At 68.5% G+C, this 121,497-nt stretch overlaps 4 protein-coding genes across 5 annotated transcripts; 1 reads left to right on the top strand and 3 right to left on the bottom strand.

Moving 5' to 3' along the window:
* The first annotated feature begins 15,212 nt into the window (after window positions 1-15,212).
* LOC123807363 (toll interacting protein) lies at window positions 15,213-26,984 on the top strand. Of its 2 annotated transcripts, XM_045821128.1 has the most exons (6): window positions 15,213-15,381; window positions 22,678-22,827; window positions 23,118-23,300; window positions 24,046-24,198; window positions 24,592-24,682; window positions 26,728-26,984. In XM_045821128.1, the coding sequence occupies exons 1-6, from the start codon at window positions 15,349-15,351 to the stop codon at window positions 26,940-26,942; spliced, it is 825 nt and encodes a 274-aa protein (XP_045677084.1). In that variant the 5' UTR covers window positions 15,213-15,348; the 3' UTR covers window positions 26,943-26,984. The 2 variants fall into 2 exon arrangements, with proteins under 2 accessions (XP_045677084.1, XP_045677085.1); XM_045821129.1 differs by lacking the exons at window positions 23,118-23,300; window positions 24,046-24,198; window positions 24,592-24,682 and having other exon boundaries at window positions 15,215-15,381; window positions 26,728-26,932.
* A 708-nt stretch (window positions 26,985-27,692) lies between these two features.
* Window positions 27,693-30,242, bottom strand: LOC123807312 (basic salivary proline-rich protein 4-like). The gene is made up of 2 exons (XM_045821024.1): window positions 29,630-30,242; window positions 27,693-27,904 (listed from the first exon to the last, which is right to left on the bottom strand). Exons 1-2 carry the CDS (start codon window positions 30,240-30,242, stop codon window positions 27,693-27,695), a joined length of 825 nt encoding a protein of 274 aa, XP_045676980.1.
* Window positions 30,243-31,170: 928 nt separating this feature from the next.
* On the bottom strand, window positions 31,171-59,722 carry MUC5B (mucin 5B, oligomeric mucus/gel-forming). Its single transcript, XM_045821023.1, is given in 56 exon segments — window positions 31,171-31,855; window positions 32,423-32,525; window positions 32,684-32,729; window positions 33,040-33,162; window positions 33,273-33,359; window positions 33,688-33,804; window positions 34,328-34,365; window positions 34,460-34,564; window positions 34,887-35,067; window positions 35,364-35,395; window positions 35,720-35,820; window positions 36,069-36,138; window positions 36,209-36,378; window positions 36,478-36,694; window positions 36,945-37,131; window positions 37,268-37,521; window positions 38,066-38,237; window positions 38,521-38,735; window positions 38,908-39,466; window positions 39,468-39,524; window positions 39,526-39,588; window positions 39,590-40,746; window positions 40,749-41,393; window positions 41,396-41,678; window positions 41,991-42,235; window positions 42,279-44,525; window positions 44,738-44,935; window positions 45,011-45,054; window positions 45,265-45,409; window positions 45,600-45,728; window positions 45,960-46,116; window positions 46,938-47,177; window positions 47,785-47,964; window positions 48,679-48,792; window positions 49,029-49,167; window positions 49,491-49,642; window positions 49,749-49,849; window positions 49,987-50,042; window positions 50,502-50,757; window positions 50,976-51,102; window positions 51,776-51,870; window positions 52,171-52,335; window positions 52,673-52,810; window positions 53,143-53,212; window positions 53,358-53,468; window positions 53,743-53,881; window positions 53,982-54,099; window positions 54,190-54,315; window positions 54,713-54,914; window positions 55,651-55,757; window positions 55,862-55,952; window positions 56,073-56,187; window positions 56,292-56,556; window positions 56,742-56,798; window positions 57,407-57,460; window positions 59,629-59,722. Coding segments are annotated over 56 exon segments (11,640 nt in total). The 5' UTR covers window positions 59,699-59,722; the 3' UTR covers window positions 31,171-31,650.
* Window positions 59,723-79,888: 20,166 nt separating this feature from the next.
* Window positions 79,889-104,486, bottom strand: MUC5AC (mucin 5AC, oligomeric mucus/gel-forming). Its single transcript, XM_045820976.1, is given in 51 exon segments — window positions 79,889-80,495; window positions 80,775-80,889; window positions 80,983-81,046; window positions 81,156-81,275; window positions 81,639-81,737; window positions 81,829-81,951; window positions 82,184-82,221; window positions 82,429-82,530; window positions 82,804-82,975; window positions 83,503-83,534; window positions 83,676-83,779; window positions 83,882-83,972; window positions 84,178-84,356; window positions 84,647-84,854; window positions 85,126-85,309; window positions 85,411-85,661; window positions 85,880-86,054; window positions 86,361-86,581; window positions 86,773-87,317; window positions 89,536-90,036; window positions 90,038-91,424; window positions 92,028-92,216; window positions 92,309-92,352; window positions 92,770-92,932; window positions 93,129-93,257; window positions 93,681-93,837; window positions 94,037-94,276; window positions 95,050-95,229; window positions 95,306-95,419; window positions 95,524-95,662; window positions 95,858-96,009; window positions 96,192-96,292; window positions 96,637-96,689; window positions 96,771-97,026; window positions 97,191-97,317; window positions 97,686-97,780; window positions 98,041-98,205; window positions 98,307-98,444; window positions 98,523-98,592; window positions 99,042-99,152; window positions 99,278-99,416; window positions 99,586-99,703; window positions 99,919-100,044; window positions 100,134-100,350; window positions 100,492-100,607; window positions 101,372-101,462; window positions 101,712-101,826; window positions 102,118-102,379; window positions 102,620-102,679; window positions 103,404-103,478; window positions 104,335-104,486. Coding segments are annotated over 51 exon segments (8,997 nt in total). The 5' UTR covers window positions 104,408-104,486; the 3' UTR covers window positions 79,889-80,224.
* Window positions 104,487-121,497: the final 17,011 nt, after the last annotated feature.

The raw sequence follows: 121,497 nt of genomic DNA, 5'->3' as shown, positions 1-121,497 counted from the left end.
CACAGGTGAAGAGGATGTATTTGCAACACGCGTCTCCGATAACAGACGTTTGTATCCAGAACAGGCAAGGAACTCTCAAGAACCCCGAGAAGAGCAAACTTGACTTAAAGCTTGGGTTGAGCTGGCTTTGGTGGTTGGTGTCTTTCTAGAAGTTTGCCCGCCGCACCTGCCTCGCCTGGTTTGACAGGACCCACACAGATTCGAGCTGACTCTGCCCTTGGCCTCTCACGGGGTCACGGCCGCCCGCCAGGGACCCTCTCAGAATGGGCCAGCCCGCCCCACCTTGGCTCACCACCATCCCCCCAGGGACAGAGCCGTGGTGGCTCCCGTCCCCCCCACCTCTGCCCTCGTCCCCCACGGCCCTGGCCCCTGGGCCCCCCCTTGGGTGCTGCTGTGCCGGGCACCCGCCCACTCAGGGCCCCGAACCGCTGCCCCTCAGGCTGGAGGGCCTTCCTCCAGTGCCCGGCGGGCTCCCGTCCAAGTCGGGGGCCCTGCTGGCCAGCGCGGCCGTACCAAAGTCCCGCAGACTGGTGGCTCAGACCACGGACACCCACTGTCCCCGTGCTGGAGGCTGGAGGTTCAAGACCCAGGTGTTTGCAAGGGTGGCTCCTCTTGAGGCCTCTGGGCCCTCTTCCTGGTTACAGGGCCACCCCTCTGCGTGTGTCCACATCATCTCCTCCTCTGACCGACCCCCCCCCCCGTCGTGCTGGGTTAGGACCTGCCCCGCTGACCTCAGATTGCTGCCCTCACCTCCGTCAGGCCCCGTCTCCACACGCATGTGGTCACACCCTGGGGTGCTGAGGGTTAGGTGAATGGTGGGGGGCGGTTCAGCCCATGACAGTCATCTCCTCCAGGAGGCCACCAGGGCCCCCTTCCTGACAGTGGCCACCTGCCCCAGCTGGACTGCAGCCCACACTGGACTCTGCCTCTTCTTTCGTCTGCAGCGGGCATCTCGAAACCTCTTATCTACACTGCCGATGCTGACGGCCTCTGCTCCACCCGCCCGGAGGTCAGCCCCCGAGGCAGGTGCTGAGCTTGTGGGGGAGCCTCCGGGCCGGGACCCCCTGGCTCCCAGCTGCGGCTCCACAGTGACCACCTCTGCTGGCCTTCGGGTTCCCGTGACACCACTCTCCCGGCCAGGGCAGGTGCAGGCACCCGGGACTGCGTGTGAGGCCAGGCTGCTCTGGAGAAACAGAGCCCACCAGACAGAGAGAGGAGGAAGAGAAGGGCGGTTACTACGAGGAACCGACCATGTGACCACGGGGCTGGAGATCCGGGATGCGCAGTCAGCAGGCTGGGACCCAGGAGGGTGAAAGGGGCAGCGCCTGGGGACAGCCACAGGGGACCGCCCCCCCGGCTCAGCGGCCGGCCAGCCGAGGAGGCTCTGCCTCTTGCTCCGGAGGGTCGGCCTGCGGGTCCACCCCGGCCTCCGGCCAGTCGGACAACACCCACTGCACAGCGGCTTCACTCAGCCCCCCACCCCCGACTCCACCGCCCACCCCATCAGGAACCTCACGGGCACGCCCAGGGGGCGTCTGACCACGGGCCTGAGCTCAGTGGCCAGCCAGGTCGACCCCCACACTGTGCAAGGCGGGGTGACGCCCCCATGTGCAGGACCCTCACTTCTGTCTGTCAGAACGCGCCTCTCTGAGCGCCTTCCTGCGCACACTCCCCCACGCGGGGCAACGAGGGCGGGGCACTCGGCGTCAGGAGCCCTCTGTCCTGAGCCACTGTCGCCCTCTGACAGTCGGGCGACCCGACAGCCCCTCCGGGTCCGGCACCGCCGCCCCGCCGCCTGTGACGGGACCACGGTGTGCGCCCTGGCAGCACTGGCTCGCGGTTGGTGGCTCTGGTACACGTGGGCGCTGTGTGGTCGCCCCCCACGGCCGGGGAGGCCGGCGTCTGCTTTCACGTACTTGGTGAACTTTCGCGTGTTTCTCCCGTGAGTCGCTTGCCCGCGCCCTTTTCCCGTGTGTCTCAGGAGGCGCCCGGCTCTCCCTCCCGGCCGCCGGCTCCGAACCACCGACATCAGCACCTCTCTGGCGGGCGTGTGGCCAGTCCCCCGCGGGGCCCGTGGCTCGGCCTTCCACGCTGGCCGTGGCGCTTTGTGGGCTCCGCACATCGTCCGTGTTTGTGCTGTTGGGCCCTGCTCGCCGCCACCGGTCCCTCGGTTCCAGTGCGGCGGGGACCTCCGGGTCGTCTGCCCCAGGTGCACGCCCTGATCTCTGTGTCAGGACCAGAGGCCCTGTGACCCCTGACCTTGGCTCCTTGGACCAGGGTGCCGCTACTTGGGCCCAGTGGGTCCGCCTCCTGGTAATTTGGGATCCACCAGGCAATGTGGCCCATCGGACCTGAGGACAGAGGGGCCCGGAGCCGAGAGGGTGGGCCCACCTCCCTGGCCCCGCCTCCCTGGCCCCGAGGTGGAGGTGCGAGGTGCGGGCAGTCGGATCCCAGGGCAGAGGGAAGGGCACCTGGCTGCAGAGGCAGGAAGTGCGGTGTGGGCGGGGAAGCCTCCCCAGGCCTGTTCCTGGCGTTGGAGGCCCAGGGTCCTCCGTCCTGGAGGTCAGTGCCTGCCCTGGGGCCACTTGTCACAGCAAAGCCTTGACCACGCCCCTCGGATGCTGGGCTGCGGAGTGAGGGCAGCCTCACGGCCTCTGCTCATCCCGGGAATAAAACCGGCCCTCAGCAGCAGGGCCCTGCCACCTGTCGCCCCTCCCCCTCAGCTCAGCCTGGGGGCCGCCGAGAGCGGTCTCCACTCCTTCCTGGCTCCACTGGCTGGTCAGCCCTGGGTGGGGTCCGGGGAACTGAGCCAGGCGGGGGAGGCACGGGGTGCTCAGCAGTCTGTGCCTGGCAATTGCAAGACAGGGGCCTTTCCCATGACTCAGAGATGGGGCGCACTGCCCTGCGACCCCAGGAGGCTCTGAGTGCCCCTCAGCTTGGCGAGGCATCCACACGTCGTGACTGGGAGGGGCGGAGGGGTCTGGAGAATGTCGGCATCTCTGGCCTGAGGGGTCAAGGTCCAGGGCCCCCCACCTTGTTTCCGGGACCATCTGGGGTGACGGTGCCGGGCAGGCGGAGGCACCGCCAGGCCCCTCCCCCCCAGCTGCACACCCCCACTGGCGTCCCCTCGGGGGAAAACCGCCGAGGGGAGACTCGGGGACCCGGCAGCACCGAGGAGCCCACTGAGCGTGCTCCGGGGCGGGGGGGGGGCGACCTTTGTGCACGTTCTCACCACGACTGAAAATGGTAAACACAGGCCGGGACAGGATGGGGGGCATGTCCTTTCTAAAAAAAGATGTTATTTGTTTATTTCTAGAGCAAGGGGAATGGGGGGGACAGGCGGAGAGCGCAGTGGGGGCGTGGGGGGCACGGTGGGGCCTTTCTCTCCTTCCCTCCTTCCCCATGTGGGGCTCCCGGGGCAGGGCGGCGGGAGTGGGGGGGGTCAGCGCCCAAAGCCCCGAGCGGAGAGCCCTGGGGGCGCGCCGCCCCCTCTGGTGACGGCGGCCGAGCCGGCGTGGGACGCCGCCAGCGCCCGCTGAGCTGTGGCTGCAGCGGCCCCAGGGCTCTCTCCGTGGGGCTGTCTGGGAGCTGACTTGTCTGATGACAGACGGCTCCGCCCCGCCCCCCGCCCCACTCCCACCTCGTGCTGAGACCCGTTATTTATGTTTTCAATTTGGTTTTTACGACCACTATTGTTTGTGTTCCGCATTAGGAGGAGCCCAGCCAACAGCCTCTCGCCCCCAGAGCCGCGTCACGTGTCCCCCCCTCGCGGGCAGAGCGCCGTCCTCCCGTGAGCGGGAGAAACACGTCGAGTAACGATGTCGAACGTTAATAATTAAGGTCATGCGGCTCCGCGGCGTGAGCCCCTGTCTCCGGAACTCGCCACAGGCGAGTGGCTGGTAGACTGGCATTTTTTTTACCTTTGTTAAAAAATATACTTTATTGATTATGCTATTACAGTTGTCCCATTTTCCCCCTTCACTCCCCTCTGCCCTGTACACCCCCTCCCACCAGCATTCCCCACCTTTAGTCATGTCCATGGGTCGCACATGTAAGTTCTTTAGCTTCTGCATTTCCTACACTGCTCTTACCCTCCTTCCCTGTCTATTTTCTCCCTACCGTCTATGCTACTTATTCTCCATACCCTTTCCCCGTCTCTCCCCCTCCCTCTCCCCCGCTAATAACCCTCCATGTGATCTCCATGTCTGTGGGTCTGTTCCTGCTCTAGTTGTTTGCTTTTGTTTTTGTTTTAGGTTCAGTTGTTAATAATAGTGAGTTTGTTGTCATTTTACTGTTCATATTTTTATCTTCTTTTTCTTAGATAAATCCCTTTAACATTTCATATAATAAGGGCTTGGTGATGATGAACTCCTTGAACTTGACCTTATCTGGGAAGCACTTTGTCTGTCCTTCCATTCTAAATGATAGCTTTGCTGGATAGAGTCATCTTGGATGGAGGTCCTTGTCTTTCATGACTTGGAATACTTCTTTCCAGCCCCTTCTTGCCTGCAAGGTTTCTTTTGAGAAATCAGCTGACAGTCTTATGGGATCTCCTTTGTAGCTAACTCTTTCCTTTTCTCTTGCTGTTTCTAGGATTCTCTCCTTATCTTTCATCTTGGGTAATGTAATGATGATGTGCCTTGGTGTGTTCCTCCTTGGGTCCAACTTCTTTGGGACTCTTTGAGCTTCCTAGACTTCCTGGAAGTCTATTTCCTTTGCCAGATTGGGGAAGTTCTCCTTCATTATTTTTTCAAATGAGTTTTCAATTTGTTGCTTTTTCTCTTCTTCTGGCACCCCTGTGATTCAGATGTAGGAATGTTTAAGGCTGTCCTGGAGGTTCCTAAGCCTCTCTTCATTTTTTTGAAGAATTCTTGTTTCTTCATTCTTTTCTGTTTGGTTGTTTCTTTCTACCTTCTGGTCCGAACCATTGATTTGAATCCCAGTTTCCTTCCGATCACTATTTTTTCCCTGTATATTTTCCTTTATTACACGTAGCATAGCCTTCATTTCTTCATCTAATTTGCGACCAAATTCAACCAATCCTGTGAGCATCCTGGTTACCAGTGCTTTGAACTGTGCATTTGATAGGTTGGCTATCTCTTCATCACTTAGTTGTATTTTTTCTGGAGCTTTGATCTGTTCTTTCATTTGGGCCATTTGTCTTGTCTTGTTGCACCTGTTTCGTATGAGGGGCGGAGCCTTAGGTGTCCAGCAGGGCGGGGCAACCCAGTCTCTGGGTGTGACGCTATACATGGGGGAGGGGTCTGAGAGGGAACAATGGCACTTGCTCCGCTCTCTACCAGATTTTAGTCACTTCCTCCACTGCCCACAAGCAAAGTGGGCTCTTCTGGTGCCAATTCCCAGGTGGGTGAGCTTGTGTACGTTCTAGGACCCTGTGGGTCTCTCCAATGAGCTCTCCTGTGAGGCTGGGAGTTTCTCCCACCACCGCCTCAACCCCCACAAGTGTTTTCAGTCAGAGGTTTGAGGCTTTATTTCCCCGAGCCGGGGCCCTGGGTTGTGGGTCTGTCTCGCTCCCCACTTGTTCCTCCCGGTTTATCTGCGCGACAATGTGGGACCGCCAGCTCCTCCAGCCGCTGCCTGGCCGAGAGTCCTCTCCGCCCAGCTGCTGGTCTCCGCCCCTCCTGCCGGTCTGGGTGTTTCTTCTTTAACTCCTTGGCTGTCAGACTTCCATACAGTTCCATTCTCTGTCAGTTCTGGTTGTTCTTTGTTTTAAATTAGTTGTCGTCCTTCTTTGGGTTGTGCGAGGAGGAGCAGCGTGTCTGCCTGTGCCTCCCCCTAGACTGGCATTTTTGCCACGTTCATGTTTCCCCATGAAACTCGGGTTTAATAAGGGATTTCTTTCTTGCTTGTTTGAGGGTCCCTTGGACACTGTGACCAGTCGCTTGGTCTGGGTGTGGTGCCTTTCCCCGAGTCCCATGTGAGGCCTCGAGGCCACGTGTGTTTGCCCCTGGGACCCGGCACACCTCACGTGCACTCCATGCCATCACGTCCTCACACGTGCTTGCACGCACCCCCCACACTCTCACAGGTTCACATACGCATCACCATGTGCTCACGTGCATGCATATATGCTCACACACACTCACACGCAATCACCATGCAGATGCTCAAAGGCACACACTCGCTCACATGTGCTCACACACGTGCCCACACACGTTCACCGGAAGCACTTCAGTCCTGTGCCACCTCCTTGGGAGCCACGGCCTCTGGGTCCCCAGCCCCTCCGGGAAGGAGCTGCACCACCGGGCCCTTCTGCTCGCTCCCCAGGGCCCAGGGGCCTGAGCCCCCAGGACCTCGCTTTCTGGAAGCGACTCAGCAGTGAGAGCCCCAGGGCTGTCGGACCAGGGCGAGGGGGAGGGCTTCTTGCCGCCCTCCAGAAGGCGAAGCGGCCACGGTTGGGTGAAAATATCAGAGGCGCGTGTGAAACCCGAACGCCACTTTCTGGGGGGGCCAGTGGGGTCCCAGGACAGAGGGGGCATTGGTGCAGCGGCCGCGGGTGCACTGGGGCGGGGAAGGCGGCCTCGCTGGGCCCCAGGTGGGCTCTGGGGGCTGCCGCCCCCCCTTCCCCATGTTTGCGGCCCCTCAGCTCTCCTCGCCCCGTTCACAGGTGGTGGCCACGGGATGGTGGCCGAAGACCCCTCAACCCTTTGTCCTTTCTCCCGCTCTGCTGCAGTGCTGGGCAGCCTGGACGCCACCGGCATTCACCAGGCTCCAAGCTCCTGGCTCCGTGACCCCGTGGCTCTGTCCCCCAGCTCCGTGGCCACGTGGCCCTTCCCACCTCCCACTCTGACCCCTGCTGAGGCTCCTTCATGTCTCTCCTCTGTTACCTGCCCCCTCCTGGGGGTGTTGTGGGGGCTCTGGTCCCCACTCCGTGAGGTCTCCAGCCTGACCTGGTTCTGGGTCCCCTAACCCCAAAGGGCCCATCAGCCCACCGTGTCCCACTGATTTGTTTGCTGCCCCAGTGCCCAGCCTCGGTCTCTCCCCACTCGGGGCCCCCCTATGAATGAGCCAACGGCTGGGGCGAGGGGTTGGGCCGGGGACAGTCACCATCCAGGAAACGGGGAAGGAGCTCGGGTGCCACGGACTCCCTCGCTCTGTGGCCTGGACTGTGACCCCAAGTTCGTATGCTGACGCCCAAACCCCAGCACCTGGAATGTGGCCGTACTTGCAGATGGGTCCTTAACAAGGGGGTGAAGGTAAGATGCGGTCGCTAGAGTGGGTCCCAACCCACTGTGACAGAGGTCCTCACCCAAAGAGGACACCAGGACGCAGACACACACAGAGGGACGGCCGTGTGAGGACACAGGGGGGACGGCCATCGCATTCCCAGGACAGCGGCCTCGGGAAGCCGGCCCCGAGAGGCCCGAGACTCGGACCCCGGCCTCCAGTGTGGGGAAGTGAGTGTCTATGATCTAGGCCGCCCCGTCCGTGGTGCTCGTGACAGCAGCTCCGGAGACTAGTATGACCTCAACAGGTGGTGGTCAGCACACAGGGGACAGGCTCCTACTCGGGAAGACGGACGGCGGCGGTGCCGGCCGCACAGGTGTGAGTGTGCCGGGTGCCCCTGGGCCACGCACCTGCAACGGTTCAGACGACCACTCTGTCCGAGGCGCACTGCACCCCAGTAAAGAAAACCAACGTGCAGGAGTTGGCGGTTTGCGCCCCAGCAGACGAACCGCCGGAGACGGGATTCGGAGACTGCCGGGTTCGAGGCATCGGAGACGGCGGCTGGCCGTAAACGCAGCCGAGGTGCGGGATGGCTGCGGGGACGGTGATGACTTTCGGAGAGACGGGACAGGTCGCCACGGGGCCTGGAGAGACGCTCCCCATTCACGGGCCCGAGGACAGCGTGGCCAGGCCGTGGACCCTCCCCGGCTTGCCGCCTGTGTCTCTCTCGGCAGATTGTGACGGATCGCTCGTGCACTCAGCAAGCAAACCGGGGCGTCGCTGCGGGTCTCCAGCTTCCAGAAATGAAGGGACAGTCCCGCCCCTGACTCACAGGTGACTCACTCTGCTGGCAGGTTCTTGCAGGCACAATGGGCTGCGCTCCCAGCCTGGCCCCCTGGCCACAAGGGGCTGCCGTTCTAACCCCGCGCTGCAGCCTGGGAGCTGGCGCTCCGTTTAGGTGAGTGCAGGTGCACGGACGACAGAACCTCGGCCACCAAAGCGTGTGGGGCTCCCGGGCAGGAAGTGCACCACCCGTGTCACTGGGCCGTGTCACTGGGCCGTGCTGGCGGCGGTCTGAGTGACTGAAGGACACTGTGGGCCCCGGGTGCGGGACGTGGGTGTCCACATGCGGTGAGGTGCTGCCTCTTCAGTTCGCCTGACACCCGTGTGTGTGTGTGCCTGTGAGACCGTGCGAGTGGGCGTGTGTCCCTGGGTGTGTCTGCTGGTCAGTGTGTCGGTGAGTCTGGTTGTGCGTGTCTGTGTTTGTGTTTGTGGTTTTCTGGCTGTGTGTGTGTGTGTGTTTGTGCATCTGCCTCTACCCATTTCTGGCCGTGTGTCTGGCCATGTGTCTGGCCGTGTGTGTGTCTGGCCGTGTGTGTGTGACCGTGTGTGGCTCCATGGGCTGCCGCGGGCTGGTGCGCCCACCTCTGCCCCCAGGCCGTGGACGGCTGGCCACCTGTCTTGGGGTGCAGGGAGCGACCGTGCGGGGGAGACGTCACGGGCTCCTCGGGGACGCATGGGGGCCTGCTCTGCGGGCCTCCCGGTGTCACTGGCGTCTGCACGGCCGCCTCTTAGGTTTTCTCGGTCCTCGTCCCGGTTCTCCGCCTCTCGCGAGTCCTGTTAGAAAACCAGGGCAGGGTCCGTCTGTCCATCCGTCCGTCCCTGGCTGTAACACCAGCACCTACACCAGCGCCTGGCTCGTAGGAGGTGCCCCGAAATATCTGGGGATGAGTCAGCCCCGCACCGCAGACTGCCTGAGAAGGGCAGTGTCACTGGGCCGGGAACGCAGTCCGCCCGGTTTCTGCGTTGCAGACTCTTCCCGCCCAGAATCCGGTCTGCCTGGGGCCACGCCCAGGGCGCACTGGAGCGGGGCGCGTGTTCCGAGGTCCGGGTGGCGTCTCCTGCACCGGGCGCTCAGGTGCAGTCCTTCACGGCCTCGTTCCAGCGTCTGACACCCTGGGGTTTCCTCGGGGCCCAGGGATGTCGAGATAAGGGCGCGGCACTCCCCGGCCACACTCGTGGTCCGTCCAGCCGAGGCCCCGCCGCCTGCGGGACAGACCTGCAGGGTCTCCGTGGGCCCTGGCTCGTTTCCAGGTGCCTGCATCATCCCTGGCGACAGGAAGCCGCCCCTTGGAACACCGGGGTCCGGCCGGGGACGTGACGTTTTCCTCAGCCAATGAGCGTAGGGACTGCTCCCGGCCCGGCCCCGGGGGGCGGGACCGGAAGTCTCTCCAACCGCGGGCAGCCTTCTCCCACGTGCCCCCTGGTCTGCACTCGCCCGAGACCCCCAGGTGGAGCTTCTGCAGGGGCCAGTGCCTTCCTCCACGGCTCTGTCCTGTCCCGTGGCCCTCCTGGGACATGAGCCCCGAGGCCTTATCGTTCAGGGGGACGCTGCCCTTGGCCTGGACTGCGGCCCCTGCACGCCGCCTGGACACCCCCCCGGGCGTGGAGCAGAGGGCGCTCGGGCCTCGCCTGTTTCCTGTCTCCCAGGTCCGTGGCCTCCGGCCCGGACCCCAGCATTCCGAAAATGGGTGCTTGGTAGATTCTGTGTGGATTTAAACCGGTGCACAAGCTGGCCCTGGCCCGGGGGTGGCTCAGTTGGTTGGAGTGTCGTCCCGTGCGCAAAAAGGCTGAGGCCTTGGTCCCCAGTCAGGGCGCGTATGGAGGCGGGCAGTGGGTGTTTCTCTCTCACACGGATGCTCCTCTCCCTCCGCCCCCTTCCTCTCTCTGAAATCAATAAGAAAGCATGTAATCCTCGGGCGAGGATTACAAAAATGTACCCAGGCTGACCTGCTTTGTCCCCCGCTGTTGTGTAATGCCCCGCAGCTGGGGCCATGGGATTGAGCCTCTGCAGACGGACACAAACGCCTGGGCCACAAGCAGGTGCTCTCGTCCCTGGTGGGGGGGTCAGTGGGGGTGGGGGTGCAGGGGCAGCTGGGCCCCTCCCGCCTGCCTCTGAGAGCCCCGCCCCCTGAGGCCTCGCCCACACCTGCTGTCGCTGCGGTCCTCGATTTGACTGTTCCGATGACCTAAAGGGGTGCCTCATCGTCAGGCCGTGGGGCTCCCCCAGCTCGAACCGCCAGGCGGCAGCACCTGTTCCCCCCTCCGTCTGGCTCCCTTTCTCCTGGGGGTTTACCGGAAGTCCGGGCACAATGTAGCCACTCCCTGGCGTCGGAGGCTGTGAGCGTCTTGCCCTTCACCTGCCCGTCACCTTCATCTCTAATGCAGCGGCAAAAGCGTGCTCGCCATCGGTGGGCTGTGCAAGCCACGTGAGATGAGACAGCCCAGGCTGGCGTGCCTCCGCGGAGGGGGCGCCGGCCTGCAAACCACGAGGTCGCCGGTTCGACTCCCAGTCAAGGCGGGTGCCTGGGTTGCGGGCCGGGTCCCTGGTGGTGTGCACACGACAGGCAACCTGTCCATGCTTTTCTCCCGATGTGTCTCCCTCCCTTCCCCTCTCTCTGAAAATGAAGAAGCAAAAGTCAAAGCGATCAAGTGCTGGGTGAGTGTGTAAAGGACGTGAGTGAGAGCACACGCACGAAGCGCCTCAGGCAGCACTTGGCACAGACTCAGCCCTCCAAAGTGCCGCCTGTCGGGGACCCGTGTGCCCCAGGAGGAGGTGAAACCCGGACCCAGAAAGGGCGAGGAGAGGGGGGCGCCCGTGACAACATGCGCTGGACGCGGGGAGGATGGCGGGAGCCGTGACGTCGTCCAGGTGACGTGCGGCCCCGGCTCTCGGGCTCCGCCCCCAGTCTCCGAGTGGAAGCCGCTAGTGGGAGGAGCTGACGTGCAAGTCAGAGCCCCCTTCGCAGGCCGCGCTTAAGACGGAGACACGTAGGCTGGACCCCTGGCCTGCAGCGCGGTCCCTTCCCTACACATCCTGCCGAAAGCGCCCCCTCGGCCCGGCTCTGTGGCCGCACCGCAGCCCTCCCCAGAGCCCCGTGGCGGCGGCTCATCACGTTCTCACCTGCGATGGCTCCTCAGGCCCCCTCTGGTTGGAAGCCCCCTTCGCTGGCCCACCCGCGGCCTGCTTCTGCATCAGCTCCCTCCGCCTCTCTGGGGGGTGCGTGGACGGTGCCCTGGCCGTCAGGCCGTCCTGTCTGCCGAACGCCTCCGTGCCACGCTCGGCTCTCGGGAGGCCCCCTGTCGTCAGACCCGCCGCTTCCCCAGACCTCGCCTCCTGCGCGGGTCTCGCCATGGGGCAGCCCCTGCCGGTCTCGCCCTTTCCCGAGGTAACAGGCCCATCGGCTGGGGACTGGGCCGGTTCCATCAGGAGCTGCTTTTTTGTTGGGCGTAAGGCAGGGTCCGAGGTGAGTTTTCCTGTGAGGCTGGCCGATTGTTCTAGCCCATGCACTGAAACACGTGTCCTTCCCCCGCCGCTCTGCAGGGCCAGCGCTGTCCTCGGTCCGCCTCCTGCACGTTGTCGCGGTCACCACTGTGGCGGGACCCAACCGGCTTCTCCTGGGATCCGCCCCTCAGGCCCCCTCCTGTCCCCTCCGCCCTTCTTCCTTCCTCTGCAGTGTTCTGGCTATTGCTCAGCCTTGTTCTTTCATACTCCTTTAGGACCCACTTGTTGGATTTCTTTATATTTATTTATTTATTTATTTATTTATTTATTTTTAGAGGGAGGGGAAGGGAGAGAGAAAGAGAGGGAGAGAAACATCCGTGTGTGGTTGCCTCTCATGTGCCCCCCACTGGGGACCTGGCCCGCAACCCAGGCATGTGCTCCGACCGGGAATCAAACCTGCAACCCTTTGGCTCTCAGGCCAGCGCTCAATCCACTGAGCCACACCAGCCAGGGCCCTTGTTGGTTTTCTTTAAAACAAACAAACAAATGCCCTTTGGCATTTTAATGAGGATTGCTGTTTTGTGGGCGCACCGGTGGGCGGAGCTGGCCCACCGGGCCACGGCTTCCTGCCCGAGAGTGTGGCGTGGGGTCCTCCACGTGCTCGGGCCTTCTCGCCTCTCCGGGACATTCCCAGCGCGTCCCTAACACTCTGGCTCACTTTTTAAAAGGTTTTATGTGTCCCTCCCGTCCTTTTGCTGCTATTTTCAAGGGGATTTGACAGAACTGTGTCCTCTGGTTATTGCTGATCTCTCGGTGCGCGGGGAGGACAGTCTCCGTCTGCCCTCCCTGCCCCACCCCCACCTGCCCCTGGCCCCGCCCTGGATTGCATCACCTGGCTGGGGGGAGTGAGGCGCGGTGGAGGTCAGGGCTGGGGCCCTCTGTGTGCAGGCCTGTGCTTGGCAGCAGCCCCTCGCCCTTCTGCAGGGGCCCTGGTTACTGTTCTTTGTCTTTTCGAGGGGAGGGAGCAGCTTTCCGGAGCTGAAATTCCTCCCTGTCTCCCTGTGCCTCGCTCCTTCCTTAACTCTGCCCTTCCTTTGTAAACGGTCACATCCGAAAATTCCTCCAATTATCTTTCGGAGCATGCCATCTGTTTCTTGCTGGGACCCTGACTGATACAGTAATTGCCACCAAAAGTGTCCCCAGAACACAGCCCCCACCCCCCCATCCAAACGGGACTCTAGGCTTGGGCTGCTCACACATTTGATGAGCACGTGAATAAAATCCTTGCCGGGGGCAAGTCGGGCCCTGGGATCTGTGTCACGCAGCATGATCGCGGTTCCTGGGGTGCAATGCGTGTGCAGGGCGGGCAGACGAAGGTCGAGGGGCCGAGACACTTGGCCGCTTTGGTGCAGCGGTGACTACACGTGTACTGTGTGGGCCGTCTACCGTGGAAGGCTCTGGAAAGTGTGTGCAAAGGGAAAGGACCATTCAAGCCTTGGGTGGTGCCCCCATCAGCCCGCCAGGAACACACCCACAGCGCAGCAGGGTGGGCAGGGTGGGGCCGTTACTCCTGGACCTCAGGAGAGCACGCCTCGGGGGGGGACACAGGCTGGCTCAGCTGAGGGTTTAGAAAACACCCGTGACGGGGCCTGGGCTTCTGTCGGTGGTGACGGGGAGGGTTCATGCAGCGGGGTTCTCCTCGGGAGTGGCTGCTGTCGGAAGCAGGCGAGATTCTATGATTAGGCTTCTTAGTAATTCTAACCTAGAAGGAGGGGAGACCGGGGGCAGGCTCCAGCGGCAGCTGGCGAGCAGCGGCAGTCAAACCGGCCAGGAAGCTGGGTGCTGGCCATTTGGTGGGGATGGGTCTCGCTCTGCCTGTGCTCCCACACGCTCGCTGGCCGGGTGGTCGTGGTGTTGTGGCTGCCTCGTGGGCAGGGCGGCCTCGTCTCATCCCAATGTTCTTTGTGCCTGCTGACGCCCCCCAGGAGGGCGGCGGGCCTCTTCCCGTTCCTCCCCCGAGGGAGACTCGGAAGGAACCCCTTGTCCCCAGCAGCTCTGGGGCAGACGCAGCTGCAGCGCTGGGCAGAGAAGGAGGCGAACGTGAGACCAGTGCTGGAGGGAGGCAGCTCTGATATGACCACCCCAGGCCTCGTCACAGACACGGGCGTGGGGAAGTCACAGCCCCGTTTCCTGGTCATGTCGGTGACTCCCCCAACCCGGCGCTGTTGGCAGCTTCCGTTCCTGCCGCGCCCCCGCTGACGAGCCTGCCCACGAGGGTGGTGGGAAGCTTCGGTGCCGCCTCCCACGGAGGCCAGGCAGTGGACCTCGCTGTTCCTGCCACACGGGGACTCCCGTCCTTCTGTGGCCGGCCGGAGCACCCCAGCCCACCCTCATCTCCCCCTTAGCTTGATTCCTCATTTTAAAAATGTACATGTGAGGGCTCTACCTCTCAGATGATTTTGGGGGTAAATCAGGTGCCTAATGCTGGCTGGCTGTGTCTTCTCCTGCCCCTCGCCCCTCCACCCCCACCAGGAGGCTCGTGGAGCTGCAGGAGGCTGCCCACCAGACCCTGGGATTGGGACCCTCCGCTCTGCTCGTGTGGGACTCCAAGGCGGAGACTTTCCTCCCTGAGACACTGGGGACTGCCGTCACCTAACAGGGTCTGCTACCCGAAGTACACAGGTGACACCGTGGCACCTTAGATCTGTGTCCTGATCCGGGGTTCAGGGCAGGCTTGCAGGGCTTGGGGAGGAGGTGTGCGGAGGTGTGGCGGGTAAGTTTTAACTGGAGGACCTCGGCCATACATGGTAAGGGGCTTCAGGACGGGATCCTCCAGGACAACGGGCCCTGAGTGTCTGGAGTTCAAGTTCCCCTCCAGCTGGCCTGTTGGCTCTGTGGGAGGGACGCAGGCCACTTTGGTCCTGGGTGCAGGTGGAGGTCCGAGTTCTCTCCTGGGTGCTGCTTCTGGCACACGACTTGGGGTTTTGGTTCTTGTCTCTGAAAAGCGACTCAGTACCTTCTTACAACAGCACGGGGCCGTTGCTAGCAGGCTGCGGAACTGGGAAGGTCAGCGTTGATACTGACCGTCGCTACCAGAACCAGTAAATAGACACAAGAACTGAATCTTGATGGGTGCTTTATTCAGATGCTGGGGATCTGCGAAGACGACGGGTAATGTACCCTAAAAACTGTCTTAACATCTCATCTGAAGCCGGCCTTAGAAAAAAGGTAGGTAAGGGGGTTGGGAAAAAGGTTAACCCGGTAGGAGCCGCAGTCCGGAGATTTTCCTAGTATTTCTTTATCTGCCTCATTGTGCCCCTCCCTGGGGCTCCGGCACCATCTCGGGGCCTGCAGATCCCGCTGGGGCGCGAAGGTTCACCGGCTTGGCCGCCTGCTGGAGTCACGTGTTCATGCGTCCCGGCCCCGGGAACAACAGTTTTCCGCGGGCATTAGTCATTTACGACAACCGACATAGCTACAGCCAAAATCTTGGACTCTCGAGTTCCCTATGAGCCTTGCGGAGGCTCCGGGCGGGGAGGGGCTGCGCGGATCCGCACCTCTGGGGCAGCTCCGGGCTCCACCAGCCAAGCGACCTACTCAAGAGGAACCCAGGTGCCAGCAGCCGCCCAGCGGCGGGGCGCGGCCGCCCGACGACTGCGCAGGCGCCGTCCAGGAGCACGCGTGAGGCGCGCGCAGCGCCGGAAGGGGCGGGGCCGCGCGCGCCTGCGCAGTGTGCGGCGCCGGGGCGGAGCGCCCGTCAGCTGACTGTGGTGCCCGCGGCCTCGCTGGGACAGCCGTTGGCGGTGTCGCAGGCTCCGCGGGGAGGGTCGCGGGCTCGTCAGTTCTCGGTGGACGCGGCCGGCCGGCGGAGCACGATGGCGACCACCGTCAGCACGCAGCGCGGGCCGGTGAGGCTCCGGGCCGGGCGCGGCGGGGCGCGGCGGGCGGGCTCCCCGCTCGGGCGCGGGCGGCCGGTGCGGCTCCCGGGCTCCGGGCGAGCCAGTGGGCCGCCGGCGGCGGGGTTGGCGGGGGCGGTCCCCTGGTGCCGAGGGCCCCCGTGTCTGGAAGGGTCGGGGGATGGAGGGGCGCTCCTGCGGGGCCCTGGGCCCACGGGTGTCCGGACTCCTCGCCTGTACCCCGGGTGGGAGAGGCCCCGAGACCCGCAGGGGCCGTCGCCCGCCCTCTCCGGGCGGAGGGAGGCTCGCGGGCGTGGCCGTGTCTCTAAGTGGGCGCGAGTGAGGGCGAGCCGGGCCGGGCCGCGCGTCCTCGGACTACGCGGGGGGCCATCTCGACGCCGCCCCCCCCCGCCTGGAGGGAGGAGGTCTTTCCACGTCATCTGCCTCGCGAGCCGCGGGGGCTGCCCCGGCTGCTGCTCGGGTGTCCCGGCGGGAACAGCCCGAAGCGGACCGATGTCGGGACCCCCCACCTCTTCGCAGCGAGTGGCGGCCCCCAGCTCCCCTGTGCGCGCCTGGGCCGCGGGGAAAGCCCGGCTGCTGGGCAGCGCTCCCGGGCCGGCTCCTGGGCCACTGGCGTCCGCAGTTCCCGGTCCCCAGCCTCCTCTGTGCGCGCCTCCCCGAGGGGCGTTCGCCTAGGCGACTGCGCGCAGCTGAAGCCGCTGACACTTGGGCGCGCGGAGGGGGTGCGGGGGGGCGGGGAGCGGACGTCGGTGTTCAGACGGGCGGGCGGTGCTGTGACCGCGCGCGCGCGTGCTGTCTGACCTCCTGGGTGGTGGTGGAGGAGCAGCCCCGTGTCCGTGGGCGGCTGGGCAGCCTGCATAGACCAGGCTCTGGGACCTGTGGGCGGGCGGTAGCGCCGGGTCTGCACCGGAGCTGCTGGGCTGCGGGAGGTGCCCTCGGGGCAGGGGTCCGGGGCGGCTGTGCACCTCGCTCGGCCAGTTTGGCTGGTCGCTGCCTTGTGGCAGCTCAGCTCTGGGAGGCGGGCGAGCAGGCGCAGCGCCTGCGGCGGAGCTTACCGCCTGTCCTCTGACCACACAGAGGAGCCCTGGGGCGGGGGCGGGGGGCCGTGAGGTGGGACGGTGGGTCTGAACTCAGGTGGGCGTCTGTGCTGGCCAGCGGGGGTAGGAGTGAGTCAGGTGCTGGAGGAGCCCGACACTGGGTGGCTGAGCGAGGGGTTTGATGGGTGCCGGTGGCCACCTGCTGAGGGGCAGGGCTGCCGGGGCACATGCATTTGGCCCCTGGGTTTTATCTGGTGGCTGCACTGCCAATCCTTCCTGGCCCACGCCCTCGGTAGTTTCTGCCTCCCCCACCCGAGGCCCGCCCCTCCGGGCAGACCGGTGCTTGCCAGGGCCTCCTGCCACGGAGCAGAGCCCGGTGGAGGGGCTCTCCCTCGGCAGTGGGCGCTGACCGGCGCTCTGGGTGCTGGGGGGTGCCGGGAGTCCCTCAGGGGCTCGGCCCGTCCACTGAGAGGAGCCGAGGGCCAGCGCGTGCCGGCAAAGGCAGCCTCGGGCGAGAGCTCGCCGTGGCACGTGCAGCCTGGGCAGCGGCTCTGCCCAGGCCCCATCCCTGCCCACCCAGGAACGGGTTCCGCTCGTGACGGACTCTGGAGACCAGCGGGCCCGGCCCCTGCCTTCAGTCCCGGGCTGTGTCCCCTGCGGCGGCACCCCTGCGGCTCTCCGACGGGGCCCAGGGGACCTGCTGTCCGCGTTTCCAGGGCTGTGCGTCCCTGCGCAGCCGCAGGGGCTGCCCCACCCTGTGCTGTTCGCCCCGGTCTCGGCGACGCTGGTGCGTCTGCAGGGGCAGCCCTTTCCCTGCCCGGTTCACAGACTCTCAGGACGCGCCGACAGGCACCTGCAGGGACCGGGGCTCTGGGGGGTCCCTGCCTCGAGCACCAGCCCTTGCGGGCGTGCGGCCCGTGGCTGTGCAGCACGGCGGTGCCCGTCAGCCCGAGGGGACGCACGGCAGCTGCCACTCAGCGGGTCTCCCAGAAGTCCGGCCGGTGGGGCCCAGGGTCAAGGGTGTTGTTAAACATACACATTTGTTTTTTCTTTCTTTTTAAAAATTATTTTCTTGTTGTTCAATTACAATTGTCTGCGCCCCCCCCCACTCTCCCCCACCCCAGCCAAACCCACCTCCCTCCCTCTCTTCCACCCTCCCCCTTGGTTTTGTCCATGTGTCCTTCATAAACATACTCATTTCTTAAAAAGAGATTTTGTAGTTTTGGGGTTTTTAAAGATTTTATTTGTTTACTTTTAGAGCAAAGGGGGGAGACAGGGAGGGAAATGTCCACATTTGACAGGTGCGTTCGTCCGCTGCCTCTCCCACGCTCCCTGCGGGGCCCGGCCCGCGGCCCAGGCGTGTGCCCTGACCGGGAGTCAAACTGGCGCCCCGTCCAGTCCCAGTCGGGCGCTCGGCCACGGAGCCACGCCACCCCGGCATTTCGTACTTTCATTTGTCTCATTTTTTGTTTCTTTTTCTCTCCTTGCCTTGTTTTGAATTGAGTAAATAGCTTTAACAAGCTCAGCCTTTTGCTCTTTGCTGGTTTGGACAGTGTGTACGGGGCTGTGTTCCTGTTCTGGTCACGGCCGTCCTCGTCAGGGGTCAGGGCTCAGGGTCCGGGCGTGACGCCGCCCCCGCCCCCCCAGTCCCCCGCCCTCCAGGACGTCCTCCTCCGGCGGCCGGCGGCGAGCTCGGGAGGGCCACACTGGGGCGGCGCGCGAGGGTCTCCCTCGGCCCCCACTCCGGGCCCGGCCGTGAGGAGGTCCGCCGCCCTCTTCCGGCCACTGCTCTGCGGGAGGAGCGTGGCGCCTGCCCGCGACTTCGTGTGGACCATCTGCGTGCGCTTCGGCTGGAACCCGGGGCGGTGCTCGGCGTCTCTGAGTCTTGAGTCCTCGTGCGGGACCCGTTCTCACGCCGGCCGGTGGGCCGGTGGGCCGGTGGGCGTGCACTCAGGGGGTGCACGGAGCCCTCGGCTGCCGGGCCCTCAGACGGGGTCCCCTCTCTCAGAGCTCACTGGGCTGCTCCCCACGGCCGCCGGCCCGCGCTCCCCGCCTCCGTCCTCTGTGCCCGCCCCCCACGGCCTGTGGTTTCCACGCTGGCGGGCCGGGGGGCGGGGGGCGGTTGGCCGTGCGGGGTTGCGGCTGCGCCCGCGGGAAGCCGCCTGCGCTTCTGGGCACGGAGGGCGGGGACCGCGGGGGGCGCCGGGGCTGGAGCGGCGGCTCCTCTTCGGCGCTCGGGAGACGTCCCGTGTGGGCTCTGGGGCCTGTGAGGCCGCGGCCCCTGCCCTGGGTCACTGCCGTCGCCCGGGCTCCCTCCCGCAGCCCCTGTCGCCCCTCGTCTCGGCCTGTCCTCGCTCGCTCAGAGCTCTCGGGGCTCAGCACCCCGCCCCCAACTCTGCACCCACGTGTCCTGGCCCTGCCTGGAGTGCTCCGGACACCTCGGGGCAGCCTCCTCCTTCCCTCAGACGCCCCCACTGCGCGTGCGCGTGTGGGTTCAGCGGGTCTGCCCCCAGTTGGAGCCCCCTCTGTCCTTCACGTTGTTCAGGCCAGAGCCTCGGGGTGGCCTTGCCCCGCTGGACCCCTCAGGACGGCCTGCGGCGCTGCCCACGGAGCCGTCTCAGCTCAGGTTCTTCCTGACCTCGGCCCCACCCACACCCACACCCACACCCCGCCCCACCGGCCTGCCTGGTCCGGCCGGTCGGCCCCAGGCACGCTGGGCTCCTGGTCTCAAGGCCGAGACTCCTGCCGCCCATCCTCCACCTCTGACCTGTTTGCCCTGCGCTGTCCGTCTCAGCCACCTCCCACCCCCACCCCCCTGCCAGACAGGCTCCTGGGCGGCCGAGTCTCCGCACCGGAGTCTCCTCTTCCTCCCGCCTCGGTCTCCCCCCAGCTTCCGAGGCTGATGCCCTCACGTCCCTGGGCTTTGAGGGCCCCTCCTGCTCGGGGGCCCCACCCTGCCCCTTGCGGGCTCTTCCCGCAGCCCCCACAGCCCTCCCGTCCAGCCCCTCCTCGTCGCTCACTGAGGCGCGGGCGCCCCCACGCACGCCGAGGCCTCGCCACCTGCCGGGTGCCCACCACCTGAGCCCCGCCACCAGCGCCGTGCCCACCCCGTCATCCCGGCCCTGGGCGCCCCTCAGCCCTCTGGTTGGCTGGTTGGTGGCTGTGGCTTTTTAAGCTAACCCTCACCCAGGGATGTGCTTTTACTGACTCTGGAGAGTGCGAGAGAGACATCGATCAGTTGTCTCCCGTGTGCGCCCTACTGGGGATCAAACCCACAGCCCGGGGCTGTGCCCCGACCAGGAATCAAACTGCATTCTTTTGGCGCAGGGGAGGCCACCCCAACCGGCTGAGCCCCCCGGCCAGGGCTCGTTCCAGTGGAGTGGGGGGGCCGCCTCAGGCTGGCTCCCCGCCCCAGCACCTGGACGGGAGGCCGCGCTGTGGGCCCCCCAGGTCTGGGGAGCGGGGCACGCTGCAGTCCCCTCCGCTCTGCAGCCCCTGCGCTCGGGGCAGTCCCCGCCCCCTCGCCAGCCCCAGGCTCTGGTGGCCACTGTGGACCCCGGCAGAGCTGGGACGGCCGGGCGTCGTGGCCTTGAAGCGCCTGGCCTGTCCAGAGTAACTGAGAAGCTGGGAAGGCGGGGGTGGCAGGAGGGGACGGGGGCCGGTCTTTGCCGTGGGACTGGAAACGGTGGAACGGGGAGGGCGCTCCGTGGCGTCCCCGTGGGGGGCCCGTGGGTCTGGGGGGCGGCGAGCGCCCGCACAGGCGGCCTTTCCCCTCCTTTTCCTGTTTCGAGGAACAAGGACGCCGGCAGGGGGGCAGGCCCTGGCGACTCGGGGCGGGGGACGGGGGACGGGGGACAGGACCATGCGTGGGCGTGGGCGGTGGCTGGACCAGGGCCTCGTGGTGGGTTGTGTGTGCCCTGCTGCGCGACAGGCGGTGCGTGAGGGAGCCACACTGAAAGCAGCCCCACAGAGCTAGGAAGCTGCTCCGGTTCCACTCCGACTTGCGGCGTGAACACCGGTTGCTCCCCATCCCGAGGCCGCGCTGCACGCCGCGGAGAGCCCGCATGCCCCTCGCTGCTTCCCGGACACGGTGCGGGCCGGCCCGGGGACGCCGGCAGACCCCGCGCAGCTGCGACGCTAACATGCCGCCGCGGCGGGCAGACGGGTGGGCGGCGGGCAGGAGGACGGCTTACAAAGGCCCTTGGAGGGCGGAGATGCGAGGCCGGGGGGCCCGCCCCAGGCCTGTGCCCAGGTGGCCCAGGGGCTGGGCTGGCGTGGGGCTTCGCTCGGGCAGGAGAGGCTGTTGCGGGGGACAGGCTGAAGCCTCGCCCCGGCTGGGGTCCCTGTGGGGCCCCTTGGCGGCGGCGGGAGGAGTGGCCTCGGTGGCCCTGGTTCTCCCTGTCAGGCTGGCCTCACTGGCACGGGGCAGGAGCCCACACGGCACGGCAGGAGTGGCACACCGCTGCCGGGCCAGACCCACGCTGGGACGCGGGGCGCGTTCGTTTTAGACAGCCAGGTTCCGCGAGTCCTTGCGTCTTTCTAGAAAGTGCGCCTCGGTGGAGGGGAGCCCGGCCTGGCTCAGGAGGGAGCGGCTGTCGGGAGTAAGCCTATTGGTTGTGCTTCCCTCTGAGGGCCGGTGGGGGGAAACCAGCGGCTCTGGGGAATACAACGTTACCGTGTGGAAAACAGACTGGTATTCATAAAAGTAGCTTTTAGTTTCAGGCATGCAGCGCGGGTGAGTGGGCGCGCCTGTGCGTCCCTCAACAGCAGCCAGCAGGGCCCCGGCGGGGCAGCTCGCTAGTTTGGAGCGCGGCCCTCTGCGCCGAGGGTTGCGGGTTCCATCCTGGTCGGGGCGCGCACGGGAGGCAGCCAGTGGGTGTCCCTCTCTTTCTCCCTCTCTCCAGCCCTCTCCCTTTAAAATCAGGGAGCGAATCTTTGGGTGAGGATTTTAAAAAACCATGGGGGGGGGAGTGTAAGTAAATTAGAACAAACCACCCCCCCCACCAGACTAGAGCACTAGTTTCGTAGACGGTGTTTTTAGGCACCGAACCTCCTTTGTGGCTTTCGCTCAGGGGTTGTGCGGCCCCTCTGCCAGGTGCCCAGGGGGCGGGGGGCTCGGGGACAGCTCCTGCCTGTTGGAGGCTGCGAGGGTCTCTGTCCCGTGGCTCAGCCTGGGCCACGGCCACGGGGACTGGGCGACGGCACAGCGGGGAGGCGGCCACGTCCCGCCCGAGCGGCCGGCGCCGTGGCAGGGGGTCCCTGCGGTGGGCGGCCGGGTCCTAGCGCGGGGTTGGGGTTGTTGGCACCGGAGTGGCTCCGGCGCGTCCGCCTGCAGCCTCTGGTCTCGGGTCCCGAGGCTCCTCCCCGTCCGGGGCGTGTGCTGGCCTGGCTGCAGCCGCTCCAGTCTCTGGGCGTCTCTCGCCCCACGGCCCTGCAGCCGCCGCCTGGGGAGGAGCGGAGGCGTGGGTGCTGGCGCGGTCCTTGGCTCGGGCCCGGGACCCAGACACCTGCTTCTGGCTCCGGTCGGTCTGTCCGGGGGCCTTGACTGAGGCGCTTTACTGTCCACGTGTCCCCACCGGTTCTGGTTTTCCTCCCCCCGCTGCTCTGGGAGCACTGCTCTCTGGGAGCCCTTTGGGTTCACCCCCACCCCCACATGTCCCTGGAACATGTTGTCCAGCCCGGGAGCCACGCCCTCCCGGGCTCCTTCCTTCTCCCCGGTTGGGAGTCGGGCGACCGAGTGCCATGAGGGGAGGGGCAGGGTCCCTGCGGCTCCCCGCGGACCTGCTGTGGGGCGGGCGGGCAGGCGGGCGGGCGCCTGGAACGAGAGCTGTCGGATGCAGAGCGTGGGGAGCGGCCCTGTGGAGGGCTCAGGCCCCCTCGTCGTCTGTGTGAGCGGGGCCCGGCCACCGGCAGGCCTGGCCGGCACCTGAGTGGCCCTGGGGGGTGGGTCCCAGATGGGCAGGCAGAGGGTGCGAGACGCCCAGAAGTGGCCAGACACCGCCCAGCGAGTCTGTTTGAGATGTCCCTCCTTTAGGGACAGCAGCGTGACCTTCGCAGAGCTCATGAGGGTCGCAGCACCTGCCGAGTGATGGGGTCCTGGGCTGGACCCCTGACTCTGGTGGCCACCCCTTGTCTGGGCGAAGACATGGAGGCCCAGTGTGGCCCGGGCGTCCGGGCCCTGGAGGTGCCAGGGGCCCGGTCCCGCCCCCCCGGCCCCGCCCTGCTCACTGGCATGTCCCCCCCGCGGCAGGTGTACCTCGGCGAGCTCCCGCAGGACTTCCTCCGCATCGCGCCCACGCAGCAGCAGCAGCAAGTGCAGCTGGACGCGCAGGCGGCCCAGCAGCTGCAGTACGGGGGGGCGGTGGGCACGGTGGACCGCCTCAACATCACTGTGGTGCAGGTGGGTGTGGAGGGGTGCGGGGGGAGGCCGGGGCCGGGGCTGGGCTCTGCGTCAGCACAGGGGGCTGCTCCTGCTTCCAGCGTTTCCTCGCTCGCGTGCCTGACCAGGGGCAGGGCACATGTGGGCGTCTCATCTCCCCGGGGCTCTGCCACCCACGCGCCACGGGCCCCAGGGGCTGGATCAGGCCCCCGGACTCGCGGGCCGACGGGTCGGGGGCGGGCGGCGCCGGCGAGCCTGCACGCTCCCCGGTGGCCACGGCCCCCGTGGTTCTGACGTCGGCCGCGTTTCAGGCCAAGCTGGCGAAGAACTACGGCATGACCCGCATGGACCCCTACTGCCGGCTGCGCCTGGGCTACGCGGTGTATGAGACGCCCACGGCCCACAACGGCGCCAAGAACCCGCGCTGGAACAAGGTCATCCACTGCACCGTGCCCCCCGGCGTGGACTCCTTCTACCTGGAGATCTTCGACGAGGTGAGGGGCGGCATCCTGCCCGGCCCCCGGGCTCAGGCTGAGTTGCGGGGGGGGGTGGCTGGAGACACCCGGGGCGGGGCCCTGGCCGCCCTGGCAGGAGTGCAGGGCGAGCGTGCCGGGCAGGCCCTTCCACGACCAGAAACACCGCTGCCAGTGACAGCAGAGTGCTCGGCGCCGCCCCTGCGCGGGGTGGGGCCCACACACGCCATCACCAGGGACGGCGCCTGTGGAGCGCCGGCCCACATCCCCCCAGACCAGACGCCCGGAGGCCGCTGGCCGAGCGAACAGGGCGGGTGTGAGGGGTCGGTCCCTCCGAGGGGCCCCGGGGTGTGACAGGTGGGGGCGGCGGGGCTCTTCCCCGGCCTGGTCCTCCAGGCACCTGGCTGGGAGCCCCCTGCTCCTCCTGCGGCCCAGCCAGGTGCCTCCGCAGGTAAGTGCGCCCGGGGTGAGGGTGGGCGGCGAGGCCGGGGGGTGGCCCCTCGGTCCCTCTGGAGAGGCGTGGCCGGCTCGGAGGGCACCTTCTCTCCTCTGCACGGCCCCTGCCTGGGGTCCGGGGCGTGGGCGGGCCTCGACGCCAGGGGCGAGAGGCACGGAGCCCCGAGGCAGCTGGTCTCCGTTGACACGCCGCCTGGGGGCTGTGGAGGGCCCGCGCCCAAGGGTAGGGGCTCCCTGGAGGGGCGGGGCTTCGGGAGGTGGGCTGGGCGGGCGAGGTCCTCAGCACCGGCCCCCCGCCCCTCCCCCGCAGCGTGCGTTCTCCACGGACGACCGCATCGCCTGGACGCACATCGCCATCTCGGAGGCCCTGCGGCAGGGCGAGGTGGAGGACAAGTGGCACTGCCTCAGCGGGCGGCAGGGCGACGACAAGGAGGGCATGATCAACCTGGTCATGTCCTACTCGGTGAGCGTGTGCGCACGGCCCCGGGGCGGGTCCCGCAGGGGCCCCCGACGGCCTGGGCAGGGGCACCTGCCAGCGAGGCGGAGCCCTCGGCCCCGGGGGAGCGGGGCCCTCAGCCCTGGGGGAGCTGGGGCCTCCGTCTGAAGCCGGTGGGCCCTGCCCCGCCCCCCCGCCCCCCCGGCCCTCCCTGGCTGTGGGAGGGGCCGTGTTGGGCGGAGGCTGAGTCGTGGGGTCCCGGCCCCTCTCCGGAGGGGCTTCCCTGGCGGCCTGGAGGTCCCCTCTGTGCGGCAGGGGTGTCTTGGGCCCCGCCCTCCCTGGACGTTCTGGTGGGCCGGCCGGGCGGAGGCCGGTGCGTGCTCGCCCTGTGACCGCGCGGCGGCCTCTGCTGTGTTGCAGTCGGTGCCGGCCGCCATGGTGATGCCGCCGCAGCCTGTGGTGCTGATGCCCACGGTGTACCAGCAGGGCGTCGGCTACGTGCCGCTCACAGGTGAGTGCTTCCTGGGGTGCTGCTGGATGCGGGGTGCTGTGGGGGTTGGGCGCGGCCTGGAGACAGCCCGGTCCTCGGGAGGCACGAGGGCCTTCCAGAAGCAAGGGTCAGAGGCGACCCTGAAAATTTTGTGCACACGCGAAGTGGGGCTTGCGTTTTCCCTGACCGTTGGCGTGGATCGGGGACTCGGAGCCCACGGGCCGTAGACGTGACCTTCCAGCGTTCCAGCGCGTGCGCTGCCGTGACAGAGGGCGCGTTCCCCTGGAGACGTGCACCGCGCGTCTGACGGGCCCACGGTGTCGCATTCGTCTTCGTGCGCCGTTTGCCCCCGCAGACGGGCCCTGGGTGGCGGTGCAGCAAAGTCAGCTGCACTGTGGCTCTTGTGTCTTTGAGTTTTCGGAGCCTTAGCCTATGGACTGGACTGACACTCCCTTTTGGCCAGGACAGCACCTGGACTCCGCCGGCCTCCCCCCGCCCCGCCCCACCTCCCAGGCCCGCAGCAGCCGTCATGGGGGGGGCCGGTGTTGAGCACGGCGTCCGCTGGGTGCCCTCGCCGCCCTCCTGAGCGGTGGGGCCGGCCCGAGTCCCGCAGTTCCTTCCAGGGCGGCGCACCCCTCAGCCTGCCCCGACTGGGTTGCCCACGTGCTCGGGCACGGCTGTGCCGTCGGGCACGGGTCTCGGCGTGAGAAGCAGCAGTGCCGGCACTTTCTTTGGGTGGAGTTCGGAGCGAGGCCGCTGCGTGTCCGCCTGGCCCAGCCCTGAGCCCCGGCTCTCGGGGAGGGCGGCCTGACTTCGTGGCGTGGCCGACAGCGTCAGAACCACGCCGAGAGCGGGTCAGGGCCAGCCAGCGCCCCCCCCCCCCCCCTCACACCCCCCTCCCAGCTCCCTCCAGTGGAGGTCGCCACAGACACCTGACGCTGACGCCGCCCTCGGCGTGAGCCGGTGAGGGCGAGGCCCCGTCGCCCGCCCCAACCCCACCTCGCTCAGGACACCCTCCCCCCGCTTCCCCGGGGCGTGCCGAGGGTCAGACTCGCCAGCACCAGCACGAAGGGGCCGGCGCCGCCCTGGGGGTCTCCTTTGTCCCGCGCCCTTCCCGAGGGGCCTGCGCCCTCAGCGTCGCTGAGCCCTGTCCCCAGCGTCCCTTGGTGCTCTGCCCCGCACGGGTGGTGGTGGTGGCCTCCAGGCTGGGCTGGGCTGCATGGGCAGGGGCGCACTCCGCTGCGCCGGTGCTGGACGGGGCGCCCGTGCCGGTGCCCCGGTGTCAGTGGGTCCCGGCGCCGCCAGGCTGCAGAACCAGCGCTTGCGGCCCGTGGGGGTGGCATCTGTGTGGCCGAGGGTGGGGGGGTGGCTCCGCTGGCGTCTCTTGCCAGGCCCTGCGGTGCCTGCTCCCGGGGTCTGGCCAGCGTCTCCCACGGAGGTGCGGGCGCTCTGGGAGCTCGGGGCCGCCGGGCCGGCAGTGCGCGGCCCTTGGGCGCGGGCACACGGGCCTGGCCTGTGCGACCCCGGGGCAGGGCTGCGGGGGCTGTTCCCCGTCGGGAGCGCCACACAGGCACCTTGCAGCCGGCCTCGCAGCCCGCTGAAGCGGCCTCTCCCCTCCCCACGTTCCACCGGCCCACGGGGAGAGGGCGGGTCTGCGGCACACTGCCGGGCGCCTGTCTGGTGGGCTCAGAGCCCAGGAGAGGTCCCTCCTGTCGGGGGCGCGTGCCTCAGTGGTGGGACGGGCAGCCCCCCGGTCCCGAGTCCTCGGACAAGGAAGGAGGGGTCACAGCGCCCTTGGAGTGTCCCAACCGTGGCCAGCCACCCCGCCGGCCCAGGTCGGTCCCCTTCTGCGCGGGTGCCGCCTGGGTGACCCTGCCTCCGCCAGACACCCCTGCGAGGAGGGGTGGGGGGCCCCCTTCACCTCCGGGCCGAGGGGACCCACCTGCGGACGGCCAGCCCGAAGGCAGGGGCAGCGGTGGAGGCAGGTGCCTCGGAGCAGCCGTGCCCCTTGGCCCTCGGGCCGGCTGCTGCCTCGCCCGCCCCCTGACCCCGTCTTGTGCTTGCAGGAGTGCCCGCGGTGTGCGGCCCCGGCGTGGTGCCCGTGGCCCTGCCCCCGGCCGCCGTGAGCGCCGCGCCCCGCTGGAGCGAGGAGGACCTGAGGGCCGTGCAGGACATGTTCCCCAACATGGACCGCGAGGTGGTCCGCTCCGTGCTGGAGGCCCAGAGGGGGAACAAGGACGCCGCCGTCAACTCGCTGCTCCAGATGGGGGAGGAGTCCTAGGCCCCGCCCCCGCCCCGCCCCCCGCCGCCGGCCCTCCGGGCTCGCCCACCCAGGGTTCCCCACGAGATTCCTGTCGCGAGCCCTGTGCAGCCCTGGCCTTGGAGGACCGTGTTGCTCAAGTCCACACCCCGTTGGGGACGCACGTGGGGTTTTGGCTCCTGACGGCCGCTCGCGACTGCCCGCCGGGGTGCGCCTGCGGGTGGCCTCCCTCCCTTCCTCCCTCCCCCCCTCCCTCCCTCCGCGTTGCCTGTGCGCCGGGCTGCTCACCGGTCCTGGCCGGCGTGGGGCGGCCAGGCCTCAGCCACGGATGTCTGCCTGAGCCCCTTCCCAGCCCGCGGTGGTGTCAGGCCAGGCCCGTCCTGAGCTCGGAGGTCCCTCCTGTCCTTCCTCGGGGCTGCACCGCCTGCCCCGGTGTGCCGCGTGCACCGGAAGCCGCAGCGGGGGTGAGGAGCGGTGGGCGGGGCGCTCTGCTGAGCGAGGGGGTGGGGCCTGCTGGCGCTCTGGCCACGCTGGTTCCGGGAACACTGCTGTCTGGGGAGCTCGGCCCGGTGCGGGGCAGGGTCTGCAAGGTGCCCTCCCGGTTGGAGGTGCGTGTGACAGCCCGCACCCTGGCCCTGCTGCAGCTGCGGGCACAGGGCAGGGACCTGTGGGTGGGTGGCACCTGGGGATATTTGAGGGGTTTCCCAGAGACGACGCACTTTAACCCACACCCACGAGCTGGCCTCTCTCGAGTCCTCGAGTCTTGGGGGTTCAGTTCGCGCCCAGCCGCAGCCCCCTCCCTCCCCCAGGAGCCGGCCGGCCCGAGGTTGTGCAGTCTTCCCGGTGGGGCGTCTGCAGCGCTGGCCGGCAGAAGGCAGACCTTGGCCGCTCCCCTGCAGGCGGGCAGGCCCTCGTGGCGAAGACTGCCCCCTCGGGGCTGTGTGTCCGGCCCGGCGGCCTGCTGGCGGCCTGCTGCCGTGAGCCTGGAGAGGGCGCGGTGCTGGGTGGCGCTGGCCAGGGGGTCTCCGCACAGGCCCGCCACCGTCCGAGAGGTTCCGACCCCCGGCTGGGGCCCGCGAGCGCCGCCCTCTCCTGCTGCCACCAGCACGGGCCAGCGGCTGGGGCGTTGGCCGCTCCCGGCGGGCGAAAGCACGGGGCAGGCTGCGGCTGCCCCGAGTCCGAGTGGCTCCCGAGCGGGCCGGGCGCTGGCCACGACCAGCACTGCTCTCTGCCTTCCCCTGGCCGAGCCCCAGGAGGCCGCGCTCGCGCCCAGCCCCAGAGTGGACACTCGGCTGGAGGGCGACCCCGTGGGCCGGGCGCAGTGGTTGGGGGACCTGCACTTGCCACATCTCCACCCCCCTTTCTCACGGACACTTTTGTACTGGTCCCCGAAAGGCCCCCCCGCACCAGGCCGTCGTCGGGTGAAGCAGGCGGCCACTCCCCACAGGGGAGCCACCGGGCGGGCGGGCCCTGCAGACTCAGGCCTTGGGGCCCACCGCCCCCTCTGGCCCCGCGGGCTCCCGAACGCCCCTCCCCGGCGCCCCGTCCCCGGCTCCCCCCACCCCCCCGCGCATCGGCACAGCGAGGCCTCCTGTGTCGGGCTCTTCTCGTGGGTCCATTGTCCAGACTTTTCTTTGATTGTAAAATATATTTTTACTTTTCAGCCTTCTAATTTAACAAATGATCTATATGAAGATAGAGAATTAAAGTCCTTCAGGGAAACTGACCGTTGGTGTCCCCGACTGTCTGTAACTCCGCTCACAGCCGCAGGGCTGGCCACCGCATTTGGACGAGCGCCCTGCCGCGGGTGGGCGGGCGGCTCGCGTCAACAGGGGCCCCACTGAGTGGGCGGCTGGGGCCCCGGGCCAGGCCAAACGCCGGCCCCGCAGCACAGGCCCTCGCAGACCGCGGCCGCTGCCTGGAGTGCGCCCGTGCGTCCGCACAGCCTCCCCAGGGCCGCGCTCACGGCCGGTCTCGACGCGCCCTGTGGGCCGCGGGCTGGGCCCCGGGAGCACGGAGCTGTCCCCGGGCTTCGTTGGAGACCCCTGGGGAGCCCCACGAGGACTCCCTCCCTGCACTGGGCGAAGCCCCAGGGAAGAGGGGGCCCTACGTTTCTGCCAGTGAAGGGGAAGCCCACGGGGTGGGGGCCCTCGGTGCCGTGGTGGGAAACACGTTCCTAGTGTCGAATGTCCACGCAGCCCAGGACGCCCCTGAGACCGCCTGCTGCGCGGCCTGTGGGCCGTGAGGCGTCGCCGGCACCACAGCAGTGACCCTCCCTTAGAGAGAGCGGACACTGGGCAGTCACAGGCTTGCGGCGCAGGCGGTGCCCTAACCCAGCAGGACGCCCTGGCGGTTCTGGGGGGGGGGGGGTCCGGCGGCGAAGAAGACCGGGGACACCGTCGTGGGGGCGGCACCCTGCGGAGACGCCCTCAGACAGACCGGCCCCGGGCGGGCCTTCGGGGCTCAGAGGGCCTGGGCTGCGGGCCAGGTGCCCAGCGGGGGGCGCACGAGGGGCGGCTGGCCACACACTGATGTTTCTTCCACCCTTCCCCTCTCTAAAAGTAAATCTTTTTTAAAAAATTGAAAAGAAAACAGGACTCGGAGGACTGTTGTCTGCAGCACAGGCGGCAAACACCAGGACCGAGGGCCGAGCCCGGCCCGGCACCTGGTTTCTGCCCGGCGGCAGCCAGCGCTGGGCCCTCGCTTACCTGTGAAGCAGCAGTCACACTCACACCGCCCTAGCACGGCCCCCAGCCCTTCGAGGGCAACCTGGAGGCTGCTGTGGCCCCGGTGACGGCGGGTTGGACACCCCGGTCTGCAGTAAGAGGACAGACCGGGCCCAGGGGGACGGAGCAGAGACCAGGGCTCGGGCGGCAGGGCAGGGCCAGCGCGGGAGTCGGGGTGGGGGAGCGTGTGGGGGAGAGCAGGAGGGCCGGCCGCCCGCCCAGAGTCGCCGGAGGCCTGTCCTGGCGGACCTGTTTCGGAGCTGCGCCTGTTGGGTGAAGACTTGCAGCTTCGGGGAGGCCTGGGTGGTGGCGGAGGGCGGTCGGCGTCAGCCCCCAGCGCAGTAGCCGCGGCCTGTCTCCCCCTGCCCCACCGGCTGCGCCCGCCCTCCTGGAGCAGCGGGCGGCGTGGGGGGAGGGGCGCTGCGCTCCGGACCCGGGGCTTCCGCTCGCAGGGGGTGCAGAGCGCCGGCGGGGCGGCCGTGGCGCCTCCCCGACCTCGCAAGCCCCCACCGCCTGAGGCGGCTTCAGGCGACGACGCAGCGGCCAGTGCCCGTTCTCCTCGGTCGCCCCCGTTGTACCCTTCGGGGGCTGGCATGGAAGACGAGACGTTCGGAGAGCCCCAGGAATTCAGACCGCGAGACACAGGGCCAGCTCACAGGAGTGACCTCCGGGGTGACCCCAGGGGCGGGCAGGCGGCCCCACCTTCAGCGAACCTGCAGCCTTGTCACCCTGCAGGGCCACCTCCCGGCGGCAGCCTGTCCTGACCGGGCTCCCCGAGGAGGGGGCGAGGGCGCGAGCCCTGGCAGTGCCCACCGAGGAGCCCGGCCCTCCCCCGCAAGAAGGCCCTCCCCCGGGGCGCCCCGCCCCCACCGGCCACGGCCTTGCTGCCCATGACCCTCCTGTCCACTTGGAGTCAGTCCTCCTTCCCGCGAGGGTCAAGCCCCCACGTCCCAGGGCCCACGCGTGCCCCCCACTGGCGCGTTCACAGCCTGCACCCCGACACGTGCGGACAGCGGGCCCTGCTCTGGGGGCGGCGGAGAGAGGAGAGGGGAGCCCCTGCCTGGGGGGCAGCCGGCAGCAAACACACAAGTGGAGGTGGGCCTGGCTCCCCGAAGAAAGGACCCCCGGGGAGGAGGGGCTGCCGCGCCGGGGGTGGGGGCGGCTCCCTCGGGTCCGAGCAGCACTGTGCCCTCCCCCGCCCCGCGCAGCCAGCCTGCGGGGGCAGCCGCTTCCGGCCCAGGCCCCACCATCTGCCACCAGTTTCCTAACAGCCCGGAGCGTTCGAAGTAACGGGGAGGGTGCTCCCGAGCCCTTGGCTGACCCCTGGCTCCTGCCAGGGCCCCCACAGCCCACTCGAGACTGGCCCAGGCCGCTGGGCCTCCTGTCCCCGCCCTCCTGCCCCTCCCAGCGGGGGCAGCACAGGCCGCGGGGGTGCCGTGCAGCCTGGGGGCCCCTGCACAGCCCAGGCCCCAGGAGGGGGGCCCGGGAAGCCCGCCGGCGGAAGAGACGCCAGGACCACCACGTGTGCACGATGCTCAGCGTTTATTTGCGAGGTTGGGGCTGGGGGAGCGGAGGCGGTGCTTCCAGCACTGACCCCTCCCCGGCCGCCCCTCGGCCGCTCAGCCCCAGGTCCAGACGTGAGCGGGCGGCCGGCCACCCAGCCTGCACCGCCCCCAGAGGCAGCAGGCCCCGCCCGGGCAGGTGTCAGTGCTGCGGGAGGGGCCACGCTCCACGGCCTGCAGGCCTGCAGTGGGGGCAGCACAGCCCGGCCCCTCCGATGCCGGCGAGGGGCGCGTCTGGTGGGAGGGGTGCTTGTTCCAGAGGAGGCCTGGCGCTGAGGGCAGGGCGGGCGACCGGGATGGGCCGGAGGGGTCCCCTGCCTCGTGGCCCCCTCAGCTGGACCCCCACCGCACTGTCTGTTTCCCGCTGCCGCCGGGGTGTGGGTTCCACCCTGGGCAGGTGGGAGGTGGGCGGGGCACGGTGGCGTCAGACGGCGGCGGCCCCTAGGACATGTGGGCGTAGGTGCGGTCCGAGGGGGCCTCGGGCACGCAGGCGGGGGCGGGGGTGCAGCTGCACTGCTCCACGTGGGTGTAGGTGTACTGGACGGCCGTCCCGTCGGGGCACCGCAGGGCCACCGCCGCCTCGTGGGCCCTGGTCTCCCGGCAGCAGGTGCACCGCCGCTGCATGGCCCGGGCCTCGGGGGAGTACCTGCGGACACACGGACCTCAGACGCCGCCTCACCGCCCGGAGCGCCCCGCGCTGGTGTGCGGGTGCCGGGCTGCGCTGCCCGAGCCTGGGGCGGCCCTGTGGGCGGTCGGGGTCATTTGGATCCCTAGCTTCTCTGGCCAGGCACCCTCTCCCCCCACCGACCTTGCTGACCCCACAGACCCCTCCTCCAGGAGCCTGCCCCGGGCCGTCCACCCTCTTGTTCCGGCTGAGGGCTCACTGCTGGCCGCGGCCCAGGCCAGGGGGCTGGCTCTGCCCCGAGAGCCGGGCTGGCGGAAGGCCCTGAACCTGCCCCCCGAGCGCAGCTAGCCGTCTCTGTGCCTGGCTGTCGGGGCCTGGCTCGGAGGGGCACTCTGCGGACGGACAGACAGGTGCGGACAGAGGGGAGCGCCTCCGTGGTCACCCTCTCCCCTCTGGACCACCCAGGACCCAGGGCAGGGCCTCGGGCCAAGGGCGGCTGCCATCGTCACTGTGCGGCGATGTGCGGCCTGGGCACCTTCCCGCTGGTCTGCAGGGGGCCGGGGGCAGGGCAGGCGCGGGCCCACTCACTCGGACACTCCCGGGCAGGGGCCCTCGCAGAAGGTCATGTTGACCGGGGCCTCGCAGCCCTGGTGCCGCAGCACCGTCCTGTTGACGCGGACCCGGCAGGAGTCTGGACAGAGGAAAGGGCGGGCAGGTGAGGGCGTCTCAACAGACCCGACCCCGCTGAGCTGGCCGCTCAGGGTGTGGCTCCGAAGGCCCGGGGGCGGGGGTGAGCCAGTGGGCGGAGGCTGGACACAGCTGGAGAGCAGGAGGGCGGCCTCGACTTACCCTCTTCCTCGCAGGAGAAGCAGCAGCCGGTTTTCCTGAGGATGCCCTGCAGCAAGGGAGGGAGAAAGGGTTGGGGGCGGGGGAGAGCTCCAGAGGGCCTCTTGGGCGGGGATTCCAGGGCGGGGTGGGCGTGGCCTTTACGGTGGGGGCGTGGCCCTAGGTGGGGTGTGGGTTTCAGGGCGGGACAAGGCGTGGTCTCCCGAGCAGGGGCGGGGATTCCAGATGGTGGGCGTGGCCTCGTGTGTGGGGGCGTGGCCCCTGGTGGGGCGTGGATTCCGGGGCGGGGCGGGGCGGGGTGTGGGCGGGGCCTCCCGGGCGCGGCAGCCAGCGAGCTGTCGGATACCCCCGGCACACACCCTGCAGCTGGACAGGTCTGGGCAGGCCTCGGGCCTGGGGATCAGCACGTGGACCCCTCTCTCGACCTGGCAGTGGTAGTGGGTGCAGTTGTCCACCAGGCTGTTGACCCAGGTCTCGTTGGGCTGAAAGGCACGGGGACGAGTGGAAGGCGGGGTGAGGGTGGTCTTGTGGTCCGAGGAGGGCTGGCGGGGAGGGTCTCCTGGGTGGAGGGCTGGGACCCGGCCCCCCTTACCTGGAGCACCTGGCCATCGGGCGTGAGGCAGGCTGCCAGCGTGCACTCCCCGCAGCACTGCCCGGCCACCGCGGAGTACTGGTAGCCCTGGGGGCAGACAGAAGCTCGTCCGGGCCTGGCTCTGAGCGAGAGGGGCTGCCCCCTGGTCCTGCCTCAGCCTCGCCCTGCTTCCAGCCCCTCCGCATCTACGTCGGCCTCCCTAGAACCCGACCCTAGCCCCCAGCAGCCTGCAAGCCCTGCCCCCCCCGTACCCCTACACACACACAGACACGCATGCACACCCTGCCCTCCCGCTTCGTGACCTCCTCTCAGGGAAAATCAAGGCCCCGGCACAGGCCGAGCTAAGGAATCTGCCCTGGGGTCTGGGTACCAGTGTCAAGGATGCTGCCAGGTGGGTGAGCCAGGGGTAGCTCACCTGGGGACAGGTGGTGTTGCAGGTGTCCTCCGCACAGTGCACAGTCAGCATTCTGCTGTCCGCAGACAGGCAGGTGCATGTGTGGCAGGGAACGGTTGCTGGGAAGGTCGCCCCGACCTGCAGGGGGCGGGGGGGGGCAGAGGGCGTGGGTGGGCGGCCTGGCGGTGAGGGGCCCCCGCCTGGGCCAGGCGGGCCGGGGGCCAGGCGGGCCGGGGGGCAGGGAGGCCCACAGCGGCGCTCTTCCTTCTCCAGGTGGAGTCACGGCGTGCCCCCTGGCCGGGCGCAGGCCAGGAGAGCAGCAGGAGCCCAGGACAGAGGCAGGACCCTGAGCGGCAGGGGTCCTGGGCAGACTGGAGGGCACCAGGAGGGTGTGGCCCCGCCCCAACAGTCTTCCGGGAGGCCACCAGGTGTGGAGCCGCAGCCCTGCCGAGCTCTCCGCACCAGGCGCCCCTCCCATGGGCCCCCGCATCCCCACCGGCTATAGAGGGCGCAGAGCCCCTCTGTCTGTCCGCTCCCAGGGCAGGAGGGGCAGACAGCTGAGCGTGTGGAACCGAGAAGTGGAGGGAGGTCCCCAGGGCCCGGGTGCCCCCTCAGCGACGTGCAGAGCCTGCCGCCCGCCAGCGGGCCTCCGAGCGCTTACCCCGTAGGAGGTGCCGTTGTAGGAGCACAGCGTGGGCACTGGAAGGGGAGGGAGAACTGAGGACCTGCTGGGCAGTGGGAGGGCGCCCAGACAACCCTGCCCCTGCCCCAAGCACCACCCCAGGGAACGCACTGCAGTAGTAGGTGGGGCAGCAGTCGCCCTCCTTCTGGGTGCGGACCAGCTCCTCCTGGGGCCTACATTCCGGGGGCCTCTGCTGGCAGGTGCTCGAGTTGCAGACTGCGGGAGAAGGAGGACACCGTGGCGGTGACCCCTGCCCTCCCGGCCCCCAGGGTCCCCCCACATCGGAGCCGAGGAAGTGTTTTTCCTCTGTGGCCCTCTGGGTTCTCTTCAGGCCCCCTCACTGTCACCTCCCTGGTCCCTCCCAAGTCCCTGGACAGACCAGAGGTCACCCGCCTCATTTCTAGGAGGAAAAACGATCCCACCCCAGTGGTCCAGCAGGGGTCAAACCTGCCCGCGGGCCCTGCTGGCCGGGCGTGCTGTGCCTCTCCCCTCCTCGGCTGCCCCCGCCCCACCTGGCCCACCGGGAAGCAGGGCTCACCACACAGCATCTCCTTGCAGCACGAGCTGCCAGCCTGGGACCTGATCATAGGCACGAAGCCAGGCCGGCCGCACTCCGGGGGCTGGGCTTGGGCGTCACACTGCACCGGGACACACCGCACCGACACGGAGCTCTTGTCACACACGCAGTTCTGGCAGTTGCTTTCCCACTTATCTCCGGGCTGGAACAGAGCAGGCCAGGGTCCCCCAGGGCTCCTGGACGGTGCCCCCGCCTCTCGGGCCGCGCCCAGCAGCAGGCCAGGCCCCGGCCCTCAGCCTGGCCCAGTCAGCGCTTGGCCTCCCGCTCTAGCCCCCTTCTCTGGAGCAGCCGTTGTGACAGGCGTGTCACACACCGAGGTACCCCCCCAGCCGGCCCCACCGCGGCTGCCATGGCAGAGTCGGCCGCTCCGACGGGGAGGCACTCGCTCCCTCCTTCCGCTTGAGCGAGGTGGGGCCAGGTGGGGGCAGAACCACTCACGTATTTGGGATGCCCGTCTGGTCCCACGCAGGCTGGAAGGAAAGGAGAAAGGGACTCACTAGAGGTCCCGGGGTTGGCAGCCCAGTGGCAGAGGCCCCGGGCCACAGGGACACGTCCTCTCGGTCCTGGCCACGCCCCCAGACAAGGCCGCCGTCCTCCCACCGAGAACAGAAACTCCGGTCTCTGCTCAAGGGGTGGCCGCAGGGCCACCTGCAGCACAGGCGGGAGCTGGCCTGGGACCGTGGGCAGTGGGACGCCGAGGCAGGCCGGGCCCAGGACAGAGGGGTCCGCCCGGTGGCTCCCCACCCCGCCGTCCCCTCCACCCGCCCACAGGCCGGGTCCCGGGTGGCGCTTACGGCACTCCGGCACACAGATGCCCGTGTAGGAGTTGAAGAGGATGTGGCTGTCGGGACAGAAGCAGCCCTCCACCAGCCCCCTGTTCCCTGAGATCTGTGTCCTGCAAGGTGAGGGGGCGGCCTTAGGACCCTCCGTCCAAGGGGACGGGCAGCGTGAGGGAGAGGGGCCGCGGGCATGGGTGGGGTGCTGGGCTGGTCAGCTGCCCTGAGCGTCCCATGGGGTCCGGGCTGGAGGTCTGGGCCAGGGAAGAGCACCCCAGAGATCCCGGCCCCTCCTCCTGTCCCCTCCTGGCTGCTCCCAGGCCCTCTGGACACTGTCCCCACTGGTCCCGCCCCCGCCGGTGCTCACCTGGAATCACAGGACCTGGGCTGCGAAGGGCCACACGACTTGTACACCTTTTCGGGCGGGCAGGTGAAGTCTGGGGGCACAGAGACGGGTGTCAGGCGCGCCGAGGAGGCCGGAGCCCCTGGCGGCTGCCCCGGACTCACTGCACAGCCCGCCGGTGGCGTTCCGCCAGTCGCTGCACGCGCCGCGCGCTCGGCAGAGCGCCGCGTAGGCCTCCAGGCTCTGGCAGGGCGCCTCAGGGCGGCAGGCGTCAAGGACGCAGGCGCTGAAGAACAGGCTGGGCGGGATGAGGCGGTGGCACTCGGCGAAGACGCTGTGGGCGGGGGCGGTCGGAGGTCGGCGCGGGGAGCTGGGTGCCGGGCCCCAGCAGGGCCACCGCCCCGGGACGGCCCAGCGCCCTGGGGGGACTCACGGGCTCAGCAGCAGCTCACAGAGGTGCGCGGTGGGGCACGGGGAGGCAGAGGGAGCGGTGGGCGCCGGGGATGAGGAGCGGGTGGCGGTCGTGGGGGGGCCTGTGGGTGCCCAGCAGCTCCCGGGGACCAGCCAGTCCTTGCCCATGTCCTGACAGGTGGGGGCCACGGTGCCGTCCGGCCGGCGGCAGTCGTCCGTCCTGTCGTTGGTGCAAGTGCCTGGGGAGTCAGGGGCCGGGAGGGTCACCCTGGGGACCAGGCTGGACCCCCGCCGCGCGGCCGCCAGCCTTTCACCTCCCCCTCCGCCCCACTGCGGTTATTGGTTCGGAGCCACCAATCACAGCCCGGGGCAGGCAGCAGGGGGCGTGGCCGAGCCTGGGGGCGGGGCCGAGCCTGGGGGCGGGGCCGAGCCTGGGGGCGGGGCGGGCGGACTTGCGAGCGCCGGGGTCGGGGCCGCGTGCCCACTCACCGCACTGGCCCTCGGTGTTGTTGGCGAAGTGGCTGTAGGACAGCTGGATCTGGAAGATGTGCCCGTCTAAGGTGACGCTGACACCGATGGCCGGAATGTCGACACGCACCGCGGTGCTTCCCATCATGGACACATTCACGCCGTCCTTGCTGAAGCCATGGCTCACCCGGACGTGGTTGAAGAGGACCTGGGGACACATTGGGGGACCTGTCGCAGGGGCCCGGCCCTCCCCCCCCGCAGCGCACCCCTCGGTGCTGACACGCCCCTGGTGGCTGGGTCCCCGCCCCCGCCGGCCTGGGCGCCGCCCGCCGCCCCGCACCCACCAGGCTCTCCTCCTGCCCGCTGGCGCCGGCGGCGGTGGTGGTGAGGTCGACCTCCATGGACTCGTAGTGGACGATGAGGGCGCGGGGACACCGGGCCGCGGCCGCCCCGCAGTAGTGGTTGTCCAGCAGGACGGTGAGGTTCCCGAGGCGGGGGTGGATCTCCTTCACCAGGACGTGCGTGCAGGCGTCCCGGAAGGAGTAGGAGGTGCCGTCGAAGGTGAGGTAGTTGGAGCCCCCCCAGCTGCTGCAGGAGCCTGCGGACACGGACAGCGCCCTCACCCAGTGCCCCCGGCACGGCCGCCTGGGGGGCCCCCGCCGGCCCCCCGGGCCTCAGCGGCCGCACGTATAAAACAGGCAAGTGTGTTGCTTCGTGGCCTCCACGCGTCCACCAAGACCCCGAGACCTCCTGGGGAAGGGTCTTCACTGCTGTTGTTCAGTGAAGGGTCCTGAGATGAGGTCCCCCTGGATTACCAGCCAGGTGGCCCGGAATCCAATGACAAGTGTCCTCAGAAAAGACACAGAGAGGGGAGGGGCCACGTGAACGAGGTGGGGGGGGCACAGCCACCACCCAGGAGGGCCAGGACTCGGCAGGAAGGGCCCCCCTGCGGCTCTGGGGAAGAGTGGCCCCCGTGACACTGCGGCCGAGGGCCTCCAGGCCGGGGCGGAGCTGCTCAGGCACCTGTTTTAGGGTCCTTCCCGGGGGCAGCGGCACAGAAGGTCGCTCCGGACCTCGGCAAACGTGCGCCCGGGAGCCCACCGCCGCGCCCACCGGCCCCGCCGGGCCCCGCGGCCTCTCACACTCGCACTCGTAGTGGTACTGGCAGGGGTCCAGCGGGCTCTGCACTTTCACCGGCGGGCGCCCGTTCGCGCAGGCCACCTTCTCCACCGGCTTCGGCTTCAGCAGGGTGATGCGGTTGTCGCCCTCACAGCGGGCCACGGTGCAGTCCTCCAGCGTCCAGGACTCATTCACCTGGCGGCGAGCGGACACCAGCTCGCGGGGGGCGGGGGGCGGGGGGCGCACCCAGGACACCGGACGTCCCGCCCCCGCCACCACCGCAGCCGCGGCCCCTGTGGCCGGGGGCGGGGCTGTCCTCGGGCCTGGCCCAGCCCGACCCTGTGCTGCTCTCCTGCCGGAGCCCCCCCCCAAGCCGGGCTCACCGCGGGGCTGGGGGTTGCCCCAGGGGACGCAGCAGTAGCCCCCGACCCTCAGCACACAGCAAGGATGGGCAGCACAGGAAGGGGGGGCCACACACCTTCCGGGGAGGGTCGGTGAGGTTGCAGCCAGCAGGCGGGGTGGTCGGGGTTACGACAGTCTGGGGCCCCGGGGTGGTCGGGGTTACGGCAGTCTGGGGCTCCGGGGGCCTGGTGGTGGCGCAGGTATCCTGGAAGCGGTCGAGCTCACAGTGCCGGTTGCAGACAGCGTGGAAGGAGCAGCCGGCATGGTCGGTCCTGTTGTAGACGATGTCCCCTGTGGGAGAGACAGTCACAGACGTGAGACGCCCTGGCCAGCCAAGGACGGGTCCCCAGTGGCGGGTGTCACCACGCGGGGCATGGAGCACGGGGCACAGAGCTGGGGGCCCTCCCCAGGAACTGAGGGCCAGGCCCAGGTGTATTCCAGGAGGGAACGGTTCCTCACTGACCTGGTTTGAAAAGCTGTCCAAACGCCCGGCACAGGCAGGCGGTGGTGGGGCCGGGGGTGCCCGGGGAGGCCGTGGGCCTGAGGCTGCTGAGGGTGAAGGGGGGCGTGGTGTGCAGGGCTGTCGCCAATGTGGGACTTGTGGGTGGGACGCCGGAGGCGGTCTGTCTGGGGGAGGTGACCAGGGGGGCTGTGCTGAGAGTACCCGGGAAGGCAGAGGAACTGGGGGCAGGCACGCGGCCGGTGGTGCTGAAAGGGGAGTGGGGAGGCTGGGGAGCAGGGGTGCCCGCAGTGCTGCCGGGGGACGAGGGCAGAGGCTGACTGGCGGTGGCTGTAGACAACGTTGCTGAGGTCCCTGCGGGTGACGGGCGGCCGCTGGTCCCCGGGCTGGAAGGAGGGGCCCTGGACGTGGCAGGGGAGCTGGGGCAGTGGCTGTAGTCGCAGCAGAGCACGCGGACCTGGTAGTTGAGGCACATCTGGAACGGGCCGGCCTGGTCGCGGTTGCGGCACACCAGGCCCTCCCCCAGGCTGCACAGCACCACCTGGCCCAGCTGGGCCAGGGGGCACGTCGGGCTGGGACTCGGCCCGGCACTCCAGGCCCACGGGGTGCGCGCACAGGGCCCCTGCCGGCCGCCCGGAGGTTGTCGAAGGTCTCAAAGTCGCCGCCCGAGGCCCCGGGCATGGGGGTAGCTCTGGTCCAGCCAGTCTGTCCAGGTGCAGCGAGGCGCACACTCGGTGGTGGGCGAGACCGAGGGCATCGTGGCTGGGGTCTGGGTGGTCCCGAAGACGCCGAGGCGTGGGGGACGCCTGATGAGGGGCGTCGGGTGGTGGGGGGGGGGCAGGGTGCTGGTGGTCTGAGCAATGGGGGGCGGCGGGGACCCCCGGTGCTGGCCCCCGAGCTGGAGGTGGCCCTGGGTTGTGCTGGCCGTGGTGCTGGAGCCCCCGGGCTGGCTGCTGGGCCCTGAGACCCGGCTGGTGGCCCGGGAGGTTCCAGTTAGGGTGGTGGCCGTCGTGGAGGACGGCCCTGGGGTGCCGGTGGCCACTGAGAGGGGCGGAGGGGCCGTGGTGGTGGCCGGTGTTGGGGGGCAGTGGCTGTAGTCGCAGCAGAGCACGCGGACCTGGTAGTTGAGGCACATCTGGAACGGGCCGGCCTGGTCGCGGTTGCGGCACACCAGGCCCTCCCCCAGGCTGCACAGCACCACCTGGCCCAGCTGGGCCAGGGGCACGTCGGGCTGGGACTCGGCCCGGCACTCCAGGCCCACGGGGTGCGCGCACAGGGCCCTGCCGGCCGCCCGGAGGTTGTCGAAGGTCTCAAAGTCGCCGCCCGAGGCCCCGGGCATGGGGTAGCTCTGGTCCAGCCAGTCTGTCCAGGTGCAGCGAGGCGCACACTCGGTGGTGGGCGAGACCGAGGGCATCGTGGCTGGGGTCTGGGTGGTCCCCGAAGACGCCGAGGGCGTGGGGACGCCTGATGAGGGGCGGCGGGTGGTGGGGGGCAGGGTGCTGGTGGTCTGAGCAATGGGGGGCGGCGGGGACCCCCCGGTGCTGGCCCCCCGAGCTGGAGGTGGCCCTGGGTTGTGCTGGCCGTGGTGCTGGAGGCCCCGGGCTGGCTGCTGGGCCCTGAGATCCCGGCTGGTGGCCCTGGAGGTTCCAGTTAGGGTGGTGGCCGTCGCGGAGGACGGCCCTGGGGTGCCGGTGGCCACTGAGAGGGGCGGAGGGGCCGTGGTGGTGGCCGGTGTTGGGGGGCAGTGGCTGTAGTCGCAGCAGAGCACGCGGACCTGGTAGTTGAGGCACATCTGGAACGGGCCGGCCTGGTCGCGGTTGCGGCACACCAGGCCCTCCCCAGGCTGCACAGCACCACCTGGCCCAGCTGGGCCAGGGGCACGTCGGGCTGGGACTCGGCCCGGCACTCCAGGCCCACGGGGTGCGCGCACAGGGCCCTGCCGGCCGCCCGGAGGTTGTCGAAGGTCTCAAAGTCGCCGCCCGAGGCCCCGGGCATGGGGTAGCTCTGGTCCAGCCAGTCTGTCCAGGTGCAGCGAGGCGCACACTCGGTGGTGGGCGAGACCGAGGGCATCGTGGCTGGGGTCTGGGTGGTCCCCGAAGACGCCGAGGGCGTGGGGGCGCCTGATGAGGGGCGTCGGGTGGTGGGGGGCAGGGTGCTGGTGGTCTGAGCAATGGGGGGCGGCGGGGACCCCCCGGTGCTGGCCCCGGAGCTGGAGGTGGCCTGGGTTGTGCTGGCCGTGGTGCTGGAGGCCCCGGGCTGGCTGCTGGGCCCTGAGACCCGGCTGGTGGCCCTGGAGGTTCCAGTTAGGGTGGTGGCCGTCGTGGAGGACGGCCCTGGGGTGCCGGTGGCCACTGAGAGGGGCGGAGGGGCCGTGGTGGTGGCCGGTGTTGGGGGGCAGTGGCTGTAGTCGCAGCAGAGCACGCGGACCTGGTAGTTGAGGCACATCTGGAACGGGCCGGCCTGGTCGCGGTTGCGGCACACCAGGCCCTCCCCAGGCTGCACAGCACCACCTGGCCCAGCTGGGCCAGGGGCACGTCGGGCTGGGACTCGGCCCGGCACTCCAGGCCCACGGGGTGCGCGCACAGGGCCCTGCCGGCCGCCCGGAGGTTGTCGAAGGTCTCAAAGTCGCCGCCCGAGGCCCCGGGCATGGGGTAGCTCTGGTCCAGCCAGTCTGTCCAGGTGCAGCGAGGCGCACACTCGGTGGTGGGCGAGACCGAGGGCATCGTGGCTGGGGTCTGGGTGGTCCCCGAAGACGCCGAGGGCGTGGGGGGCGCCTGATGAGGGGCGGCGGGTGGTGGGGGGCAGGGTGCTGGTGGTCTGAGCAATGGGGGGCGGCGGGGACCCCCCGGTGCTGGCCCCCGAGCTGGAGGTGGCCCGGGTTGTGCTGGCCGTGGTGCTGGAGCCCCCGGGCTGGCTGCTGGGCCCTGAGACCCGGCTGGTGGCCCTGGAGGTTCCAGTTAGGGTGGTGGCCGTCGCGGAGGACGGCCCTGGGGTGCCGGTGGCCACTGAGAGGGGGCGGAGGGGCCGTGGTGGTGGCCGGTGTTGGGGGGGGGGCAGTGGCTGTAGTCGCAGCAGAGCACGCGGACCTGGTAGTTGAGGCACATCTGGAACGGGGCCGGCCTGGTCGCGGTTGCGGCACACCAGGCCCTCCCCAGGCTGCACAGCACCACCTGGCCCAGCTGGGCCAGGGGCACGTCGGGCTGGGACTCGGCCCGGCACTCCAGGCCCACGGGGTGCGCGCACAGGGCCCTGCCGGCCGCCCGGAGGTTGTCGAAGGTCTCAAAGTCGCCGCCCGAGGCCCCGGGCATGGGGTAGCTCTGGTCCAGCCAGTCTGTCCAGGTGCAGCGAGGCGCACACTCGGTGGTGGGCGAGACCGAGGGCATCGTGGCTGGGGTCTGGGTGGTCCCCGAAGACGCCGAGGGCGTGGGGGACGCCTGATGAGGGGCGTCGGGTGGTGGGGGGCAGGGTGCTGGTGGTCTGAGCAATGGGGGGCGGCGGGGACCCCCCGGTGCTGGCCCCCGAGCTGGAGGTGGCCCGGGTTGTGCTGGCCGTGGTGCTGGAGCCCCCGGGCTGGCTGCTGGGCCCTGAGACCCGGCTGGTGGCCCTGGAGGTTCCAGTTAGGGTGGTGGCCGTCGCGGAGGACGGCCCTGGGGTGCCGGTGGCCACTGAGAGGGGCGGAGGGGCCGTGGTGGTGGCCGGTGTTGGGGGGCAGTGGCTGTAGTCGCAGCAGAGCACGCGGACCTGGTAGTTGAGGCACATCTGGAACGGGCCGGCCTGGTCGCGGTTGCGGCACACCAGGCCCTCCCCAGGCTGCACAGCACCACCTGGCCCAGCTGGGCCAGGGGGCACGTCGGGCTGGGACTCGGCCCGGCACTCCAGGCCCACGGGGTGCGCGCACAGGGCCCTGCCGGCCGCCCGGAGGTTGTCGAAGGTCTCAAAGTCGCCGCCCGAGGCCCCGGGCATGGGGTAGCTCTGGTCCAGCCAGTCTGTCCAGGTGCAGCGAGGCATGCAGACCCCTGTCGTCACAGAGGTCGGAGTGGATGGGATGGGTTTGGTCGTTGTGGTGCTGAAGAGCAGGGTGGTCCCAAAGGTGGGACTGCTGGTTGGGACCCTGCGTGTGGTCTGCGTGGTGACCGTCCGCACGTGGGCTGTTTCGCGGCCAGGTGTGTGGGCCGACCTGGTGGATGCGGGTGTCCTTGAGGGGGTGGGTGTGGTCTGGGTGGCTGGCGGACCCAGGGTCGTGGGTGTCCGGGCAGTGGGGCAGTGGGGGGCCTGCTCACAGCACAGCAGTCGGATGTTGTAGTTGAAGCACATGTTGAACTGTCCCTTCTGGTCCCGGTTCCTGCACACCAGCCCGGTCTGCAGGCTGCAGCTGACCACCTGGCCGATCTGGTCGAGGCTCACCTCCGGGTAGTTCTCGGCCCGGCACTCGATCTTCTGCGGCTCCGCGCACATCTTGCCGCCCGCGGCTCTGATGTTCTCGTAGGTCTCCATGTCTCCGCCGGCGACCCCGGAGGTGGGGAAGTCCACGTCAAACCATTCTGTCCACTCACACTTGGGTTCGCAGGCGGTTGTGCCACGGCCGGTGGTGGCCTCCGTGGTGGTTGTGGGCACCTGGGTGCCTGCTGTGGGTGCGCTCGTCCCAGGGAACGGCGGAGACGGCGGGCGGGTGGAGACCGCGCCGGAAGTGCCCACTGGTGTCTTCGTGCTTGGCCGAGCTCTGGACGTCCGAGTTGTCTCCGGCCCCTGGGTGGGTCCCTGTGACGGGCCCCCCGAGGTCCCCGGCAGGGCAGTGGGCTGTGTGGAGGCTGTGGGAGCCGTGGGGCTCCTGGAAGCGGTCGTGGCCACGGTGGTGGAGCCGGGCTCCTCACAGCGGCAGCACAGCAGGCGGATTCTGTAGTTGTAGCACATCTTGAACAGGCCCGGCTGCTCGGCGTTCCTGCAGACCAGGCCGAAGCTGGGGTCGCAGTGCACGCGCTGCCCCAGCTCCTCGGGGCGCCTGTCGGGGAAGCCCTCGGCCCGGCACTCTATGTCCACGGGCCGCTCGCACACCTCTCCGCCCGAGCTCCTGATCTTGTCGAAGGACTCGATGTCCCCCCCCGCCTCCTCGGGCTGGGGGTAATCCTCGTCGAACCACGTCGTCCACCGACACCGGCGCTGGCAGGTGGTGCTCGGAGCCTCGGGGCTCCCGGACTCCTTGGAGGGTGAGGTGAAGGCCGTCGTCGTCTGGACGGTGGAGGTGGGCAAGGGCCTGGGGGTCGGACTCTGGCTGGGGGCCGGGCCCGGGGGGGTGCCGCAGGGCACGTAGTCGCAGCAGAGCACCCGCAGCTCGTAGTTGTGGCAGAGCGGGGGGTTCTGCTCGCTGTTGAGGCAGGTGAGCCCCCGCACGGGGTCGCACTCCACCTTCTGGCCCAGCTGCTCCAGGGGCGTGTCGGGGAGCAGCTGGGCCCTGCACTCGATGCTGCTTGGGCCCGGGCAGATGTCGTAGCCCCTCTGCCTCAGGCTGGCAAACGTCTCGAAGTCCCCACCGCCCATGCCGGGCTCTGGGTGGCTGCCATCGTACCAGGCCGACCAGCGGCACTCCTGGTGCACGCACACGGTGGAGACGGTGGGGGCTGGGCCTGTGGGGGTGGGGGCAGGAGACCGGGTTACCCCCTCTGCGTTCTGGCCAGCATGCCCTGGAGGTCGAGTGACACACGGCCCCTTGCCCCAGGGCGGGTCCGTGGGCCCCTGCAGAATCCCAGTCCGTCCCCGGCCCCAGAACTTCTGCACGGAGCAACGGCCTGGGTCTCCTTCCCTTACCCGGACGGTGGCTTCCCCCAGGTCAGCCCACCTGTGGCGGAGGGCGGAACCGCGGTGGAGGTGAAGCTGAAGGCTGTGGTGGAGGCTGTTCCCAGGCATTCCGTGACCGTCCGCGCGATCGTGCCGTTGTCTCCGCAGACGGCGGTCAAGCAGGCACCCAGCCCATCGGTCGTGTTGTAGATGACGTCCCCGTAGCTGTACGTCTTACCCTCGTAGGTGCACTTACAGGCTGGGAGTCAGGGCAGATACAGCGCTCAGAGGAGCCCCAGCCCCCAGCGTCCTAACCAACCAGGCCCCTCCTTACCCGCGAGGCTGTGTGTGCACCGGATGCCGCCTGGGGCGCAGTCACTGGGAGGAGAGGAGGAAGCTGAGGCCCCAACCGGCCCCGCCCCGCCCCGCCCGCCCCGCCCCGCCCCTTGCCAGCTCTGGCCCCGCCCACCCCCGCCCCCGCTCTTCCCCACCCCTCGCCAGCTCTGGCCCCGCCCCTCCCTTGGCACCGCCCTCTCAGCAGTTCCGGCCCCGCCCGGCCCCTCGGCCCCGCCCCAGCCGCCCCCTCACCAGCTCTGGCAGTTCTCCGCCGCGGGGACACTGGTGCCAACTTCGTGGTAGTTCCCGTCGTCATCGTAGCAGCCGCACTGGGCCACACACTTCATCTGGTCCTCACTGAAGAACGGCTTGTTGGGCGGACACTTGGGGTAGCAGCCTGGGGCGGGCGAGCACATGGCGGGAGAGACTCACCCTCGCGGGCGAGGGGGTCCGCGCCGCCAGGCCCCGGGGGTGCGAAGTGCTGGTAGCAGGAGCCCACGTGCCCCGCGGCCCCGCCCCCGCCCCCCGACGCCTGCGCAGTGTCCCCGGCTGGGGAGGTGGGGCTCCCCGGGACGTCTGCCCCTCACCTTCCTGGCCGGGCAGGTCCACCAGGCAGCGTCCACTGGGGTTCCGGCAGGTCCGCAGGCAGGGGACTCCGCAGGGCTGGTAGTGCCACTCGCACTCCCCGTGGGGGTTGTAGTAGTCGCAGAACAGGGCTGGGCGTGGGGGACAGAGGCCGAGGGCCGGCAGAGGCTAAGGCCCGAGCGCCCTGGGAGCGGAGGGTCTCGGGCCGCCTCTGGCGTTCGCCCCTGTTCCATTTCTCAGCCCTGGACGGGCAGCCTGTCCCCCGGAGCCATCCCATTTGGGGGTGGCCTGGGCCCAGGGCAGCCTGCCTCCTCCCGCCACCGCGCACCCGCCCTTCCGCACCGCGGCCGAGCCCGACTCACGGCAGACGTCCGGGGTGCGCCAGGACACGCACACGCCCACCTCGCGGCAGGCCTGGGCGTAGGCGGCCACGGCCGTGCAGAAGCACTCGCAGTCGCCGCCCGAGTCGCAGGCGCACGCGTCGCTCACGCAGGCCTCGTAGTACTTGGTGGGGTCGACCTGCGGGCAGAGGGCAGGGGGGCCGCTTAGCGGTGGGAAGAACCAGCACGCACGGCTCGGAGACAGCAGCCCACCTGCCGTTTGCGACCTGTGACTGCGCTGGGAGGCAGCGGGGAGGCTCCTCCCACCGGGCCTCTCCCCTGGTCCCCTCTGACCTCACCTCGCCCGGCATCTGATGCCCTGCTCAGCATCCCACTGGGGTGCACACCGGCCCTCCTGGGGACTGTGGGGTGCTGTCCTGACAAATGGGAGGCGGCAGAGCCCAGGGGACCCCAGTCAGGTGGGGTTGCAGGTCAGGCTCAGAGGACTCTGTGAGCCTGAGGGCAGGTGTGGGGGCATCCACACAGCAGGCCCACTCATCCTTGCGTGGGTCCCAGATCCAGAAACAGCGGGTGAGTGGGCACCGGTGTCCTCATCACAGGAAGGACCGCTGGGCAGTCTCTGAGGCTGATCCTGGCCCTTTGCACCACGTGGCCCGGCGGGGGCATCGGCAAGTCAGGGAATGGGGGGGGGGCCAGGGCGGGGCCGGGGTCACACCAGGGCTGTAGGACCCGCAGCCCCGATCCCATTTCGGGGGGCAGAGGGATGCAGCCAGGACGCTCTCTGCTGGGAAGGGGCGCACCAGCGCCCACCCGGTGGGAGGTCCAGACAGTGTGCCCTGCTCATGCTCGGTGGTCAGCGGGGAGGAGACCGTCCGTCCACCGAGGCCCAGGCCAGGCCAGGCCAGGCCAGATTCAGCTTCCTCCCGGAGGGAAGGAGGCCACCCCAGCCGCCGGCCCTCAGCCCCGGCCCCCTGCCCAGAGCCGCTGCCCGCCCCGCACCTGAGAGCGGCAGGCCTGGAAGACGGCGCCGTTGAGAATGCTGCACTGCTTCTGCGCCCAGGACTTGCGGTAGGGGTTGGCGGTGCAGGGGTCCCTGGGCGCCGGGGCGTCCGGGCAGGACGGGGAGAACTTCCAGCTGTTGCCGAACTCCAGGGTGTCGCCCGCCACGGACTGGCTCCGCGTGGTGAAGTCGTTGAGGGCGTTGTCGTCGAAGTTCCCGCACAGCCCGCAGACCCTCCCCTGCGGACGCGGAGACAGGCGGGCACGTGGGGCGGGGCTGCAGGGGGCAGCCTGGCTGGGGGGGCGGGGTGAGCGCCGGGCACTCAGTCCCCTCGGGCGGTGCCCAGTGACCTTGCAAGGGGACAGGAGCACAGTGGGTCCTGCAGTGCACAGGTGGATAGGAAGACAGGCAGGAAGCCAGCCAGGCAGGCAGGTGGGCAGGTGGACAGGTGAAGAGGCAGGCAGGCAAGCAGGCAGGTGGACAGGTGGTCAGATGGGTGGGTGAACAGGTGGGCAGGAGGGCATGTAGACCGGGCACGCAGGTCAGCAGAGGGACAGGTGAGCAGGTGGACAGAGCGGGCAGAGGGACAGGTGGGCAGGCGGGCAGGCACGTGCTTCCCCCTAGGACCTCAGCCGAGAGGGTGTGGGCCCGCTGAGCGGACAGTCCCGGGAGCGGAGCGGCTGTGCGGCAGGACTGCGACACGCACGCCGGTCGTTCGGTCTCCACAGCCCCCGTTTTCAGAACCCCAGCCCTCAGCAGACCGCCAGCTGCCAGAGGGTCCCGCGAGGCCAGGCCCGTGAGGGGGCTCTGACTCTGCCTGAGGGTCTGCAGCCTGCCCGCCCTCACCTTGTAATCCTGGCGCAGCCGGATGAACACGCTGGTCTTCCGGTCCCAGGATACAACCAGGCCGCTGCGGGTCTCGACGGCCAGGTGGGTGCCCATGTACCGGATCCTGTAGGGCAGGTCTCCGCCCGGCCCCCGCCGCACCACCTTGTAGGTGCCCTCGTGGAGCATGACCTCATAGTTCTGTGGAGGGGCGCGCGGGGGGGCTGAGGAGGCGGAGCCCACCCTGCGGCCCAGGGCGGGGCCCGTGGGCGCGCAGGGGCCCAAGGCACCGGGCTCGGACACCTCAGTGATCTTCGGGCGCGAGGCTGGGCAGGGCGTGCTGGGTGGACAGCGGGAGGCCTCGGGCCCTCCCTCGCCGCCGGCCCCCCGGGGAAGCAACCCCCAGCCGGCAGCTCTGCCCCCCGCCCTGTGAGCGCCGGCCTCCCTCGCCCGGAAGGGGGCGTCCCGGCTGTGGTGGGCGGAATGGAGGCCCCCAGAGCACAGGCCCTGCCCTGACCCTGGACACCCGTGCGCCGGGCCTTGTCTGCAGATGTGATGGGGTGAGGGCCTGCAGACAACCCGCGTCTGGGGGACCCTGAGCCCCACGGCGGGCGTCCCTGCAAGAGACGAGTGGGACGCACAGGCGGAGACGGCAGGGACACGGCCCGGCCCGAGTGCAGAAATGACGCCTGGAGCCCCGGGGAGCCCGGGGAGGGGCAGGACTGTCACGCCTGGATGTCGGAGCCCTGGCCTCAGAACTACGAGGGCCGGAGTCTCCCCGGTTTAAGGGGCTGTAGCCACTCGTTACAGCCAGCCCAGGTCACAATGCAGCGGGAGGGCCCAGGGCGGGGGACCCGGACAGGGTGAGCCAGTCAGCTGCTGAGAGAGGGAGAAGGTTCGTCGTCACCCCCTCACCTCCAGGAAGATCTTGATGGCCTTGGAGCAGGTGACACCCGTGGTCCCGCAGGGGACGTTCTCGGTGACAATGCGGAAGGTGCCATTGGTGCTGCCATTGCCGCCGCAGTGGTCCTGGGACAGGGAGAGACGCCACCCTGGTCAGGCCCCGAGCCCAGCGGCCCTGCAGGGCAGAACGGGGGGCGGAGCGGGGGGCGGAGCGAGGGCGGAGCAAGGCCTGAGGGAGGGGCTGAGCAAGGGGTGGGGGCGGAGCTGGGGCGGAGCAAGGTCTGAGGGAGGGGCTGAGCAAGGGGCGGGGGGAGGACAGAGCAAGGGGCGGAGCGAGGGCGGAGCGAGGGCGGAGCGGGTACCTGGGCCAGCGTGTACTCGCAGTTGCCCTGGAAGCTGTACCGCTCGCCGTCGAAGGTGATGAAGTGGCTGTCCCCATAGGCCACGCAGGTGCCCAGGCAGGGCCTGCGGGTGCAGTCCCACCTGCGGTTCCGGCAGGTGCTGCAAGGGGCGGAGAGGGAGGTCCTGTCACCGGGCCGCGGCGGGAACAGTGACGGGGACCTGGCTGCTGTGCGCCGTGAGAGGCCGGAGGACGCCGCTTCAGCGGCTCTTGGCAGCTGCCGCCCCGCCACGTGCCGGGCCCCTGGGGCACCTTCCAGAGGACAAATGGGACCAAACGGGGCTTTCCAAGGGGTGGGGGCGGCGCCAGGCCTCCGCTCCTGTCTGCCCCCTGCCAGGGACCGCCCGGCCACTGCCCCTGCGGCCTCTCAGCTGCCGCGCTCTGCCCACGGCCCACCGCCCCCCCCGAGAGGCCCGGGACCCACCAGGTGTTGCAGTCCACCCGGATGGTGTCCCCGGGCTGGTAGGCGGCCTCGTTGTGCAGACAGGGGCAGTCCTTCTCGGCCACGCAGCCCCCGCTGCCGTTGGACAGCAGCCCGGGGGGGCAGACACAGCCGGACACGCAGTGCGTGCTGAACTGCGGAGAGAAGGGAGCTGGTCAGCGATGCGCCCGCTGCTGCGGCGCCGGGGGAGGGGCACAGCCTCGGGGCAGGGACGTGGCCGCGCCCCGCCAGCGGACTCACGCAGTCCACGTCCAGCATGTGGCAGCTGCGGAGGCACTCGGACCCGAGGGTGCCGGCCGAGGCGTTGTTGCAGTCCAGGTACACCATGGGCGCCACGCAGCCTGCGGAGGGACGGCTCAATGGGTGGCGGCCGCGCAGCTGGGACCCCGCCCCAGAGCGGCAGAGGCTCCTCCCACTTCCCCTGGAGCAGGGCCCCCTGGCTGGAGGCTGGGGGGCGGGGGTGGGGGGGGGGCGGTACCCGTCCTGGTCTGCTCCGCGGCGCCCAGGCAGCTCAGCTTCCCGCTGGTGCACGAGCTACGAGAGAGACGGATGGCCGGCCTGGGCGGCTGCCCACTGGCCAGCTGACCCGGGCCGGGAGGGTGCGGGGCCGGGGCCTGGTCACCCGGGGAGGGCGTCGCCTACTCGCGGGGTCGCGGGGAAGGCCCCCAACCCCGCAAAGGCTCTCGAGGGCGTGAGCCAAGAGGCAGGAGAAAGCCAGCCTCACAATGTGCGGGACCCGGCCCCGGCCCCGGCCCGTGACGGTGCCTGGCCGGTGAGGGCGCTCCACCCGCCCAGCCCCCTCCCTGGGCCCTGGACCCTCCGAACCCGCTCCTGGGCCTGGGGAGGGGCCCTTCTTTACCGAAGGGCTGAGGGGTGGGCGGGAAGTTCCCTCCCCTGGGGGCCCCGTTCCCCTACGTGTGGGGCAGGCAGGTAGGCCCCCGGGGGGGGGGGTGGTGGCGGGACGTCGGGGAGGGAGCGGGCGGCGGCCCTTACCACACCACACCGTGGTCGTGCACCACCTCCCCGGGGGCCACCACGGAGCCGTGGAAGTAGCAGGGACAGGCCTCGGCGGACACGCAGTTGCCCCTGTCGTCCAGGAAGGTGCCGTTGGGGCAGGTGCAGCCGTCCACGGGCACGAAGCTGACCCCGCAGGTGACGTCAGTCTGGCTCAGGGCCCGGCAGGTGGGCTGGCAGCCGCTCACCACGTAGGCGTAGCTCTGGGACTTGGGGCAGGAGTTCATGTACTTGGCTGGGGGCGGAGCAACACTGAGGTCAGTGGCTGGGCCGGGCTGTAAGTGGCCCGAGACTCAGTTTCCCCTCTGGAAACGGGGATGATAACAGCATCGGGCTCTTGGTTGGGCAGGGGAAGCCCCAAGATCCTGCTGAGGACCCTGGGTGGGGGTGGCTGCCCTGGGGTCCCCAGCACCTGGCCCAGCCTGGGAAGATGGCTCGCCCCCCCCCACTCACTGCAGACGCCGGCCCTCCAGCCGCTGAGCAGCAGGCCCCGGGCGGCGCAGGCGTGGACGTAGGAGGCCAGGGCGGCACACAGGCAGTCCTCACTCCTCTCGCAGTTGCAGGTGTCGAACAGGCAGTTCTGGGGACGGGTCGGCGGGCATCAGGGACCCGGCCCACCAGAGCCCCTCCTCTCCCCGTCCCACCTCCTGGGCACGCCCCCCCCGCCAGCCTGGAGCTCCGCCCCCAAGGAGAGCCCAGCTACAGACTAAGGAAGGTGGGGCCTCCTGCCACCAGGAGGGACACTGCCCACTCAGGGGCGGGGCAGGCGGTGGCTCAGTGGGGGTCTGCAGGAGGGGGTCTCTGCAGGACTGGGACAAGGTCCAGCGAGAACCCCTGACCCAGCTCGGGCTGTTTCTCCCGGGGGTCCTGGATGGGCCGGGGCCCCCACTCCCAGAGGGGCAGAGGCGGGCCTGTCTTCCTCGTGTGCACTCCCTCCCGGGGTGCTGTCCTGTGCATTTCGGAGCTTTGAGCTTCCGGAAAGCTGGCAGAGGGCCAGTGGTCGGGGGCTGGATTGTGTCCCCCCGGAAAGGTAGCCCCTGGGGCCTGTGACGGTGACCTGGCCTGGGCCAGGGCGGCCATAAGCCCACAAGGGCCTGGGGCCCCAGAAGCTGGGAGGGGCAGGAAGGATGCCCCCAGACCCCTCCACGGGAGCTGACCCTTGACGGAGGAACCCAGAGGGGAGGCTGGGGGGGGCAGCTGCAGGCGGGACACCCGCCTCGTGTGGGGCACGGGGCCGGGGGTCGGGGTCTCACTGAGTGGAAGGGCGCGGGGCTGATGACGGAGTGGCAAGGCGAGAAGGGGCCGGCGGGGTCGGTCAGCAGGGAGCACCAGTGCTGGGCGTATTTCTCTGCGAGGAGGGACACAGGGGGACTGTCACCGGGCACAGCTTGCCGCCTCCTCCCCCTGCACCTGCGCCCTGGCTTCTGCCCCCCCCCAACCCCCATGCAGGCCCTGCCCGGGCTTTGGGGCTCGCCCACCACCACGTGGGCAGCAAGAGTCTCTGTCCAGAGACAGGTCCCAGCACCCCCGCCTGCTCACCCCAGACCCCGCTGCCTGCAGGCAGATATCGGGGTTCCCCCGCCCCCCGCCCACAGCACCCGGGTGAGATGGGGGGGCGTCTGTGCAGATGGGCCCCAGGGCGGGGTACCGTTCTCCACGCTGAGGGCGCAGGGGTCCTCGAAGCTGTTCCGGACGTTGGGGCAGGCGGCCTGCGTCTTCCAGGTGTTGGCGAAGGCGGCGGCCGTGCCCTCCACCACGCCGCTGAGGGTCCGGAAGTCGTCGGCCTGGTTCTGGTTGAAGTTCCCGCAGAGACCTGGGGGCGGGAGGGGCCTCGGTCAGCGGGCTGCCCGGCCCAGCCAGCCCTTGCTCCCCTCCCGGTGGGCTCTCCCACCCTGTGGTTGCAGCCGCAGCTCCGGCAGGGGTCCGGGCCTGTGCGAAGCCCCCTGAGTGAAGGCGGCCTGGCTTGTTCTCCACCGCCCCCCACCCCACGGCCCGCCACCGGTCAGACCGATCGGTCATCTGGTGCCCTCGGAGCCGCTGCCTCCCCAGTCCCCACCTCCCGCCACCCTCTGCGCCCCCTGCGTGCACCCACACCCCGGGTCCCGCTGTGCCCCCACGGCCCCAGCCCCTCGGGCCCCGCCCAGCCTCACCGCACATCTGGCCTCGGTAGGCAGGGTCCAGCCTGAGGAAGACCTGCATGAGGGGCACCAGCTGCACCTCCAGCTGCAGCCCGAGGCCCGTGTGCACCAGGATGAAGAAGGTCGAGGGCCTGAAGATGACGAGGTTCCCTGGGGCGGGGGGAGGGGCACGGTCAGAGGCCGCCCCAGGCCAGGCCCAGCCACGCTGACCACCGGCGCCTGAGGCTCTGCCCTCCCGGGACAGCCTGGGAGGCTGGACCGGCTCGGACAGGCGTCCGGTCCCCCGGGAGCCGGGCCGGAGCTCGCACGCCGGCAGGAGTCATGACCACGGACCGCTGACGCCCCGCCCCGCCCCGTCCCGGCAAACCGACCCGCCCTGGGGTGTTCTGGAGCTGCCCAAGGCCACAGGGAGCCGGCAGGGGGCCCAGCCGGCCTGGGGCAGGCTCCCTCTGGTGTGGCCCCCTGTCCCCGGGGCCCCGCACCTGCCGACAGGGGCAGCTGGGTGTAGATGGAGTTCATGAAGACCCCGCCGCTGGCCTGGATGCGGATGGTCTGCGAGGGGAGGTGGGGCCACGGTCAGCGTGGGGAGCGGCCACGGGGCTCGGGGGAGGGCGTTGGAGGCTGCTCCCCGCGCCCCTGGCCCCCTGGCCCCCGGGCCCCACCTCCCCTCCCCCAGGCGTCGAGGTGGGACCCTCACCGTGTCCCCGCCGTTCAAGCTCAGCGTCACGGTTTTGAGGCAGTTCTCGTTGTCGGTCAGGCCGCACTTCCGCAGCTCGGCCAGCACCACGAAGCCGCTGTCCGCACATTTCTAGGGCCAGCGGGGCGGGGCTGAGCGTGCGGGCGCGGCGGGGGCCTGTGCCCGGGGCGCCCCCGCAGGGCCCAGGCTCTCGGGCCTCTGTACCTCCGGTCGCCCCCAGGAGCTTATCTCCGGGTCGGGGAGCCCCCCCCCCCGTGCCCTGTGAGTGTGAGCCCGGGGGCTTCCCCGTTGGGGCGGGGCCCGGGGGGGGCTGTGGGGGCTTTGCCCCCGGTCCCACGGCCACCACGGACCCTTCCCCGGTCAGGGGCCGCGGGCCCGGCCGCACCTTCGACAGGAGGTAGCCGCAGTCCCCATGCATGTCGTAGAGCCTCTCGTCGTAGGTGGAGATGTGGGAGCCGCCCGTGACGGAGCAGGTGCCCGGGCACGGCAGGTCCTGGCACTGCCACAGCCCCCCGGAGCAGGTGCTGGGGGCCACGAGCAGAGCGCCAGTGAGAGGGGTGAGGGCCCGGTGGCCGGGCCCAGGCACCACGCCCCCGGTGGGACGGGGCGGGGAGGGGCTCCTACCAGGAGCTGCAGCTGGAGGTGAAGGAGGCCCCCGGGGCGTAGGTGCGGCCGCCGTGGGTGCAGGGGCAGCTGTGCAGCGGCAGGCAGCCGGTGTTCGTGACGTCGTCCAGCACGGTGCCTGCAGGCGGGTGAGCGGGTCAGTGGCGCCCGGGTGGGGTGGGGGCCCAGCGTCCGGGTGGGGGCTGCCCCCAAGGGCTGGGGCACCTGCCTGGGGGGCAGAAGCAGCCGTCCATGCAGTGGTCCTCGCACAGCTGGGAGCGCTGGGGGTTGGAGCAGGTGTCGGCGCAGGGTGAGCCGCACTCCTGGTGCTGCATGTTGAGGGGGCACGTCCGGGCTGCGGGGGGCGGAGGGGAGCACGCTTGGCCCCCGGGAAGGCACTCGGGTGGCCGGGTGCGCAGAAAGGCCGCCCCCACTCCCACCTTCCGTGTGCCAGCAAGGGTGCCCAAAAGCCACCGCCGGGCCTCGGAGCCCTCGGTCTCAGAAGCCGTGGCTCTGCTCGTTCCGGCCCCCGGCTGTCTCCTGGGCTCCGGTGAGGGTGCCCTGGGCCCCTCCGCCCCTCAGCTCTCCCGCCCGCCCACCCTCTCTCTCTGTGGGCCCCGAGGGGCTCTGCCTGCCCTGTATCCACCACAGACGCCAGGTGTGCCTCTGGCGTCCACCCCTCCTCAGGGTGGGCGCCGGGCCCAGGCTGCTCAGGGGCAGCCCCTGACCCAGGCCCGGCGACGCGCACTCACGGCAGAGGTCGGGGCCCCTCCAGCTCTGCGGCCGGCCCCCGGCGTGGGCGCACTGGCGGGAGTACTCGGTGAGGGTGGCGCACAGGCAGCCGGGGCAGCTGCACAGGTCCTGGGCGCAGGCCACCGCATAGGCCTCGGGGTCCACCAGCCGGTTGCAGGCGGCAAAGCCCGGGCCCCGCAGGGTGCGGCTGCAGACGTCGTCCTGGGGAGCACAGGGGCCGAGTGGGAACCCCACCCCGCAGCCTTCGCCCCCTCTTCCCTGGTGGCTCCTCCCGTCTAGCCTGCCGCCTGCCCACCCACCCACCCACCCCACCCCCCTCCCCGCCCACTGGTCCTGCTTCTGCTCAGTCGCGGAACCTGCTGGCCCTGGGGCAGAGCTCTGCTGGGCTCTGGAGAGAGACCCACACGAGGTCCCGGCCCCGCCCAGTGCTGCGGGACTCACGTGGGGCCCCCCAGAAGGGTGCAGGCCTTGCCCCTGGTGGTGCCCAGCCCCCCTTGAGCAGAACACCCTCCTTCCCCAGCCACGCCCTGGCCAGCGGTGTCCCGATTTAATGCTCGGGGTTCCAGCTGGTTTGGGGGGTCCCAGAGCTTCCGGGCCTCTTCCGAAGCCGGGGTTCTCCAGGCACACCGGAAGGGCTCCCAGCCAGCCGCACACTTAGCAGGATGGTGGGGGTGTGTTTGCACACGCACAGGGGCCCGCTCACTCAGATGAGTAGGGGTGCAGGTGGCACGGAAGGTGCACCCCGAGAGTGTAGGTGCAGCCCTCGGTTGCCCCCAGTCCAGGAGACCCTTCCCCACCTGGACCCCCGGTCCCTCCCCCCAGAGGCCAGAGCCTGTCCTCCAGCCGTGCCCACGCCGGGGGGAGGCAGGGGCTGCGGCAAGGTGGGGGGCTGGGGGGCTGGGGGGGTGGGAGGGCCCCGTCCCCGAGAGGTGCCCACCTCCACGGTGCAGTTGTTGGCGGGGGACGGCTGGGGGTCCTCACACTGCTCCGTGGGCCCGTCCAGCTTCTGCAGGTTCCCGAACTGAAGCGGGGTGAGCCTGGTGTCTGCGGAGAGGGGGTGCTCCGTGGGTGGGGGCTCCCCCGGGGCGTCTGCCGGCGCCCAGGCCCCACACCGACCAGGCCCAGGCCCCGCCCCCGGCGGCGCTCACTGTGGCTGTAGAGCTCTCTGACGGCGCGGAGCCCGTTGAAGTCCCCGCAGAGGCCACAGGTCTGGTTGGCGTACTTGGAGTCCAGCTCCAGCTGCGGGGGAGGGGGCAGCTCCAGCCTCTGTAGGCCTGCCAGGGCCCCCCAATGACCCCCAGTCCACCTGCTGGGGCCCCAGCACCCAGGGCCAGGGGGGGCCGGGGGCTGGCCTCTCACCAGGGCGCTGTCCTCTCCATTCCACATGAAGGTCAGCACCAGCCTGACGGTGACCTTGACGTAGCTGCTGCTCTGCTCCACCAGGAGGCCGGCCCGGCTGTAGGGCAGCTCTTCCCTGCAGCACAAAGCTCTGGTCCTCGCTGGGCCCTGGCTCAGGGCTGGCCCCAGTGCCCTCCCGGGGTTCTGGCCCCCGAGCCCGCCCACGCCTGTCAGGCTCACCGCTGCCCGTCGACCAGGATGGAGCCGTTGGAGAACTCCAGCACCAGCCCCTGGGCCTTGAGGACCACGTGGGTGATGGCGGGCCTGGAGCCGGCCGGGCCGTGGCGGCGGAGCTGCACGTTGAAGTCCTCGTAGGCGGCCCCGCAGTGCGCGGAGAAGACGTAGTTGCAGCGGCCGGGGAAGCGGAAGACGTCGCCGTCGAAGGTCTTGTAGTGGAAGTCGCCCCAGGTGCTGCAGACCCGCCCGTTGTGGGCCGGGTCCAGGGCTGCGGGGAGAGCGAGGTGGGGCCTCACGGGGCGCCGCCACCCGCACCCAGCCCCCGCGGGAGGGGCCCGAGACCGCGCCCGAGGCCACCCAGCTGCCCCTCACTGTCCCAGCTTTACCCCAGATCGTTGACCCCCGGGGCCAGCAGCCCCCCCACCCCATCAGCAGAGGGCGGCGTCCACTCACGGCTTATGGTGGGGAAGCCGGCGACGTTGACAGGCGGGAGGAAGATCAGGGACTGGGCTGCAGAGGGAGCGCAGGTCACGGCAGGGACGCCGTCGGGCAGGCACGCCCTGCCTGGGACCTCGCCTTCCTCACGGCCACCCGGGAGTGGTAGGAGCCTCCCGCCAACCCTCCCCCCACCCCAGGGAGCCCAGGACAAACGGGTGCCCCCTGCTGGAGCCTCCCCATCTGCCTGAGACACGCTCCTGCCATGTGCTTTTCTGTGTGTGCCTGGCCCTGAGTGTGTGCACACGTGTGTGCACACATGTGTGAATATGTGTGCACGTGTGCACACGGACCATGCAGATACACGTACACACGAGTGTGTGTGAGCATGTAGGCGTGTGTGCACGTGGAGCATGTAGACATGTGCGCACGTGGTGCATGCATGTGTGAGTGTGTGGGTGCGTGTGGGCATGTGTGTGCACTTGAGCATCTGCCATGCATCTTCCATTCCTTTCTTCTCGCTCAGCACCCCCCGCCGTCCCCTCCCCCGGGCAGGCGGGGCCCGGGAAGGGCCTCCGTGCCTCTCGGAGCTGATGTGGGGAAGGGTCTGTCCCCGCCGCCCGGGCCCTGCCGCCCGTGCCCCTCCACCCGCTCGGGCCGAGTACCCGTGTCCACCCTCTGACCGTTCTTGGCAGCCTCTGTGCCCGCCCAGCTCAGCTCCCGGCTGTCCTGCGTCTCTGCGGGGACAGGGGAGGAGGTCAGTGAGAGGCCAGGCAGGTCGCCCCTGCTGCCCGGCGGCCCGTCCGGGGACCCAGGGGCCGCTCTCCGAGGGCTGCAGGGAGGCAGCCGCGGGAGCGGGCTCTGGCCTCCAGGCAACCCAGAGGGAGAGAACAATGCAAGCCCCCCCCCGCCCCGAGTGGGAGTCTCTGGCAGGGACGGCACCTCTGCAGTGTCCTCGTGCTGACCGCCCCCCATCCCGCCTGCGAGAACTCGCTGTGGCCCCTCTCCCTCCTCTCGCAGGTGACAGGACAGCAGAGTGGAACCGGGAAGAGGCGTTGGCCCCGCTGACCCCGGCCACCTCGGGGAGAGGGCTCAGCCCCACCCCCACCCCTCGGGGGCGGACAAAGACGGGCTTTGTTGGGGCGAAGGGCACACTCGGCTGGGGAGGCTGCCGGGCGTGACTTAGCAAAACCCACGGCCAGGGCAGCTCCCGGTGGGCGGGAGCCACCGGGCCTGGCGGCGGGGGGCCCGGAGCCCCAGGGCTGGGGTGGCTGGGGTGGCCTGTGTCCGCCACCTCCGGGCAGGGCCTCCCCGGCCATCCTGACCCGGGCTGAGCCCCGGTGACCTCTCGCTGCCTTGGTGGACAGGCCTGAGGCCCCAGGCCTCTCACGGCCAGGCTGGTGTGTGTGTGTGGGGGTCCCTTTACATGGCCCAGGACCCCTTCCCCAAACCTGCGAGGGGTCTCTCACTCATGCCTGCGTTTCATGGGGGGGTGGGGCAGGGTGGGGCCCCGAGTCCCCGTGGCAGCCATCGCAGCGACGGCTGCTTCCCGTCCGGCTCTCCCGGCCAGACCACGGACACCTGACACCCTCGGCACTGGCCCCGCATCCACCTGCCCTCACCCGGGGGCCCAGCCGCACCCTCCGCCCGTCTGTCCACCTGACCCCTGACCCGCCGCCCCTCTTGCCTGTCCCGGCCCCGTCAAGAGAACCCCAGTCACACGGCGCACCCTCCTCTGGGTGTGCCCACCTCCTGGGTGTTCCAGGAGGACCGGCTCCACGCAGGGCCCTCCTTGGGTGCGGGGGGGTGCCCGGTGAGCCGGGGCCCCCATCCCTCACCGGAGAAATGCCCCCCAGCGACCCCCATCACTGCACATCCCTGGGCATGAAGGCCGCCCACTCAGGGCCCACCGCACCCAGCCCTGACGGAGGCTGCAGCCCACGGGGACCCCACCCACCACCGTGCACCCGCCCCCACCTCGCCTCGAGGGATCTGCCCCCGAGAAGAAGGAAGCGAGGGAAGGGTAAGACGGGGCTCACCGCAGGCCCCCCTCAGGGGCAGGGCCCGGGGCTGGCAGACCCCCAGGAGCCTGGAGGAGCTGCCCCGAGTGGGATCACAGCTGCGAGAACCGGCACCCCGGACGGAACAGCAGGCCGGACGCGCACCGCTGTGCACCGGTGCGTCCCAGCACCCCTACCCCCCCGAGGAGGTGCTGTGGGAAAGGCCCCCTCTGGCTCACCTAAGAAAGGGGGCCGAGGGCAGGGGCTCGGGGAGACAACCGCCCCCCTTCACCACCCCCCTGTCACCCGCCCAGACCCTCAGCTCAGGGGGAGGCGCTGTGGGGGCAGCCTGTGGGAGCTGGTGCAGCCGGGGACAGGTGTCGCCCAGGCAGCCCCTGAGGCCGCATCTTCCTCGCTGACTGTGAGTATTAGGGCTCCTGCTGCTCCCGAGGAGCTCGGGGCCAGGGGGCCTTGGGGTGGGGGGGCAACAGACAGACAGACAGACAGACAGGCAGACAGGGGCGGCTGAGGAAGGCTGAGCAGCAGGTGCGGTGTCGGGGGACGGAGGTGGCTCCCGGCTGCTGGGCCGCCTGCTCACCCCGCGGCAGCCCCGTGTCCGGGAGGGACCTCCGTTCCCCGAGGGCAGAATGGAGGGGCACCGTCGGGCAGGGCCGGTGCTTGCGGCTGCCCCTGCCCACTCTGATGGGGGCCTCACGGGCCGCGGGGAGACCCCCAGACTCGGCCTGCTCACCAGCACTCGCCCCGCCCAATCCTAGAGGCCAAGACCCTCTGGGCGTCTTCCCCGGGGCACCCAGCGTCTCCGGGACACACGGGGTGCGGTCCTGCCTGTGGTTCTCAGCAGGCGAAGCCCCGGGCTGGGACCCCGGGTGAGGGTGCCACCTTACCTGCCTTCTGCACCAGGAGCAGGGCCAGCAGGGCCCACGCCAGTGCCCGGCACCCGCCTGGGGGGCCCATCCTGGCGACTGGTGGGCGGGTGGTGAAGAGGGAGTGGGGCAAGGTGCTCGCTCCCCTGGGGGCTCCGGGGCTTATATAGCGGCCAGGCTTGGCCCTGAGCCCGGCTCCTGGCCACGGGGGCACTGTCCCGTCCGCCTCGCCAGCCACGTGTGTTTGCTCTCGGGGATGGGCCGAACAGGAAGGCGGTGCGGAGGAGGAAGGGTTTCGGCTCGGCCCCGGAGCCCAGGACTCCCGCCCCCAGCAGCTTCCGAGAACCGGCGGGGAGAGGGGGTGCCTGTCCACCCGCAGCCACACCGGGGCAGTGGCACTGGCAGCCCTTCCCGCCGGCAAAGCTCCTGCAGGCAGCCCACCCAGGAGGGTCCGCATGCAGCAGCCCGCCCCCCACTCGGTGGGGGAGGGCAGTCGGCAGCGGCCTCACACTCAGCCCCAGGTCCAGCCCCCCCACCCCCAGAGCCTGGCGGAGGCTGAGGAAGTCTGAGGGGGTCTGAGGGGAGCAGGCCTGGGCCCACCACCAGTCCCAGGGTGGGGAGGGGCTTCGAGGCCGAGAGCTCACTGCGCGCTTGGCCAGGCAAGGGCCCTGGGCTCTGCCGCCCAGCTGGGGGGTGTGGCCGGTCAGACGTGGAGGGCGGGGTACCCGGTCGACGCCGCTTCTGGGGGTCCTAGGAGGAGGCTCGTGCCTCGGAACCCCACACGCCGTCCAGTGCCCCTTGTAGGTCTCTGGGCTCCTGTGTGTTCCCAAGCTCGAGTTCAAGGGGAAATACATGGGGCCTTGAGAGCAGACATCCTGGTCCTGCCGCTCAGAACTGGCTGGTACCTGTCCCCCGCTGCCCTGGTCCAGGCAGGGCGGGGGCTCCCAGCCGGAGTCCCAGGTGACCCCCCCTCGCTCCCGAGGTCAGGGTCCCTGGACCCGCCTGGGGTCCGGGGGCCCCAGCAGGTCTGATGGGGTCTGATGGGGGATCTCCCTGCCGGGACCTGCTCCAAGTCGGAGCCACGGCAGCCCTGCTTCCCAGCTGGCCAGTCGGGTTTCGGGGTCACGTGGTAACGACCACCCCGGCCTTCTCGCTCTGGCTGTTGTCACAGGGTTGTCACGCACACCCCGCAACTCGCCTCGTCCCTCGGAAGGGACCGGGTGGGAAGCACAGGGTCCCCCCCACCCCGCCGTGAGCAGCCCCTCGGGCGGGCGGTGGGCGGTTTCTGGGTGGGTCTGTGTGATGGACAGAAGGGGGCACCTGGGACCCCCACCCCGATTTGGTGTTTGTGTCACCGAGGCCAGAGTTGTCGCCGTGTGGTTGCTGGGCCTGCTTGGGTCGATGGCCCTGCCTGCACACCTGGGCCCTGGGCCCCCTGGGAGGCCTGGGACCCCTCCCTGCAGCCCAGGACCCAGGGACCCTGCTGCTCCGGCCACCCCGGCCCCATCGCTGCTGTCCTTCCCCGGGTGGCAGGCTCAGGGCGGGGGGCCTGGGGTCTCCAAAGCTCTGTCACACCCAGCCCCGCTGTCCCCCCCACGCGGGCAGAAGGGCACGACGTGAGGGCCCTCTGAGGGAGGGCTGGGCAGTCCTTGCGGGACAGGGCTGGAGGCTGCGCCCAGGCCCCGGCCGACCCTGTCCTTCCCCCGCCAAACAGCCGGTGCTCAGTGATGCCCAGTCCCTGGGGTGGGGGTCAGCGTGGTGGTGCACAGCGCCCGGACCCCCAGGGGGCTGTGGGGTATGAACCGGCTGAGGCCTGGGGAGGGGCTCGCGGTCAGCCTGCCGCCGGGCTCCCACCTCCTGCCCTGCCGGCCCCGCGCCCTCTGTCGTGCCCCCGGGGACGGGCGCGTGGCCCTGCCACCACCAGTGGCCAGCACGGGGCGGAGGGGGGGCGGGGGGACCCGCCAGCCCGATTCGGGCAGCCCGGTCTGGGTCCCCGGGGGCACGGCACCGCTCCGCCTCCCCCGCCGCGGCGGGCTGGTGGGCTCCACGCGGGTGGGGGCCCTCAGCTCACACTTCCCCGGGCGCCTCACGGCACAGATGGCAGAGACGTGCCGGCCGCAGGGTCCCGGCTGTTGAGACATCCCGGATGCGCCCCGGCCCAGCCTGTTTGCTCAGCGAGTTTACCCCTTCACAGTTGAGGGAGCCCAGAACAGAGGCAGCAGGGGCCGGCTGCCGGGAGGGAGGGCCGGGGCCAGGGCCGCCGGCAACTCCGCAGCTCCGTGCAGTGCCAGGAAGCGCCCGTGTCGGGCACGCCCGCCCCTCCTCCAGCCCAGGGGCGGCCGCCACGGGGAGCCTCCCTGGGCCCCACAGAGTCCAGAGGTGACTGGACTGAAGACCCCCCACCGGCTCAGAGGCAGGCTTCCCCAGCCCACCCTCAGCCCCGGTGGACAAGGGCCTCTCAGCCGCCCCCCACTCCCACTTGCAGTGCGGACTTCAGGACGACGGGCCCTGGGTGCCGCCGGCCTCAGGCATTAATGAAGTGCGGGCTGCGCGCCCAGCTGTCCCGCGGGCACCATGGAGGGTCTGCAGGACCGGGCACAGCCCTGGGGGTCGCAGGTGTGGCTGGCTGCAGGGTAGCTCAGAGCCGTGCTGGGGGCGGGGCTTCACACACCTGCAGCCTCCGGCTCCTCAGGGGCCGCATGGACAGGGGGTGGCCCTGAGGGCCCGGCAGCCCTGGGCTCTGTGCCAAGGGCCACAGTCCCGGTGAGCTGAACGGCCCAGTGGTGTGACCAGTGGGCTCTAAGATAGACAAGTCCAGGGCTGGGTGGTCCAGGCGGGGAAATGCCCCAGCCCTGGGCCTTGGGGTGGCCCAGCCCGGCCCCTGCCCCGAACACACTCGGGGTGTTCCCAGCGAGACTCGGGGCACCAGCCTGGTCCAGAAGAGATGGGTGGAGGACACACTGGGCCATCGTGGCCCGCTCTGACGTTACTAAGCATCTCTGCCCTGTGCTGGGATGTGGGGTGCAGTGAGGGGGCTGTGGCAGCCCTGCTGGGCAGTGAGGTTGGGGGATGGGCAGGTCACGCTCCATCTGGGCCGCCTGGTCCCAGGGCTGCTCAGCAGTGAGACGGGCCCTGCCCAGGGCTGCAGACCTTCTCCCAAGAGGCCCTCCACCCCTCGTGACGACTGTGACCCCACGCCTACGGTCTCTGATTGCCTGGCCTTCCCACAGATCCCTTCCCCGGCCCGTCCCCCTCTAGGGGGGTCGGGGGCAAGAATTTGCAAAGGGGACGAAGTGCAGAGAGCAGTTTTCACGGACTGTCCCAGCGGAGGGAGGGGCTGGGTGTGGAGGCATGCACCAGCCCCGGGTGGAGCCTCGGAGCTCCGACTGGGCAGCCGGGGTGGTCCAGCGGCGGGGCGTTCCCCCTCCCAGGGCTGCCTCCCAGGTCTGGCGCGGCCTGCTCCCTCCGGAGCCTGCGCGCCCTCAGGGCGCTTCCAGGAATGTCCTAGCCTGGAGCACAGAAGCTCCTAAAACACTGAGGGTCAGTCGAGCTCGATGGGGGCCAGCGGCCCTGGGAAAGGGGGCCTGAGAAAGGGGCTTCTGTCCTGTTCCTCTCCCTCCCTCCCTCCCTCCTAAGTCGTCCTTCCAGCACACTGTGATGAGCCCTGGGCACGGTTTCCCCAGGACTAGGAGAGCACAGGGCCCGCCCCTCCGGCTCGCAGCCCGCACAGCCTTTTCGGCAGCAGGAGGGGCCTTGAGGGGGCCTGGAGGGGCTGGCAGCCCTGTGGGCGAGGCGACCACTGAGCGGAGGGGAGGCAAGGGGGGGCGCCAGCAAAGTTCGGATCAGCTCCGCCAGGGAGGGGATAGGAGGGGCAGGGAACCCACTGTGGCCCCCTGGAGGATTTGAGAGCACCCCGACTGGCGACTGGCGGGGCCTGGGGCCTGGGGCCTGGGGGGCGATGGAGCTCGAGATGGGGGTGCTCTCTGTCAGGTGAGCGGAGGACTGGGGGTCTGCTCCGGATCTGGGGGGCGCTGAGCACTTAAAGCAGGGAAGCCACAGGGGAACGAGAGTCACCATTTTAACCCCCTTAAGTGTGCATCTGGTGGCATGAAGTCCGTTCGCCGTGCTGTTCGACCTTCACCACCGTCCACCTCTGGAGCGGTTTTATCTTCGCAAACGGAGGGCGCGCACGGAACACTCGCTCCCGCCCCTCCGCCAGCCCTGGCTCCCCGCCCCACGTCCCGTCTCCGTGGCTCCGCCTCCTCCAGGGACCTCCTGCCGGTGGGTCACGTGCGTCTGTCCGCCTGTGTCTGGCTCAGCCACTCAGCGCAGTGGCCTCAGGGCCCTTCCGCGCTGCAGTGGGGGTCGAGATTCCCTCCTTGTGGACGGGCCACGTACTGTGTGTCCAGCCTCCGCCCGTGGGCTCTCGGCTGCTCCCACCGTCTGCGTGCTGTGACTAATGCCGCCGTGAACACGGGGGCGCAAGTATCTGTTTGGGTCCCTGCTTCTGTCTACACCTGGGGGTGACTTGCTGGGCCGCGCCACGGTTCCGTGGGACTTTCTCAGGACTCACGGGACGACGCCCCCCCCGCCCCCCGCCGCCCCGGCACAGCAGCAGGGTCCCTGGGGGCCCTGAGACCCCGCCGGGCCCACACCCGCTGGTTTCACACCCCGCGGGGGCGACGCAGCGCCCCCCCCCCCCGTGGCCCTGACTGGCAATGGGCTCAGGGCGGCGGACGCTGAGAATCGCTCCGCGTGTCCGTTCGCTGTTGGCGCAGCTTCTTAGGGGCGACGTGTGTTCGCGCCCGTGGCCCGGTTCTGAGTGGGGCTGGTGGGGGGCTTTCGCTGCTGTTGCGAATATTAGTGTAAAGGTTGGCAAATGTTTTCTCCACTCCGTGGCCGCCTTCTAACGCTTCGATGACGGCCTTTGACGCAGGGAAGGTTTTCGTGTCGATACAACGAATCTCTTTTGCCTGTGCTTTGGGAGTCAGAACCAAGAAATCGTGGCCGAAGAAGAAACAGCTCACAGAGATGCCCCCCCACTTTCTTCTACGAGTTTTGCAATCTCAGCTCTTCCGTTCGGGTCTCGGATCTGTTCTGAACTGATTCTCCCATGCGGTGCAGGTCCGGCTTCGCCCCTTGGCCCCTGGATGTCCAGTTCCCGGCGCCGTTTGCGGAGGACGCCGCCCTGTCCTTGCGGGAGAAACTCCCAGAAACTCGGTTCTTCTTCCAGCGCAGCAAAGACTCGCAGACCAGCGGGTCTGGTAGCGGGCGAGCAGGGTTGCCTGGTGCTGTTTTCCCGGGGGAGGGCAGGCCGGCCGAGGTGGGTGGGGGACAACCGCGAGGTCCAGGGGGCGAGGGTGGGGCGTGGCAGCCGCTGGTCCTTTGTTCTGAGGACTCACGTGGTTGGCGGGTGGGGTGAAGGGGTTACGTGTTGATTGGCAGGTAGAGGCGGTGCCAGTTTTTGGGGGAGAGGAGTGGATGCTGGAAGGTGGTCGTGGGCTTCTTCCCTCGGGCACTGTGGGCCCTCTCCGGCCTGCCAGGCCTTGGGGCGAATACAGCTTCGGGCCTCTTCCCAGATACGGGGGACGGTACCCGGAATTCCAGGGGCTCCCTCCCCCCGCCCCCAGGCTGGCGCGGTGTTTCCTGGGATGCCGGACAGCTGGCGGTGTGAGCCGGCCGGGCCCAGGGCTGCCGAGTGGGTGGGTGAGACCCGCGCCCCTCCCCCTCCCTGCCTGGGTGTGCTACTCGCCCCACCCAGCGCCCTCCCACTGCGTGGTCTCCGCCCGGTCGAGCACGGCTGACCGTCCGCCCACCCGCGCCAGGGCTCACTTCTGCTCCACCTGGACCGCCCCACGGCCCACGCGTCCGGCCTCCGGCTCACACCACAGGGTTTTGATTAATGCGGCTTTGAACTAGGTTTTGACGTCAGCTAGCTTGAGTCTTCCAACTTCATTCCTTTCTTTAAAATATATTTTATTGATCATGCTGTTACAGTTGTTCCATTCCCCGCCCCTTTGTGCCCCTCCGCCCTGCACCCTCCCTCCCACCCCATCCCCCGGCCAGTTCACGGCCCTGGGTCGCACACAGTTCTTCGGCTTCTCCATTTCCTACACTATTCTTCGCCTCCCCCTGTCTATTCTGTACCTACCATCTATGCTTCTTAGTCCCTGTGCCTTTCCCCCCCATTCCCCCCTCTCTCCTCCCCGCTGGTAACCCTCCATGTGGTCTCTATTTCTGTGGTTCTGTTCCTGTTCCAGTTGTTTGCTTAGTTTGTTTTGGTTTTGCTTTAGGTGTGGTTGTTAGTAATTGTGAGTTTGCTGACCTTTGATTATACATGGTTTTTTTTTTTAATCTTTTCTTAGATAAATCCCTTTAACATTTCATACAATAAGGGCTTGGTGATGATGAACTCCTTGAACTTGACTTATCTGGGAAGCACTCTATCTGCCCTCCCATTCTACATGATTGCTTTCCTGGGCAGAGTCATCTTGGATGTAGATCCTTGCCTTTCATGACTTGGAATAGTTCTTTCCAGCCCCTTCTTGTCTGCAAGGTCTCTTTGGAGAAATCAGCTGACAGTCTGATGGGAACCCCTTTGTAGGTAACTGTCTGCTTTTCTCGTGCTGCTTTTAAGATTCTCTCCTTATCTTTACTCTTGGGTAATGTAATTATGATGTGCCTTGGTGTGTTCCTCCTTGAGTCCAACCTCTGTGGGACTCTCTGAGCTTCCTGGACTTCCTGGAAGTCTGTTTCCTTTGCCAGACTGCGGAAGTTCTCCTCCATTATTTGTTCAAATAAGTTTTCAATTTCTTGCTCTTCCTCTTCTCCTTCTGGTACCCCTGTAATTCTGATGTTGGAACATTTAAGGTTGTCCCATAGGTTCAGAAGCCTCTCCTCTTATTTTTTTATTGTTTCTTCACTCTGTTCTGGTTGAATGTTTCTTTCTTCCTCCTGCTCCAAACCATTGATTTGAGTCCCAGTTTCCTTCCCGTCACTGTTGGTTCCTGGTATGGTTTCCTTTATTTCACGTAGCACAGCCTTCATTTTTCCTCTAATTTGTGACCATGCTCAGCCATTTCTGTGAGCATCCTGGTTACCAGTGTTTTGAACTGTGCATCTGATAGGTTGGCTATCTCTTCATCGCTTGGTTGTATTTTTTCTGGAACTTTGATCTTTTCTTTCACCTGTTACGTACTAAGGGGTGGAGCCTTAGGTATTCGCCAGGGTGGGGCTACTCATGTCACTGCGTTGTGATGCTGTCTGCAGGGGAGGGTCCGAGAGGGAACAGTGCCACTTGCTCCACTCTCAGCAGTTTTCAGTCACTTCCTCCGCTGCCCACAAGCAAACTGGGCCCTTCTGGTGCTGATTCCCGGGTAGGTGGGCTTGTGTGTGTTCTGGGACCCTGTGGGTCTCCCCAGCACACTCTCCTGTGAGCCTGGGAGTTTCTCCCACTGTCACAACCCGCAGATTTTTACAGTCAGAGGTTTTGAGGCTTTATTTCCCAGGGCTGGAACCTGGGTTGCGTGGTCTGTCTCACTCCCCAGTTGATCCTCCTGGTTTATCTGCACGCAAATGTGGGGCTTCCCAGTGTGCCAGCTGCCTCCTCACCCACCCCCGTCCTCCAGCCGCTGCCTTGCTGTGCGTCCTCTGTGCCCTGGCTGCCTGTCTCCGCCCCTCCTACCGTCTGGATGTATGTTTGTTCTTTAACTCCTTGGTGGCCGGACCTCCATACAGTTCGATTTTCTGTCAGTTCTGGTTGTTTTTGCTTTTAAATTTGTTGTTGTCCTTCCTTTGGTTGTGCGAGGAGGTGCAGTGTGTCTGCCTACACCTCCGTCTTGGCCGGAAGTCTCCAACTTTACTCATTTAGTCAAGAATATTTTGGTTGTTCAGGGTCCCTTGAAATTCTGTATGAATTTGAGGATGGATCTTTTTATTCCTACAAAAAAAATCCACCATGGGGATTTTGATAGGAATTACATTAACTCTGTAGATACCTTTGGATGGTGTTCTCCATTGCCTTATTTTGCCATGTATAATGTGCTTTTTGACCACATTTTTCAGGGATCAATAAGGATGCACTTTATTCATGTCATGTGGGCAATTCTGTATCTATATACGTGTTTTTAATTTTTTTTAAATTTCTTGTAACTTGTGTCTGTTCTTGTCTTTTGTAACTATTTGTTACATGACATTTCTTGTACCATGATATGTTCAATATAAATGCTAGAATTCCTTCATAATACAAACTACAAGTATCAAAATATAAATACATAAATAATTGAATTTAAAAATTAAGACAATTTTCCCCCCTAAACGTTTGGGCCAAAAACGTGGGTGTGCAGTATTCACAGCAAAATACAATGAGTCTTCAAACCCATGAATATGGGATGTATTTCTACTTATGTGTGTTATTCTCTAATTTCTTTTAGCGATGTTTTGTTGTTCTCAGTGTACAGGATTTTTTTGCCTCTTTGTTTAAATTTATTCCTCATATTGCGTTATTTTGTATGCTACTGTATATGCAATTGTTTTCGTATTTTCCTTTTTACATTGTTCATTGCTGGCATATAGCGAGTTGATGAATTCACTTATTGGCTCAGCCTCGCTCTGTCCAGGCTGCTGTATCAAAACCCCACGGCCCCGGTAGCTTATAAAGAACAGAAATTTATGTCTCACGGTTCTGGGGGCTGCGAATCCAAGGTCGGGGGCCGGCGTGGTCTGGGCCCCGGGGGAAGGCGCTCTCCTGGGCCGCAGGGGTGGGGGGCTCACTCAGCAGCCTCTGCAGTGAGGCACCTCCCCACTCACGGCTGCGGCACCTCCCCAAGACACCCCCCCCCATACTGTTGCCTTTGGGGCAGGACTTTGACACGTGGGTTTAGGGGAAACACATTTGGCCCACAGCAAGCCTGAGTGGGTGGGGTTTTTGGGTGGAGCTTTTAAAGATTTCTACGTACACGACCCTGTTGTCTGTGACTAGGTTTGCTTCTTCGCTTCCAACCCGGGTGCCTTTCCCCTGCCTCCTGCCCCACGGCTCCGGCTGGACCGTCCAGGGCTGCGCTGAGCGGCCGCGGTGGGAGCGGCGTGTCCTCGGCTCCTCCCTCCTCTCGGACGGACAGCGTCCATCATCGGCCGCTGACCTGGTGTTCCATGTGGGTGTTTCTTGCGCGGCGTTTATTGTGTTGAGGTGGCCCAGTTCCGTCCCTGGTTTGTTGAGCGTCATTTGTTAAACCATGAAAGGGTGTTGGATTTCGGCAGGCTCTTCTTCGGCCTGAGTTAAGAAAAGGAGGGCTCCCATTCTCCCCTTTAACCTAGAGATCAGCTGCGTCTGTCCGTCGGGCTGTCCCTGTGTTGCAGCAGTGACACCCGCCCGGCCAGGGGAGCGGCCAGGTGAGCGGCCCCCTGACCGAACGGGCGTGCGGGCGTCCTGCCGCGGGCTTCGGCGTCAGTCTCCCCGGGGCTGCCGGTCCCTCGTTTCCTGCGTGTCTTCCCCTCCCTGGCTCCGGGCCTGGCGCCGCAGGGGAGGCCTCGTGCTCCTTCCAGCTCCCTTGCAGCTTTGTGGGGAGTGCAGGAAGCGTCTGTCCTGGCTCCTCCTCTTTGATGGGGTGGCAGAGGTCGCCCACGGAGCCCCTCCCCCTGGGCTTTGGTTTGTTGGCAGGGTCTCGGGTCCTGATTCAGTCGCATTCCTAGTCGCAGGCCTCTGCCTCTGGTCTGCTTCCTCACGCGTCAGTTTTGTTGGATGTTGCATGGTGCGTGTTTTACGACCGTGTCCCTGCCTTCTGGGTTATCGAGTTTGTCTGAAGTATTCTTTTATAACAATAGCTTTTTATGTAATCAGTAGTAATGTCCCTACTGAATTTTCCTTTCAGGGGACAAATGAATGTCCCTTTCATGTCCGATTTTAGAAACTTGAGTCTTCTTTTTTGTTGAGTCAGCGTGGTTAAAGGTTTATCAAGTTTGTGGATCTGTCAAGTAACCAACCTTTGGTTTCTGTGGTCTTCTCAACTGTTTTCTAGCCTCCGTTTTATTTCCCTCTGCTCTAACCTGATTATTCCCTTCCCTTCCGCTCTAGGTTCACCTGTCTCTCCTTTGCCAGGTCTGTAAGGTGTACGGTCAGGCTTCTGATTTGAGGGCTTTGTCCTTCTTAATGTAGGTGCTGACAGTCACACGTTTTCGTCTTAGCACTTCCTTCGGTGAATTTCACAAGTTTGGGCATGTCGGTTTTTAAGTTCATCTCTAAGTATTTCCTAACTTCCTCTTTGAATTGTTGCCTTCTTAAAAGTGTGCTGTTTAATTTCTGCACGTCTGTGCATTTTACGGTTTTACTCCTAGTATTGATTTGTAGCTTCATTCCTTTGTGGTTGGAAAATAATACTTTGTATGATTTTAATCTTTTTTTAAAGATTTTATTTATGTATTTTTAGAGTGGGAAGGGAGGGAGAAAGAGAGAGAGAGAGAAACATCCATGTACGGTTGCTGGGTGCCGTGGTCTGCAACCCAGGCCTGTGCCCTGACTGGGAATCGAACCTGCGATGCTTTGGTTTGCAGCCCGCGCTCCATCCACTGACCTATGCCAGCCAGGGCTGATTTTAATCTTTTAAAACTTACTGAAACTTGCTTCGAAGCATAACAGACAGTTCCTCGTGAAGAATGTCCCGCGTGTCCTTGAGGAAAATGTGCAGCCGCTGTGACCAGGCACAGCGCTCTGTGCGCATGTGTTGGCTGTAACTGGTGTCCACACTGCTCCCGTCCTCTGCTTCCCTGCTGGTCTTCTGTCTGGCCGCTCCATTCATGACCGAAAGTGTGGTGTCAAAACCCCAGCTTTCACCTCAGAACAATTTCTCTCTCACCTTAGTTCTGCCAGGGTCTTCTTCAGATATTTGGGGGCTGTGCTGTCTGATGCGTTGATGTTTAAAATTATTATGTTTCCCTGTTCAGTTGACTCCCTATCAATAAATCACGTCCTTCTTTGTTTCTTGTAACCTTTTTAAATTTAAAGTTTACTTTGTCTGGTATTAATGTGGCCACCTCCACTCTCTTTGGGTTACTTTTTTTTTTTGTAGAAATGTCTTTTTCCATCATTTTACTTTCCATCATTTTCCATGATTTTTACTGTGTCTTTAGTTCTAAAGCGAGTCTCTTGTAGAAAGCATATAGTTGGATTTTTTTTTAAATCAATTCTGCCAATCTCCACCTTTTCAATGGAGAGTTTAAATCCATGTATATTTAAAGTTATTGATAAGGATGGGCTTCTGCCATTTTTCTGCGTGGTTCTGTATGTTACCTGACATTTTTGTTCTTGATTTATTCCAAAACTGCTGTCTTTTGCATTTAATTGAGTTCTTGTGGTAACACATTTTTATTTTCTTTCCCCTTCTGTATGTGTTTATTTTATAGATTTGTTTGTGGTTCTTATGGGGTTGCACATAACACCCTGAAGTTACAATAGTCTAATATGAACTGACACCAGCGTGACTTCAGTTGCATAAAACTCGAACCCTGTGCAGCCCTGCTTCTTCCTTATGTCACTGCAACAAATTACATAATTAGTCCTGAGTTCCCCATGAAAGATTTATAATTATTTTTATGCACTTTTAAGTCATGGAGAACACACAAAGTAGAGTTACAGCCCCAGACGACAAGGATAGTGGCGTTTACATTCACTCACATGCTCAGCTTTGCTGGAACTTTGTTTCTTCGTGCAGCTTGAATCGACTGCCTTCGTCCTTTAGTTTCAGCCTGAAGGACTGTTCCTTCTTTAGCGCTGCTTGTAGCGTAGATCTGGCCGTCGTGAACGCCCTCGGCTTCCGTAGACGTGGAAATGTATTCATTTCTCTCTCACTTTTGAAGGAAAGCCTTGCCAGGATCAGCTGTCTCTGCCCACGGCATGTTCTTTCCGTACCTCAAACGCGGCGCTCACCGCCCCTCTGGACCCCAAGGGTTCTCACGATGGACGGGCTGAGGGCCTCCCGAGAACGTCGTGTGAGTGACGAGTGGCTTCCTTCTCGGTGCTTCTAAGATTTTCTCTTTTTCTTTCAACAGTGTGGCTGCAATGTACGCCAGGAGGGGTCTCTTGGAGCGTATCCTGCTTGGAGACTGCTGAGCTTCTTGGAAGTTTTCTCTTCAGCGTTAGTTCTTCAAACAACGTTTCTGTCCCTCTCTCCTCCCTGCTGGGATGTTCTCCACGCACGTGTCGGCCTGCTGGGGGGGCCCCACCCGTTTTCCTCCAGTCTGTTCACTTCTCTTTACTCTTCTTTCTCTCCTGAAACGTGATGGTTTCAATTGTCCTGTCTTCGCCTCGGTGAAACCTCTCTTCTGCTTGCTCAGGTCTGTGGTCGAACCCCTGTAGTGAACGTTTCATTTCAGCTGTGGGTACTTTTCAGCTCTGGAAGTTCTGCTTGTCTTTGTTAACCTCTTTCTGTGAGTGTCTCGTCTGCACACGCACGCTCCCCATGGTTCCCTTTGGGTCTCCGCCCCTGTTCTGCTCGCCGCTTGGGGCTCTGTTAAGACAGTTGCTCTGAAGTCTTTGTCTCGTCAGACCGATGCCCGCACTTCCTCAGGGGTGATTTTTGTAACTTTATTTTACTCCTTTGAATGGGCCGTACTTTTTTGTTTCTTTGTATGTCTTGTGATTTTGTTGTTGTTGTTGTTGAACATGGAGAGTTCACTATTATAATACAGTAATTCTGGAAATCAGGTTATTTTCCTCTTCCAATGTTTGCCTGCCTGCCTTCCTTCCCCCCTTCCTTCCCCCCTTCCTTCCCCCCCTTCCTTCCCCCCTTCCTTCCCCCCCCTTCCTTCCCTCCTTCCTTCCCCCTTCCTTCCTTCCTTCCCCCCTTCCTTCCCCCCTTTCCCTCCCTCCTTCCTTCCTCCCCCCCTCCCTCCCTCCCTCCCTCCCTCCCTTGTTGTTGCTGTTATTGTCAAAGGCTGTATTGATCCGTGTGTTCTAAGACGTTTCCAATTTTTACTGAGACTGTTCCTTGTCGTGTGTGGTCAGTGGGCCGGGAGCTTCCCCAGGCCCTGCAGCCGGGCCCTGCCGAGGCGGCCCCACGGCACGTGGCTGGCGGACCTGCTCGGAGCCTGGAGGTCGGCCCGAGGCGGTTCGGTGTGCGTGTGGCTCCCTGAACGCCCGTGCCCACGTGGCCGCTGTGGAGTGTTCTAACCGCCCACAGGTCTGGCAGCTCCGGGCACCCGATGGCCCGTGGCGTGCCGCCGCCTGCCGCCTCTTGCCCCAGGAGCCCGAGGGTCTGCGGTCACTTAGGAGCTTTCATGAGCAGTGCCTGCAGCCTCTGCCGCCTGAATTCCAAGTAAAGCCGCGGCGAGGGGAGCGCCTTGCGTCAGTCCTCCAGCGATCTGCCGGGCCGTTAGGACCAGAGGCCCACGGGGAGGTGCAGATACGGTGCCTCCTCCTGCGGCTCTGGGCGGCAGGCGGCGGGCGGGGGCTGGCCCGGCAGTCCCAGCCCGGAGCACCCCCCGCCCCCCGCCAGCCCCCGCGCGGGGCGGGGCGGCGCTCGGGCGAGCAGACCTTTGAGAGGCCACAGGGCGCTCCTACCACGTGCAGGACGGCTTTCCCTCGCCCGGACGTGCGCGCGGTCGCCGCGAACCTCCGCCGGCGTCTGCCTGCGGCTCTGAGGACACTGGTGCGGGCGGCTGCGCGCTCTGCTCTCTCTAAACGTTCCTGGCGCAACGAGGGCTCAGAGCTTCCCGGTCCGCCGCGTCGCTCGTGGACTTACATTTCTAAAAGGGTTTATTCTGAAAAACAGAATCTCACGAGGCCGTGCTGACGTACAGGAATAGGGAAGAATGACTCAGGGGGAGCCCTTCCTACAGCAGGACGCCAGCCACGGGGAGCGGAGGTGACCGCAAACCCCCGGTGGGCCCTAGCGCCCCTGGGGACAGGCTGACGAGTGGTGGGACACCCACGGGGTCCCCGGGCATCGCCCCCAGCTAACCCTCAGTGCAGGTGGAGAGCCAGGGGAGGGCCGAGGGCCGGCTCCTGGGCCAGTCCTAGGCCTGGAGACAGGAGCACGGTCAGGACAGGACAACGGGGGACGGTGGTCGACGGCCACCTGTCGCTCTTGGCTGAGCGGCCTGCGCCCTGCCCTGCGCCTAGGAGGCACGCACCCCCCTGTTGAGGGGTGAAGGGGCTCAGAAGAAGCAGGCGGATGCGGAGAGGGCGGGAGGAGGTGTGCGCGCATGCACCTGAGCAAACAGGGAAGGAGAGGGCCAAGGAGGCCGGTGCGGGGGACCTGGTGAGGGGCGGGCGCCGGCCCTCCGTGCTGTTTCTGCAACTGGTCCTCCCGCCCGGGGTCTCGCGGACGAGCCGTGCTGGCTGGGGTCTGAGCGACGAGAAGGAGTCCCAATGCGCCGGCCCCCGCGGGACCTGGGTGAGGGCACAGGAAGGGAACGGGAGGGGCGTGGGGAAGGGGGAGGTGGGGGGGTCGAGCAAGGAGAGAGGAAGCTTGGGGGTGGGGGCAGGGAGGGCTGGGGACGGGCACCCAACCACCTCCGGGGCAGAGCCAGACTGAGTGGTCAGCAGGTGAGTGTGAGGTGGCAGTCGCTGGGCAGGGGCCAGAGGCGCCTCCCCTCCCCATTTCTGCTCTGCCCCCTCCCCTCCGTCTCCACCTCGCCCAGCCCTGGAGAAGCGGCACCCCAGAGAAGGACGGGTTTGCAGAGCCCCTTGGGGGCCCCCCTGTGAAGAGCAGAGCCAGGTCGGTGGGGACAGGCCTGGCCCAGGGAAGCCCAGAGTGGCCCCTGCATGGGCAGGGCGGGTGTGGGTGGAGGAGGAGGTCAGGGGGGCCCCCGGGCCCTCGTTTGCTCAGGATTAGGGTGGCACAGGGCAGAGCAAACAGGAGCGAGGCCGCTGTGCCCTGGGGCCAGGGACGGAGATTAACCAAGTGTCAGCGGGCAAACAGGCCCGCCCTTCCCTCCAGGAACCCCGGTGTGGACTCAGCACCCACAGACCTGGCAGAGGGGCCCAGACACGGACCTTGTAGCCCCGGGCCACCCCCTCCGCCCAGGTGCTGACAGAGGCGCCTGGCACCGGGGCCGGGCTCACACCCTGGCCTGCCTGCTTCCTGGCCCGTCCCGCCAGCCCCAGGGCCCCGACAATGACCAGGGTCTGGGGCAGGGAGGCTGCGGGACACCGTGCCGTCCTGGGCCACCTGGACCCGGCCGGGCCCCCAGTCGGGGAAGAAAAGCGGCTGGGCACAGCCCCCCTGCAGGGCCCGTCCCTCAGGAGGGACGCAGGCCCAGGGGTGATCTCCGGCACCCCAGCTTCACCCTGTTGCGTTTGGGCTGCGGGGAGGCCGGCTGGGGTTCCCTCACACCAGATGCCCTGTTCCCGTCCCGTCAGGGCCCCGGCTGCGGATGCGGCCCGCACTCCGTGCGCGTGTGGGGGGCAAACGAGGAGGGGGCACGGGACCCGACACCCCAGGGCTGGGGCCGGGAACCACAGCTCGGTTGCAGGGTGGCCCCGGGCCTGCAGTTGCTGAGCTCGAACTCTGAGCGGCCACCCTGCTCCGGAGGGGCGGCCTCTGGTGTGGGGCCGGCGGCCAGGGAGTGCCCGAGGGGCACACCCAGGGAGTGGACTTTGCGGGTAGGGGCGGGCCCCCCAGGCCCCTCAGGGTCTGCTTGCTCCGGAGCAGGGCCTCTGCCCATCGAGCTGCCCGGCCCTCCATCCCAGGCCTCCGGCCGGACCGTGAGCGACGCATCCCACGTGCCAGCCAGCGACAAGCGAGTGCTGCCCCCGTTTCTTCAGAAACAGAGTGGGCTCTGCAGAGACTCGGTTTCCCGGTGGCCCTGGGGGAGGCGCGGGCACCGCCCCTCTGAGGAGAGGTGGGCCCGGTGGACCCTCACGTGGTGCGCGAGCCCACGTTCTCGCCACGGGGGGCTCCGGGCCTGGAGCCGGACCCGCTCCCACGTGCCCCGGGGACGGCTGTCCCTACCCCGGGCCGCACCCCAGGGTGGAACCCCACCCCCAGTTTCTGCTGAGACCCGCCACAGCAGGGAGGACCCCAGGTGGGGGCGGGGGGCGGGAAGGGGCCTGAATCCGGAGCCTGGGCCGAAGCCCCCCGCCCTGAGCTGGAGTCTGGGACTCATGAGTCTGAGCCCGGGGGACCGGAGGCCCCGGCCAGCGCTTGCTCCCGGGGACCGTCTCCCAGGGCCCAGCTGCCACAGGTCTCCTGGCTCCGTGCACAGCTGGGGGGCTCCCGGGCTGCCCCCCCTCCCCGGTGGGCTGGGTCCCCTTGCTTAGACAGGGCCCTTCAAGGTAGGCCGTACCCACTGACAAGCCGGGCCCCCGGGTGCCCCACCCACTCCTTCGAGGCATGGCGGGGGAGGGGCCGTGTTGCTCCTGGAGGGGCAGGGTGGCCCTGCGTCTGGCATGCGGGGTGGGGGTGGGGGTTCGGGCAGACCCCTCGGGGCCTGTGGCTTGGCCACCCACTCTCTGCTCAGGGCACCGAGTTCCCTGCAGCCAGCGGGCTGCTCCCCGTGGACGATGGGTGGGCGCTGAGCCTCCCTGGGCCCTCCTGCCAGCCCCCGAGGCCCAGGTTGGGGGCCCTGAGCCCCGGGCTGCCCCCCACGGCCTAACGGTCCTTTGTCCGCCTGGCCGGGCGGTTCTGACTGGCCGCTCTGGGCACACTCCAGTCCCGGCTGTGCCCTTCGGAGCTTCCGTCCTCGGGACGTCGTCCTCCGGGACGGGGACCCACGGGCTGCGTAACAGCGACACGTTGTGTCTGGTTGTCACTCCGTTCTGTGAAGAAACAGAAGCCCGGGGCAGCCCTCCAGGAGGTGCGCGGGGGGGCGGGGGGGCCCGGGATGGGGGAGGCCCCCCCGTCAGCGACGGCTTGGCGTCCAGTTCTCCCGCCCCAGGCCCCGGGTCGGCCGGCGTCCAGAGCCGGGCAAGGCCCACGCTCCGCTCACCCTCCTGAGACGGGCGCCCCGGTCGAGAGCGGGGACCCCCTGTGGCCCCGACCCTGGCGTCTGGCCCCACCCACCTGCCTGCCCTCTGCACTTCCGTCTGGCGGTCCAGTGGCCGCGGGACCCCGTGCCAAGCCCCCCCCAGCCCCGTCTCCTTCCCCTGTGGCGGGGTCCCGTCCCCTCACGGACCCCACAGCGGGGCCATCGCACCTGCCACCGTCACATCTGACACCCCCCCGACCGCCCCCCGCCCCGCTGGCATCATCGTCCTGCTGCTGCCCGGGGGCCGGAAGGCGAGGCTGAGCTCCCCGCACTCGGAGCCCAGGCCGGCGACCCCCACGGCCTGGCCCCTTCCACCCCTCTGGAGGCACCGAGGGTCCCGACCTCCCACCAGCCCTCGGGGGGGGCCTGCCGGGCCGCCCTCCTTCGACACTGAAGGCAGACCCCACCCTCCCCCGCCTCCCCCCCGTGCCCCTTTCCTGCTCACTCCCCAGGCAGCGATCTGTCCCCTCGGCTGGCGCGGGGACCGCCGGGCCCCGGTCCCACGGTCACTGCCCCCTCCCGCTCGCTGGCAGGGCGGCGCCCTGCATGTCCTTCCTCGTCACAGTTGACCGGGGATTTGAGGACACTGACGTTGGTGCCGGCTCCACGGCGCGTCTGCCAACTTCCTTCGGGGACCGCGCCCGGCCGCGCCATGGGGGCCGCGCTCACTCACAGCGCCGCGCCGCGCCCTCGGGGGCTCGGTCCTGCTCTGCGCACCCCCTCCGCCCCCTGCCCAGCGCGAGAGGCCACAGCGCTGGGTCCCGGGTGGCTGGGGCGCTGCCTCAGAGGGGGCTGCGTTCCGATGACGTGGCCGTCTGTCGGCGCCTGGGGCGTGGGGACCTGTTGATTTCGGGGCTGCGCTCGCTCCTGGGCTTGCCCCGGCCCCCCCCCCCCCGCCCCGGGCTTCATCTGCAGGGGGGCCTCTTCTCACGACGCCCCTCGTTTTCCCGCCCACGCGGAAGGCCATCCTGGCACTGAGGGGCGCGGCCAGCACCCGCCAGCTGCCCTCCTGCCTGCTCCCCAAGTCCCTCTTTGTCCCCCAGACCGTTCCTCCTGGGCCTCTGCTCCCAGGGCTCGGCCAGCCGCCCCGAGGTCACTGGGCTCCTTGCTCTGCCCGGGGCCCTGCTCTGACCTCAGGCCCCGCGGCCTCGCTCGGTGCATCGGCGCCGGGGTGGGGGCCCGCAGTTCCAGGTGCCGTGGGTGTGGGGGCGTGGTGGGGGCAAAGGTCAGGAGGTGGCTGCAACCCGTCCCGCCCACTGTGGTCATAGGCTTCTCGGGGACCCCCCGTGTGCGGTCCCAACCGGGGCTCCCCACGCCTGAGGGAGGGACAGCCCTTCACTGTGGGAGGAGGACAGCACCCAGAGCCACGAGCTTCTCAGCCAGGCCTCCAAAGGGTCCCCCAGGCCAGATTCCAGGGGGGCCGGGGGAAGTGGGCTCTTGGGACGCCCGGGCCAGCCCTGGTGCCCTGGGGCCCCTTCTGACCGTGAGCCCACACCCCAGGGGTGACAGGTTGCCCCGCCCCTCCTGGTGCCCCAGACGGAGTGAGGGCCCAGGCTTCGGCCTGGAGGAGCCGCCCCTGTGGGCAGAGCCCCGTGGGGGCCCCTTTGGGCCCCCCCGCCCCACTTCGCAGCCCTTTCCGGAAAGGAAAAGACGGCTTGCACAACCGGGCCAGGGGCCGCGAGGCCGGGCGGGCTATCTGGTTACTTCCTGCCTCGGCCTCGGTTCCAGGCAGGGGCTGTGTGCTCCGCGGGGGGTGGGGATTAGTCGCCCGTGGGTGGCGGTCACCCCGCCCAGGAGGAAGGGGCGGCTCGCTCCGACACCCGATGCCCTCCGGGGGGCAGGGACGTTGACCAGGGGGCCTCCCGGGGCTGCGGGGTCACGGGCACTGGGGCGGCGGCCCCCAGGGCTGAGGTCTGCGAGCGCCCCGCTGCTGGCCGGGTGTCCTGCCTCCTGCGGCCGCATCAGCCCCCCACGTTCCAGATGTTTCCGGGGCCCGAGGGGCTGCCTGGCCTCTCGCTGCCGACCTGCCAGCTCCCAGGCTGCTCTGGCTGGGCCGGCGTCACCGAATCCTCAGCCCCCGACCTGGTGACTGACCAGAGGGGTCAGGCTTGAGGTCAGCTCTGCCGTGTGCAGCCTGTCAGAGGGACGGCTGGGGACTGGGCCGGGACATGGCCCTTCCCGCTCAGGCCTGGACTCAAGGATGGGGTGGACAGGGGTGGAGGCCACCAGTGACCCCAGCCCCACCCAGGGGCCTCTCAGCCCTGAGGTTCAGGGCGTGGGCTGGCCTGGATGGATGGGCAGGGCCCCCAGGACCCCTGATGCAGCACCCCAAGCCCCAGGCCGAGCCAGACGTGCGTGGTGGGCCACGGTGCTGCCCCCTGAGGAGGCCACATCCTGGGGGTGGGAGGTCGGCCCTGTGGCCGCAGCCCCACCTCGCAGGCTGGGGCTGGGTCTCGCCACAGACGCACGCAGTGTGACTCTGGGGACAGAGCCCTGGGCGTCGAATTCCAGGGGCCGAGACTGGGACACGCCCCCAGACGCAGGGACGTGGGGCCAGCTCCCCGCCCCGGGCCGCTGACCTCCCTCCACCTGCCGTGCCCCGGCCTCAGTTTCCCTTTGCGAGACCGGGGAGTGCATGCCCTTGGGCATCGCCCTCCGCCCAGAGTGGGCTCCTGGTCCCTCAGCCCCTGCCCGGCGTCCACAGGACCCTGAGCCCCAGGGTGTCCCCCGGTGGCCAGCACTGCCCGTCCTGCCAGTCCCGGGTCCTGTCCACGTCCAGCCCAGGCGGCGTCATCCCAGCGGCCGGCTCCGGGCGGCCCTCCCCTCGCTCAGGGACCCCCCGTTGCCATCCCTGCACAGGGCCAGCCGGGTCTGGGGCTGACCTCCGGCTTCCCCGTGCCCCCACCCTCTGCCCCCTCCGTCTAGGTGGTGGGTGCCCTCCGCACCCCTCCCCCCCCACCCTCCCCAGTGCAGCCTCTGGCAGTCGTGTGGCTGGGGGCGTCTGGGCCCCCATGGGAGGGGGCCGGGCTTTAGGATGTGGGCTTTCCCAGGGCGGGGCCCGGTTTGCAGGCTGAATGGAGAGGTGATGGGGCTTCTGGGGCCACAGCCCCCCTGCAGGGGGCGGCCCAGGTGCATGCACACGGGGACACGCACGCATGCACACACACACACACGCACACAGCTGGGCTCCCGTGTGCCGGGAGAGCCCGGAAGGCACGGCTTCCTCCCCCGCTCCCTCCCCCCGTCCTGGGGACCAAGGACTGCCCTTCCCGTCCCTGGGTTTTACGGACGAGCTCAGAAACCACACAGAGACCAGGACTTGCAAAATGCTGCACGTGTATTTCCGGAACGCTGGCCGCTCCCGAGGCCCAGGCGGAGCCGAGGTGGGGCTCTGCCTCCCGGCAGCTGGCCAGCAGCCGATGGCGGGTCCAGGTGACCGGCACGGACGGGGCCCCACGCGACACTGACGTCTGGGGGGGCGTGGCTGGACCCGCGGCCAAAGGAGCCCCTGCCCACCCACCCGGGCGCCGGACAGGGAAGGGGGCTGGACGGTGCATCGGGGCTCGGACCCCCAGCCCGCGGCTCAGGCTGCTGCCTGGGAGGCTGGACCTCGGTGAACAGGGACGAAGGGGGGTCTGTCGGGAGGGGCGGCCCATCAGGCTGTGGGCGAGGCCCGGGCCCTGCGGCCCCAGCGCCGGCGAGCGGTGTCCTGGCTCCGCGGGGGCCCCTCGGTGCGGCCCTGGCCGAAGTCCCCGCCGCCGCGGGGGTCGCACTGCAGGCCGGCGCAGCCGCACTCCTCCACCTGGGTGTAGCTGAAGGCCCAGCGGGAGCCGTCCTCGCAGCGCAGGGTCACGTTCCGGGTCGAGGCCCGCAGCTCCCGGCAGCAGCCGCAGCTGCGTTCCATCACGCCGGCCGCCAGGGAGAACCTGCAGGCGGGGCCGCTCAGCCACTCAGCGCCCGGGGCCACCCTGCCGCCCCCTTCTCCCCTCAGGCCACCGCCGAGGCCGGTCATTCCGAACAGGCCCAGGGCCTCAGCCGCACGGCCAGCCCAGCCTCAGCCCAGGGAGACCCCCGCTGGCCCCTTCCCACCCAGGGCGCTCCGGGGCTGAGCCGCTGCTCCCCTGCCTGTCCCGCCCCTTGTCTGGGAACACTGCAGCCCGTGCTGCGCGGGAGCCCACAGGCGGGAGGCTGGGGGGCTCACGTACACGGAGGTGGTGTCCCCGCAGTTGCCCTTGCAGTAGGCCAGGAGCACAGGCCCCTCGGAGCTGCAGCCCTGCACGCGGATGACCTCCGACTTGTGGTAGACAGCACAGGTCGACCCTGGGGAGGGGCGCGGGAGGCGGTGGGGGCGTGGTCAGGATTGGCCAGGTGCTCCCCAGGCCCCCACCCCACCCCCCAGACACGCCCACTCACTGTTCTGGATTTGGGGTTCAGGACAGAAGCGGCAGCAGCCATCCTCACTCAGCCGAGCCTGGTCCTGAGCCAACAAGGTGGGGGGGTGCCGTTAGTGCTGGAGCAGCCCACCCGGAAGACGCAGCGGCCAGGCTCCGGCTGGGGCAAGGCTGGGCGGGGCCCTGGGGACTCACCGCCGGGCAGGTGAGCGAGGGGCATGTCTTCTTCGTGGTCACCACCACGAGCCCGTCCTGGTGCTTGTCACACTGGTGGGTCACACAGCGGTTCCCGGAGTCCGACCAGGACTCACCGGCCTGCAGGGGTCCGGGCCGGCAGGTGAGTCCTTCCCCAAGAGCAGGGGTGGGGGCCGCCTCCACCTGTCTGCCCCCACCCTGCAGCTCCCGGAGGAGCCCCCCTCCCCGCACTCGCCGGCCTCGGCCAGGAGCACGCCCTGCAGTGACGTGAGGTCTCTCTGGGGCCCTGGCCCTGCCCACGGGGACCCCGCCCACTCAGCCCCATCACTGTCCCCACAAGGCCGCCCCTGCAGGCTGAGGAGGTCCTGGCCCGAGCCTGGCGTCCCTGGGGCCCCTGGGTTGCCTTTGCCCCCAGCCGGTCAGTGGGCAGCAGTGTGCTGCCCGGCCTGGGACTCCCGCACGGGCCCCGCCGGCAGCACTCACGTGGAAGAGGTGGGCAGAGCCGTCGCTGGCGTTCATGACGCAGGCCACCTGCACGCAGGACCCGCAGCAGCGCCCGCTCTGCGCCCGGTACTCGAAGCCCTGGGGGAGGGGCGGACGTGCGCCTGAGCCCTGCAGGCACTGCGTGGGGGGCTTGGGCGTGGGGGGGCCTCGGGCGTGGGGGGACGCTCACCATGGGGCAGTGGGTGCTGCAGGTCTCCGTCTCACAGCTGATCGTGAAGGCGTCCGCCGGGGGCCCGCTGGGCACCTCGCAGCGGCAGGTCTGGCAGAGGCTTGAGGAGACCACGGCGCCGGGCTGGGGGGTCGGGGCGGCCAGCGTCAGCCAGTGGGCACCACACCGGCCCAGGCAGCCCCTCCACGCCTGGGGGACCTTCCCACCCCCCACTCCGTGACCCTCGGGGGCTCCATCTCAGGGGCACAGCCTCTGGGGGGGTCGCATCTCCGGGGTCCCGGCTGGGAGACACCGAGGTGGGGGGCCTTGTCATGTTCAGACCCCAGCGGGGTCCTGACCCTCAGCCCGTCCTCACCTGGTACAAGGTGCCGTTCACGCTGCAGACGGTCCAGCCTGCGTGGGAGGAGCAGAGGCCTGCAGACCCGCCCCCGGTGTCCGCCGCCCCCGCCCTCACCCCCTCCGCCCCGCCCCCCCCCGTGCCCCAGTCCCACTGCCCGGCCTCCTGCGCACAGACACTGCCCAGCTCCCCGAGTGGCCCGTCCCAGCTGCACCCTGAGTGAGCGAGGCCGGGTCCCCAGGGCCGCCCGGCAGGACACTCACCGCATTTCTGGCTCGGGCAGCAGGCCCCGTCCTCACGGTGCACGGTCTGGAGGGCGCCCTCGGGGCAGCCCGCGAGCGGGGGGCAGTGGCTGGCGTTGCACGCTGTGGTGGGGAGGGAGGGGGCACATGGAGAGGTCCTCAGGCCTGAGCGTTGTGCCCAGGAGTCTCCAGGGGGCGCTGGCCACCCCCCAGGGTGGGGCTCCCAGTCGGCCCGGTACACCCACCCGAGTCGCCGATGAGGCCGCGGCAGGGGTGGGGGCCGCCCTGTCCTCCTCGGTCGCGTCCCCAGCTGCCAGCCCCAAGGTGACGTGCGTGTGGGCCTTGGCAGGTGTGAGGGCAGCGGCCCGCCCCCCCTGCCCCCATCCCGGGACTCACCGCAGGTGTACTGGGGGCAGCACTGGCCGGCCTGGGGGGCCGCGGGCACAGGCACAAAGCCGGGCTCCGGGCAGGCGGGGGGCAGGGGGCAGGGCTGGCGCCGGCAGCTCAGGATCCAGGTGCCACTCTCGCAGGTGCACTCCTGGCAGTCGAAGGTGACCGTGCGGCCCACCTGCAAGGGGGACACGGGGAGCCCGGCCCCGCGTCACTTGCCCATCCCGGAGGCAGCTCCGGAGGCTGGGACGCAGGGGAGCCTGAGGGAAGGGGCTTTAACAGGGTGGGAGGTCACCCTGGCCGGTGTGGTTCAGCGGATTGGGTGCCGGCCTGCAGACCAAAGGGGCGCCGGTTCGATTCCCAGTCAGGGCGCATGTCTGGGTTGTGGGCCAGGTCCCCAGCAGGGGGCGCACGAGAAGCAACCACACATGGATGTTTCTCTCCCTCCCTTCCCCTCTCTCTAAAAATAAATAAATAAAATCTTTAAAAACAATTGGGGGGGGCCTGTGGCCCCCAGGGGCCAGGAGAAGTGTGGGCAGGGGGCTCTGTGGGTGAGCAGCCCCTGACTTCATTGTGTTGGCAGAGCAGGAGGGGGTCCCCGTACAGGGCCGGGGCTCCTGGGCGCCCGCGCCGGCTCTGCTGGGACAGCCGTGCCCCTGTCCCCAGGCGGAGAGGCAGCCCCGTGGCCCAGAGTAACACACTCACCTCCACAGGCTCCCCTCTGGGCCCCAGGCACCCTGGAGGGACAGAGGCCAAGGTCACTGCTGGGCAGCCACGGCCCACCCGGCCTTCAGGCCAGGGCCGTGGGCCCAGCAGCCACAAAAAGCCCGTTCGGGCGGAAGGCCCCCCCCCCCCGCCAGCCCGCCGCGGGGACGTACTGGGGCAGCCTGCAGGCACGCAGACTTCCGTGCTTGCGCTGAAAAGCATCATGTCCTCCGGGCAGAAGCAGCCTTCCGTGATGGGGCTGATGTCCTGGAGGGCCCTGCAGGGGCGCAGAGGGTCAGCCTGGCCCCTGTGCCCTCTGGGGCAGGGGGAGGCCACCCTGGGGGCTCTGGGGTGACGGGAGGGAGGGGCAGGCACGTACACGAGGCTGGCGCTGCCGCCGCCCCCGTAGCAGTAGGAGGGGTTGGAGGGGCCGCAGGGCCGGTACTCCTTGTCGGCAGGGCAGGTGAAGGCTGCAGGAGAGAGAAGCCGCCCCTGAGGGAGGGCTCTAGCCAGGGGGCGACGCCCAGGCCGCGCCCCACCCCCCAGCTTGGGCCCCTGCAGCCAGGAAGCCCTCCTGTCCGTCCCAGAGCCAGCGGGCCCTGCCCTGGGGTCCACCCTCTTCCTCCCGCCAGGAAGCCCGCCCCTGCTGCTGCCGGGAGGGAGGCGGCCACTCACGGCAGGTGTGGTTGGTCCGGCCCCTCCAGTCGATGCACACGCCCTGGGCCGCGCACAGCGAGGCGTACAGCTCCAGGCCGGAGCACGCCACGTCCCGCTCGGTCATGTGGCACTGGTCGAACTCACAGCCTTCGTAGTACGGCCTCGGGGGGATGGCGGCGTGGCACGGCTCGAAGACGCTGCAGCACAGGGACACACGGCGTCCTGGGGCGGCCCCGCACCAGCCGGTGGCCCAGGCGTCCCCCATGGAGGGACCCAGCCGCTGAGCCCACCCAAGGACCCCACGCCCGGGAGCCTGGACCATCTGGCGGAGGCAGGGCCCTGTCTCTCCACCCACTGGGCTCCCACTGGGCGCCCCGCACCCTCCCAGCCTGGTGAGGATGGCTGTGCCCAGGCCCCCGCCAGGGCTGCAGCAGAGCCGCCTCCCCGCCTCCCCACCTCCCCTCACCCGGCACCCCCGGAACCTCACTCGCTCAGAATCAGCTGGCACACGGGCGAGGGCGGACAGGGGGCGGGCGGGGTCGTGGGCCCGCCTGCGGGGGGCGTCGGGGGCGGCCCGAGGCAGGACGGCTGGTCGGGGTTGGTCACCTTCCAGTGCCAGGACATGTCGGAGCAGGAGGCCACCACCGCCCCCCCGGGGAGACGGCACTCGTCCTTTGGGTTGTCCGTGCAGGTGCCTGGGGTGGGGGCGGGAGTTGGGCGGCTGGGACGGACGGCGGTGTCCCCGGGCTGCGCTCCATGGGTCCCCTGACCCCCGGTGCTTCCCTCCCCCAGGAAGCTGGGCCCTGGGGCCGTTCCCATGAAGGGCGGACAGGTGTGGGCCTTGGGCGTCCCTGTAGGCCCAGGGCTCCAGCCCCCCCACCCCCACCCAGGGCCTCGCCAAGGCCGGTCCTCCTCCCACTGGACTCCCAAGGTGACATTTGGTGACCAGGGACGGGGCGGACTCACCGCACTGCCCCTCGGTGTTGTTGGCGAACTTGCTGAAGGGCACCTCCACGGAGAAGATCAGGCCGCTGAACATGACCTGGACGCCGATCTCCCGGATGCTCACGTACATCTTGATGCCGATCTGGGACACCGCGATGCCGCCCCTCCCGAAGCCCGGCGGGACCACCTTGCCGTTGAAGATGATCTAGACGCGGCGGCACGCCGGGAGCAAACACGAGGCCTGGCCGTCAGCCGCCGCTCGCGCGCCCCGCCCACCCTGTGCAGCCCGGGCCGGGGGCGCCCCACCTCATTGGTCATCACCCCGCGGACGGGCCTGCGGGTCAGCACGACGCGGTCCTGCCGGTACTCGACGATGATGGACTGCGGGCAGGACAGCCCGTCCTCGGAGTCGCAGAAGTAGTTGTCGATGAGCACGCGGAAGTGGCCGTACACGGGCACGATCTGCTGCACCAGCACGTAGGTGCAGTTGTCCAGGAAGGTGTAGTAGGTGCCGTCAAAGGTGATGTAGTGCGGGTCGCCCCAGCCGCTGCACACGCCTGTGGGCGCGAGAAGGGCTCACGCGGGCCCGCCCCCAGTCTCCCGCCCCGCCCCGCCCCGCCCGGCCCCGCCCCTCATCAGCGTCTGCGCAGAATCCTACGCTGCACCAGGCGGCTGTGCCCGCTGCAGGGAGGTCCTTCGGCCATCCTACCCGAGCCCCGCCCCCAGCCGGGCCCCGCCCCCGCCAGGCCCCGCCCCGCCCCACCCTCCCGCTCACACTGGCACTGGTAGTGCTGGCAGCAGCCGTCCTCATCCGCCACCTTCAGGGCAGGGTAGCCGTTGGCGCAGGTGGGCTCCTGCACCTGAGGGCACGGGCGCGGCTGCACGGTGATGACGTTGTTGCCCTCGCAGGTGGCCTGAGAGCAGTTGGGCATGGCCCAGGTCTCCCCTCTCTGTGGAAGCAAAGACAGCTGGGGGCGCCGCCCACCGCCCGTCCGGGGACCCCCCCTCAGAGCCCCCCCCCCGGCGGTGAAGCTGTGACCCCACACACCCGTTGTGGCATCGACCACGCACGGTGGTCCCCTGTCGCCCGCAACCAGGAGAGTCTCAGCTCCAGCCCCACTCTCCCGGCTGCCAGGCCACACCGCAGGGTCCCGCCTGCAAAGCCCAGTAGTCACTGAAGCCAGGGCCTATTGGGAGGAGGCTGGGGTCCCCGGCTAGCCCTGGGGCCCCAACGAAAGGCAGAAAGGGGATGTTACCGTTCTTGGGGGGACTGCACTGGGACATCCGTGTGTGGTGACAGGCACGGGGGCCGAAGGGGAGGAGCCAGGCGTCGAGGTCGCCGGCTGCGGCGTGGGCGTGAGCGGCGCTGCGCTGGTGGGGCAGGCGTGGTCAGTCTGCCGCACCAGGTGGCAGTCCAGGCTGCACACAGCGTAGTAGCAGTGGCCAGCGAGGTCGGCCTCCTGGTATATAATGGACCCTGCATGGCAAGGGGACAGGTGTCAGCAGCCCGGGGACCTCCCTGCCACATGTCGACCAAATGAGCCCTCCTGGTGTCTATGGTACTGCTACAATCGGAGACAGACACCCTCCCCTTCCACCGCCCCGCCCCGGAGGAAGGGGCGCCCAGAAGGGTGAAAGGACCCCCACGACCACGCACACGCCACCCACCGGCAGGGTAGAGCTTGTCGGACACGCTGCAGTAGCACGTAGTGGGGGGTGGAGCCGGCGAACTGAGGGTGGTCACTGCAGGGACCCTGGGGGTCCGCTCCGAGGTGCGCAGGGACGTCACAGGTGAAGTCGTATAGGGGGTCACAGAGGTCACAGGGCAGCCTTCTCGGGGCTCACAGCACAGCACGCGGATCTCGTAGTTGAGGCACATCTGGAAGGGGCCCCCCTGGTCCCGGTTGCGGCACACCAGGCCCACGTCGGGGCTGCACCGCACCACCTGGCCCACACTCTGGATGCTGACCTCGGGGTGGTTCTCGGCGCGGCACTCCAGCTGAGTGACGTCCTCTGGCCTGCGGCAGACCCTCTCCCCACTCCTGACGATGTTGCTGTAGGTTTCCAGGTCCCCTCCGTGGGGCCCTGGGGACGGGTAGTCCACGTCGAACCACTTGGTCCACCTGCACCGTGGCTGGCAGGAGGTGGTCCCAGGTGTGGAGTGGGTGGTAGCGGGTGCAGGAGCCGAGGTTGTCCTGGGTCCTGGCACAGGGGTTGTGCTGGTTTCTGGCACAGGGGTTGTCCTGGGTTGGGGCACAGGGGTTGTCCTGGGTTCTGGCACAGGTCTTGTCTTAGGTTCTGGCACAGGTGTTGTCCTGGGTCCTGGCACAGGGGTTGTGCTGGTTTGGGGCACAGGTGTTGTCCTGGGTCCTGGCACAGGTGTTGTCCTGGGTTCTGGCACAGGTGTTGTCCTGGGTCCTGGCACAGGGGTTGTGGTGGTTTCTGGCACAGGGGTTGTCCTGGGTTCTGGCACAGGGGTTGTCCTGGGTCCTGGCACAGGGGTTGTGGTGGTTTGGGGCACAGGGGTTGTCTTCGGTTCTGGCACAGGGGTGGTCCTGGGTCCTGGCACAGGTGTTGTCCTGGGTCCTGGCACAGGGGTTGTGCTGGTTTGGGGCACAGGGGTTGTCTTGGGTTCTGGCACAGGGGTTGTCCTGGGTCCTGGCACAGGTGTTGTCCTGGGTTCTGGAACAGGGGTTGTGGTGGTTTCTGGCACAGGAGTTGTGCTGGGTTCTGGCACAGGGGTTGTGCTGGTTTGGGGCACAGGTGTTGTCCTGGGTCCTGGCACAGGGGTTGTGGTGGTTTGGGGCACAGGGGTTGTCTTGGGTTCTGGCACAGGGGTGGTCCTGGGTCCTGGCACAGGTGTTGTCCTGGGTCCTGGCACAGGTGTTGTCCTGGGTCCTGGCACAGGGGTTGTGGTGGTTTCTGGCACAGGGGTTGTCCTGGGTTCTGGCACAGGGGTTGTCCTGGGTCCTGGCACAGGGGTTGTGGTGGTTTGGGGGCACAGGGGTTGTCTTGGGTTCTGGCACAGGGTGTTGTCCTGGGTCCTGGCACAGGTGTTGTCCTGGGTCCTGGCACAGGGGTTGTCCTGGGTCCTGGCACAGGGGTTGTGGTGGTTTCTGGCACAGGGGTTGTGGTGGTTTCTGGCACAGGGGTTGTCCTGGGTTCTGGAACAGGGGTTGTCCTGGGTCCTGGCACAGGTGTTGTCCTGGGTTCTGGCACAGGGGTTGTGGTGGTTTCTGGCACAGGTGTTGTCCTGGGTCCTGGCACAGGGGTTGTGCTGGTTTGGGGCACAGGTGTTGTCCTGGGTTCTGGCACAGGGGTTGTCTTGGGTTCTGGCACAGGGGTTGTCCTGGGTTCTGGCACAGGGGTTGTCCTGGGTTCTGGGACAGGGGTTGTGGTGGTTTCTGGCACAGGAGTTGTCCTGGGTTCTGGCACAGGGGTTGTGCTGGTTTGGGGCACAGGTGTTGTCCTGGGTTCTGGCACAGGGGTTGTGCTGGTTTGGGGCACAGGAGTTGTCCTGGGTTGTGGCACAGGGGTTGTGCTGGTTTGGGGCACAGGGTGTTGTCCTGGGTTCTGGCACAGGGTGTTGTCCTGGGTTCTGGCACAGGAGTTGTCCTGGGTTGTGGCACAGGGGTTGTGCTGGTTTGGGGCACAGGGGTTGTGCTGGGTTCTGGCACAGGGGTTGTGCTGGGTTCTGGCACAGGGGTTGTCCTGGGTTCTGGCACAGGGGTTGTCCTGGTTGTGACCACGTGGGAAGTGGTCTCAGTTGTACTAGACACGCTCACACTTGGGGTGCTCGGCACCGTGACTGGTTGGTAGGTGGGGCAGCCTTCTCGGGGCTCACAGCACAGCACGCGGATCTCGTAGTTGAGGCACATCTGGAAGGGGCCCCCCTGGTCCCGGTTGCGGCACACCAGGCCCACGTCGGGGCTGCACCGCACCACCTGGCCCACACTCTCGATGCTGACCTCGGGGTGGTTCTCGGCGCGGCACTGCAGCTGAGTGACGTCCTCTGGCCTGCGGCAGACCCTCTCCCCACTGCTGACGATGTTGCTGTAGGTTTCCAGGTCCCCTCCGTGGGGCCCTGGGGTCGGGTAGTCCACGTCGAACCACTTGGTCCACCTGCACCGTGGCTGGCAGGAGGTGGTCCCAGGTGTGGAGTGGGTGGTAGCGGGTGCAGGAGCCGAGGTTGTCCTGGGTCCTGGCACAGGGGTTGTGCTGGTTTCTGGCACAGGTGTTGTCCTGGGTTCTGGCACAGGGGTTGTGGTGGTTTCTGGCACAGGGTCTTGTCTTAGGGTTCTGGGCACAGGTGTTGTCCTGGGTCCTGGCACAGGGGTTGTGGTGGTTTCTGGCACAGGGGTTGTCCTGGGTCCTGGCACAGGGGTTGTGGTGGTTTCTGGCACAGGAGTTGTCCTGGGTTGTGGCACAGGGGTTGTGGTGGTTTCTGGCACAGGTCTTGTCTTAGGTTCTGGCACAGGGGTTGTGGTGGTTTCTGGCACAGGGGTTGTCCTGGGTTCTGGCACAGGGGTTGTCCTGGGTTGTGGCACAGGGGTTGTGGTGGTTTCTGGCACAGGTCTTGTCTTAGGTTCTGGCACAGGGGTTGTGGTGGTTTCTGGCACAGGTGTTGTCCTGGGTCCTGGTACAGAGGTTGTGGTGGTTTGGGGCACAGGGGTTGTCCTGGGTTCGGGCACAGGGGTTGTCCTGGGTTCGGGCACAGGGGTTGTGCTGGTTTCTGGCACAGGGGTTGTGGTGGTTTCTGGCACAGGGGTTGTCCTGGGTTCTGGCACAGGGGTTGTCCTGGGTCCTGGCACAGGGGTTGTGCTGGTTTCTGGCACAGGGGTTGTCCTGGTTGTGACCACGTGGGAAGTGGTCTCAGTTGTACTAGACACGCTCACACTTGGGGTGCTCGGCACCGTGACTGGTTGGTAGGTGGGGGCAGCCTTCTCGGGGCTCACAGCACAGCACGCGGATCTCGTAGTTGAGGCACATCTGGAAGGGGCCCTCCTGGTCCCGGTTGCGGCACACCAGGCCCACGTCGGGGCTGCACCGCACCACCTGGCCCACACTCTCGATGCTGACCTCGGGGTGGTTCTCGGCGCGGCACTGCAGCTGAGTGACGTCCTCTGGCCTGCGGCAGATCCTCTCCCCACTGCTGACGATGTTGCTGTAGGTTTCCAGGTCCCCTCCGTGGGGCCCTGGGGACGGGTAGTCCACGTCGAACCACTTGGTCCACCTGCACCGTGGCTGGCAGGAGGTGGCCCCGGGTGCTGTGACGTGTGTGCTGGCGGTGACTGTGGCTGCTGAGCTGGCACTCCTGTGCTGTGTGGAGGCCCCCCGAGTTCCCGTGGTCGGAGGGGCCTCTGACCGGGTTCTGGCTTCGTGTGGAGTCGAGCGCGTGGCCTCTGAGGTCAGCGGGGTGGTCGTTTCTCTGCACACGTCCACCCACTGGCAGCACTGGATGCGGATCTCGTAGTTGTAGCAGATGGGGGGCAGCTGGTCGCGGTTCCGGCACACCAGGCCCACGCTGCTGTTGCAGAGCACGACCTGCCCCAGGTCTGCCAGCGGTGTGCGCGGGAAGCTCACTGCCCGGCACTCCACCCGGCGGGGCCTCTCACAGAACTTATAGCCCTTGGATCTCAGGTTCTGAAAGGTGTCGAAATCTCCACCCTCAATACTGGCCTCGGGGTAGCTGCCATCGATCCAGCCAGTCCAGCTGCAGAACTCCTGCATGCAGGCGATCTGGCTGGGCTCCGGCGGGACGCTGGAGCCCGAGGGTGGCGTCCTAGCGGCTGCGGAAGCGGGCACTGTGCTGGGGGTGGAGGGGGTCATTCTCGCAGGTGTGGGGGTGCTGGGGGCCGGGTCGCTGGAGGTGGGGCAGGCCCGGGGGGTGCAGCACAAGACCCTGATCTGGTAGTTGCTGCAGAGCCCTGAAACCTGGTCCCTGTTGTAGCAGGTCAGCCCCACCGTCGGCGTGCACTCCACGCGGGGCCCCGGGGCCCGGAGCGACGCCTCGGGGGCGTCCTCCGCGCGGCACTCCACCGCCTTCGGCGCTCGGCAGACGGGGTACCCGTGGGCCCGCAGGTTGTCCAGCGTGTCGAAGTCCCCGCTGTCGATGCCCCGTCCGGGTCGGCTGACGTCCAGCCATGGTGACCACTGGCAGTCCTCCCCGCAGCTGGGGTGGGGGCTGACAGAGGCCGCCGAGGGCTGCGGCCTGGGGGACGTGCCTGGGGCCGTGGGCGGGGCTCTGCTCGGAGTGCCTGTGGGCACCGGGCTCGTGGCGGGGCCGGGGCGCGTGCCAGGCTGGCCTGGGGAGCTCGTGGCTACGGGCAGAAGAGAAGGCAGAGGGGCCGGGTGTCAGGGGCCGGCCCTCACTGGGGGCCTCCGGGGCCTGCACGTTGACGCTGTCCCTGCCCCCCGTCTGTCCGCGGCTTGGGGGCTTTGCCACATCAGTCTGCCCGCCTGTCTTTCTGATGGCGCCCAGGCCCCAGATGCGCCCCACACACGGCTGCTGGGGCACAGCCTTGAACACATGGGCAAGCGGGTCCCGTGTGTTCAATCCGTGGGAGGGAAGCTCCCACGCATACCCGGAGTGGAATCTGGATGTGTGGCTCTGACAGCCAGAATTCCGGGGACTCTTTTCTCTTGGGGGGACCTCTGAGAAGTCCCTGGGATGCCCCCAGAGTCGGGGGAAGCCCACGGGGTGAGGCGGCAGAACCCCAGGTGCACCCCTCCCAGCCAGCCTGGTGCCTCTGCTGGCAGCCGCTGCCCGGGGCACACCAGACCCGCCAGGGAGACCCAGGGGGCCGCCTCAACTGCAGGGTGGCTGCTCTCGGCTCACTCCTGGGCACCCCCCCATCTGGGCGCCCCCCCATCCGTTCTCAGGGGGAGGGGCAGCCCTGCGTGGCCCCAGCGTGTCTGCCTACCAGTGGGCGGCGTGGAGAAGGAGAAGGTGGTGGTGGGGGCGGGGGTGCTGGGGCCGCAGGGGTGGACTCTCCTCTCGATGGTGTCGTTGGCCCCGCAGCGGGCGGAGATGCAGCCCCCCGTGCCGTCCGTCGTGTGGTAGATGACGTCCCCCGGACGGAAGTGGCGCCCGCCATAGGTGCAGACACAGGCTGTGGGGAACAGGGCGGCTGGGCACGTCAGGGGCCAGGGGCGCAGGAGGCACCCCGAGGCCCCGAACCCAAAGAGGGCCCCCGGCGCTCACCCTCGGCGTCGTAGGTGCACCGCACGCCGCTCTCGGTGCAGACGCTGCGGCAGGAGGAGGAAGGGGAGTCTGGTTTGCGGGGCGTCCGGGCGGGGGTGGAGGGCGAGGCAGGCGGGAGCCACCCCGCAGGGGTGCCCTGGGGAGCCTGCGGTCACACCTTCCCCATCCGTGACCAGTGAGCCCGCGCTCATGATGGCTTCCTCTCTGGGACAGCGTCTGGGGTCCCGGAGGCTCAGGCTCCGCCCCCGGCCCCACCCCGCCCCTTCCAGGCTCAGGCTCCGCCCCCGGCCCCACCCCGCCCCTTCCAGGCCCCACCCCGTCCGGCAACCCGGAGGCCCTTCAGGAAACCCAGGCCACAGATACCCCTCCTGGCGCCCCCCCCCCCCGCCCCGGAGGTGGCAGTGGGAGCTGGCCCAGGCGAATGCCCCCGAGCTCCTGGCTCCCGCCGTGGAGTCGCTCACCAGGAGTAGCAGTTCTTGTCCGAGGGCACCGCCGCGCCCGGCCGGTACGACTTGCCCTGGACCTGGCAGGGCGGCGGCGGGGGTGGGGACGGGCACGCGGCCACACACTGCATGTTGTCCTCATCGAAGATGGGGGCCTCCGCGGGGCACCTGGGATAGCAGCCTGCGGGCGGAGGGGCCTGAGTCCCAGCCGGACGCACTGCCGTTCGCCTCGCCCCCACGGCCACCCCCCCCCCGCTCCCCCCAGCCCTGGGCCCCCGCCACGCCCCAGGGAGTGCCAGGAAGCACCCGCACAGGCGCCTGGAGCGGTCAGGAAGAGCTCAGCCCGCCACGGGTCCCCGGGCCCCAGGACAGCCCACCTTCCAGGCCCTGGGTGTCGTGCAGGCAGCGTCCACTGGGGTTCCGGCAGGTGCGCAGGCAGGGCGCCCCGCAGGGCTGGTAGTGCCACTCGCACTGGCCCTCGGGGTTGTAGTAGTCGCAGAACAGGGCTGGGGGGGGGGGCAAGGACATGCTCAGCGGGCCGCCCCACCCCACAGCAGCCCCAGGGAAGCGCCCTGGAGGGGCAGGCCGGGCCCCAAACGCTGCAGGTTCCCATAAACCCCGATCCTTCACCAAGTCTTGTGGGCTGTCCCCCCCTCCCCCTAACTCTGCCGTGGAGCCAGAATTCTGGGGCTCAGGCGGGCAGCTGGGCAGTTGGCTGGCTCAGGGTCCGGCCGCAGCAGCTCCCCAGCCACGCCGCCCTCTGGCCAGACCCTCTGTGCTGGACGGGGTGGGCGTGGGGCTCTGCGGACCCTTCAGTTCCAGAAAGTTCCACCACACCTGCCATGTCTCCACCAGCAACGTACCCCTTCCTTCTCCTTTCAAAGCCGCCCCGCCCACCCCTCCCCCCGTGGGAGAGCGAGGGCACTCACGGCAGACGTCCGGGGTGCGCCAGGACACGCACACGCCCACCTCGCGGCAGGCCTGGGCGTAGGCGGCCACGGCCGTGCAGAAGCACTCGCAGTCGCCGCCCGAGTCGCAGGCGCACGCGTCGCTCACGCAGGCCTCGTAGTACTTGGTGGGGTCGACCTGCGTGGGGTATGGGCCTCAGATTCCGGGGCCCCATCCCCGTGGGCTCTTGGGGGACCGGGCCTGCCTCGTGCGTGGGGCTTAGGGGCAGCGGACGTGTGGTCCCGCATGGCTGGTCCTCAGGGGTGGCCCCGCCCCGGCCAGGCAACTCCGCCCCCGGTCGTCCCCCCCCCGCCCCCCCCCGCAGCGTCCTGCGTACGTGGGCGTGGCAGGCCTGGAAGACGGCGCCGTTGAGGACGCTGCACTGCTTCTGCGCCCAGGACTTGCGGTAGGGGTTGGCGGTGCAGGGGTCCCTGGGCGCCGGGGCGTCCGGGCAGGACGGGGAGAACTTCCAGCTGTTGCCGAACTCCAGGGCGTCGCCCGCCACGGACTGGCTCCGCGTGGTGAAGTCGTTGAGGGCGTTGTCGTCGAAGTTCCCGCACAGCCCGCAGACCCTCCCCTGCGGACGCGGAGACAGGCGGGCACGTGGGGCGGGGCTGCAGGGGGCAGCCTGGCTGGGGGGGCGGGGTGAGCGCCGGCCGCCCGTGCTGTGCCCCGGCCTCTCCTGGAGGAGGCAGGAGGCGGGGTGCGGGCGGGGCAGGGCCAGGCGCGCCGTGTGAGGCTCGGTGGGGGCCTTTCGGGTGCGGACTGGGGTGCTGACCCGGGACCGTGCTTGGGTGTGGCCTTTGGCGGAAACAGGGTCTCCGCTGAGAAGCAATAAAGAGGAAGGCATCCTGGATCGGGCGGGCGGGTCTAGCCGCTGGTGTCCTTCTGGGACGAGGACGTGAGCACAGAGACACACGCGGTGACAAGTTACGTGGTCACGGGGACACAGGTTGGGGTGGTGCAGCCACCAGCCCGGGGCGCCAGTGGCCCGAGAAGCTGGAAGGGGCCGGAAGGAGTGTCCGGGGAGCCAGCCCTGTGGCCCGGGGACTGGACTTCGGGGTCCAGACGGTGTGTCAGGGGTGTCCCGGCAGCCACAGGACCCTGACACCACAGCACAGCGCCTCCTGCTGGCCTCCTCCCTGCAAGCAGTCCGGGCCACCCCCTCCTCCCTCTAGTCCCTGCCTGTCTCCCGTGTCTTCATCTCTCTGCCTCTCTGTATCTCTCCGTCTCTCTGTGTCTCTGCCTCTCTGTCCTTCTCCCCAGCCCCACACCCCCGGCAGCCCCCTGTGGTCTGGGGCGAGGGCAGTGGTCAGCAGCGGGTGGGGGTGGGTGGGTGTGGAGCCTCACCTTGAACTCGGGGCTGAGTCTGAGGAAGATGCTGGTCTTCTTGTCCCACAGCAGCACCAGGCCGGCCTCGGTGTCCACCACCAGGTAGATGCCCACCTGGCGGATGGCGTAGGGCGCCTCCTGGCCCGAGGCCTTCTGGATCACCTCCACTTTCCCCTCGCTCAGCTTCAGCTCGTAGCTCTGCGCAGGGAGGGGGTCCCTCAGAGCCTGGGACCCCAGGCTGCCCCCCGAGAGGGTCCGCCGGCCCCCCACTCACCCCCAGGAAGATCTTGATGGCCTTGGAGCAGGTGGTCCCCGTGGTGCCGCAGGGGACGTTCTCGGTGACAACGCGGAAGGCGTCCTGGGAGCTGTCGTTCCCGCCACAGTGGTCCTGTGGGGACAAGGCGGCCGCTCACCTTCCCGGGAGGAGGCCCGGCAGGCCGAGGCGGGGGGCGCTGTGGGACCTCCGGGGGGCGGGGGCCGCGGTGACCGCACCTGCACCAGCGTGTACTCGCAGTTCCCGCTGAAGCTGTAGCGCTGCCCGTCGAAGGTGAGGTAGTGGCCGTCCCCGTACACGGCGCAGGTGGCCAGGCAGGGCTCGTCCGTGCACTGCCACATCCGGTCCTGACAGGTGCTGCGGGCAGGGGCGCCGGTCAGGCCCGACTCCGGCGGGCGGGGCGGGGCGGGGGCACGGTGCCCTCCCAGAGGCTCCGAGGGGGCCCTCCGGGCACTGACCGGGGCCCGGTCTCAGGCCTGAGGCCTTGCCAGCTGGGGCGCAGCACCCACGGCAGGAGCCCCCCCCAATGGGGCCCCCCAGAATGCCACGTACCAGGTGTTGCAGCCCACCCGGATGGTCTGGCCGGCCCGGTAGCTGGCCTCGTTGTGCACGCAGGGGCAGTCGGCCGCAGCGATGCAGCCACCCTCGCCGTCGGCCACCAGCCCGTCGGGACACACGCAGCCGGGCACGCACTGGGGGCTGTACTGGGGGCGGACAGACACCTCAGTGGACGGGGCCTGCGCCCGGCCGGGTGGCCTCTGGGGGGGCCCAGGGACAGCAGGCCCAACGGGCTCTCAGGCAGGGGCCTCCACAGGGGCCCAGGAGGGGCCAGCGGGCCTGGGGTGGCCGGTGGTCAGCGGGGGCGTGGGGGTCGCGGGTCACTCACACAGTCCATGTCCAGGGTGTGGCAGCTCTTCTGGCAGCCGGCCCCGGTGGCGCCGGCCGAGGCGTTGCGGCAGTCGGCGTAGACCATGGGTGGGGAGCAGACTGCGGGCGGAGGGGGCCGTTCAGGGCCGCCCCTCCCAGCCCGCTCTGAGGGACACGCCGCTGCCCACTCCACCGTGTGTTTCCCTTCGCCCCAGCCTGCACGTGTGCATGTGTGCATGCATGTGTGTTCAGCATGTGCACGTGTGGTGGTGCATGCACGGCATGTGTGTTTGTGCACCTGTGTGTGCCCACAGCCCCCCCCCCTGCACTCCCCTCACTGAGCCCAGAGGGCAGAGGCTGCGGAATAGAGACGCTGATAGCCACCCCCACCCCCACACGGACTCGAGGGGCGACACAGGGAAAAAACTGAGGCCCCCTCCTTCCTCCCCTACCTCCCGGCTCACCTGGGTCAGGGGTGTGGCCCCCGATGCAGGTCAGTGTGCCCTTAGTGCAGGTGCTGTGGGGAGAGGGCGGTCAGAGGGGCCTGCCCCACCCACCTGCCCCGCCCACCTGCCCCGCCCGGCCTCAGGGCTCCTACCAGACAGCCCCTTGCTGGTGCACAGACTCCCCGCTGGGGATCACCGAGGCGCCGAGGTAGCAGGGACAGCTGGCAGCTGGCACACACTTGCCCTTGTCGTCCAGGAAGGTGCCGTGGGGGCAGGTGCAGCCGTCCACGGGCACGAAGCTTATGCCACAGGTGGGGTCCTCGTTGCTCAGGGCCCGGCAGGTGGGCTGGCAGGTGCTGATGTGCTCCTGGTAGGTCATCGACTTGGGACAGTTTTCCATGGGCTTCGCTGGGGGACGCGAGGAAGGGGGTGGCAGTCAGGACACAGTGGCCGTCCCAGGCCCCTGGCTGCCCGTCTGTCCCAGGCCCGCCCTCCTGGGCAGCGTCCCGGGGCTCCCGGGCCTCTGTGCAGGGGTCGGGGGCCCACGGGGGCCACCTGGCCCGCACACTCACTGCAGACGCCGGCCCTCCAGCCGCTGAGCAGCACTCCCCGGGCGGCACAGGCGTGGACGTAGGAGGCCAGGGCGGCGCACAGGCAGTCCTCGCTCCTCTCGCAGTTGCAGGTGTCGAACAGGCAGTTCTGGGGACGGGGCGGCGGGCGTCAGGGGGCGTCCCCGACACTGCCGCCCTGGACTCCTCGGGACCCTCCCTCCACAGACCCCTCGCGGAGCTGAGGCCCTCGGGCCCCGGTCTCCAGGACCTGACGCGCCCAGCCCTGCCCGGCAGCCTCAAACGCCGAAGCCCCTCCGCCACAGCTGAGTGTCAGCCGGGGGCTCTAAGGGACTCGGGCGCACGCGGTGAGGGTTCGGCTGAAGGAAGGGGGGTGAGGGAGGGAAGCCTGGAGACGGCGGCCACCGGCACCGGCCACGGTGCCGCGGACCACACTGGGCCTGCTGGCCCCCTGCAGGCGGCTGTGCGGCCAAGGGGCGGGGCAGTGCGCAGCGTTACCGAGTAGTAGGTGCCCGGGCTCACGGCGGCGTGGCACCGGGCGAAGGGGCCTTGCGGGTCGGTCAGCCGAGAGCACCAGTGCTGCGCGTACTTCTCTGTGGACAGAGGGCGGAGGGCGTCGGGGGCGGCCGGGGAACCTGCCTTTCACCCCGAACTCCCCACCTGCCACCGCGGGCAGGCCCCCAGGCTCCTGCCGGATGCCCCCAGCCTGCGGTTCCTTTTCACCTGGAACTCACCATGGCCGAAACGGACACACCCGTTGGTGAGCTGCGGGTTTACCACCTGGCGACCCCCCTCAGGACCGGGTGGACAGCTGGAGGCCTGGCCCAGGAGGCCGGCGGGCGGGCCCACGTACCGTTCTCCACGCTGAGGGCGCAGGGGTCCTCGAAGCTGTTCCGGACGTTGGGGCAGGCGGCCTGCGTCTTCCAGGTGTTGGCGAAGGCGGCGGCCGTGCCCTCCACCACACCACTGAGGGTCCGGAAGTCGTCGGCCTGGTTCTGGTTGAAGTTCCCGCAGAGACCTGGGGGCATGGGGTCAGGGAGCGCCCATGAGACCCATGAGGCCCGGCCACCAAGGGTGGGCTCCGGCACCTGGGGGGTGGGGGGGCGCAGCGCCTCTTACCGCAGGTCAGCCCCCGGAGCTCAGGCGCCAGCCTCAGAAAGACCTGCATGGTGGGCACCAGCTGCACCTCCACCTGCAGGCCCAGGTTGGTCTGGGCGATGATGAAGAAGGTCGAGGGTCTGAAGACCGTGATGTTGGCTGTGGACGAGGGGAGGGAGGGTCTCAGTGACGTCCTAGGGGTGGGGCCCCCCTGGGGCACGGGGCCGGCGCTCTCACCTGTCGAGATGGGCAGCTGCGCGTAGACCTGGTCCACAAACACCTCCCCGCCGGCCTGGACCGTGACGACCTGCAGGCAGCAGGGGCGTTGGCAGGGGGCTGGGCAGAGCTGCCGGTGCCCCCGCCTCCCCCAGAGGCTGTGAACCCTGCCCAGGAGGCCCCTGCCCTGGGAGGAGGAGCAGAGGACTCGTATCCCCAGGGCCCCATGCTCATCCCAAGCCCTCCTCCAAGGGCCAAGGATGGGGAAGTTCTTTAACCATGTAAAAGTCGATGCAATTTCACGGCTCGGAGAAGCCCCCAGCTGCTCCACGGGCGGGTGGGAGCAGGCGTGGAGGCCCTGCGGCCTGCCTGAGCGGCTTCTCTGGGGACGGTCACCGGGGAGACCCACAGAGGGGGACGCAGAGAATGAGAGAGTGGAAGGGTCCTGGGGCCCCGCCTGGCGGTGGCTGTCCACGTCTGGGCCGTGGTCCCTGGCCGCGAGGCCGCGCCCCGCTCCCTTCGCCTGGGCCCCGCACTCACCGTCCGCCCCGCGCCCAGGCTCAGGGTCAGGCTCCTCAGGCAGGTCTCGCTGTCGGTCAGCCCGCACCTGCGCAGCTCGGCCAGCACGGTGAAGGCGCTGCCGTTGCAGGGCTGCGGCAGACACGTTCCTCAGGCGCCGCCCAGCCCGCCGCCGCCCCTCCCCCTCCCCCGCCCACCCTGGAAACACTGTGGAGGGCGAGGCTCAGGGACCCGGGACACCGTCCCGGAAGCCGCACCTTGGCCAGCACGTAGCTGCAGTCCCCGTGCACCGTGTAGGGCTTCTCGTCGAACGTGGAGAAGTGGGCGCCTCCCAGCACCGAGCAGGTGCCGGGGCACGGAACCTCCCGGCAGCTCCACCGGCCTCCAGAGCAGGTGCTGAGAGCAGGGAGAGGCCCTGGGTCCCGGCCCCGCCCCCGCCTCCCCCCTCAGGCTGCCCCCCCCTCCCTGCACAGCGGGAGGCCATCCCAGGGCTCATCTGGGGGGACAGGAGCGGGGCCACCCGGGGCACATCCAGGGGAGAGGAGGGCGGGGCCTGGGGCCCTACCAGGTGCTGCAGTCTGTGGAGTAGACGGCCCCCGGGGCGTAGGTGGCGCCGTTGTGCGTACAGGGACACTGGGACACGGGGACGCAGCCCGTCTGGCTGATGTCGTCAAGCACCATCCCTGCAGAGGCGGGCGGTGTGTGTGGCAGGTGCTGGGTGGGCTGAGTCCACCGTGTGCGCGCGTGGGAGGATCGGGCCTTCCGCCCCTGGCGGCCCTGCCTCGCAGGGGCTCCTCGGACCCCGGGGCGGAGGGACACGATGGGCGGGGCCAGGGTGGAGGGCGGCAGCGCCCGCCGCCTGCGGGGGGCAGCAGTGGGGCGCAGGGCTCCGACTCACCCTCGGGGCAGAAGCAGCCGGCCACGCAGTGGTCCTCGCAGGCCTGGGAGTGCTCCAGGTTGGAGCAGGTGTCGGCGCAGGGCGAGCCGCACTCTCGGTACTGCATGTTGAGGGGGCACGTCTGGGCTGCGGGGAGGAGGGCGGGGCCCCGTCACCTGCTGCCCCTGCCTCGCGGCGGAGGCGGGACAGCGGGGCGGGGCCGTGGGGACACTCACGGCAGAGGCCCGGGCCCCGCCAGTCCAGGGGCAGCCCCCCGGCGTGGGCGCACTGGCGGGAGTACTCGGCGAGCGTGTGGCAGGCGCAGCTGGCGAGGTCGGCGGCTTCGCGGCAGAGGCAGAGGTCCTGCTGGCAGGCCTGCACGTAGCTGCTGGCGTCCACCAGGGGGCGGCAGCCCAGGAACCGCTCGCCGAGCAGCAGCTCCTCGCAGAGGCCCTGGGCGGGGCGGGGCGGGGCGGGGGCGGCTGAGTCTGGCCTCCCAAGGCTGCTGGGGTCGCCGTCTCCCCCGCCCCAACACCCCACAGCCCCGTGAGCAGGACCCCCGCGCCACCCAGGCTCGGCCACACTGGGGCTTACCAGGCCAATGGAGCAGCCCGTCGTGGGCTCCGGGTCGGGGACGGGGTCCTGACACTGCTCCGTGGGGCCGTCCATCTTCTGCAGGCTCCCGAACTCCACGGGGCTCAGCCTGACGCCTGCGGGAAGCACAGTGCCGGGTTCGGCGGGTTCCCGTGCGCCCTTGCTGCCCCCCAGAGCCTGAGGTGTCCCAGCTTCGCCGGCCTCCCCCTCCCACGCTGCCAGGCTAAACTGCAGCTCCACCGGACGTGCGGGGGTCTGAGGGGACGTGAGAAGCCTCCTGACACAGGGCTGAGGCCAGCGCACAGCCCAGAGGGTGGGGGGGGGGCCTGAGCTCCTGCCGGCCTCCGGGGCCCGGCCTCCCTGCCCAGGGCCACTGGACGCTTGGGCAGGCTGGGTCCCCCAGGGCTGGAAGCCCCTCATGGGCGGGATTCCTGGGCCCGGCAGAGGGGACCTGGGGATTGTGCAGGTTGCACAAGAGGCCACACGGCCTGGTGGCAAAGGCTGGGAGACAGAGTGGTGACAGGGTCTGACTTCAGGTGAGGGTGTGCGTCAGAGCAGCCTGGCTGCCACCAGGACCTGCCACCGCCCTCGGAGAGCATGCCCGCTGTGTGCCGGGACCACGCTGGCATGCAGGCGAGTGAGTGTGCACGCTGGAATCGCTTGGGTGTGAGTGGGTGAGTCTGGGAAGGTGTGTGCACAGCTGTGTGCGGGGGTCTGCATGCATGTGTGTGTGTGTGCACAGCTGAGTGTGTGTGTGCACAGCTGAGTGGGGGTGCAGGCGTCCCCCACGGTGGGGACACCTGATTGGGGCCCACCGTGCGGGGGTGCGGGGGTGCGGGGCCCGAGCGGCAGCAGACGGGGCGGCCGCGCCAGGGCTCACCGTGGGAGATGAGCTCATTGAAGACAGGGACGCCGTTGAAGTCCCCGCAGAGCCCGCAGGTCTGGTTGGCGAACTTGGGGTCCAGCTCGAGCTGGAACGAGAGGAGGCGTCAGACGCCCGGCCCACCGGGGACGCCCGGGGCGGAAAGGGCAGACGGGGCCTGGGCGCCGGGGCTCCCCACACTGCCCGTGGACACAAGACCTCAAGCAGGCCGGGCCTGTCCTGAGGGGGACGCCGTTCGGGGCGGGGTCTGAACTTCCCGCCTGCCCTCGCCCAGGGCCCTGCCCCTTGGGGGGTGGCGGCTGCCGGGCGGCAGGTCCCCCGCCGCCCCCGGACCCACCAGGAGGCTGTCGTCCTGGTTCCACATGAAGACCAGGCCCAGCCTGGCGGACACCTTCAGGTAGTTGGCGCTCTGCTCCAGGAGGACGCCGGACTGGCTGAAGGGCAGCTGGGTCCTGCAGAGAGGGCCCCGCTCAGGCTCGAGGGGTGTGCGAGGGCGGAGCAGCAGAGGGTCTCCATGGTCACAGGTGGGACAAGGCCACCATGCCAGGAACAGTGCCCGTGGGCGTGATAGGGACAGGCCCCGGAGCTCTGCGAGGGGACTGCTCAGGGGCAGCCAGGAGCCCAGGGGGCCGAGCGCAGGGCACACCCCGCCCGGCTCCACCCTCGGGGTGACCCCACGTCCCTCCCACGTCCCTCCCACGACCACCCGGAAACGTCCGGGGCCATCCCGGGGCCAGACTCACGGGCGGCCATTGACCAGGACGGAGCCCTTGGTCAGCTCGAGGACCACGCCGTTGAGCTTCATGGTGACCTTGCTCAGCGTGGTGGCGCTGGACTCCCCGCCGCGGCGGAGCTGCAGGTTGAAGTCCTCGTAGGCGGCCCCGCAGTGCGCGGAGAAGACGTAGTTGCAGCGGCCGGGGAAGCGGAAGACGTCGCCGTCGAAGGTCTTGTAGTGGAAGTCGCCCCAGGTGCTGCAGACCCGCCCGTTGTGGGCCGGGTTCAGGGCTGCGGGGAGAGCGCCGGCCGTGCTGAGGGCACCCCGCCCGCACCCCACGTGCCTGGACCCGAACGTGCCGCCGCCGCCGCCGGAGGGCGGGTGTCTGGGGACGTCCCGCCAGGACCCGGGGGCGCTTCCCAGCACTTGGTCCACGCCCACCCCGATGGGCCCCCCGGTCGGAGGGAGCGAGACCCTGAACACAGGGCCCTCAGTCCAGCCTTGGGGGGCGGGGGGGCGGTCTCACTCACCTCGAACCACGGCAGCCGTCTTCAGAGGCGGGAGGACGGTCGCCCCGAGGAGTGGGACGCCTGTGGGAACAGGGGTGTTGATGCACGGCCCCCCACTGCCAGACGCAGCCCCCGAGGGGTGGGGGGTCTCTGCACCCCTGGAGATGTTGCCTCCCAAACCGGTGGAGTCCTCCGGGTCCGGCCTCCCTGCCTGTCTGGCACCCATGCTTGGGCAGCAGAGGCGCAGGCCCAGCGGGCAGCTCTCCCCCGACCTTCCCTTCTGCTCGGCCACTGCCCGAGCCACCTGGCCCAGGAGGCCTTTGCATGGGGGGGGGGGGCGCCTTGCACCCAGAATCTCAACCATGCCGGAATCGGCACCATGGCTGGAGAGTCCTGCGGGAGCAGAGGTCAGGGCAGGGAGCCCCTGGGAGCTGTTGGGGGAGGTGCCCCTCACCACCCGCCTGTCCCAGAACCATGAGGACCGCCGTGCGGGTGGGCACAGAGATGCCCAGATGGGCCACCTGCCAGCCCTGCCTCCAGCCGGAGGACACAGGTGCAGCTCAGTGACGGGGACCGACAGGGAGCCTGGGCGACGGGAGAGCTCAGCGGGCCCGCCGGCCCCGTCTGCAGCACGATGAGGAGACAGCAAGTGGCCGGCAGGTGCCCGACCGCTCTGTGTATGTGGGGGGGGTCCCCTAGCCCCCGAGTCCTGGCCCCTCGGTGGGGCCAGCTAGGGGGCACCCACGGTGAGCGGCCCCTCAGGGACCGCCAGCGGGGGCAGCTCTGACAGGCGGGGCAGACTCACCGCTGGGTGCCCAGGGGATGGTAGGGACTGGGCGCTGCCCCTCGCCAGGCTCCGAGGGTCTGTGCAGGGCCCCGCCTGCGGGAAGAGGACCGGCAGGGCCTGAGCAGGGGCAGGCGGCCCTTGGAGGGGCCGGGGTCTGCCCCCTGCGTGGCGCTGCGGGTGCTGGGAGTGTCGGCCAGGCCCGTGGCCGAGCCACGACCCTCCTCAAGCATCCCCTCAGTGGGGCCCACGAGCATCTGGGCGGTCCCCGGCCCCACCCTGCTTTCTTCAGGGCCACCCAATCATTCAAAATGAGGGTCCACCACGGGCCGGGCCCTGGTGTCCCAGCTCGGAACAAGGGACAACACGGGTTCGGGCAGCCGCCACCCAGGGCCGCGCAGCCTCTGAGGGGCCGCTGGGTGAAAGGCAGGGCTCCCGGCAGCTTGTCAGGAGGCCACCAGGGCTCTGCAGGAACACCTGGAGCAGGTTGGGGACCTGGGGCCCCAGAGTTGGGGGGGGCTTTCTCTGAATGGGGTGCTGAGGGCCACTGAGCGGGGGCCCAGGCACAGGAGGCCAGGGCAGGGCCGAGGGATGGCTGTGTGGGCCCCAAGGACGCCCTGAGAACCCTGAGGCGGACCTCTGGGGCCTCGGAGATGGGCCAGCCCAGCAGGGGAGGCGCCAGGCCCAGCCCCAGGACCCTGGAGGCGAGGACAGGGTCAGGGGCCGAGAGCTGTGAGCAGCAGAGTTGGTCGAGACCTGTGGGCCAGGGACTGCCCACTGCGGGGGGTGGGATGCAGCTCCCCCTCAGGCCCCTGCAGCCCCGCAGCCCCACCCCCACCCCCACCCCAGGAGCGGGAAACGGGGGGCAGCTGGAGCCAGACCAGGGCTGCCCTGGACTCAGAGGGGCAGGGGCCCTGCGGCCAGCGAGAGGAGCCGGCAGAAGGAGCCTCACCTGGGTGCTGGGCGCAGGCCAGGGCCAGGGCCAGGGCCCAGAGAGTAGCCACCTCCCTGTGGCCGACCCCCATGGTGCGGAGGAAGGGGAGAAGCCCAGCGGCTGCCTCTGAGGAGGGACCCGAGTCGGCAGGAGGCTTTTGTAGCCCCAGAGCTGGCCGCAGCCCCGGTGACTTCACCTGGGTGGGAGGGGCAGGCCCGGCTCCCCTCGTCCAGGTAAACAGTGGGCGCTGGCTTTGGGCTGGCCGGTGGCGGGAGCCAGGCAGAACTGAGCCTGTGTGCCAGGTGGGGGCGGGCTTGCTGAGGGCTCCCCACATCCCGGTCCCAGGCGTCCTCCTGCTGGACCCCCTCCCCCCAAGAGTTTCTCTGGGCTCCTGTCCCTGGCACCAGCCCCCGTGGTCCCTGGCACCCAGAGAGGCCACAGGTCCCCACGCCTCACGGAGGGCCAGCTTCGGCCTCACTGCAGACGGGCTCGGGGGCGGCCCCCCAGGGACAGGCCCTCCGCACTGTGCAGCCCCAGCCCAGTGCTGCTTTGGCCCCTGGCCCCGCTCGGGTGCCGGGCCGCTCGGCCCACACGTGGGCCTGTGGCTGTGAGGGGCTGGAGTGTCTGTGCCCACCCAGCGGGGAGATGCCCACACATCGGGTCTGCTCTGATGGACCCTGGCAGGGGAGGCTCCGCGGTGCAGGTCGCCCGGCCCCCACCCCAGGTGTGAGCACCGCATGGGGCGGAGGCCGGGCTCCCCTTCCTGCGCAGCCGCACACCCTGCCGAGGCAGTGGACTGCCCATGGGTAGGCCTGACCGGGAGGCCCTGCCTGGGGAGGGGGCGCAGGTCGGGGAGTGGGGGCGGCTGGGCTGGGGGCTGGGATCTGAGAGGCCTGACCGCTGTCCTGAGAATCCGCTTCCCACTCTCCAAGGGCCTCTCCCGACGTCCTCTGGTCACCTGGTTCCCTGTGTCTGAGCCGTCCCTGCCCCAGGACCCAACTTGGTCATTGTCCCTGGGGGAGAGAGCTGCTCACAGGTCCAGGACTGAATGAACGAGCGAGAGAGCGAATGAGTGAGCGAGAGAGCGAATGAGTGAGTGAGAGAGCGAGTGAGTGAGCGAATAAGTGAATGAGCAAATGAATGAACAAAAATGGATGAATGAATGAGTGGCGAATAAATGAGTGAGTGTGAATGAGTGAGTGAAAGGATGAGTGAAAGGATGAGTGAATGGATGAGTGAGTGTGAGTGGGTGAGTGGGTGAGTGTGAGTGAGTGAGTGGATGAGTGTGAGTGAGTGAGTGGGTGAGTGTGAGTGAGTGGGTGAGTGTGGATGGGTGAGTGGTGGATGAGTGAGTGGGTGAGTGTGGATGAGTGAGTGGGTGAGTGTGGATGGGTGAGTGGGTGAGTGTGGATGGGTGAGTGGTGGATGAGTGAGTGGGTGAGTGGATGGGTGAGTGGGTGAGTGTGGATGAGTGAGTGGGTGAGTGTGAGTGAGTGTGAGTGGGTGAGTGGCTGAGCGCTGGCCGGCGTGCGTGAGGAGAATGACGAGCGAGTGCACAGGAGAAGGGGCACGTGCAGGGTCAGGGGACTGAGCTGGAACCCGTGCCCCTCCTCAGAGCTGGACTCCAGGCCACCTGGTGCTGAGCAGCGCAGAGGTGAGCCTGAGGGGGCAGGCGAGGTGGACAGGTCTGGACGTTGGGGACCAGTGCCTGGGGGAGGCTCCCGGGCCTGCAGGCAGGGCCAGGGCCCGGCCAGCAGGGAGCATGAGTGACGAGGGCCGGTCCTCCGCATGCCCCAGAGAGGCCGGGAGGCGACGGGTCAGCCCGTGTCCGTGCTCCCAGAACAGGGACAGGCCTGGGAACACGCCACAACCCCTGACCCACCTGAGTCACCATCCTGGCCCTCAGAGGGGTCACACCCTGCATGCGAAGGCTGAGCTGACCCCTGGGCAGCTTGCACCCTGGGCACGCCCAGCACATAGCGTGACCACAGGACGCTGCCCAGGCCCCTGCTGGCCTCTGGGGTGGCCGCAACCGCCCGTGCCGGCATCTGAGCTGCAGCCCTGGCTGCACTGGGCGTCCTCCTTGAACCAGGCCACTGGGCCACAGGCCACCAGGCCACCCACCAGTCCCCTGAAAACCCAACCCAGACTGGGCCCCTCGGGAGGCCCAGGCCTGGTGCCTGCTCACAGTGAGGGTTCCGGCTCTTGGGGGGCCCACAGGGAGGGGTCCAGAGTCAGGGCTGGTGCGGGGCCAGTGACTGGGCTCAGAAAACAGCATCCTTCCCCGTGACCTTCCAAGCCCAGTGGAGGCTGTGGCAGCTGGGGGACAAGGGGTCCCTTAAAGTGGCCTGGCAGTGACCCTGCCCCCACCCACGGGGGCTTCACACTCAGGGAAGGGTGTTGCGGGGGGGAAAAAGAGGCTCAGGCAAGCCCCCACCTCTCTGAGCCTCAGTTTCCCCATCTGGAAGGGGGGTCACACCAGCAGGGAACTCACAGTCAGGGGCTGTGTGCAGGGAGCACCCGTGGGCGCACCCCGGCCTAAGGAGACTTTTTCCCAGGGTCCCTGGGGCTGCCCCACCTGGGCCTGGGTGGCTGCCAGACCCCGCCCACCCCCTACCCCACCCTCCACCGGATCTGATAAGCTCTTGGGCTGCTGGAGTCCAGGGAGGGGGAGAGGGCTGGGGTCCCGCCCTCCGGGAGCACCCAGCTGTTGCCGTGGAGACGGGAGGACAGGAGGATGTGGGGACGGGCGGAGGCCTTGGCGGCAGCCCAGAGTGTCGCTCTCGCTGTGACCCTATCGCTGACTCACTCGGGCGGTGCGATTTGGGACAGGAAGCGGCACCGGGCGGCCCTATCTGGACGCGTGCCGGACCAGCGCCAACCCTGTGAGGACGAGGTGCCCGCCAGCCCGCCTCTGGCCCTGTGTGGGGCTCCGCTGGCCTTGCAGGCTGGGGCCCCCCAGGGCCCCCTCTCAGGCACAGGTCAAGATGCGGCCTGGACCCCGGGACCCTGAGGGCAACAGAGTCCCCAGAGCTCTGTCCTCAGGTTCCTGCTGGGACAGAAGCAGCCCCCAGCCCCTCAGGGGTCCCCTCTCCTCAGGCTGAGCCACACGGGGCTGCCACCCACTGGGTGCCCCACCCCGGCTTCGGCCCTCCTGCTCCCCTGACACCCACCGGGGAAGCGGACAGCGAGGCCCCCGCTCAGCCAGCCCCGGCCTGGCCCCGACCCTGGCTCCAGCCTGACCCAGGCCTGTTGCGGGCCGAGGTGACGAGGGCAGGGGTACCTGGCCTGCCCCGGTGCCCGGTTCCTCCCCTCAGGTCACTTCTGTTCTGCTCTCTGGACACAGCAGAGGTCCTGACCCAGGGCTGGTGGGGTCACTGGGTTCCGGCCGGCAGGACCTGGGGGCTGGCGCAGCCCTGGGCAGGGGAGGGACCCCGTGGGGTGGGCGTTCTCCCTGCAGGGTGAGGAGGCCAGCACGGCACGGAGACTCGTTCTGTCCCCACTCGGGGCTCCTGGAGGCAGAGAGTCCCCCACAGTGGGGTGGACGGCTGGCCGTCTCCTGGGTCCCCTGGGCCTGACACCAGCCGGGCTCCGTCTCGAGCAGCCTCTCATTGTCCAATCAGTTCAGACCTTAAACCCCAAAGCCCGTGTGGTAGGAGCGGGTCACACCCACTGCGTGGGGGACACGGGTGGGAGACGCCTGGCCGGGGGTGGCGGCGGCACCTGCACCCAGAGCCGGGGCTCCGCCCTGGGAGCAGGAGGCACCTCGGCTCCGTGTCCCCTAGCTGCGCGGCCCTGGGCCTCGGGCTCCTCATCCGAAAGCAGCAACCGTAGGACCGTCAGCCTGGGGACCTGGGGACCCGGGGACCAAACCAGTGGACGCAGCAGCCAAGCGTCCCCGAGGCTGTGTGTGGCCCCGGGAAGGGCCCCTGCCCACCCACAAGACTGCTGCGCTGAGGCCTCGCGGAGCTCCGGCGCCATCTGAGTGACAGGCAGGGGACACTGAGCAGTGACTCCGCACAGTTTGGGGGCGTGGCCCTGCCCTGCCCTCCCCACCCCGGTCCGTGGGGCCTCAGCACGGGCAAAGTGCGGCCTCTCTGTGTCCTGGAGGCCCCCAGAGTCGAGGCGCGACTGCCCACCGACGGTGGCTGAGTGTCCAGGCCACAGATACTCCTCGTGTGTGGGGACAGGGGCCCCCCCCACCCCCTACAATCTCCTGTGGCCACTTGGAGGTCTGGGGAGGGGTCCTCGAGTCTCCCCGTGTGATGGGGAGGGAGGCGGAGACACCGAGGGCTGCCCTCCCACCAGCAGGAGGAAGTGGGCGCAGGGGCTGGCGGGGGAGGCCCCGCCCCCAACGGCTTGGTGGGGGGGGGGAACTCTGGCCTCTGTTGACAGAGGGCAGTGCGGGCTGCCGCTGTCTCTGAGCCAGAGCCTCCCCAGAGGGGGAGGCACCCAGGCCCCTTCTGCTTTGCTCCGGGGCCGAGGGAGAGCCATCCGGGTGCCCATGGGCAGAGCCGGCCTCCGGCCCTGTGCTTGCGGCACCCTCTGAGTTGCCGGGAAGGGGAGCGGGGTGATTGGGTTTCGTGGCAGGGTGCCTGCTGGGGGGCCCGGTGTGCGTGCGTGTGCCCGTCTGAGTCACTGGGCAAACAGGGTCCTCCCAGGCCCCGAGGCTCTGCCCGCCCCCCCTCCCCTGCCGGCTCCCGGCCACAGCGAGGCCCTGCCTGATTCTGCATGGGCTCCCCGGCCCCCCTGCCCAGGCCCGGGAGGGCCGCTGGGCCGGGGTCCCTCCCCCTGCCTGGGTTCAAAGGTTGCTTGGCCCCTCCCCCACACCCCCTTCCTCAGGGACACCCCCATCTCCCAGGCCCCTGTGGAGGCCACAGCTCCCCCCACAGGTGCTCCTAATATGCCATTAATTTCGGAGTGGGGCGCTGTTCACAGACTGGACCCCCCTCCCAGCATGAGGCCAGTGTCCTCTCGCCCCTGAGCCTCTGACCCCAGGCGCTGTGATGGGGGCCCCCTGTCTGCGGGTTGTCCCCTAACACTGAGCACACATGTGTCCTCCCAGCCTCCCCCACAGTCTGGGCACCGAGGGGTCCGGGAGGGGCTCTCAGGATCCCCCCCTTCCACCCCTAAGGGGCCGCTGCCGCCCTGCAGCCCGTTTGCCTGGGGCCCGCCGGGCGCTCGCCCGCCTGCGTCAGGACGGAGCGCAGCCGTTTCCTCCCCCGCCCCCCACCCCGCCTCCACCAGCCTCAGGGGAGGGGAGGTCGAGGGGCAGCGTGTGCTCCGCGTCCGAACGTCCCTCCCGTCCCTCGGGCGGCTCCCCAGGACGCACGGACCTTGGGGGGGAGGACACCGCCGGTGCCCCCCACCCCAGCATGGGAGGAATGTCAGCGTGGAGTGGGGGAGGCTGCCTAACCTGTCGGCTCGTTTAAAAGATACTTTCTCAGCGTAAAATCGTGCGTGTAAACGTTCACGCTGGGCACAGCTCCGAAAGGACGGGAGCCGGGCGTCAATGTGGCGTGAGCGCGCCCACGTCCCCGGCGGCAGACTCAGGGGGGCGAGACACGGCGGGAGCCGCCGAGAGCCCACGGACGGAGGCTGGACAGACACACAGCACGTGGCCCGCCCGCCCGCACGCACAGTGCCACTCGGCCTGGAAGGGGAGGGACGCTCTGAGCCCCGCTGCAGCACGGCTGGGCCTCCAGGACACTGTGCTGAGTGGACGGGCCAGGCACGGACGGACGGACAGACACCGTGTGACCCACTCGCAGGAGGTCCCTGGGGGAGTCAGAGCCACAGAGACGGGACGTAGGGCAGGGGGAGCCGGGGCCGGCGGAGAGGCGGGCAGCGAGTGTTTAGTGGGGACGGAGCGTCGGTTTGGGAAGATGGAAAGTTCTGGAGACGACGGAGGTGACGGTTGTGCAGCCACGTGAATGAGCTTTAACCCCACTGAGCTGTGCACCTGAACCGGTTACAACGGTAAGTGTAGTGTCGCATTTTACCACAGCTGCCTTTCGGTGGAAAAAATTAGGCAGAGCCGCTGCCCCCACCTTGCGGGAGCAGCTGTGAGTGGCGGGCGCAGTCCCGGCGGCCGGAGGAGCGGGATTCCCGAGCTCTCCCCCGAGGCCCCCGCTCCGTGCCCTTCCCACCGCCCAGCCCGGCGGCCTCTCCCCGTCCACGTGTCCTGGTTGGGCCGAAATACAAGTGAACCAACCACGTCTCCACGGCTAAGGGGGCCTGAGCCCGGGGCGGTGGCTTCCTGAATGACCTGGGGGCGGGGCCCCAGCTCCGAGAGCCCAGGTGCCCAGGACCCACTTTGGGAGCTAGAAACCCAGGGTGCTGGGAACCGCCCTGCGCACTCGGCAAACACAGGTGCGTGTGTGCTCACTTTCACGCCCGGGGCCTCAGGGGGATGTGCAGGTGAACGGCCGCAGCACCCCAGGCCCCCCCAGCTCTGCGTCACTGCCCCCCAGTCCATGTGCGGGGGCCTCGCCCCCCCAGGCTGCACGGCGGCTGCACTCTCACGGGCCCAGGAACAGCTGTGGGACCAAGGCCACCACATGTTGGACCAGAGCGGGGCAGGGACAATGCTGTGTCCACCCACGGGGAGCAGGGACGCAAGAGCCAGAGGCCCAGGCAGCTGGGCCGTGACCCCCGGAGAGAAACGCCCTCCAGACAGAGACCGCCCGTCAGGGTCAGGGCTGGAGACGTGTTTCTGAGCATCTGGGGATTTTCTGTTAACTTCAGACGGTGCGGTCTCCGTCCCGCCACCGGTCGGGCGTTCTCTGGCCAGGCTGTCTCTGGCCCACCGTGACCTCCTGCTGCCGGGGGCGCGTCCTGTGGGCGGTGTCCTGTCGGGTCTCCTGTTGAGGTGTTGAGGGGGGGTGTTGGTGCTGCTACAGTTTTAATCATGAGTGTGAAACCCTGACACTCATAGGGCAGCTTCTGTGACAGAGCTCGCCCAGGGCACCCCCCCCGCAGCCCCCGGCCCCATCCCGGCCCCCTGTCCCCGGCCATCTGTCGTCCTCTCGGTCCCGACACCAGGCGTGGACACCGGGCGCTCCGCAGAGCAGGGCTCTCCCTCCCGCCCCGCAGAGCGCCGGCCTCTGGGGCGTCTGAGGAGAAGCCTGCCGTCGGCCAGCCGGCCCCGCCCCCCGTGCTGGGCGAGGCGTTTCTCGCTCGCCGTGTCCAGGTCTTTTTTGCTTCACTTTATTCTCGGCGGCGGCGGCGGTGGCACTTCCATGGATGTCCCCACGTTCCCCCTCGGCCCGCCTCCCCCAGCCCCGCCCGGCCATCCCCACGCCGCTGGCCGGGTCCACCCTCTCCTTCTTCCGTCCAGTGCCCCCACCTGCCCCCCGACGGCCGTCGGTCTGTCCAGGTGTCCTCGCCTCCGCTTCTGTTTCGTTCGTCAGGTGGTTCTGTCCATTAGACCCCACGCGTCGGTGGGATCCTTCGCTGTCTGTCTGCCGTGTTCTCGGAAGCGTGGCTCTGCGGCGTCTCGGGGGCTTCCTTTGGGTCCGACCGGCCGGGACTCGCCCGGCTGGCTCTCCTGGCGAGCCGTGGAGCACTGGCTCTCGGCGTGCTTTGCGGGCAGCTCCGTTCCCTGTCCTTCCCGCCCCTGCCCCCCCGCCCCCCCACCCCCATGAAGGACGCACTGGGCTTTTGCAGACCCCCAAGGGTCTCCGAGGCTCGGTGCATTTTTTCGGCCCGTCTTCTCTTCATCATCGACAGATTGGACAGTTTCTACGGTCAGGGGTTTGTTTCTGTTTTAGCGAGAGCACGCACTCGGAGGGCTTCGACTCTTAGGAGGCAGCGGGGACCTGCCGTCCCGCCTGCTGTCACTCTCTCTCCGGGACGGGGGAGCGCGTGCACCCGGACTCGCCGGGCCACGTGCCGGGGCGTGGGTTCCGGAACTTCCACGCCCTGCCGAGTGTCTGCTCGCCGGGCGCTGCTCTGTGCACTCGGGAGCTTCCGTGCGAGGCACAGGCACGGGTAACAGCGGTTAGGTCAGGTTTCTTCCCGGACTGACCCTCCGTCGTTACGGAATGTCCCTTCCGTCTCGGGGACGGGACCTCTGGTCCCGAGGTCCGTTTTGTCTGGCGTTAAGGCGGCCACGCCAGCTCCGTCGTGATGTCCGCCCTTCCACTTCCAACCTGGCGGTGTCTCCCCGCTCTCCAAGTGCGCCCTGGGAGCGGCGGGCGCGGCGCTGTGCTCTTCCTGTCCGATCCGGAAACCTCTGCCTTCGATTGGAGGGTGCGGTCCACTTACACTCAATGTAAACTTTGTATCATTGTGATCGTGTCTGCCGTTCTGTTACGTGTTTCCTGCGTGCATGCACGCGTTTTCTCCTGGCTGCTTTAAAGACTTCCTTCCACGTTTCCTGTTTGTTGATGGATTTTTAGAGAGAGAGAGAGAGCATCTACTGGTCACCCCACTCACACGCACGCACTGGTGGCTCTTGGGGCGGCCCAGCCCGGGGTCAAACCCGCAGTTGGGGTGCGTGGGGACGACGCTGCAGCCCACCCGGCCGGGCTGCTGTCTGCTGTCTTTCCAGCCGCGGGAGTTCGTGCAGAGGTGTGACTTTCCTTGTAGTTGCGCCGCTTGGGCTTTGGGCCTTGGAACTGATGCTCTTGGTCGACTCTGAAAGCGTTTGCCCATTTTCTTCGGCGAACCTTTCTTCCGCCCCCCCCACCCCGCCTTGCTTCCCCTCAGGCCGCGTGGGGTCTGGTGGCCACAGAGGCCACCGAGGCTCCGGGAAGCACCGTCTGCTCTCGGCCCCGCCCCCTGCGCTCTCGGCCCCGCCCCCTGCGCTCTCGGCTCCGCCCCCTGCGTCGTCCGTGGCAGCCGGTCCCCCGGCTCTGCAGCGGGTCCCTTGGCGGCCCCAGCTTCCTGGTAACGACTATTTCCTTGCAGACGTTTTGCTCAGGGGTCCCCTGTGGCTCTTTCTCAGCCCTTCCTCGACTTCCCGCCCTTTTCCGTTGCCCCCGCCCCCAGTAAGCTATTTAACGCGTCCGCAGTGGCCGCTTCACACCGCTGCGGGCTGACCCCTGGCGCGCTCTGCGGCTGTGGGTCTGTTGACCGTCCTCTTCCTCTGGGTTTCGCGTCACTCAGACGCGGACTCTGCACGTGACTCGTGACGCACGGCAGAGACTGTTGTCTCCCCGGCAGGTAGTTGAATTGCTGGTGGGTCAACTTGACCCTGGGGGGCGCCGTCCTGAGGCTCTGTCACCGTCAATGCGGCGGACGTGCAGCCAGGATGCTCCACGCAGGTGCGCCCGGTAGGCGGGGCCGCTGAGAATCCCCATCAGGCGCGTGTGCACCTGGGCCAGGAGAGCGAGGAGCGTGTGGGGCGTGTGCCGCGGACTGGGGGCTGGTGGCCAGCTGCTGGGAGGGCTGGAATGCAGCCGGGAACCGAGTGACATGGGGGAGGGGAGGCACACGGCGGTCCCTGCAGGCCGGCGGCCCTGGATGTCGGGTGGCGGACGCTGGGCCACCCCGGGCCCAGGCTGGTGAGCGGCAGCCAGACCCCTACACGGTCCCGCTGCAGGCACTCAGAGGCTGCCAGGGGTCACAGGCCAGTGCAGGGCTGTGACTCAAGGCGGGTGCGCCAGGGTGGGCCGCACAGGGCCCTAGGAGAGGCCGAGTCCAGCTGGTGCCCTGGAGGAGGGGCCAGTGGAGGGAGAAATGACGTCTCTGACGGCACTCAGCCCGCCCAGGCGGGGGTCTGGCATCTCGCTGAAGGAAGACCCCAGTCCCACCCGGCCCAGAGCCATGGCCTCCGCTGTCCCCTCTCCTCTGCTGTTGCTTGCTCTAACAGCCGTGTGCCCCGCCCCGGTGCCCTGGGCCCCTGCCCGAGGGTGGGGCTGCCCAGACTGCAGGCCGCTCCACCCCCACCCCCGCTTTTGTGCCCCTCCAGCTGGAGTGGAGGCTGAAGACAAAGAGGGGTTTGCTTTCCGCTCAGCCTCGGGCCCCAGGCCCACCGCCCCCGGGGACGGACGGCTCCCACGGGCTCCCCAGACACACTGGCAGTCCTGGGGCCCGCAGGCTGAGGGGCCGGCCGGCAGGGAGCTTGGCCTCGGGAGCCCATCGCCCCGCCTGTGGCTGCAGCGCCAAGCGGAGGGGCCGCACAGGCACCACGGGGCTTCGTGGAGGGGCTCCGGCTGAGGCTTGGGCTGAGGCCCGGAGTGGACAGGCCTCCCGGGGGCGGAGACTCCTCCAGGCGGGGGTGGGAGCAGGAGCACTAGAGAGGGGCCGTGGGCCTGGCTGGGTACAGGCGGGCCCTGGGGGCGGGCAGGCAGAGGGACCCATCCCCCCGCACCGGCCCAGCCCCAGGGCGCAGCCCCCAAGCCCCCGATTCTCCAACCCCCACCACTCGCCCCCGTCCCCTGCCAGCCACACCCTGCCCCCCAGCCCACGGACCCCGGCCCCATCCTCCCTCTCCACAGTTCCCAGTGACAGAACCCCTGGTTCCTGTCCATCCGCCCAGGACCAGCAGGCGCAGGGTGACCCGTCCCAGCGTCCCCCGACCCACCCTGGGCCGCGGGTGGGAGCCGGGCCGTTTGCGGCCGGGAACGCCCGGCCGCACCTGAGACAACATCCTGGCCCGATAAAGCCAATTTCACGCAGAGCGCATGGAGCACTAATCTGCTGACGGTGGGGCCTGCAGGCCACGCCCCAGAGCAGCCCCTGCTGGGCCCAGATAGGGGTAGGGTGGGGCTCCCCCTCCGCCTCAGCCCTCCCACCTGAGGGTCCGGAGCTGAGGGTCCCGCAGGCCCCCCTCCCCGCTCTCCACACCTGCAGGGGTCACGTGGTGGCCTTGCCCACCTGCAGGAGAGCTGGGTGGGAAGTGGCCTCTGTCCATGGTAGTGGCCAGGCCCTGGTCCAGGGGAGAGCTGCTCTGCAGGAGGGAAGGCTCTGGAAGCCACAGCGGCCCTTCTGGACGGCCGGACAGTGTCCACACACTCCAGGCTCACTCCCACTCGGTCCCTCCCAATCCGGCAGCTCCAGGCTGGGTGGCACTTGCTGGGGGGACCCTGAACCTCGGCCCCCGGCCGCACAGCCGAGAGTGCTGGGGTGGGTACGGGGCTCGGCCCCGGCCGGCTCGAGTGCCAGGGCCCCGCGGGAGAAAGAGCAGGCCCCTGCCCGCCGGCCCGGAGAGCTGGGGTGCAGGTGGGGACACAGGACGGCGCCCTGGGCAGCACGGAGCGTGGACCGGCAGAGCCACACCCACCCCTGCGAGTGGACAGAGGACAGTGACAGAGTGGGCGCCCGTGGCTGCTGGCAGGCCTGCATGGTGGGGGCTGTCCCCCCGCCCCGGCAGCCTGCTCCCTGTGTGACCTCAGACGGAGAGGCAGCCCCCTGCACACCTGGCTGCCAGCAGCCGGGAGGTGGGGGAGCGCGGGCAGCCGTCGACCGGCAAACGGGCCCACACATCCCCCCACACAGGGGCTATCACCCAGCGGCAACGAGGGAGGGAGGGCTGACACCTGCCACGTGGGGCACCCGGAGGACGCCGTGCTGCGTGAGATAAGACAGTCCCAGAGGGACAGACCCCGTGTGGTCCCGCTCATAGGAGGTCCCGGGGGGCCAGCTTCCTAGAGGAGAGAGTGGGTGGTGCCCACCGGGGCTGCCCAGAGACGGGCCTGGCAGGCGCTCCTGGCAGACGGCAAGCGCCAGGGAGGCCGGGCCCAACTGCGGAGCCCCGGGCTGTGTCTGCGGCAGACTATGGGGCCGCGGCTTCCCCGGAGTGGGATTCGAGGACGGGCCCTGCAGATGGCACAGGCTGTGTGCCTTCCCCCTCCCCCACCCCACGGTTCCTGGCTGCCTGGGGAGGGAGGTGGGGGTCACGGGCTGCAGCCTTCGGGGTCCGAGGGGCCTGTGAGCCAGGACCTGGCCCAGGGGCTGTGGAAGTCACATCCACTCCCAGGGAAGGACAACAGCGTCTCCCGTCCCCTCCTCCCTGGGAAAGCACGGGCCTGCCTTATCTGCGGCTGGAAGGTGGCCCGGGAGGAGAGGTCAGGCCTCGGGGGAGGAGGGAGCATGACTCAGAACCTCGGCCACACGCGGGCCGGCCCCGCCCATAGGGGGCTCATGCCCCGCCCATAGGGGGCTGGGGGCTCCCGCCAGGTCAGGGGGCACTGGATGCCCCCCCCGAAGACCCCTGGCTCCTGCTGGCAGCCCAGGCCCCCCGAGGCCACAGCGTCCCATCTGGAGCAGGAGGACAGGCCGGCGGGACACCAGGGGCGCTGCTCGGGCACCACCCCTGGGTGCTGGATGGCCCAGGCAGCGTGTCCATGGGTTTCACGGCCACCCTGGGTCTGACACGGGAGCGACGTGACCGAGACAGGGGAGGGCGTGGCCACGGCCCCCTGCGGGCGGGGAGTGCGGCCGAGCTCAGGCTGCCCTGAGTCCCTCCACGCCTGAAGGACTCGGGCCCCCGTGCCGGCCTGCTGTCCCCTGGGGCTGTGCCACACGGCACCGTCCTCGGCGGCCCGCCGGAGTGCCTGCAGAGGAAGACGCCCGGGTGTGCTGGGTGGACACGGCCCTGCCCGTGAGAGTGGGCCCAGCCGGCGGTGGCCGCACACGTGGGCCCGCCCGACAGCAGTGGGGGCCGGAGGAGGGGCCGGCCCTGCTCCCTCTGTGACCCGAGCTCGAAGCAGCACTGCCCCGCGGGCCCCAGGGCCGGGAAGGCACCATCGGCCTGCGGGGCACAGACCTCCCCCAGGTCTCCTGGGACAGGGCCCTCCCTGTCGTCCCCCAGGACAGGGCACGCCTTGGGGGACAGTGGGAGGCAGGGGGGCCTGGTGGCTGCGTGGGCAGTGCGGGAAGGTTTGGTCTGCACAGAGCCCTGGCTCGGCCTGGGGCGCCGGGTCGTGCCACGGGAGCCCTCGGAGGTCCCGCGTGGGGGTCTGAGCCGCCATGCTGCCGACGCCCAACGGTGTGGCCCCCTGTCTGCCCCCCGCCACCTTGCCGCCACCTGGGGACCCACCATAACCCAGTGCTTCCTGGCCGGCCGGGAGGCTGAGGCAGCCCCAGGACGGGCCCCGTCCCCAGGGGTGGTGGCACGCAGGGTCTCACGTCCGCCCAGCTGTGCGAGGGCAGAGCAGGGTCGACGTGATGGACGGGCAGCCGTGCCCGTGGTGGCCCACCCAGCGGGCAGCCCAGTGACCAGAAAACTGGAGGCTTGAGGAGTGGGCGGGGAAGGCTCGCCAAGCCCCACCCCCGACCGCTGGCCCCTCTGCATGCGGAGGCCCTGGCTGCAGCCCCAGCACAGACTCGGGGCTCAGCGTCGACGCCACGGATGGAGATTTCCGTGGGTGAATGCTCCTCGTCTGTCTTCTGTGACCCGCCTGGCCGCCGCACAAGGATCGGCTAACAGGGCCGCCGGTGTCCCGGAGAGCAGGCACTTTGCCCCCACACGGCCCCGGGCAGGGCCGCTCAGAGACGATTCTGACCCCAGGGCGGGGCCGCAAAACCGAGCCCTGGTGCTCTGCCCTCAGCGCACAGCCCTGCCGACTCCCTGAGACCCCGAGGCCTGTCCCCTCCCACGGTCCTGCTGTCCTCCTTGTGAGCCACCACTCGGGCCGGCCTGGGCAGGACCACAGGGCCCCAGGCCCTGAGCCCCCGCCCTGCCCCAGAGAGCAGCGCCAGACCCCACCAAGCCCGCCACCATCCCCCTCCACTTCAGAGGGACCCTGAGGGCAGAGGTGTTGGCGGGGTTTGGAGGAAGTACCCGCCTGCCGGAGGGCTGTCCCACTCCGCAGCCCCACAGCCTGGACCCAGGTTCCCACACAGTGGGTGGGGCCCCACGGACCCTTGTTTGCACACAGGGCTGGCCCCAGGGAGGTGTGAGATTTATAGGGTTTTAATGAAGCCCTATCTAGTGACGCAGTCGTGGCCCACACCCAGGGAGGGAGCGGTCTGAGACAGAGACAGGGAGAGACAGAGACACAGAGAGACAGGGAGAGACACAGAGACAAGGAGAGACAGAGACACAGAGAGGGAGGGACAGAGACACAGAGAGACAGGGAGAGACAGAGAGAGAGACAGACACAGAGGGAGAGACAGAGACACAGAGAGACAGGGAGACAGAGACAGGGAGAGGCAGAGACACAGAGAGATAGGGAGAGACAGAGACAGGGAGAGAGACAGAGACACAGAGACAGGGAGAGACAGAGACACAGAGAGGGAGAGACAGAGAGACAGAGCAGGGAGAGAGAGACACATAGAGAGGGAGAGACAGAGACACAGAGAGGGAGACACAGAGACAGAGAGACAGAGACAGGGAGAGACAGAGAGACAGAGACAGGGAGAGACAGAGACACAGAGAGGGAGAGACAGAGACAGAGAGACAGAGACAGGGAGACAGAGACAGAGACACAGAGAGATAGGGAGAGACAGAGACAGGGAGAGACAGAGAGGGAGAGACAGAGACACAGAGACAGGGAGAGACAGAGACATAGAGAGGGAGAGACAGAGACACAGGGAGACAGAGACAGGGAGAGACAGAGACAGGGAGAGACAGAGAGACAGAGACAGGGAGAGAGAGACAGAGAGAGACAGAGACACAGAGAGACACAGAGACAGAGACACAGAGAGACAGAGACAGGGAGAGACAGAGACACAGAGAGGGAGAGACAGAGACACAGAGAGGGAGACACAGAGACAGGGAGACAGAGACAGGGAGAGACAGAGACACAGAGAGGGAGACACAGAGAGACAGAGACACAGAGAGGGAGAGACAGGGAGACAGAGTGAGAGAGATGCGGACGGGAGGGGCACAGAGCTGCTGAGGGCCCCGAGGCTGACCCGTGGGCCAGTGGTCAGGGGGTCAGGGCAGTGGCTGCCCTGGGCTGGCGGACAGTCACAGACCACAGAGGGCGAGGAGGGCCCTGCAGCCTCTCTCTGGTCTCACCTCACATCAGGTTGCCGGATCAGAGGTCCAAGGTCAGTGGTCAGAGGACAGCACCAGTGTCCCAGCCACAGAGGGCGAAGGCGTGTATGTCGACGACCCAAGCTGGAGGGTCAAACCTGCAAGGGCTCCTCCCCCGCTGCCCCCACGGCTCGAGGGAGGGGCTGACCAGAGGGGTCTGACGGTCAAGGGGGGTCTGAGCGCCTGGGCCCCTCCCTCCTTTCTCTGCAGGAGACGCTGGCGTGCCCCCAGAGCCACCGAGGCCAGGCACCCACGTCCCCGGCAGCGTGTTCACGGCGGGCGAGGGGTGGAGGCGGCCGCATGTCTGCTGACGACAGAGGAGCGGACGCACAGAACTGGGTCCACACCGGGGAGTGTCTCTCGGCCTAGAAGGGACGGAAACCCCGACACGGGCCCCGCGGCGGGACCTGGAGGACGCTGTTCCGCGGGCAGGAGGACAGGCCCCATGCGACCCGCGCCCAGGAGGGCCCGAGGGGGCGGACTCAGAGACAGAGAGCAGGGGGGTGGCAGCAGGGGTGGAGGGGGTGACTGGGGGCGGGGGGCGGGCAGGGAGCGAGTGTGGAGTGGAGCCGGAGCATGGGGGGGGGCAGACGGAAAGTTCCAGAGACGACGGGATGGCAGCCGCACTGCACTGTGAGTGTGTTTAATGTGCTGGGCTGTGCCCCCTCAGACAGTGATGATGGGAAACTTTACATGGTATATTTTTTACCATAATTTAAAAAATTCCTAAAACTTTTAATGGAGAGGAAAATGTTGAGATGACAGTGGAGACCATCTTCTCCAAGGACACGACGAAGGCCCCAGACGGGGGGGCTCGCAGAGCCAGACCCCTGGGCCCTCCGGCCAGAGCGGCCGGCGCTCAGGACGGCCTGGGAGCCCCGGGCAGGGCGGGCAGCCACGGCCGCGTGGAAAACGGTGGGCCCCGAGACTCCACACCTGGTGTTCACGCCATCAAGCACCGTGCGTGGGTGTTTACAGCAACTCCACGTATGATGGCCAAGGGCTGGGTCCGTGGGTGTCCGAGGGCGGCTGTAACCGAGGACAGCTCCCTCCTCGGGCGGGTGCCACAGGCCGGGGGAGCCTCACAGGAGTCCCGAGTCTCCCGGTTCTGGAGGACGCGGTCCACCACCCAGGAGTCAGCAGGCTGGTCCCTGCAGAGGCCGTGGGGGTGGGGAGCCCCCGTCCGTGACCCGCCCCTCGCTGCGGGGAGGCTGCTGCCCTCTGGGCTTCCTCAGACCGGGCAGCGTCGCCTCCGCACGCCGCCCTCCGTGTGTGTGTGTGTGTGTGTGTGTGTCTGCAGTCGGACCTGCGCCACCCTCACGGCCTCACTTTAACTGGCTGGCCTCTGTGAGCCCCGGTCTGCACGTACACGTACATGCCCCCCGCCCCCACACTGCTGGGGTCAGGACCCTGACTTGCGAACACAGGGGACCGACAGGGTGTGACCACGCCACCTGTGGACAGAACCGCCCGGTCCTCGAGGCCAATGACCCAGCATGGAGCCGTGACAAGCAGGCGGAAGGCTCACGACGCGCCCCACAGACCAAGGGCTCTGCTGACGTGACCCTGATGGGGAAGGGGACCGGTGGGGACCGAACTCAGAAGGAGGCTGCCGGCGCGGGGGGGGGGTGGTTGGTGTGCTGGGCCCCGACCCAGGTGTCTGAAGGGGGTGTGCCCGCACGGAACTCCGTTACCCCAGGTGACCACACCACGATTGCGGATCCACACAGGGTCCCAGGGGAGCGTGGGCACGACCTCACGCTTCCCCACCCGCAGGTTACAGGACCCCGGGGCTAGAGCTTTAAAGGGCTGGAGCACAGACCTGCTGTTTTGTTTTATGCCCAGCCAAATCGTCACCAAACACGAGGACGTAGAACCGTCCTCTGGCTCTTGAGGCCGGAAGGGGCCTGCCTGCCGCAGAGCCCGCGATGCTGGCGAGTGTGGGGAGGGCTCAGACGCCAGGCACCGGTCCCGCGAGGCCACCACACCTCCGGCAGGGGCCGTGTGCAGCTCCCCAGGACGGTGGCTGTGGCCCTCAAGAAAGTCCGGCGGAGAGAAAGGGGGTGGGGTCCCTGGGACCCGGAGTTAGCAGTCCTGACTCGTGGGCGTCGTGGTGGGAGGGAGGGCCGGCGAGGGCACGTCTGCCCACGTGGCTGGGCTCAGGTGCCCTGGGGGCCCTCTCCCCCCAGTGCCAGCCCCCACTGCAGCCCTCACGTGTCGGCAGGCGCCCCACGGGCTCCCCGGGAGGT

The sequence above is a fragment of the Phyllostomus hastatus genome, unplaced genomic scaffold (assembly GCF_019186645.2).
Source record: "Phyllostomus hastatus isolate PE091 unplaced genomic scaffold, TTU_PhHast_1.1 phas_scaffold_443, whole genome shotgun sequence".
Classification (NCBI taxonomy): domain Eukaryota; kingdom Metazoa; phylum Chordata; class Mammalia; order Chiroptera; family Phyllostomidae; genus Phyllostomus; species Phyllostomus hastatus.
The sequence above is the reverse complement of the archived record's forward strand: the minus strand, read 5'-3'. Positions and strand labels throughout refer to the sequence as shown.

Bases quoted from the DNA above. Each gene is read 5' to 3' on its own strand.
- LOC123807363 (XM_045821128.1), top strand. From the start codon at position 15,349: ATGGCGACCACCGTCAGCACGCAGCGCGGGCCG. The intron at 23,301-24,045 runs GTGAGGGGCGGC...CCTCCCCCGCAG, and splicing joins ACCTGGAGATCTTCGACGAG to CGTGCGTTCTCCACGGACGA. The intron at 24,683-26,727 runs GTGAGTGCTTCC...TTGTGCTTGCAG, and splicing joins CGGCTACGTGCCGCTCACAG to GAGTGCCCGCGGTGTGCGGC.
- LOC123807312 (XM_045821024.1), bottom strand. From the start codon at position 30,242: ATGCCAGCCCCCGAAGGGTACAACGGGGGCGACCGAGGAGAACGGGCA. The intron at 27,905-29,629 runs GTAAGCGAGGGC...CGCCCTCTCCAG, and splicing joins GTGTGACTGCTGCTTCACAG to GCTCACGGCAGCAGGCCGCC.